Source organism: Cottoperca gobio, chromosome 3, assembly GCF_900634415.1.
Source record: "Cottoperca gobio chromosome 3, fCotGob3.1, whole genome shotgun sequence".
Lineage (NCBI taxonomy): Eukaryota > Metazoa > Chordata > Actinopteri > Perciformes > Bovichtidae > Cottoperca > Cottoperca gobio.
Window position 1 is genome coordinate 19,644,146 of NC_041357.1, and position 144,179 is coordinate 19,788,324.

Here is a 144,179-nt window from a genome sequence, read left to right on the forward strand (position 1 = left end):
TTTGCGTTACTGGGCACACCAGTTGAGGTTGGATTTGATGGATGTACAATTAACTTTATTCCTCCCACTCGCTGTGCAACAGGTACAGTGTTTGTATGGAAATGTAATTAAACATATTCATTTAGGAATATCCAAAATATAAGTACAAACTGAAATAAAGAGGAAAAAGAAGAAAACTAGATTTTAACACAGGACATGAAGAGCAAGTAAACAAGACACACTTTAAGAGCTTTATTGTGTCAGTTGAATGTGGTGCATATCAGAACCCATAAAACCAATTTTATTTCAAACCAATACAAATATGATAATAAATAAATAATACAAATTACCCGCATCGTGCAGGTGGTTATCCAGCCTTGTAAGGACTAACCAGAGGACCTGCCTTAGACAGTTTTCTCCACAGAACCTAAACGATGTTCAGACAGTCTTTAGTCTTTTTAAAGAACAACAACTTACAATGACAACAATACATTATTTAACATCTTCTGCTGTATTGAGCCAATATGTAGCTTACAAATGATAAATATAATGTGGTTGTAGACATCATTTTGGTTGGGGTCATGGTCCAAGTGAAACCTAGGCCATGTACTCTCCGACTACTGCATTAGTCAGACCTACACTCTCCCATATTGCACTTACATTGCACTGTGTGTACACTTTGCCCTCAAATGGTCAACAATTTTTCCAAAACTGAACAAAAACAGGCTAATGGAACTGACCCTGTCATGAAGCAGCCTCGCAGTTGTTTAGGAGTAACACAGTAATAACAAACACCTTCTGTCTACGCAGGCTGCTGTTTTCTGGTGGCCCTGTACCGATTTCATTGCCTAATAGTATCCCTTAGTTTCAATAACTATGAGTATGATGGGCCCTTCATCAGGTCATAACTTAGGATGGTGAATTTCTAGTGACACCCTACATTATACAGAATGTCTGCTTATATTTGTCCGACTTGTAGACCTTGAATCTGCAAAAGCATTTTCATATTTAGTTTTTTCCGTTCATCAAAACTGTACATAAGGTTATATTCTCTAACAAGTAAAGAATGGATTTATGTTCTATTATGTTTACCTCCGCTCAGTTGGAGCTTCTAAGCACTTAGACATCAAAATATATTAACCTTAGCTAACACTATCTGTGCATTACTGTATACAATTTCAAAATGTGTCATGTGGTGCCTCACCTGAACATGTTAGCCATGTGTAGTCTGCATGCACCTACTGATGTCTGACAGTTACATGCAGTATGTTGCATGGGTTAGACCGACCAAGCTTCTCTTTAATGCTTGTATATATTATTCGCTGTATATGTATATATGGTCCATGCTGTTTGGATCTTGCTATCTTAAAACACTGTTTTCCTAAAAACAAAAATAGATAAAAGCAGAACAAATTCAAAACCCTTTTGTAATGTTTATTTTTTTGTGCAGAACTCTCTCACTAATGCCTTCACTCTGCTGTGTCACTCTCAACATTGATGCCATTTTCAGCTGAGGAAAAATATGTCAGGACTCTTTTTCGTCAGCCAATTTGTGTGCTTGGGGACACAGCAGATAATAAAAGCTTACTCATTAAATGCTTGCTTCAGAGAACACCAATCAGCTGTTCTGAACCAGTGAAGCTATAGTTTCTCCACGGCACTCCTCACTCCTGGTTGATAAGGTTGGTCTGTGCTATAGAATTACTTTGATTTGAACCTGCTGCTCTAAGCCTCTAAGGGAGGCCATGGTGCAATAGAATTAGCCTGGTGTAGTTCATTTTGCTCCAGATCTGCCACTGCCTGGCCTGGTCTGGTTCAGCATGGCCTGCAACCTCCTCTAATCAGATAGCCGTGTAAGGCCAGGTGCTTTGCTGGCTCTTTGCTTTGACTGCTCAGCCAGCCGCACTGAATCACTTTATTCAGAGATAAGAGAAGGACTAGTGAGGCCCACTTACTGGTTAAATGAATAGGAGTGGGGGAGCCTGAATCCTAATCAGCAGAGCTTCTGATTATTTCATACAGTGTATAAGTGTTAAAGTGCATGTGTTTTGTTTGTGTTTGTTTGTATCAGCATATGTTCCTGAATTAACCCAAACTAAAGTTTTCAGTTTGTTCCCGTATGATTCAGAACAGCCTTAGGAATTTATTTTCATGTCATGGAAGATATTTAAACCACAAATAAAGTATGCTACAATAGTCTGAATGCCCTGTATGTTCTATATATACACAGATAAACTGTCAATTTGGCACGATCAAATCAAATGTTGCTTTCAAGGCTCACGGATGGACATTTTTAAAGCAAGGTGTCTGGAAATGCCTCTTTCATGTAAAAGAAATAGGCCGTAAGATATTGTGAAATTTCAACTTCCAAGTTGCTGTAAGATGCTCCGGCTTAAGCTGCACAATGTAAAATCCAAATTTACACACTGATACTATAAACATTTCTTATTCGATCTGCAATTTACACAGCATTCCAGTAAGCATATTATCATCCTTTTTGGATCAAAAGACTTAGTATGCTTATCACAGTCATCAGATTGGGTTTTTAAAAGATTTTCTGTTTCCCAAAGTTGCCTCATCATGTTTCTCAACTCTGATTATACCACTTTGAACCAATCGTTGTCCCATGAAAGGAATTCAGTGCAATTATTATGCAGCAGAGATTTGAATTCAGGTCCCCATTCTCTAGTATGTTGTACGTAAGTCTGCTGTTATTGGGAAAAATCGAACCCAAGAACCTGAATGACTATAGAAATTGTCTGTTATAATGGAGGTCTTTGAGCACCTGGTTTGCAGTCGCTTGTCCAGCGTTGCTCTTAAAGCTTACCAGGTTTCATAGAGGGAAACAGGTCTGTCAAATGATGCAGTATCCTCATGTCTGCACTCAGTTATTCAACAACTTGAAGCAACTGCACTTAATCAAGGATTGTGTTTGTTGATTACAGTTCAGAGTTGTTGTTTTTTTGTTTTTGTTCATACAATGTGAGTCTGGTTATTAACTTTCCCTGTTGTGGAGATAAGTCTGGCTATGCAAGACTAGGAACACAGAGGCCCCCACAGCGACGCGTTTTGCCTCCACTGTTATATGTATCCTACAGGCTTTGAAGTTGTCCAAGTTTGCCGATGATACCACCCAAGGTGGGTACTGTATGATATGAGGTTTTGTTTAGTTTAGTTTAGTATGCGTTCACCAAACCACATTGAATTGAATCTTTTTCTGGTGTCTTGATGCTGCTTCACTTTGGTCACCATGGTAACCCATGCTGCACTTGTACCAGGTTACGAGGATCATATGAAAACAGCAGCCCACCTCCTAACCAGTCAACTCTTGAAATACTAAGTGACCATTCCTTTACGGCCCTAATGTTAAAACACAATTGTTGCCTTTAAATCAAAGTGAAGAGTAATGAAGAGGATTGCAGTGAACTAAAATTGACTTAACAGATGCAAAGCCTGTTGACAGGGTGACATGCTTTCAGACTTTCAAGTCACTTTTCTGCCATGATGATTTATTTTATGCAAGATATATTAAATGTCTGTGGTACAACCAGTTGCCCTCCACTCTGGTCATTTAGCAGAGCTCCATTAAAAAGGCAGGTAGGTCTCCAAGGTCCTAATGAATGAAAATGACTGTCGCATTGTGTATTTGTGCAGAAATGTACGACAGTGATTGGTTCAGTGTGGCCTATCATGTTCAATATTTCATCATTGAATATTTCTTAAATATGAGGTGACTTTGTGAAAACAAAAATATATTTTGTGCAATTAATTAGATGAACAATTCCTGTTGTGTTTTCCATAGGAGGAGGAACTCAGAAATCAATAATCAATTTATTTTTTCAAAATACAGTTAAAGAGTCAAAATGTTCTACTGATCAGGGATAATTCTTGTTTGTGAATAAATGTAGAAATGTATTTATATATCTGCTAATTTCGTAGGGAATTGTTTTGAATGAGTTTGTACGGATGTCTTGAGAAGACAGTTTGTTAAGGGCTCCAGCATGTACTGTATCTGTGGAAGGAAAAAGTATATTGTATCTTTTTTTTATGTTTGAGAATTGAATATAAATGTGTAATTACAGCTACTGTACATCAATTGAATATTTAGTACTTAAAATGAAATGACTCATTGCAATGTGAAATTATCCTAGAACATACTGTTCATACTGTTACAAGCATAAACATTCAGTACTATATGTGGAGGTTATAAAGGACAATATGTGAGAAATTACATTTTAACAAAATCCTCACAAATGCAGTTTCAAATGTTTCAATATATTGCTGCAGCCTGTGTGTGTTTTCTTTTGTTATCACAGTTTTAAACAGTTTGCATACCTGCTAGTCGCCTACAAATCTCTTTATCTCTGTGGCAGCTCAGTTGTCTATTCAATAGAAGACTCTGCCAGTAGGACACAGACATTAAAGACAGATTATTGCATAACCAATGTTTAAAATGTGATTATGACCAGATGTGCACGCAGATTGTATCTGAGGCAGAGGATTTTGTGATATCACACAGATGCATGCTTTTAGAACAGAGCTTTATGTCCTGCCATCAAAGAGAATCAGCGCACCATCGTATTTCTGCCATCTGGCAAAAAATTAGTTGGACCTACAGTATGATACAAAAAAATTCAGAAGGAATGATTCCTGTGGAAACGTTGGTTTTAGCTGCTACTTGTGTATATGTTTATGATAAAGGCATATGGGTTATAAAAAGATTGTAAAATCTGTTTTCTGGCACACAATCTCAGCAGCAAAATGGATTTACAGTCATTTTTAAAAAGAAGAACATTTATTATTGCACAAATGTGCATGTTCAAAGAGCACTGATGATAGTGCTATAGATAGACATTAGCAAGATTCTCCTGTTCTGAGGCCTTAGCACAAATCAATAACAAACACATACAAGTTCCTTTACCTCTAATAGACATTAACTACTCCTCCTCAGTGTCAGTTCTGCCAAGCTTACCTTTCTGTGGGTGTTTTTCTTAACTGCTGCTAGAACTGCTGTTGTCCTCCATAAATAACAGACAGGGCTATGGTCTTAGCATGTAAGGAGGGGCCTATTTGATATGAATACAGAGGTATATAAAGGAAGATACAGCAGTGTAATTACACTAATGGCTGGAAATGCTCCTGTTCAAGATATCTTGGTGTATGATGTCTGATTATGGGTGATCATTTTCTGCTTTTTGGTGAAAAAGCACAGCTCCCAGGTCCTGGGTTTTTCTGATGATAGTGGCTCAGAACAATGGGCTATTGAAGTGCATTGTCGCTATCCCAGCTTAAATGTCAGGGGATAAAGCTGGCAAGAAATCCAGGGCTCAATTTGTAGTAGCATCCTCAACTGAAACTAAGAGCAGCTGGTATGATGCTATACTGGAACAACCCTTCCAACATAAAATGTGTAAAAACTCAGCACTACAAACATGTGAAGACTGATGAAGATGATTTCCTCTTGTCACAGTGTCCTAATAATGAGCGGATATTTCTAATTAGAGCTGTCACACATACAAGTTTCCTTTTTTTTTTACACAGAAAGAAAATGTCAGGAACAGAAATATACTTCCATTTCAAAAGGGTGTACCATATACTCTGAGAAGAAAATAATACAGTACATTACCTGACTGAAAGCAGTGGTGGCAGAAGCATTCAGATATCTTACTTAAACCTGCAATGTCATATCATCAACCTTTAAGTTGATACTGTGTGCTTGTTAGCAGACAGTCTATTTACAGCCTATTTACACATACAGCAGTGACAGAGAAACATTATCATTCATTTGAAGATGTGTTTTGGCCTGCTAGCGAACATAAGTCCATTAGTCACTATCATTTTAGTTCTGTTTTTTGTTTCTCTATGATCACCAGCCCGTAGCTAACTACAGTATGTCTGTCTGGTGTTTGGTGCTGAGCAGGTAGTGTACGGTGGGTTTTTAAAGCTTTCTTGCTGAAATCGGCTGCATGCTGTTATGATCTTGGTTTCTGTTTCCTGTTTTATTTTTAAATGTTCCCTTCCCCTTGTGTCATGTCTGGTATTACTTCCTGCCCTTGTGTTTTTTGCCTTTCTCTCCCAGCTGTGTCTCGTTCCCTCATTTAGTGTCTGTCTCAGTGTTCTTTGTCAGATTGTTGTTCATGTTACGTGTCTGTTATCTGCTCGCTCGTGTTCTGCTCAGCCTGTTCGTCCCCTGATTGGTTTGTGTTGTTTTGTTACTTTGTTTTCTTCGGCTTTGTTTTCAATAAAGCTTATGCTTTTGTTAAAGTCATCGTCCATTGTACTGCATTTGGGTCCTCACCTTCACCTCACCGTGACACATGCTGCATCTGAAAATGACACTATGAGAAAGGAAAGAGTGATCAAAAAGTGCAACGTTGTGTCACGGTGTGGTGTAGGAGAGGACCCAAAAGCAGACGATATAACAAAAAATCGAATTTTAATAAAACAAAGCTGAAACCAAAATAATAGTGAACAGACAAACCGGGTAGACACGGGGTAGACGCGGTGTAGACACGAGCAGAACACGAACAGGCTGAGCAGGACACGAACAGGCTGAGCAGGACACGAACAGGCTCAGCAGGACACGAACAGGCTCAGCAGGACACGAACAGGCTCAGCAGAACACGAACAGGCTCAGCAGAACACGAGCGGGCAGATAACACACACGTAGGAGGTGGGGCAGGATGCGGGCGGAGCAACTCAGGAGGCCAGCGGGAAGGCCGGGCAGGATGTGGGAAGGCCGGGAAGGCCAGGATGGATGCGGGAAGGCCGGGATGGCTGGGCAGGATGCAGGCAGAGCCGCTCAGGAGGCCGGCGGGGAGGCCTGGCAGCAGGAACAGGAGGCTGTCGCTGCCCAACAGCGGAAACGGGGCTGTCGCGGTCCAGCAGCAGAACCAGGGGGCTGTCGCGGCCCGGCAGCAGGAACGGAGGGTTGTCGCGGCCCAACAGCAGGAACAGGGACTAGGGCCCCAAGGGGCAGCTGGGGAACAGCCGGGGCCCCAAGGGGCAGCTGGGGAACAGCCGGGCAATATATATATATATATATATATATATATATATATATATATATATCCTGCCAGCTTCAAGTCTGCTCCTGAGTCTCCGCTGCCCAGCAACCCTGAGTCTCCGCTGCCCGGCAACCCTGAGTCACTGCTGCCCGGCAACCCTGAGTCTCCGCTGCCCGGCAACCCTGAGTCTCCACTGCCCGGCAACCCTGAGTCTCCACTGCTCGGCAACCCTGAGTCTCCACTGCCCGGCAACCCTGAGTCTCCACTGCTCGGCAACCCTGAGTCTCCACTGCTCGGCAACCCTGAGTCTCCGCTGCCCAACAACCCTGAGTCTCCAGTTGAGTTCCCAGTTCTCCCTGCCGAGCTGCGGAAGACTCTGCTCCCTCCGCCCAGCTGCAGCGGTTATGAAGTCGTCCTGCTGAGCTGCGACAGTACCAACTTCCCCGTGCACTCTCCCGACTTCATTTGTGGTCCGGCCTCGGCCTTTGTCCTCCAGAGGGGCTCCTCCAGAGGGGCTCCTCCACAGGGGCTCCTCCACAGGGGCTCCTCCACAGGGGCTCCTCCACAGGGGCTCCTCCTTCGTCGTCTGCCTGTCCGGTCGCCAGTTCACCAGTTCATCTGAAACTAACTGAACAGACGATAGTCAGCAAATACCAGACTGAAGACCAGTGAATGCTGACTGGTTGAAGGCTGCAGGAGGAAGCTGATGAGTGTAGACAGCAAACTGGTGGGCTGAGGCAGGATACTGGCACACCCTGCAGGTAAAAGGATTAACAGGCAGGAAATCAGGAGAATATGACAACCAAAGAACTTGCCAGACAAAAAGACTGAGTGAGATACCTTAAATAAACTATGGAGCAAGTAACTGGAAATAATCAGGAAAATGCAGAACAGGTGTTGCTGTGTGGTTTTCTATTCTGGTAATGCTCATCCAGTGACTCACTTGTCATAGCAGGAAAAGCACGGGTGATATTAGTTAAATTAACGATGGCTCAGTTCAGCAGCCAGTGCTGCCCTGGACTACTTTCACCTACATTTACTGTGAAAGGTAGCCATTATTATTGTTATTAATTACCACCGTGGTTTTCCTGCTTTGACATAAAAATGTCTGGAGGGGAAAAAGGCTGACATAGTAATTATTGTTTTTGAAGGAGTTTACCTGTGACTCTGTATACTTTCAGAGCCTATTATTCCCTCTATGCCCTGCAGTAGTCTCCAGTATTTCACCTGATTCTTACGCCCATCTTGCACACCTGTTCTCAATCACTCAATCAGATACTCAGCATATACTTTAATGCAGAAATACAGTAAATTGAACCTACTCTCAGTCTACCTTCATGTCTGTCCTTGACTATGAATATTCTGTATTGTCGTGCTTCCCCATCAACATTTTGTTGAACCCTTTGTCATTATCACCAATGACACATTTCTGACGCATCATCAAACGGTAATTCATTTATAATGCTCTACTATTGAAGCTTCCAAACATCGCTTCTCTTATGTAAATCTAGTAACTACAGTACACGATGTTGGCAAAACTGGTTTTAGGTACTATGCATGATTTAAATACAATGAACTTCAAACTCTCAAACCTGTCATGCATTCCACTGGGAGATTTTAAAGCGTTATTATTTGATGTTTCTCTTGATTCTTTAACTGTAACTATTAATTCCTTGTTGTGTTGTTTCTGTTTTTCTGTTTGTGTTCTTGTGAATGTTTTCTTGTTCTCAGGTCTGGCTTGTAAAAAGGATCTTAATTTCAATGAGTCTGCCTGACAAAATATTATTAAATAAAAAAAGAAATAAAACATGCTCACCCACTTGAATTAGTGTTCTCAAGGAAAGATGCACCACTCTCTCTACCAATGTATTCATTTGTAATAATAAGTGCTCTATCCCATTTTTCTGATGAGGAAACCATCTTTAAACAGGAGATATTAGTTTTGTAGACAATAGAAGTATACTCTAATAAAACTATTACTGCAGTACAAAAGCACAGCCAATAATAGCTTCTAGTATAGTGTATTAGTCAAAACTTGGAGTACAGTTGGTTTATTTCACGTCTACCTACACTTGCATTTTTCTTGAAGCTCATTTTCACGACTGCATAGTAATAAGAGAGATTAAACCAATTACCTATTTGATCACAGAGAGGCTAACCAGAAAGGCCAGACATAAAGAAAAAGAGGTTTGGAGAGGCAGATCTACAATCCTCGGCTGCCTTGCAAAGGAAGAGGCATGCTTGTGCAGCTGCTGCCCCTCAAAGAACTGGCTATGTTTGCCTAAAATAATTGAAAAAAATCAAAAGCCTTATAATGGAGTAAAGATTTAGCTCTGTCCCTACTCCTGACCATTAAAATAGTGGTCAACAGATTACATTATATTTTCATTTATTTAACTAAATCATAAAAACAAAATCTTGAGTGTACATATGAAGTTCATATTCTTTCCAGTGTAGTATTTTACACTTTTTTATATCTCATTATTTATAATAACGGCAAAATTGCCATAGGAGAAGATGTATTAGTTTATGTTACTGAAGGCATTTCCAGAGAGATGTGTGTTGGCTTTTAACGGCAAAAGAGAAAGCAACTAGTTTTATGTAAGAAGAAGAAAAAAGGACTATATTGCTTTTTACCTTTTAAACCTTTAAATTGCCTGTATGTGGAATGCTATTAAAGTAATAATCACAATGAAGAATAGAGATTTGATCTTTGCCCATTTCAGGAGTCCTTTACGTGTGATTGTGTCACATTCTATACCTAGTTACATGTACCTGTTTCTTTACAAACACCATTTGTGTAACAAGAGCAGGTGGTTCTGCTTCACATAGTACTCTCCAAGGTTTTATTTGCCGTTTCCAGACATGCTTCTTTCTTCTCACTCACTGGTTTCCAGCTATTTCAAAAAGTCAAACAATACCAGACCTTCAGCACATACAGTATCCCTTGATATTTGAGAGAGGTCTGGCCAAACTCACTGTCACTCTGAGATATCTGAATGAAATTATCTCGACTGTTTTGAATTGAACCAATGAGAATTGTCAATGGCATGCTTAGTGATACTATTAAAGGGTCAGTTTACCCAAATAACAAAATGTATATATATATATATATATATATATATTCACACTTACCGACATAGAATCTGGTCAAGACAGTTTTGGTTTTTTACTTCACAAATAGTTTGGATATGCCTCTATGATTTCACCCCTATATAATGGAGGTGAATTGAATTACTAAATGTAAAAGTAAAATATTGTAAATAAAACATGAACAGGAAGGAAATGATGAAAGTTCAATTATATAAAAGGCCAAAAGTAACCATGACAAAACTGATTAGAAACCTATAACTGACAATCTGAGGCAATGTCAAAAACATCACATGCAAATTAGCAGCATATTTAACATTAACGGACGAGCTGTAGAGACTCGATTTAAGCAGCTAAATGGAATATTTGGGTTCAGACAAAAGCACAAAAATGTGAAGGATTTTGGTTGTGAAGGCTATCGTGTTTGAACCTACCGATTTGCTTTTTAAAAAATGCAATTACAAATGTTTGTATTATGCTCTGATTACCAGTTAAATTCAGAAGAGGCAGCATACGATTTATTCAAGAATCTCAAGGATGATCAGCATTCTTTCAGTTAAAAAAATTTACACAAATTATTATTGAATACTTCAAATGAATACTGAAAAATAAATACATTTTAAATATAGTGTGCAGCTGTAGAGCAATGAAACTGAAAAATGTCAGGAGAAGATAATCAAATAAGTCAAAACAGTTAGTAAAATGAGTGAAAATATAGCTTTTTAATTAAAGCTCCAATCAATTGTTGTAAAGGTTTCCCTATGTTTTGGTATTAGTACACATTCTGTCTTTCATCTATATTTCATATTTGTTTCTATTGGCTATAAAAAATATATATTTTAACTATTGTTTTATTTGATAATGTATTCAGTTGATCTTTTAGCACATTTCAGTTATTAGGCTCCTTCACTTATTAAGATCCTTTAGTTGGAAATATTCCATTACAAGTAAAGGTCCTGCATTGATATTATGACACTTAAAGTATGTAAGTATTATTAGCAAAATTGTATTCAAGTATCAAAAGTAAAGGTACTCATAATGCAGAACAAATGGCTCCTGTGAGTGTTATACTATTATATAGTATTAGATTATTATTATTATTATTACTGCTGCATTAATGTGTAGGTAGCTATTTATTGTTGGAGATCATTTATATGCCGAGTTTAATCTATACTTTAAATATAGATTTAAAATTCATTCATTTGTGTATGTACAATCTTAATCTGCAAAGTAACTAAAGCTGTAAAGAAAATCTGTAGTGTAGTAAAAAGTAAAATAGAGGTATAAACTTCTACTTTCCACAAGTCATTTTATGTTCTTTTAGTGATTTTATGAAACATTTGTACTTTACAGTCTTACGGTGAGAAATATCTCATACATTTCAGACACATTAAGGAAAAAGAGGACGTTTCCCATGTTGTTGCTGTGTGGGCAAACAGACTGAATCAGGAGCTCGATGCAGACAGAGAGGAGCCTCGCTGACCGGCAGCATCTCCACACTGAAGACAACTTCATTGTTCGCTCACTGTTTCTTTCCTCTGTCCAGCAGGGCCTTAAATGTATTTCTCTGTGTTCTGTTATTTAGTATGAGATGGTCAGATACGCTCTGAGTGGTTTGTTATATTAGGCTTATGAGATATAGAATGACATTGACTGCCATTAGTACTTTTCTTACATTTGTCAATAGGAAACAGGGAGCTTGTTTATCAGCTCCTCTGCAATACTCTGTTATGTGTTTTTTATTTTATTTTTTACCATGTTTGCTTTCTTAAAGCCTTACTGCAAAGTATTGTAAGAATATTTGTTTATTCTACTTTTCTACTTTGTTCTTCAGAGGAAATGTACATTTTCAAATAGAATATAGATGATTTACTCCATCAGCACGGTGTGTGTCTCTTCCCATTTGGAGAATTGTGTTTGACTCTTTAAAAGGACGATTAGCGTGAAAGTGCTAAAATAATGACATTATATTTTTAGATTCATCTCGTCCCAGCTTTTCTATTTTTTTCATCAACTTTTTCAGCTTCTGTAATTTCAATTCAATTTCAGGCTCTGATTGCTCTGTTGCTTGAATGCTAATCTTTGTTACCCTATAACTTGTTTTCTATTATGCTCTTTTTGCATTTAAGGAAAGGTCATTTAATAACAAAAAGAAATGAAAAAGTTACAAGAGGTCAGTAAGCAGATGGCACACCACAAGAGATGTGCACACACACACAATAACTTCTGCTTCTGCAGGACTGTGTTGTATAAAATCACACTTCACATCGCTGCATCACAGTTCTGTTGGGTAAAACTAAAATAGAAATTATTCTGACTTATTATTATTTTGTCTGAAATGTGACCAAGCACCAGCTTTGGCTTCAAATAATTTCTCAAAATTAGTTAAAATATTTAGCGAATGTCCGTCTATCATGTTGTAAATACACTTTGTATCCACATAGTTGTTTTTTTTAGGTTGGATGGGATGCAAAACATGATTCATTGAAGTCTCTAATGTGAGCTCCTTCAAATATCTACCTCGGCAAGTAATCCCATAAATATATACTCATTAAGGCTTACTTTTTTCTTTGACCACCTGTCTTATTCTCATGTCTTTTTTTGCATGTTTTTCTAACTAATATTTCTATGATTAAACGCTCTAAATCCTTCTTCTTCCTTTTTGGTGTTTTGTGGATTGACAATACATAAACCTGCAATATCTACTAGATCTTTCACCACTTGGGAGCAACAAAAACAAGTTGTAAACATCGTATTTGCAGCATTATGTACCTATTATATCTTAAAATAACAGCTTCAAAATCAGTTGATTCTTCACTGACTTGTAATAAGGAAAATGGTGTCTCTGTCTGTCGCACTCTTAAGTATATTTTGATGAAACTGGATCATATTTGATTGAGAAAATGTTTTCTGGTTTTCCCTCTGATGTCCTCCAGCTTTATTGTCTTTACTCTCTGTGATTTACAGAGTTTTCTGATGGACAGAAGCGTTAGCAGCAGTTAGCATTAAACATTACTTTAGCAACAACGCTAAAGTAACGCTTAATGCTAACTGTTGCTAACAGAAGCTGCTGTCAGCTAGTTAGCTGTTAGCTCAGTTAGCCGAGCGAGTGATTGGACCACTGGGAGGAGGAGGTTTTCCGGCCCGGGGCATGAGGATACTGGCGGGGAGCATCACCAGTGTCGTGCCAGAACCTGAGCCAAAAATACCAAATCCTACATTATGTTGCTTTAAGCCAATTTGGCAAACTGCAACACCAACCATTTTAAAATTTAGTGTGATTTTTTAGGGGGATTTTTTGCTTTTAACAAATGATGTACTTTAACAAACTCCTCCTACAGATTTGTTCCGATTAACTACACATTTGGTCAGCATCATCTAAAGACCATTGGGATTAAAAGTTATCAAAGGCTTTCCTTTTCCTGGAATGCACTTTGCACATGGCATGCCGGCCATTTTGCACAATTCACCATGATACAGGAAGTTGGTGTAACTTAAACATGCATTCTCCAAACTGCTCCAAATTTTTTTGATAAGAGTCGTGGCTTGAAGATTTTTAAGTGCCAATATTGACTCAGTCATAGCGCCACCTGCTGGCAAGAGGAAACATGGTGGTTATGGCGTAGTGGTCTAGTGGTACAGCATCTAAATACAACATCAGATGGTTGTAAGTCAATACCAGGGCTGCCACCATTGTGCCCCTGAGCAAGATACTTAACCCTGAGTTACTCCAGGGAGACTGTGCCTGTACTTAGTTCACTATAAGTCACTCTGGATAAGAGCGTCTGCTAAGTGACCTGAAATGTAATGTAATATATTTCTAGTCCTCTGTGGTGCTGCTATTTCTAATTAACCAAGTCTGGCGATAAAGACATTTAGTCATTCCTAACATGAACTGGCTTTGAAGAGTCAAGACTTTCTTTTAGTGCATACTTCGAAGTCAAACTGTGCAACACTCATTCCTAAAGTAATCTTTTGTACTGAGCAATTTTCTCAAGTCAATGGAGGACTAGCTTGTCAGGCACCTTGCCATGTGCTGTACAGTAGCCTTGATATTTGATTATTTTGTTTCTGATAAACAAAGTCAGACATCAGTATCAACACATACATTTATTGAGAAATACTGTGGCACAAAGAACAATCCAGGAATCGCTCAATAAACACAAGAAAAACATTTCTAACAGACTTTCAAGAAGTCAGCATTAACTATAAACAACTATATACATCTACATCATGAAGAATTATAATTATTCTTTAATTCTCAGTCCTCTGTGGGTGGAGGGACTACTCACTTGCGGGCAGCTTCTGAATGAAAAACAACAGGAAACAAGCGTTGAAAATCTGTATATGACTGTAGACATGCACACATGCTCTCGATTGCTCCCTACTGGCTCTTTAGTTATAAAGTCGAATTGAAACTGATATTAAAGATATGAAGATATTTATTTGGAAAGCTTATTTAGATAATTTTTATGTTTATCTTGAAATTAATCTGGGAATTCATGAAAAAGTTTGGAACAAATTGGAAAAAACACTTAACTTGTTCAGGCAGCTGATGCCAAAATGAAAAAAGGGATCGGTCCTTAGATTTGAACTGAACAGCTGAATAAAATGAATCTTAAACTCATCTCATTTACTGCATAAGACCCTGATGATGTGTTGACCTCAACGTTTGCTTGCAGATTTAAAAATGTAACTGATTCACTGATACATTGATATACACATATTTAGTTATATTAAATGTTTGGAAAATTAGCCTGTCACATTTTGAGCGCACAAAACAAGCTTTTAGAGGTTGAAAATCTATTAAGTACTGTCTAAAGAGCTAGATTATATTTCGTTGTGAATGGGACAATAGGATCATTAGAAGAACACACAGATGCACCATTATTTGTAAGCTTAGAGCTAAAAGAGGAACGATTCAGCAGTGATGAGATAATTCATTTGCAAAAGTATGTCAGTTTGTTGGCTGTCATGGAGCGTGAAGGAATAGAGCTCAAAGAGTTTTGTTGTGCATAAACAGCAACTTCTGGTTCAAATGCAGTTTTCTGCTAAAGATTACGGCCCAAAATGTGCACCCATGTGTCCTCGTGCACTTAGACAACGCTGATGAGATGAGTAAATTAACTTCTGCGTATTAAATACAGTTTATGTACTGCACACACTCATCCCCTGTGATGGATTGGTAAGTCATAACTTCCATTTAGAGTTTACATGTCTCTACACTTATGGAATATTATTATTTACTTGTTGAAGTCACAGTGGAAAAGTTAAATGGTGAACATCTTTTCAAAGATTATTAACCTTCATTATATACCCTCAAAGCAAAGGAGGAACAGAACACACTATAAACTGATGTAGTCAAGGACTTTTTAAAAAGGAGAATCATGTATCTCAGCAATTTTCAAGTCAATGGAGGTTCAGTCCTCTGAGCTCAAAGTGTATTCATGATATGTTTTGTAACCTGACAGATGTACTTTTTTTATTTTAAGTTATTTAAGAGGAGGCATAGAAATTCCACTAATGTGTTTTGCAATGAAAAGATAAAAGTTACTGAGGTCAGTGCAGAGTTCTAGTAAGCTCACGTACTTCTAACTAATAGTGACATCACGAGAGGCTTCACACCGCTCCCTCTGGCGTCATTAAAGGCTTTATACAACTATTTTCACATAGTTCTCCTCAAGACTTGTAAACAGACTTTGATGTGTAAAATCTGTGGAATGTTCCTTTAAAATGCATAAATCGGCTCATTTAACATTTAATTAAACTAAATATTGGTAACCTGTTGAATTTAACAGCTGAATCATATTGACCTTGGAAACAGTAGCTGACAAAACAATCTCACCACACATTAAATTGAAGATGTTCAAATTTATATTGATCTTGAAAACAGTAGTTTCTCAAAGTGCATATTGGAAGTTCTCGGGGCATCTGCCGAGGAAGCTTTTATGATACAATCACAAGCTACTGAAAAGACCTTTGTGGAGATTGTTTTGTTAACTATTGTTAGAGAATACTTACTGAATGTGCCAGTCAACAGATACATCTGGCTGATTTGGATTCAAAAGTAATTTAAGAAATACACTTGTGTGAAAGTGCAAAAATAAAACCTGATTTGATGTTTCCTTGTTTTTTTCACTTTTCAAGTTAGTACAGGCACAATAATCAGACTGAATTGTAATTCCAATATTTATATTATTTGAACCACTCAAAAAATAGATGTAGGCAGAAATTCAGAGGTCTTGAAAAGGGCTTGTTAGTACCAGTTAATTCCCAAAGCACCATGAGGACAATCAATGACAAACACTGACGCTGTTCATTAGAGTTTAGTTTAGTAAAAACTCAGTCACTTCAAACAAACATATTTAAATCACTTCAGTAATGCTGTTAAGTCATATCAGACACTTTGAGTGAGTTATTTATCGTCAGTATCTGTAATAATAATCACAAATATGGCCCATGACCACATGACCATGCAGGTGATCACCTTGAAAATGTAATTTCTCCTAAACATCCAGCTGTCTCACTCATAAAAGGCTTCAGCTGAACGAGGAAAAGAGAAAAAATATCTAAAAGAACTGAACATACAGACACAAATAACAGCTGAAAGCACAAAAGTTCAAAAACATTTATGAAAACAAAAGCAAAATACTGACATTAAACATTTTACAGTTTGCATTATTGGCGTCTTGTCATTCAGATATATAAAATAAATGTTACATAAGTCCAGTCAGTGTGTTTGAGAACAATTCTTTGGTATATTAAAACAATGTAAACCAGTAAAGCAACTCCTATAACATGCAGCAGGTTCAGTAATTCAACATAAAATATTAGGTAGCTGACAACAAAACACAAATGTTGCATATCCAGCACATCATGCTGTAAACACTTACAATAATGCTTGAAGTCTTTGCAAATATCATATAAACAAAACACAACTCTGAAACTCTTAAGTGCTTCATAAGCATCATTAGATAGTGTATCTGAAGTAAAAGAGGCTTGCAGTTGATCCAACAACATGCTTTAAAATGTTGGCAAGAGTGGCAAGCACATTCAAACACATCACAGCATGCTCACCTGCTTCTATTGTCAACAATAAATCTTTAAAATGTAATTTTCTGTAATGTTATACAGGGAGAGGTTTTAAAAAAAAAAAGATAAAAAAAAAAAAAAGGAAAGGGCGGGGTATCTCATTTTGCCTTCACGGCTTTTCTGAGAGTCAACAGTAGATGGCAGCAAAGTAGAACTAAATACTGGAAAGCAAACTCACCAGACTGGAGAGATTCTTTGGTGTTATCCATTCAAGAATCAATAAAAACGGTTCATGAAGGTACACTGAATGGTCAGTATAAAGGAAAATAAGCAAATTGTTGACATGTGTTTAAAACACACATACCTGCATATAGATCTAAAAGGAAAGAAAAACATATGGCAGAAGCACATATGCATAGTCAAAAGAAAACCTGTCTGGCTTTCATAATGTGACAGTTTACTGCTGCATCGACGAGGCAGTTCCCAAAGATAAAGTGCATTAAGTTAGTCATTCATAACCTGAGTTAAGCTAATTTTAACTGCAGGATCCTTTTTCCAAGACAGTTTGTAAAAGGTTGAGTTCTACAGCAATGATGATTTCAGCAGACTCAAGCCTTTAATGCACTGACTGTGGCCTGTTTAATTTGCATTTTAACTATCTTCAATCTGTTTGTTAAACTTATTCTAACCCTACAAATAATGTTTCCACCTTAAACCTACTGCAAAAAGTATTTGGTGCAGCTTTCATTAACCCCTGTAGTAAATTGCACAACGTTGCATGAGCAAACTTACAGTGTCTCTTCTTTGGCTGATGCACAAGTACATCGAAGACACTGAGAGCAGTATCATCATAAAAAGCAAGTAAACATTACAAAAGGTGCTTGTGCACGGCTACAAATTATATTATGACAAGAACACTCCTGCTAATGTGCACCTCAGCCACAGATTTAATGGCATTTGAAGTCAAATATTAACAGCTGGAGTCTGCGGAGCGTCTAGATGAGCCTGTGCCCTATATGCTCCTGCAGCCACAGCAGTAGAGGCTGCAGAGTGCTGGGCCCATCAGGCACATCCTCTGTGTGCATCTGCAGCAGTACCTCTTGTAAAACAAGCAGTAGGGGCAAGCTCATGCTCAGTAGTTCATACAGGATTGCATAGTCCTGAGCATTGTCCCATAGGTGGCTGGCAAGGGCCTGTGCTGTACTACGCACACGATTGGACAAATACCAGGGGGCGTTACACACAGCACGAGTCACACTCAGGGGCCAGCTCAGGTGTTTCCTCATGAACGAGCTGAAGGTACCTGCTGAGGATTGACTCTGCAGATCTGCTTGTGTTGCTGGACTCGGAGCTCGGTACATCATCAGCACATTGCTCCTGAACTCCAGCTCCAGAACGGATCTAAGACAGAGGACAGAGGAGTTAGATATCTTACAGTAAACATTGTTGGAATACGATGGATACGGTTAGAAGAGCAAAGTACTCACTGAGCGAAGAGACAAATTCCTCCGAAGGTTTGTCCCATTGTTGCGTTGATCAAAATGAAGTTTGCAGTACAATTTCCCTGCAAGATCACAACAACTGTCAGCACAAAGTAGCCATGTGAATGAACTTCGGTTTTGTTTTTGTATAATGTGGAGTCAATACTGACAACATTTGATGACACGTACCCTCTTCAGAGTCAAAGGCATGTGCTCCCTGTCGCAGGGCAGAGCTGCAGGTGAAACAGCGGAAACACTCCCTGTGGAAGTAGAGCCCTTCAGCACAAACCCTCTCCACCATATAAACACGCCTCTCGCACGAGTGACACTTGTCACCCGACGGGGGGAACACCCTTCGCACTGAGCCGCCCTGGGAAACAAAAGAAACAGTGAAGATGAGCGCTAATATCACACACCTTGTAATAACGAAAGCTTAAACACTGACTTTAATCTTTCTATTTCCCACCACTTAAACTCAAGATCACTGAGAAAGGTGTCACACACACATTCATGAATTTGACACCTATTGCCGGCTTTAAAAATCATACAATATGCAAACTCTTTTTACCATTTGTTTGACAAAAAGAATATTACTCAAAGCATTTCTTTATAAGAAAGCCTTTTTGAATATTACATTTAATTTCATCTCCACACTTTTCTACATTTTAACTGAAGGTCATTCTTAACTCGTGGTCTAATTACTATAAGCTTTTTAAGTAGGCCATGAATTGAATTGCCTTGAATTGAGATTTTTGTTCCCAAAAAATGTTCAAGAATAGACTTTCATGTTCAATACTTTGTACAGGTCATATCGCTTTCTGCTACATGTTTAAACTCTGTATTGAGTTAGTTACTTTTGGAGGTGTCGACACACAGGTGGTGTTACATGCAGTAAAAGTGACAATGTGAGAGGTTGAGTGCAAATAAGGAACACATTAGTTATTGTTCAGATATTATATTGGAGATATTTTTGAGTGACAGTTGAGGGCGAGCTGTGTGAGGCTCTGTGTCAGGGGTCATCTTCAGAAAGGGCACCTTAAAGCCTACAGCATTAGCCTCATTTGAAAATGCTTGCAAACATTCAGCCAAGAGAAAAACATAGTTAAAGGAAAGCAAGTAAGATAATTATAGAAAGGATATAATCATAAGGTTATTTGAATTACACAAGTGGCATCATGTCTAAATATTTTCCCAATTACTCTACAGAATTCAAATTCTATGCAAACATTGTGTACCAGGAGTCCTGCTGTACCATCTGGCTGTTGAGTTGGAGCAGGCTGTTTGGGATGGGTGGAACAGAGAAACCCACAAAGTGGCACCACAAGAACACACACTTCTCTTACGTGAGGAGTGCTGGTAATTAAAAGCACGAGGGGCAGAAACAGCAGTTAAAAGCAAAGCGCTCATGCAAAGCAGCAGTCATTTTGCATAAATCTGTCTATTATAATTAAGAAGATACATGACAACAATGTTGGGCTATGATGCTTGTTTTTTAGGCTGTTTAAGAACAGGCCCTTTGTGTGTGTTGCCTTTAGGAGGAATAAAATATGTTAAGCTTTCACTACTGAAACAAACTTAACAGCATGAACATTAGGTACATCTAAAACAAAGGCAGTCTAATACAACATCCCTGCAATAAACCGTAACTTCATTAAGTTTTTAGAGTCCAAGCTTTTTAGAGATGTTTCAACTTTATGGTTGTTTTTAAAGGCTGTAGTTTGTGATGCTGTTAATTAATTTGACACGTGCTTGGCGTTCATATGGCAAGCTTTGGCAACAGTTGCTTATTTACACATCCAGAAGTTATGGAGAAATAGTCATGTTTCTGGTCACCTGATGAATTTAAGTACAATATTCACTCTCTTCAGTTTTTGGTCCCTGCCAACTCCTGAGGGAAATATCTGGCTGTTTAGTGGTTAAATGCTCCTCTGTGATCACCAGCTCGTCGTTAACTGTGTCTGTCTGCTGTTTGGTGCTGAGCAGGTAGAGTACAGAGGGCTTTTATAGTTTTCTTGCTGAAAATAACTGCTTGCTGCGACTGAAAAAGACGCTATTAGAACCGTGAGAGTGAATGAAAACCGTAAAGTTCTGGACGGATAAACAATGAGCTGAAACTCACTATAAACCTCCGTTCTCTGTGGGTTCATCACTACGAGTAGTACCTTTGACACTGTCCCACTGTTTTCACATTGTCACTTGATAAATAATGATTCTAAAAATATATTAAATGCATTAAGTCCTTGATGAAATGTCAAGATAAAATAAAATAATCTATGGTGTACAAAATGATGCACGAGGTACACAATAGGCTTGCATGCACCACTTGTGAAATATGTCTATACATGCAATTCAACACACTGGGAAGGGCAGGTAGTGCAAATCACAAGGCCATCCCACACCAAGCTTGAGATGGTCACCTTGAGTACAGCAGAGCTCTCTGTTGAGAACAACCCCCTAAGATGAACAGCTTTTTCCTTTATACTCTTTGTGTGAAACTCTCTAGCCTGTTGTGTCTGAGCTTTTTTCTGCAGGATGACACGGAGCACAGGAAGAAAGGAAAAGCATTCAGTCTCGCCTCCTCGGTACAGTGAAACACATTCTCCCACCAACACATGTGGAGCTTTCCGTTTGTAGAAAGGTAGACTAATAACCATTTAATAAGCACTACACGGTTAAATGATGAAAGGCCTTTCTGTTCTACTTTGCCAATAAGAAGCAGGTTTTGACAGCTAATTGGGTATTGTTGAGAGGAGAATAATAACGTCGCTGTGTGGAATGAAGGCTGCCTTATTACATTAATTTCACACACCACTTGATGTAATTACTTGTACTGTACTGCAGCAGAAGACTGAGACAGCCACACACACCTGGCGCAGAAATCAGAAAGAAGTAAAGTTCAGCCAAAAAATATCTACGTTGATAAATCAGATAGTGAGTATTTAAGGCTTAAATGAGTCGAAGCCAAATTTCAAAGCACTTTAATTAAAAGGATAATCATTCAATTTAAAATGAGTTTAAAACAATGCTGTGTGTAATGTTGGATTATCTACACAGCTGTGGACAAAATAATGAAGATAGCAATTTAAAAGGAATAGCTCACTTATTCACTTAGTTATTCGAGAGTTAGAGGAGTTAAAGGATCAATACCACTCTCATGTGTGTACGTTAAGTATGGATCAAGAGCCAGAAGGCGGTTAGACTAGTTTAGCACAAAGGCTGGAAGCAGGGCAAGCTAAAGACCTCCTGGCTCCATCTCGGTACTTAACACAGATATGAGAGCGGCAAGAAAGTGAAAAAGAGAATTTCCCAAAATGTCCAACTATTCCTATAATGATAATTACAAAAACTGTTAGTCTACAATTATACAGTGTATGCCATTGAGACACAATGAGTCAGCTGTAAAAGAAGTCTGAAAATCCACACTTGGGGATGAGTTGAAAGAAACATGAAACATTTAACAGAGCTCCAAATAAACCAGTTCATTCGTGTTCAAATTGCAGATGCCTGTCGAGAAAATGGAAAATTGATTTAATATTGAAGAAATGAAGAGAAGAAGAAGAAAGAAGGAAGAAGAGAAAGAAGTAAAGAAGAAGAAAGAAGGAAAGAAGAAGGAAAAGAAAGAAGGAAAGAAGAAGAAGAAGAAGAAGAAGGAAAAAGAAGAAGAAAAAGAAGAAGAAGAAGCGAGAAAGAAGGAAGAAAGTAAGACAGAAGAAGGAAAGGAAAAGCAAAAGGAAAAAGAAGAAAGGACAGGAAAAAGAATGAAAAAAGAGAAGGAAGAAAGAAGAAAGAAAGAGAAATTAAGGAAAGAAAAGAAGAAGGAAGAAAAGGAAAAGAAGAAGAATGAAGAAGAAGAAAGAAAGAGAGAAAAGAAGCAAGAAGCAGAAGAAGAAGCAGAAGAAGAAGCGGAAGAAGGAAGAAGAAGCGGAAGACACGAAGAAGAAGAAGCGGAAGAAGGAAGAAGAAGAAGCAGAAGGAAGAAGAAGAAGCAGAAGCAGAAGAAGCAGAAGCAGAAGCAGATAGAAGAGGAAGAAGTTTTGGTTGGACTTTTACATTATTTTACAATATCTCACACAGTCACCACTATTCGCAACAAAAAAGGAAACTAAATGACTTAATAAGGTGAATAAATTTGCAGTGCTGACCTGAGTCAACGCAGGCTTTTGGCAAATCTGAATAATCAAAATATCTTATTTGCAGAGGTAAACCAGAGCCTCCACACGGACTCAATAATCTGCCTGTGTGCCTGTCTCAGCTCGTGGTAAGGTCACTGGGCCTGCTCTTGCCATTTACGTCAGGCTGGATAATAGGGGCAGACTTCACCATCTGACTACACGTTACACAAGCCTAAATGTATAATGAACATGCAACAATCACAAGGGTTTGAAAATTAGACGGAGAAGAAAACAGAAGTTAAAGATATAAAAGGAGGAGATAGTGATCACCTCAGAGACGTGTTCATCCACCTCCCTGAGGCGCTGGAGGACTCTTGACATGAAATGGATTGCAGAGTGGCAGGAGGGAGAAGAAGCAGGGGGGTCTGCACTCTCGGGCTGAGGCTTCGTCTCAGTGTGCGTCTGATCAACATGTCTGAGCTTCACTACAGAAAATGGATGCTGGGCCTCAGGCTGGAGCTGAGGTTTGGGGAGGGTCTTTGGAGGCAGGCGCACTAAGTGTTCTGCTGCTTTTCTGATACTGACTTCAAACTGAAAGGAATAATATACAGTCGTGCACATGTGAGCACATGCGTGTCCTTGTCAAGCAACCAAACTGTGAAGCTTGAATTTATTTATTGTTTTTTCACTTATTAGAAGCTGTAGATCATTTAAAGAACCCCGCAGGTGGTTTTGCATGTTTCAGCTCATTAACTACAAATCAGAAGTACTTTACAATTCTGCCAAACCTTTCAAAGCATAGCGCAAGTTTTTTGAGGCGCTAGTCATGCCGGCACAGCATGAAAATCAACTTGCATAGGTAATCCATTACAGTGAATATTCTCTCTGCTTTATGTTTTGCCAGAGTTTTGTAATCATCACATGGTAACAGTTATGAGCAGGCTGTTTTTAAAACAAGGCAAGAACTGAAGGGTCAGTCTGACATTCGAGACCTGCGAGTCAACAGCTACATTTAAATGAGAGAAACTGTGAAATTGACATGATCATTTTTGTGGCACTTATACTTGCTTTTTGTTTGTATTGTAGGTTTGATTTTCCAAAAGCTTTAGACACTGCAAATACTGAAGTATATACCGTATTAGTTTATAATTACCAGACACGTCACTTTATACAAAAACATGGAAAAGATCCTGTGGGATGTAAGATGTGAGCCTGGTAATTAAGTTAACTTAACGTAAGATATGAGTTATGATTTAGTCATAATTTAGTGCCAGTTTTTTTTGTTTTACCAATTATATTTCATAAACAAATCACCACCAATTTATTGTCAATTCTTTGAGTGTAAAATGTTTAATTCAAATATCAGCCTCGACTTTACCTCCAAAAGGGGGGGGTAGTTATTTCTTTGTTATTTATTATATGACATGAACTGCAAACTGGAGGAAGTTGAAATTAAAATGTAAAAAGTTAAATACTTTAGTTAGTTTGCATGGTTTACAGGATTAAGTGTTATGTAACTGCGTATGTCTTTTTTTTTTTCATACTAGTTTGACCTAGTTTTTTGTGCCATATATAATTACAATAACACATGAAGGAATCGCATTCAGTCGGTTTCTGGTGTGAAATGAGGTCAGTCAGGACTAAAGAATGTAAAACCACCAGTATGGCCATTTAAATATACAAAAAGGACGGAAAACTCCTATTTTAGGTAAATTACATAATTTGAGCTTCACAGGTGGGTAATATGTGTACAGTATGTGCTTGTAACTGTGTCTGTGTGCAGGCATGCGTGTGTATGTGATTGACCTTTTCTCCTGTACCATACATATGTACCGGACAATAGGGAAGAATTAGCATAGAAATAATCCACTTTATGAGAAGCTTTACAGACGTTCACTAGCTCAAAGACTGTGCTGATGCCTTTGGCGACTGTTTGTACAGTTTGAGTGTCTTAACTGCCGTCTGGCGGCTCCAGACTACCTGCATCTCAGGAGGAGGTTTCCGTGGGACCGGAGGCCTGAGTTCAATGTGCACACTCTCATCTAGGTCAAAGGTTTGCAGCGAGGAAGACGTCTCACAGTGTGACTGAGATTTTGTAGAAAGGTTAGGAAGGCCGTTAATAAAAAGGCAGAGGAATAGAAAAGGCTGAAAAGAGCAAATGCTGGAAACAACAGACAAGAGAAGACTTTGTATCATTAGCAAAAGGAAAGTTTTGTCAGAATAAAACCGCAGACCACTGTCAAGGCGCCAGCTCACAACAAGGGAAATTTAAAACATATTTATGACCCATGAAAAAGAAGGCAGGAAAGATGTACAAAGTATTTGTCCGTAGATAAATACGTACATACAGTATATTCATACTTACAGCCTTAAAGGAGGACAATTAGAACCGCAGTCCTACGCCTACATTGAACACATCGGTGTGTATGTTTACCTGTGTTTTCCGGACGGAGAAGTTGGGTGTGCTTTCAAACTTGGCCAGCAACTGAGTAGAAATTGAGCGCACTTTGTTTTCCTTGGGCTCTCGGTCGTCTCGAACTGCGGAGCCATTACTCGACAGATTGGTGGCCTAACAAGAGACAGATAATAGATAAAAAGATCCTTCTATATCAACAGGCTAGTTCTTAATAGTGGTTAAAGTTTGAAATTACAAGCAGGTAGTCTAACAACAAACCTCCTCCAGATAACTGCAGAATTTCCGTCTTCTTTTGTAAATGGGATCTGTACCGTCTGTCTTCTTTTCATCCTGAAGTACAGCACAAGGAGTTAAGACTAAATACGCAACGGTCAAAAGAAGTGAAGTTTCAAGCCAAAGAATTAGGAATTCTCATATGGATATTGAATATATTACTCTTTAAACTCATTTAACAATGACTTGCTGTATGTTTATAAAACAAATTCCACATGAACTGGAAATGAAGATATTGGAAGTCAGCGAGAGAGAGTTGTATTTAGTACATCAGATTTAAACAGTTCAGTGTGAACTTACCTTAGGTACCCGTTTCCTGTGCAGTGCAAGGTTTAGCACATTATTATTACTTCTCACTTCCTTAGATGGATAATCTTCATTGTTTTCATCAACTCTTCTGGAACCTGCAGTATAACACATCGCTGCATTAGAGTTTTCATAGTTTCCATAGTGCACAGACATCAATGTCAGATATTATCAATGACTAATGACCATATAGATAAAAGAAAGTTATAAGAGTGGTCTGTAAATGTTCCACTAAAAAGCAAAGCCTTATCGAGTCAGAGGAAGGTGGTTGGCTGATGTTAAAAAACAACATAGTATAGGTAACCCTTAAATATCACAGGCAGCTGTCGTCATGTGGTCAAGACTCTCAGACTACAGCCGTCCACAGCTCTGGTAAAGATACACATTCCTCTCATGCCACTATATACTTGACCAGTAGGACTGCACAACACACACATTTTTTAGAAACCAAATGAAATCCAATATATTCTCTCTCACTGGAATTTCAGTTTCAGAGCAGGGTAGAATAGACTAACTTAAAGTAGAGTAGAGTATAAGTATAGTTACAGTAGAGTAGTGTACCTGAGGCAGGTAAAGGTGTGCCACGGAGCAGCTCGTAGAACTTGGACAGGTAGGTGATCATCTTGTTCTTATCCAGCTGCTGATCGGCACTCAGCTCCTTCACCGATGTGAATGATGCGATCCCAAATTCACGCTCACTGACGTCAAAAGCCAGCTGGAGGTTTGCGGAGTGGTCTTCCTCGTTTAATGAGTCAAAATCTCTGATGGAAAATAAGACCGTAATGGTCGGTTGAGTAAGAGGAAGGTAATAAAAAAAATGCTCAGAGTACTTATGTCATGGCAAAGCAGCTGGGAAAAATATATAGTTACCGTTTCAGCCTATAGTATGGTTTCAATTTTCATTGTGAGAACGTTTACTTCAGTCTGTTTCTGGTTTATATTTCTCCTGATAACTCTACAGTGCATGATGACACTTTTTTAAATTAGATTTCCTTTCAACATATTTTCACTTCTTATTGTTTCTCAGACGTTCCCGTATCAAAACCATTTAAGAGCCCCTGAATAATTGAGACGGGAATGTAACAGTGAGGTTTTGTAACTGAGATTCTTAAAAGGATTATATCTTGACTTTCGTTTCATGCCGGTGTCAGGTGACTGATGTTGAACAGAGTGTAAGATAATACACACAGTGATATGAAAACAGCTAACGGAAGCACAATGGAAACTCATCAATTTTCAGCCGTGAAGAAGAACTTGTTTCTCGAATTGCAGGAGAAAATCGCAGCACATTACTTCTAATGGGAGAAAAACCCCAGCTCTGACGTCTCTACCTCCACTGACGGTCTGCAGACAGAATCAGAAATAATGTAAAGAAGAGAGCCGTAACCTAGCAGCAGCACACACACACTTTGGTGTTATTCTGCAAGTACAGGGGCTTGCTCTTTCTTTTCTACGAACCTGCTCAACTCTCTGCAGTCTGCTCTGCTGACAGGCATGCATATGGAGGAGGGAAGGGGGGAAAATGCCAGTGGTTCCTGGAAACTTACAGGACCACATGAAATTGCAGTGGCATGTGGCGAGGTATGAAGGCAATAATTAAAGTGTGAGAGGCTATAATTAGATTTGTAAATGTACTAATCTACAGTTGCATTGACTAATTCCATACTGCGCAAGGCAGTCTAAACGTAAAAAGTGGAAACAAAAAGGTACAGTTTCAGTCTTTTTTAAGGAGGCTTTTGTCCTATAAGTGGGTACTAAACACACTTAGTCCCATGTGAGTTGTTTTTCTCCCGGGCTCCAGACCAAAAGACATTATTTAGACTTAAATACTACTCAATAATAATATTGTTTTGGACGATCCACATTAATACAGGTACCGGAACAACCTGCTTATTTCAGTTGAGTTGATAATCTCACTGAAAAAAGTGGCCTTGGAAAAACGTGTGAAGTGTACACAACTGCGCTCTAAAAGCTCCTCTGTTTGCACCCTATACTACCAGCTAGCTTTACTTATAGAACAGATATGCACTTTTTCACATCCATCAGCACTCTGAGTCGTGAGAAGGTAGAGAGCGCTGCAGAAAACACACATAGATCAGAGGGTTGCTCTCGTGCCGAGCATATTTAACACACCTATAAGAAATGAATTTCCTCACAACTAGTTGTTACAGAAAAGGGTGCACAGTAAAAAAAACAAAAAAAAAAAACAGGTTTGTTCATGTGAACTTATGTATGCATTAAATACACTGGGTTTATATGGAGAGCTGCAGCGCTGCAGGCTGGTACTGGTTGTTTGTTACGTACATCAGCTGGGGTTTGAACCTGTGGATGAGGGCGCAGAAGGCGATGCCACTTTTCCAAGAAGACGTCAAGTCTGTAATCATCACATTCCTGTAGCCCTCGGTCTGTTTTTGGCACCAGGTAAGTAGCCTCGCCGGTCTGATCTCCGACTCTACAACAGAAACTTGGTAAGTCAGATCTTTCAATAAAACAGTGCAAATCCTCAAATACCTTTTCACATTAACGCGGGCTGCTTTAGAAAATCTCCCACTTAGACCCTCAGGACGTTGAAGAGGATATGATGTCACAAGCATGACGTGCCAGTAAATAAGGTCAAATTATGCTGAGTACACGTCTTTTACATTTTTGTCTGGACATGTACTTCCTCGCTGCGTTTGATGAGCGACTCGAGTTACCTCAGCTCAGCATGTGGAGCTTCTGCCTTTACCGTTAGTTCCAGGAACATAATCCGATAACATCATTTCTTATAATTGAGGAAGTGTTTACTTTTTGCCTCACACACATTTTATCAGGAGACATGAATAATGTCAGCGTTTGAAAATTAGTGTTTGAGTATAAACACAGTGTCATTTTAAACCGGGACATTAAATAATGTTGAACTTGGAGAGTGAGATGACTGTGTTTGACTGTTTTTAACACTTTCTATGTTGCTCATAATGAGGTTCCTTTCATAAGAGAAGAGTGGACACCTTTATCAATCAGTCAGATTACTACTCTAAATATTATACAGAAGCATCAGCAGGAAATCTGTGCTTTGAACTACAGATCCACTCGTTAAAAAAATAACACTTAGACTTACCGCGTCTGCAGAGATTGACAGGCCGGCGTATGGTAGCAGAACGCTCTAGAGAGCAGGAATTCAGTTCTGCGCTGACATGCAAGTGACGCACCTGAAACAGGGAGGAAATGGGAAAATTATTACAAACAAGACACTCGAGACGAGTGGGTGTAAATTTGTCAGACGTAAGAATATATATTTGACAGGTGGTAAGAATCTGTCAAAGTGAGTTCTTCCTCTCACCTGGTGTGGCCTGACACAAGAGGAGTTGAGGTTGGGGTATCGAGTCCCAGGGTCTATGGTGTAATGCTCAAAGTTTTTGGCAATGTTTTCAGTTGTTGTCTGTGGCAGTAGCCTGTAAATACTCTCCCTATAGAAACACAAAGAAACATAGAAATAATGCCATGCTTCTTTCTCTATCAGTTTAACATGTATAAACGTATATAACCACACAATACTTAGTGGTATTGAAAGATGTAGATTTACAAACACACACTTATATATTTATCTGTGTGTACCTCTCTGCCAGAACTTCCAGAGCCGTCCGCCCCTGAGCCCAGCTCTTTACCATCCACGCTGTGTCGAAGGCAGCCAGGAAGCCTCTGGCACAACCCGTCCCCATGGGCCAGAAGGGCTGCACAGGAACACATAACACATGTATGAATACAAGTGCCTGTCAGTGTACGTGAGGTGACAAACACCATCATTTCATTACTTTAAAGGTAACATAACATGTTTTAATGTTCAAAAAGCACATTACTCTTCTCATGCCGTCTGTCTGAATATAGCTGTATTCACCCTCTGTCTTAAACACTCCCGAAACCCTAACCCGAAAAATGCCGCACCTTTACGAAGGTAGTTCTCAGGAGATACTCCGATGGGGGGGGGGGGGGGGAGGGCGGTATATTCTAATGATCCTGCATGTGACATGGGAAGTGAAGCCAAATAGCTTGTTGAATCCCATGTTTTCTGACCGAGGCAGCCGGCAAAAAACTGACTGGGTTGTTTTATTTCAGTTTGTGGGTTGGCAGGCACTGCAGATACCCGAATGTTTGTGCACAAGCACTGAACAAGTGAGTTTTTCATAATATGTCCTCTTTAAAGTAACAAAATCACCACTGCAAATATTGTGATTAGATTGACAGCCCTAAATCTTGTTAGACATACTGTATGCTAATATGATTTTCAAACCAGAATATAGGGTCGTAAGACGAGACAAGACGAGGGGTTGATAAAGTGGAGAAATTCATGTTCGGAGTGTGATGTGTTAGTGATTTGTCAGGAGAGGATAAGGTAATTTTATACATACAATAAAAAATAAAGTTGTTTCCTTTTTTCCCTTTTTCAATGTTTGTTGATGCTCTGTTATTTGCTTTGTAAGGTCACATATCAAAGTGCTGACTATCAGACTCTCATTTTACGAAAAGCTATAACAATGACTGTCTGTGCAACTGTGCAGATCAGCTGATGTCCTTGCAGCCATCTTTCTAAATGTCGTGATTGTCACTGTGTGCTTCAGGACAACCACAATTATCCCAGTGTTCAACTGTGTGACTGCAGGCAACATAATCATCAAAGATGACTTTGTATACAAAGAGGAGGTGGAGCAGCTCACAGACTGGTGAAAGAACATCAACAACAGCGTTGCAAAGGTCCCCTGTCTCCCCTCTCACAGACTCTCACCCTACAGCAGCTCCAGGAAAACATGACTGCCAGATTGTTGCCAGCTTCTTTTCTCAGCCAGTCAGGCTCCTCAACAAACACCTGATACAGAGCTCACTTGAATAGACTTGATACGTCTGTCCCTTCCTTACCTCTAGCAGACTGTCGCCAACCAGTGCTACCAGCAGCTGGTGTCCATTTCTCTCCCTGACCAGAGCAGCGTTCTCAGAGGCGTACATGTTTGTGAAGTCAAACATTGCTACATCTGGCTGCCCGCAGTGGTTCATGGCAAAATCCAGCGTGGGAAGTTGGTAGTTGGTGCCAAAGTCAGCAGCCTCTCGGGCGTAGCACAGAAGAGCTTCCTGGTTGACATTTTCACTGCACAGCAGCATCTGGGTGTCTATGTAATCCTGTTGAACAGAAGTATGAAAGTCATGAGAAGTTCACACACACACACACACACACACACACACACACACACACACAGGAAGACTGAGCTCAACATTTCTAAATGTTTCTTTATAATCTGTTCCCAGAGAGAGAGAGAGTGTTTAGTGATTCTGCACACAGAAGTGAAAAGGAAGCCATACTGTATATAAAGTAGGGTTGTGTTTGTTGAAGCGCTGCTGCATCTGATTGCGTTAATGATCAAATAAACTACGCTGAAAGTTAGCTGTTGAAAACAATTTTTAAAAGAAATACGACAAATATGACACAACGGACCCCTGAACACATGTTCTGCTTACGTTGATGACGACTCCCTTGTCCATCAGGCTCTGTTTCTTGGCAGTCATGACAAAGTAATGCGTGTTATCCCTGTAGTACACAATGTTCTCCAGATCAATTCCTGCAACAAATGATATGGTTTTAGAATATAATTTTATTTTTTAGAAAGCGCCAAAAGTGACTCAAACCTATCACTGACTTATGTATCTTCACGCCAGCTAAAACCACAGTGAGGCAGTTTGACTGAGCTTCTCTCTCACCCGTCTCCTCTTTGAGGTCAAGAAAGAATTTCTGGTTGAAGATGAAGGCCACACCGCTGATCTCTTCCACTTTGGCCTCTGCAGTGGTGTTCCTGTTGGTGAAGTTGGCGGTGATGGCGATCGCCAGCTTCCCCCTGAACTCCTTCCTTTTGAAACCTGAGAGAGAAAAAGACAGAAAGTCAAACCAGTCGTATCGGCTTGTCTGTTAATACCAAAGGAAATCTAGCCTTAAACCATAATTACAAGGCAGTTATTTTAGGATAAGAGGAAGATTAACAAGTTGAGCCCTTATATAGCAAAGGAAACAAAAGCCATGGATTGTAAGTAGCACCAAGAATTAAATCCCTAGAATTAAAAAGTTAAATGCCTTTTTTTTTTTAATTACCCTTCAGAAATGCATCCAGCAGTAAATGGGCCACTTTACACAGTCTTTAATTTTATAAAGAATTTACTAAATAAGTTTAAGAGTAAGTAGACATTTTATTATTATATATATATGGATGCTATGCTAAACTAAAAGTGTTACTTTGACAGTTGTCAATCTATGATATTTTGAAAGACAAAACGCAGTAAAAACATAATTGAAGGGTTTTCTCAACGTCTCAACTTTCTATATCAAACAGACTAAAAAGAAGGTTGATGGTAGATTTCCAAATGACATTTCCAAACCATAAAAATGTCACAAATTCTAAAGCTGTAAGTGCAGTAAGGAAAAGCAAATGGGTTGTTTGCTTACTGCAAAGTGATGTATGAGACAGTGAAAGTACTTTTTGGGGGCAGAAGTAAAACGTTTGAATAACTTCTCCAGACTGTCACTGTTAAAACTCCTGGAGGACTTTTCCCCTCTCCGTCTCTTCACTGCAGTGCAGATGTGATTGTATTTAACTCTGTGTTACTGCAGCTCGGCCACAAAAGCAGCTCAAGAGCAGGCTGACTGCAGGGGAAAATCATTCCCCCCAGGCTTCATCATAATTGAAGAATGAGCTAAACATCTTGTCTTGCCCTAAAATGCCCTTTTTAGGAATAAGCATCTGATCCAAATTGGTTGTTAGATGACAGCATTTTTAAGAGAGGGAGTGAAACGGAGAGATTGAGAGAGTCCAGCGTGAATGCATCAGCTGCTGCACCGAGCCCAAGCTCTGCTCTATTTATGTACGCTGTTTGAGGGTTTCATGGAGAACCTTTTCCACTGGGAGAGATCAATGGCTTCATACAAGTCAAAGTTTACAAAAAGGTGAGTTTCACTTATAGCTTCACAAGGGTTATAATGCAGAAAAAGTTATTCAAAGTGAGAGTCCAGAAACACTTTTGAGTAAACATAAGGTGTGCTGGGTTTTATCGGAAGTGAACTCTGAAATGTGACTTCTTGTTCCATGTGATGGTTCAAATATTTCCACAATAATGTGAACACAGGAACAGCCTTATTTATTATAAATTAAGCTCTAGCGACAGTTCAGTCAGGAAGAATATATTTTGCACGCTAAGTTTATTGCTCATACATCCTGGCATTCACTCCTGTCACGCATGCTCACTCATGATTACCTTGCAGTCATTGTCTGGGGCTGTCAATCCTGATATTATCAGCTGGTTACTATGCAATAGCACAGCGACACACCTACATTGTTAGCATATCATCTTGCAGAATCTCCCTATGCCTTTAGTACGTTCATGCTGCTGTTACGCGCACCCCTCAGCAGAATCATCAGCCACCTCCACCACAGGTGACTCCACGCAGGGTTTATAGTGCGGCTGCTCAGGGCAGACACACCTTGTATACAAACCTCCCTGAAAGGTCTAAGCGTCAAAGACTTTCTTTCAAGACTTTATTATCACATATCATCTGTTATCTTTCCTTCATTCACTTGTCTCTCCCGATTGAAATGTTTTCACATATACTATATAACTGAAGAGTTGAAATTAAACATTTGCATTGTGTGAGTTTCATTTATCAGAAAGGTATTAAATAAACTCCATCCCTGTGTTTTGAATGTTATTAGTGGGAACATATGCATTCAGTTCACAGAATGTTCCTTCCTTGATCAGAAACAGGTAACCTTATATCGTACTTCGTAGGCAAAGTGATCTTCATCCTTGAGGCATCTATACTTGTTTACTCTCCTTTTGTTTGCCGTCTTCTCACCTTCTAGTGTATTCCTCCGTCCGTCAGCCCCCACCACGACATCAAACTCAAAGTTAGCCACGGGGTGATCAGCAGGTCGGATTGCAGCCCTCCACCCAAGCCCTGAGAGTTGGAAAAATAACAGAGAAAGAGTTAGATAAATAATATAAACCCCAGGAATATTCCCTTTGTGCTGTACACTTCTCTCCTTCATTCTGCCACCTGCTATGCTTGAACATTTCTGAATCAGTCAGTACACAGACAGATATAATGGCACACTTTGCTGGCCTACAAACGTGACTTACAAACAAAACATTGTTCCAGATTTAATATTAGCCATTAGAAGTATGCAGAGTGTGTGTTGCAGGAGTGTGAGAGCAGCACAGTAACGGCTTGCTTGGCTGTTTGTTGTATCTCCATGTGGAAAATGCATTCCATGATGTCAAGGGCACAGCTAAGTCGGTCGCAGCAGAGCAGGAGGGATAAGTTTGTGTCTAAATTTAGGCAAAGCTCTCGTTGTTATCAGTGTATAGATATTGCAGCTCAGCTGAAGAGACAACACCTGACGTGTTAGTTATTTTCTGTAGTCTAATAGAAGTGCTGAATATCATGACATGAGAGTGAAAGTACATTTTGTTTTAAACAAAGGATAATAATAAGATAGGTGGATGCTGTATACAAAGCAGGAATACATCTGAACACCAACAGGAAAGTTAGGCAATATACTTGATGAACAACTAGATCAGGGCCAATGTTTGTCCCCTGTTTATTGGTAGATGTCAAGGAAATTAAATCCTGCAGGATGAGAAGTCCCTTGCTGCCTGAGCAGTCCTGAAGCAGAGCACCAAACTACAGAGTGGGAGAGCAAACCCTCCAGTAAGCTCTGCAGTATCTGTCGAACAAACTGACAGATGCAGCCCGGTGTCTATATCTAGCTTTACACATTATTAAACTTCTCAACCTCAACCTACTTCACATCCCAGCTGCATTGTTTACAGCTGCTCCTCATCTTTCAGTGGATGCATATACAAACACTGTTAATCTCTTTGTGGATGGATACCTTCATTTTCCTGATCCTCTGGAGGTTCCAACAGTTTGACAAACTCCACATTGACGTGAAACTCCACTGCAACAATCAGGGCGACTTTCAGTAGGACCAGCTGCAGCTTCTGAATGCCTGGTAGACAGAGACACACGCTTTAGTGTTTGGATACAGATGTAAAAAACTGTTTTGTGTTATGTTGTCTTGACACTGTTGAGAGCAAGGCCTCCATTACTCCCCTGTATCTTGGCTAAGGCTTTGCTTCTTGTTGTTATGTTGGAAAGACAGAAAATAATCAAGACTCCAGTGATATTCAAATAAATTAGAGGGTAAATAAATTGTATTTAATAATATATCATCATTTTATCATTATGTCCAGTATAGTTTTTAAACTTAATTTTCTATAAATATTTATAATTGTCTTTCTTCCTACATTTCCTTCTCTTGGAAATGATTTTGGAAGTACAAGACAAAAGGAGTACACAAAGATGCACAAAATACAATCATGCATCAAAAAGTTTGAATATGTTGTAAAAGTGTAACAAAATGGAAACCCAATAAAAATACTGTACTTTAATACTTTAAGGGGAAGATCAGGGTTCAAAAAGGCAAATCATTTGTGATCACAGGTCAATGAAAAGCAAAAACCGGCGGCATGTTTTGCTTCTGTAAAGTCAGATACTCACTGATGTGGTCAATGGCCCCGGCGCAGAATTTGCCATAAAACTTTTTTGCCCCGAGGCCCCGCAGGTCATGAATGGTGTAGGGCCAAAGGTGCAGCACGTTGTTCCTGGAGAAGGAGTCCCGCTTCTCGATCACCACCACTTTGACACCCATCAAAGCGAGCTCGATGGCCGTGCGCAGGCCACAGGGGCCTCCTCCGATGATGAGGCACTAAATCAGAGAGAATGACAAATTGACCTCATTACTTACACAAGGCACAGAGAAATGAGCTAATCACCAACGGCTGAGACTTATTAACATAGCAGGGAGCATTATAACATCTCTATAGATCATGACGGGAAGCAGCACTTTACTTCACCACTGGAGCATTTAGAGGCCGAGTGTCTCACTCAAGGACACTTCAGCAGAACACACACACACTGACTCGGAGGTTCATCCAGTCTTAAGATGACTTCTCCAGGCCACCGTGTGTGTGTGTGTGTGTGTGTGTGTGTGTGTGTGTGTGTGTGTGTAAGGATTGTTAGTAAAACATAAAGAGAGTTTACTGGTGCCTGAAGCAGCGCATTTATACATCTCTAATAGGAATGGTTGAAACATCAAACCATTATTACAACCTTTCCTCTACATATCTAAGGTGTTATTCATGCCTCACCCAAAAAAACAAAAACATGAAATCAGTTCGTTGAGGTTACAGCATCCGTCTGAGAATGTGAGGCTCAAACATGACATCATTCTCTTGAATGAAAGATGAAAGAAGTGACGCATGTGTGCTGCCAAATGGTGTTTTCTTTCCTTCTAAACACGATAAGAGGCATTACAGAGTATTGTGTAGAATGGAGACGTGGGTCTTTACTCTTGTGACATTTAATCCAGATCCAAACCACTTCTGAAGGTTGTCTCTGCTCAACAAGGTGAGCATCACCAAATGAGTGCTGAAGATCAGGGTTAGGCTTTCTAAGATTCTGAATCGATTCATAATTTCCAAAGATCTATTTAAATTGTGTTTGTGTGATGCGTTGACGCATGGCGGACTGGAGTACATCCTGAAATTAGGACCCTCATGTACCGACTCAAGAATTGGTTTTGAAATCGGAAATCGATTTTTTTTAATCGAATCTTGACCCAAAATAATTTAAATCAAATTGTGATGAACTGAGAGATTCACACCCGTACTGAAAATATATTCCACCTTCCCAGGAAAGACTTGTCCAACAGCACAAAGAGCTTTGACACTCCCCGACATCTCAAGCCCACAAAAATGCAGACCGGGTTTGCAACATATTTGAACAGGAGGACTCACTTCCTGCAGGTTACCACAAAGTGAAGATTATGCGATGAGGTGCCACCCGTCCATATCAGTTAAGGGAGACAATCAGACTGGGTGCTGTTTACAGAGCACCCAGTGCCAGCTGACCAAAGTCCCAAATCATACCCTAAATGGCTCTCTGCTCCGAAAACAAGATGATCGGGGCTTTAGTCATTCCTTTCTCTCCCCCTCTGTGAGTGTATGGTTAAACGTTGGCTTCACAGGGGATGTGGGTGATGAGGGAACACAGTGTGTCATCATGTTTTGCCTGAGGTTATCAGGATGAGGTATTCTCAGGTGTGAAGCACACACACAGGTGGTGGAAGCGTTGCCTGTACAAGCCTTCCTGCTGGCCACGGTTTTTTTACTTCTCTCTTTCAACAAAGGGTAATTAAGTATAACAGCCAGACAGATGAAAGATGCTGAAAATGTCATTTATGTGCACAGTACTAACTCAGTTTATTCAGATGCACGTTGTTCCCAAAGTTGCAATTTGTTTTATCTCGACTCATGTAGCGGTTTACATCTATCAGTTAGCAGTAACAGGCTGTTTGTTTTAGTCTGTTTCCCTTCTCTGACATATTATTCCAGATATGAGGCTTTTCCTGACGGCTTGCTGCACATCTGTTGAGTCAGCTTCCTTTCAGCTTCCCACTTGTGACCTCGCTCTCATCCCAGCTCCACCCCGGCCTGGTAACATTTGTCCCCCGCCTCATTAGCCCGTCAGTATCACCGTTTACTTTTTCATCCCAGCAGGCAGTGTGGCTAATACAAAGAGCTCTTTTACCATCTAGCATCTTTATTTAAATGTTAGGACACGAGAGCTGCAACTAACCATTACTTTTGTTATCAACTCATCGTTACCATCAAATTTAACCAAAAAAAAAAGCAGCAAATATTCCCATTGGAGTTATTTTTGTGTGACTGCAAAGGCTGTTTGACAGAGCATGACCATATCTTACATAAAGCTGTCATCTGTGTACAGCATCCTGAATCTGGGGCTTAACATGGATCCGATGGAGGTTAAAGTGGTCTTCCCTTGGAATGAAGTCTAATTCTGAAATGAGACCATACATCTTGAACGCACCTTTTCTTTTTTTAATCAAGATGTGTTGCAGTCGTGTCAAAGAGCTCTGATGATTCACAACATCACATCACAGACTATAAAGAAAAGATAAATTTGCAATTTCTCCGTGCAGTGAAACTTTACGAGGCTTAAACCCGCTGTGGGTTACACTTCAGTGTCACAGCTGCCAACTGTGTCAGGCCATAAAACACGATGACATCACATCCTTTAAAGATTGCTGCTACAGCGGGAATATGAAGACAGGGCGTCGAGTGATGTGTGGAAATTAATAAGCAACTTTTATAATAAGCAATAACATTTTCCATTTATAAATATGAATATAAATGCAAGTCCATTAAACATTACATTTAAGAAAAGAGGCAATCTCATAAATTCACAATAAGTTAGTGTTTCAATAATGCACACAATCCACTGTTTGTACATCTGGTTCACTACTTTGGGGCCACTTAAGTAGTAGTAGTACAGTAACACTTTTTATTTAACAATACAAACCCTGTGGATTGTCGGAATTACAAAATCTGACCTCAAACCTTTGGCTCGGAAGTTTATGAAAGTCACACTTTCTTTCTTCTTACCTATTTTCGTGTTGGCTAAAATCAGAAAGAACCTGTAAAACTGAGCTCATGCTGAAGCCTTTAATAACAATCTAGGCCGGCCTCCAACCTTCTAGGAAGAGCCTATAAAGAGCAGAGCACAGCCTCGGAACAACTGGGGCCAAATAATCACAGTTGCTGAGTGATGCTGTCTGTTTCTCTGCGCAATAAAAACAGTTTCAAGCAGGAGGCAGCTGATGCCTGAAAGGTAATCACACTCCTCCAGGTTTTCCTACTTTCCCTCATCACCTTTACTGTGTGTAAAGTGCCCCTCCACCACACACCCTGACATGGTTTCTTTGTCCCAATTGCATCCATTGCTTCATAATTCAACTTAAGAATAGCTCTCCTCTTACATGTGTTTAAGGAATGTGTCTGTAATTTTCTCTCTGAATGTGATTGGCTGTTTGTGTTATTTGGCTGCAGGGTAAAGCAGTGCACAGCCGTCAACGTTTTTTAAAATGTTTTTTTGTATCTCTATGAAATTCTGTGTGATGTTTTATTTGGACCTATGTTACTTGTGGTGTTTGATGCACAATGTGTATGTTTCTTGGCTGTGATTTATAGCATTTTTACTGTTTGTATGACTAAATACATATGGTGAGTACACTGAAGCATTGGTCTATGATATAATGTTACATGATGTTTGTATTTCATTCTGTGCAGCCTTGTCATGTAGCACCTGTCTTAGGGGGACAGAGCGAGTGCAAAGCAATGTATATCTCTTTCATTTCCTGTCCTGTATGTTGGGAGCTGTTGCAGTGAAAGAGTGAGTGTTACTGTACTCGATGGTCTGAGGTTGAAAGTGCTGCAGCACTCTGCGGCGTACTTCAACACAGTGCTGATTGTTTAAAACAAAAATGAGCCACCTGAGGGGAGTTCACTAAGACTCTTCCCAAGTCATGAAACATTAACTTTAATGATGTATGAACAGAATATTATGATATTTTTTAGACCTTTTTAGAATACACATACCTTTCATTTTAGGCTTTAAAAAAAGGACCATACACGTTTCAGCTGTGTTGAATGTTTTCTAAAGCATACAACACATTTTTTGTTTTCAGCACTTAATGAAAAATACCTTGGACAAACATACTTGAGATAGATAACCCCTGTCGGTTCGAGTCCGCTTCATCATTATGATGTTACTGCAGTTAACAGCAAACTCTCATGCAGTAGCTGATCAACTTGAAGATGTATCCAACAGGCAAGCAAATAAGGTCTTTAAAAAGGTCTTTAAGGGCAAATAAGGGCTGCTGTTAGCCAGTCGACTCCAAGGTCTGGGATTGTGGAGGACTTTTTAAAATAGCTGCGTGACCACACAAAAAAATAACAAAACTTTGACGGTGAACATTTAGTCCATGCAAATTGAGATGAATCACTTATCTGACATCATGCTGAAAATACTTTCATACGAAAAGAAAACAATTCCTAGCTGGAAAGTAGGGAATAAATCTAAAAATGCATGGTATGCTTTGCAAAACATGTAAAAGCATCACCGATAAGATGTCTACATTCACTTTTATATTGCCCTCTATCCTTTGTAAATCCATCATTTTTATTTCTAGCCTATGATTGGTAACTGTCTTTTTAGTACAGCTGTACAAAGATACCATTAAACATACCTTGGTGCCCACACAGGCTTGGCCTTTCTGGTACTCCTTATGGGACATCCTTTTGTCCAGCTTACTCCATAGTGCATTGGCCTTCCAGGAGGTGACCTTTGCCTTCAGACTGCTGTAGAAAATGTCATTGTCCGCAGGGTCGAGGTTCAGCCTCCTACAGAGGACGTTGAAGGCCTGAAGGGCTCCTTTACAGGTGGAGGACTGGACAAAGTCCTCAAACAGCTTCCCCACATTATCCCTCTCCTCCTCCGTCTCTCCCATCGTCCCCGCTGCAGTGGATGGTTTGGTGTGCTGAGGCTCCTGCTTACTTCAGCAGTCTCTGCCAGATGTGGCTACACCCTCAGCTTGGCCCGCACAGTCATGCCCGGTCTACGGAGGCAAGACACACAGTCAAAGTCTGATGTCATCTCATGGCAAAACATCCCTCATAGATGACTTACAGCAACTGATATTTTTCCATATCCTATTATTAGCCTGATAAAACTGACACGTTTCATTACATTATTTCATTTGAACAGTTTATAGATTAGAAAGTTAAAGTAATTTAAGTTCGATGACAACACAGCTGTATTTCATCTTCTCCATGACTCAAGCTTACATTACCACATTATCAAGAGAGCGCTCAGTACCAGTCCTCATTAGGAGTGCAGTCAGCTTACACCCACTGACGAGATAACATTTCAAGTAGAGACAAGGCTGCGTGAGATAAAGACTGGGGACTCCAGCAAGAAAGTAAAATGAACAGTCTGTAGTCGTCAGACAGCTGTCGAGCACATTCACTACTACTGTTTATAGAGGAATAACCCTGTGAGCCTATAAAATGAGTTGTTTGTGGTTCTTGATACAACTTATTGGTTCAACAGTGAAGCAAACTTTTCAACGGCTTCAGGGTTGAGTGAAAGCTTTACACAGAAGCTTCAACATGAGGGATCCATTGAAAAATAATCAAAACTATACCGTATTGTTACAAGATATACAAATTACAATTATTTTTTTGAATCACTAGGTCCTCCATGTTTCATTATAAACTTTCTGAAATTGCACTTAAGGCTAATGTAATGGCTCCAGGGAACGAACACACACACGAACACACACACACACACACACACACTTCTTACTGTACGTCTTCAACATTGGTATGAAGTAGTTTCCTTATTGCAACCTGCAAGGAATGCAAACCTTTCATTCCTGGTGTGCAGCACTCACCATGGATGAGTAGACCGGAAAAGTATTTGTCCTGTGGTATTTTTCATTCCAGCTGAAAACCAGACAATGTTTTCAGCAGTGAAAAGAAAGGAATTTGAAACAAATTGTAATGCAAGCTCACACCAACACCGACGATTGGCTTTGATTGGGTATGCATGCTTCATAGTCCACATTCTACTGGATGTATGTGCGTTCAGTGTGTGTGTTAAGCACACTGTGACTAAAACACACGCTTGTGTCCGAATAGAGCTGAACTGACAGAATTAAACACAATGTAGTTTAGTCTTCTCTTAACTCCAATCAACCATCAAGCATTTTGAAAACCATGGCAGAAAATATTTCCCTGAACTCCACATCAAAAGCAAAATGTGGAAATGTTCTGCATTAAGCATGCGTGCACTCACTTGGGTGGAGACCACAGCTTCTGTGAGTTTTGGGAGAAGTCTGCCTTTGATATTTTTAATGTCCCATGGAGCGGGATGGGCAGGGTTAGAGGAGAGGTCAGGCTAGCTGTGCAGGACTCTAAACAGCCCCCCTGCAGTAATCAACTATTACTGTCACACCCCGCCCCACGGTCTCAGGTGGTAGTGTGACTGTGCCATGAAACTGCTCATAGAGAGCTTTACCCAGGGACAATATACCAACGCATTGCAAAAGTTAGCTGCTACATTCGATGACCAGTCCGTCCTGGGTCACAACATATTTGATTAGGATTTGAATGTGGTGAGATTTTGAATGTTCCTCCTACAGCAACAGGGTTTGTCCCCATGCTAAAATGAGCATATTCATTTGCACAATATCCTGTTTGGCTGTGTGTTTGCATCCTGTTTTCAGTGAAAGGAACAACAACCAGCCCGTAGAAATACTGTACACCCAGGTGACGCTCAGTCTGCTTTATGCACCTTTCTAACTTCCAAAAGCCCCCGTCCTGTGGGGAGATACTGTGGAGCCCTGAGGCATTTCACAGCAGACATTCAGCCTCAAACTCAAAGAGCTGACATTCCTTTGCCACGTGCATAGAAGAGCCCTGGACTGCTCCATCAGCATGAGCCCAACACTCTGCTAGCCCTCTCACAGGCTCCACCAGATAGTCACAAGACCACCTCCATAGTTTTTTGGGAGAATTTACTTTGATTGTCAATGAGTGACGAGCGATGACTGAGACAGCTGCGATATATGATGCAGGTGCTTTAATCTTTCATGCATAGCAGCAGACTGTGATGGGAAAATTGCTGTGTATTCTAGCATGTGGTATGTGGAGTGTTTAAGGCCTACATAATATCTTCTAGAAAGTCTCTGTGGAGTCATTTATTTTAACAGTTGAGGTTAAAATAAGTTTCTGCTTAAAAAAAGGTATAAACTGTATTGTGCAAATAAGAAAACTATTAAAACTTACAATTTAATGTTTGTGGCTGTCTTTTCACAAGAACAGCTAGTAATAATTGTGTATGGATATTATTTTACATTAAACTTTGGCCAGTGTTCAATAATCTCTCGAGCTTTGGTGGAAAGTTCCAATAAAGACATGTTGACTGCACTTCTGCTTTCACGTTTCAGTTCAAGTAAAGTGGTAAAAAAAAAAAGGCACAACTATTGGAACCATCTGTTGCACGAGTCTGCGAGGACTAATGAAAAGGTACCACTTACTGTCTTCATAGCCAAGTCAATGCTCAACACTCAAACTGCATTGTCTCAGACTGAGTCCAATGACTTCACCATCTCAGTCTGACAGAATGGAAAGTCACTTGTGGGCAGACAGAACAAACCCACAGAAAGGCTGTAAAAATACAACTAATGATAGACAAAGCGGAAAGAATACACACGCACACACACACGCACACACACCATACATCACAACTGGACCATATAATGCTTAAAGGGATCAGAGAGTTTAATAGCGAGCAGGTTTCCTCTCCAAGTCTCCTGTCTGTTTAGAAAACCATTTGATTGAGTGAAACCGACTGCGGCTAATTGAGAAAGTGAAGGGCAGCGTTTCATGTCTTTGTGAGGAATTCATACAGTGATCTACGGGTGTTATTCTTATTTAATAACCTACACATTTCTATCTTCTGATACTTCATGCATCATTTCAAGATCATCCATGTAATTGCTTTACTGTGCTGGGGCCCATTGTCCAAAGAGAAATGCGTCTGTACTTTGTACAGATCCACGGGATGGATCTGAAACCGAGGCTATAGAAATAAAAGCGCTGTTGTGTCTGAGAGACATCGCAAGCTATCAGTTTCCAGTATGATACAGGGGGAATGTTAGGAATGTGAAACATTTACCTGTTACACCTGGATGACAAAGAGAATTTTTTTTAAAGAAAAACATGTACACTATTTACACTCACACATCCTCCCACATTCCTGTAAACACACGCACCACTTTCTATTGATTCTTTTTGTATATACCGATACTAGTGTAACTCATCATTAGTAGTCTACAACATGGATGGAACGACAAGAAACAACTGAGTGAATTTCAAGTCTCATAGGACAAAGCCAGCAATATTCTAAATGTTTCATATCGACAACAAATCTCATGAAAACAATCAATGTGTTACTTTCCAACTTTCAGTCCCAAGTCACGTCATTTATACTGAAGACTGAACTCTTTATATTGTTTCATTTTCAACAACAGGGCAATGTAGTTTTTTAGCCAAAGTTACTCAAACAGAAGTAAATAGCACATTTGTCAAGGACTACATTTAGCAGCAGATTAATACACATGTGGTGACCTTGTGAGTAATTACAACACAGGACAGATGGTGTATGAGAGATAGACTCAAAATAAATGTGTTTTTGTTTTTTTAACACAGTGGAGGTCGATGACAGGGAGGAAGATATATCAGGCTTTGGCTACACGGGCACGACTTGTTAGTAAGATCAATTCATGGTTGGTTTTGGTCTTTTCATTGGATGTGCTGACAATAAATTAAACTATAGATTATTCCCATTCTTATCCCAGAAAATAATTAATTTAATACATTTGTATGTTCAGTATATGACCACTCCATGTTTTGCCTGAGCTACTTGCATTAGAAAACATACAGTGTGACTTCTCACAATGAGAAAACTGTAAAGACACTGAACTCAGTGTCAAACCAGTGATGTCTTCATTTGTTTTTGCAGAGCACATAGCTTCAGGCTATCAGAGTACAATAGGAAGCTGACAACACAAGGAAAACATTGGGAGTGCTGGGAAATGCGCATACTGTAGTGTAGCCTGCCAGCAACAGTAATTACAGACTAGACTGAAGAAAACCAGGAAGGAACCCTCTGTAGGCTCGATAAGCAGGCAGTGTGCCTCAGAAAACAGAGTACTCGTGTGGACTTCAGCCCGCCGGCTCTGCCCTTCACCAGGCCCCAGAGCTCCACAGTATTATCTCAGCCCTCTGAAATCTGGCTGCATGTTCGGGCAGCAGTGGCAAAACAAAAGGATCCGTCACAAGTAAGGTAGAAACACTGGCAGAATGCAGTAAATGTCAACTTCAGAGGAGAAAGCTGTTAATTTACACAAACAGGAGCAGGCTTGTGAAGCTTCAGGGCTGCTGTCTGCAGGCCCGTCTGACCCACGAGGTGTGTTCACCACATGGCTCCTTTGGAGAATGATTTATCTGGACACACTGAGCACAGACTAACGCCTGCGCAGCTACTGACACAACAACATTTCACTAGAACAATTATTCTGAGCCGAAATACACTAAGGGCTGAAAAGATATTACATTTTTATTATTTTGACTGATATTGCCATTGCTATACGATTAGCGATATTGGGAGGGAATGTTAATATTTGCATCATTATTCCTATTTTAATTGAAAATTAAATGAACATCATCATGGCTTGATTTTATGTGAGGATCTGTAACAAAAAAAGATTTTTTTCTTGAGTCTGTAGAATACGATTTGTAGCCCGGGACATACCTGAAGCACCACAATACCTAAATTCATAAAGTTATTTTGACTATTGCGATTTGGATATTGGCCTTGTGCATTGCCATTTCGATATAATTGCGATTATTGTTTAGCCCCAACTACACATTCTCTTGTGTTACAAATAATTAGTCTACCGAGTTTGTTATCATTAAGTCAGTAAATGTCCTAAAACAAATGAAAACAGATTCACGTACCCTTTAGAACTTTACAATCTAGTGAAGTTGGATCCTCTTAAGCGCCAAAAATGTAGTAAATATAAACCACAAGGTGAAGACAAGCTGCAAACCGACTGGGTCAAAGATCAGTGGGCTTCTTTCTTTCATCCATATCACAGCGGGGCACAGTGAAGGTGCAGTCAGCTGTATTACTGCCTGGCAGGAATAGCAGATACTGTAAGCCAACAATCAGCAAAGCCAGGCTCAGAATAGACAAGCTTCATGTTGCAGAAGAAAACAGCGCATGACATGAAAAGATATCAACAGGGCTTGACCCTGTAAACAAGACTACCTCAGATGATAACACAAAAATCTTCAAAGTCCAAATCAATAACAGACTAATGGTCTGGGTTCACCGGTGTTTACCTGCAGCCACACGGGCTTCTCACAAAACTAAATATTAAAATATAGTCTTGCTGAAACACCAGCAGTGTTTTGATAGATGAATCATGAGAGAGAGATACGATGTCTTATAAAAGCTCTGAGTTCAAGCTCCCTCAGACGACCCCCATGCAAACTTTTCCTGTAGATTGTGTCTCGTTTTCCTGTCCAGATCAAAGCTCGGAGGAGAGCTGCCTAAAGTTCCACCTCTGTGAGTTTAAAGACTAAGAGACGTTTAAGACCCTTTTCAGTGTGCTCCTGTCCCTGACCAGATGGAACAGGTTAATGATATCCTGTGGCGAGTTGACCACAGCAAAGTCTCATTGTACCACCTTCAGTGGCTCCATCTTTAAGTGTGCTACCGGTTTAGTTGTAGTATGTCACAACATATCTTGCAATGTAGCAACAACTTTTAAGATTAGAAATTATGTTTTTTTTTACAGCCTAGCAGGCAACAACATGCCCCACCTATCGCTGAGAGTTCCCATCACTTTTGTGTGGCTGATGCCCGGACAGGCGTATCCGTTTTTATGCTGTGGAACAAGGAAGGAAACATATCGCATAGAGGAAGGAGAAAGTTTACAACACCTCCCTGGCAATAATGAGCACAAACTTCCACTCACAGTTTATCAGGCTGCGTGAAACACAGTTACATTGTTTTCATCCCCAGCATGAAGTCCTCACATATCTTTATTACTCTGAAGTATTTACGGATTCATTCATTCACCAGGACTTTCAACCATTGAATTGTTTGATCTACGTATCTCGTTGTTGTTTCTAATACTTAAATGTTTAGCATATACAGTACATTATATCTTTACCTGTATGCGAGATAGATAGATATCTATATATTAATAAATAAATATATATATATATATATATATATATATATTAATAAATAAATAAATAAATAAATAAATAATAAATAAATATATATATATATATATATATATATATATATATATATATATATATATATATATATATATATATAGAGAGAGAAAGAAGAAGAAGAAAGAGAGAGAGAGAGAGAGAGAGAGGAGGAGGAGCAGGGAGAGAGAGAGGAGCAGGGGGAGAGAGAGGAGCAGGGAGAGAGAGAGGAGCAGGGGGAGAGAGAGGAGCAGGGAGAGAGAGAGGAGAGAGAGAGAGAAGAGAGAGAGAGAGGAGAGAGAGAAGCAGAGAGAGAGGAGAGAAAGAAGAAGAGAGAGAGAGGAGAGAAAGAAGAAGAGAGAGAGAGGAGAGAAAGAAGAAGAGAGAGATGAGGAGAGAAAGAAGAAGAGAGAGAGAGGAGAGAAAGAAGAAGAGAGAGAGAGAGGAGAGAAAGAAGAGAGAGAGAGAGAGAGAGAGAGAGAGAGAAGAGAGAGAGAGAAAGAAGAAGAAGAAGAAGAAGAGATAGAGAGAGAGAGAGAGAGAGAACTCTCTCTCTTCTCTCTCTCCTCCTCTCTCTCTCCCTCCTCCTCCTCCCTCTCTCTCTCTCTCTCTCTCTTCTTCTTCTTCTTTCTCTCTCTCTTCTTCTTTCTCTCTTCTTCTTTCTCTCTCTCTTCTTCTTTCTCTCTCTCTTCTTCTTTCTCTCTCTCTCTCTCCCTCCCTCCTCTCTCTCTCTTCTCTCCCTCTCCTCTCTTCTCTCCATCCTCCTCTCTCTCTCTCCTCTCCCTCCTCCTCTCTCTCTCTCTCTCTCCCTCCTCCTCCTCCTCTCCCTCCTTCTATACTATATATATATCTATATCTATACATCTACACATATATACATACATACATACATACATACACATATACACACACATACAAATATTAACAAAAACATTAATTTTTTATTATTATATGACGCTTTCTAGTCTACCGAGCACTCAAGCACCTCTTGTGTTATCTACAGTCAAGATAAAGTAAAAGACTAAAAAAGGCAGTAAACGGCATTTTAGGTTTTCCGTAAGCGTCATCATAATGTAGGCTTTCGCTTGGCAGCATGATTGGAGGGAAATGTCCTCCTTTCTGCAATGCTGCTTTTTATCTCCACATGCTGTCGTTAAGTTAAACTCCAGTAAAGCTGGTAATTACAAACTAAAAAAGAAAGGCTGACACAGGAATTCAGTTGTAAGCTACTGAAGCCATGGAGCGCTTTTCAGACATTTTGCCAACAAACAAAAGACCATTTGAAAAATGTGGAAGTTTGCATGTTAATGTCAACTGAAGTTGTTTGTTACACCAGTTTCTATGGTGTTACAGCAAAGTCCAGGACATTAGTTACATTTGTTCATACAGCTTTAATATACGGCCTTGTGATCTGGAGATGTTTGTATGTTCTCTCAGATCTAGGGGAACTGTGTTTGTTGAAAAGAGGAGAACATGATTCAGAGTTAAACCTGTAATCATTGAGCATGTTCAGAACATAGGCCTCGCGGCTATTTTGCTACAACAAAGTGTTTGATAAAGCATTCGCCAAAAGAGTACTTATCTTATTGAGCGATACACTGTTTACAGAGTCTTTCCATATATTTCTATCTTATGAATGACAAAAAAAAAGGGCTTACTGGGAGGGAAATTCCAGCAAGAGAAGAATAATGTGGTTGCTGTTGAATGTTTATGCAAGAAGAGGTTGTTTCCCACCAGGAGCATAAATCACATGGATTATCAGTGTCGAGGCCAGAAACTATATGTCTGCAAATGTATAGATGTTCGCATGTTCAGTGGCAGAGTCGCTCTGTAATAAAGTTTGGATCTTACCGTTTGATAGAGAAGTGACGCTGTATCCTCAACAAGTACACAGGAAATGATTGCTCACACAGCAGTGGGAAAGAGACCTACCACTGTTTGTATGACTCTTTTGACCCTCCTTAAAAAATGTTGCTGTTAAAATCATGCATCATCTTGTAAGACACGTGAATCATACCAGACTGAGTGCTCATGGAGTATGTTGAAATGTAGGAAAGAGATAAGCTTTTTTTCTGATTGAGTCCAAAAAAAAAAATATGTTTTCCAGCTTCATCAGGAGTTTATCAAAAGCAGTAGTTGCATATTAACCTGTAGACACAGTAGAAAACATTGACAGTAGAAGTTTCTGTCACTTACTGAGTTTCATTCAGTAAGCGGACAGTACAGCCTGTCAGCACCACACCTTTCTTTATTATGCAGTTTGTGTCATTTCAACCCCAAAGACAGCTTTGAGACCCCTGAGAGCTTTACAGCGTTGAATCTGCTGGTGGAGTAAGAATGTAAAACACTGGGCAGAGTTCATTAACCTGGGTTAACATAACAATGTATAATGGTGGGATTGCAAAACACATTGGGTGAGGGATTGTTGTAACCTAGATGTACCTGTTCTTTTGAGTTTAAAAGCAAGCTGTACATCCAGTTTTGAATGGCCTATAGGCATGTTTGAAAGGCAGTGACACAGTCATTCAAAAGTGATTTATGCACATGTGATTTATGTCATAACCATCAGCATGACAAACATGCAGGTTTCACAAGTGGAGATAACCTTTGTTATCAGGGAACTAACAGACCCAGTGATCTGACTCCTCACACAGCGTTCAATCAACGCGATTACAAGACAACACGAGATTTAGCACGTGTTGATAAAACTCCAAACTAACCAGAAACAATAAAAACCTCGCTTACAGCCAAGTGGCAGCACAACAAATCATCATCAAGCATGTGTTCACCATCAACTTCCTAATTGATACGAGTGTAATGGCTCGTGTTAGTTCATAAAGTCAACCGTGGGCTACTTTGATTGAGCCAATTTGTAATTCCCTGTGCCATAACAAGCTTGCCTGCTTTTCATACTAGAGTCCGTGTCAAACTTTACTACTGGAATAAAGCAGGTTATATTTTCAAATAAGGGCAACAGCACTTCTGTCAGGTGTCCCACTCTCACACCACCCACTTGATTAGGAAAGACACAAACACTACAACGTGTAAAACAAAACTTACCTCATATCTTAACAGTGTTTTTGGTGAAACGCGGTCCCGGACTGCTGTGTGAAGTGTGTCGGTCCTCGGGCAGCCTGACAGACAGGCAGCAGTTCCCCTGTGCAGCTGAGTCCAGTGTTTGAGGCGGGGCTGCAAAATCAGACACATCCCTGAGCAGGCAGCTACTGTGGCTGTTTAAGCCAGAGGATCCAGACTTCCTCATGCCAAAGACATAGTTCACTACTTATTTGACCACCCGCAGTCAGCGCGCGCCACAGGAATAAATGACTACTTTACACAACAGGTTGGATTTATAGGGTTGACTTCAATCTGAGTGGACTTTTAAATCTAAAGCTTATTTAAAGGCATGTTCATGAGTTTACAGTGACATTTCAAGATTATGAAGATATATAATAGGCTTATTAAAAGCAAATATCAAGAAGGAAACTTCTTTCTGATAGGCTACCATACACAGACTTTTTCAGGTTTAGTTCCTTATTTTTGCACGAGGCCACCTGGGTGCCATACATCCGGACCGCAGTCAGTCAACACATTTTACATTTTACAACGTGTCAGCAGACACTGTAGTCTCTACGCAGCACATGGACAAAAGCATTGAACAAAAACTGCAAACGTGTGCGCACAAAGTAGAGTCCCCGAGACGGATATATTTACCATGAAAGCAAATGTCGCCATCTTACGGTCGGACTGTTAAACTACAGGTACAGGGAGTCTGGTTCAGAATCAGAAATACTTTATTGATCCCCGGGGGAAACGGTGTTACTTTACAGTTTCTCCCATTCTAGAATAGAAATATATATATATATATATATATATATATATTAACATAGAGAAATTATTAGAAAATAAATAGAAATATAATAACTATGTAAGAAATGTGGGCATTGTAGTACAATATATCATAACAATACAATGGGAAACAAATAGAAATATGTGTAAAGAAATGTATACTATGACATATGACAACAGTGTAAGAAATAATAATAATAATAATAAAAATGGTATTTACAAGTTATGAGTGTTTTAAAATGCAGTATAAATAAGAATATTAGTTCAAATGTAGCCTACAGTAAAATACAGTATTAATGTTATAGTAAAATTGTGTATTACAAAGTTAAATTATTGTTAGTATGTTTGTGAGTATTACAAGGATAACGTCACCCAAAATATGAAACATATCTTTCTTACATACCCATGCAAACTGTTGTGACTTTCTTTCATTTCAACCCTCTTCCTCTCCCACAATACAATGGGGATTAATTGAATTGTGTTTGTGGTGTTCACATTTCAGAACACGCTTTTCACGCGGACTTTTTGTTTTGCCTGAAAGTTGCTCCAATAAAAACGTCTCAGTTTTTATTACATTATCGAAACGATTTTTTTTTTTCTTCTTCATATATGTATGTTGAAACAAGCTAATGTGAGTTGGTACCTGTTTAGGAGATGTTATGGATGAGGAGATGACCCCTCAGTGACGGAGACGTATCAGCTGTGCCCTCGCTGTCTGTGTTGTTCAGCATCACCGCCACACCCTCCTCAGAGTGCAGCAGCAGCAGCAGCAGCAGCAGCAGGAGCAGCATCATGATGCGAGTCGCCCTGCTAGTTTTGGCTCTCACGACAGTCTGCAATGGCATCCTCCCTGAGATAGTGGACTCGGGCATCAGTCACAACCTGCAGGATTATTCCGCCCAGGGACAAACGGAGCTGGACAGCATGTTTGTGGAAGTGGAGCAACTGCCGGAGGATCTGCAGCAAAAGCCTGAGGATGCGTTTCACCAAGTAGGCAGACAGTTGGTCTAGCTTTTTACATGACATGGCATTATTTCACTGCTCACTTCAGAACACATCCGTTAATTGGTATAAATTGTTGGCTGGAATTATGATAATCTTTTAAAAGGACTAAAACACTTGTATCTCTAGTGAGAAATAGCCAACAGTATAACAAGCAGCAGTGGATGGAGCTAGAATATGGGAGTGACCTCTTAATGCATCTCTTCACCTGAAATCTGTCTCTGATAATCTTTCCCATTCTTCTAGAGGGACAACGAGAGTGTCAGTGTCAGCCCTCTTCCCAATAACCTTCCTCCAAGTCATCACAATGAAACTGCTTCTAATAACGTATCTGTCCACACCTCAATAGAACAGGTGAGCTTATGAACAGTAAACAAAAGTGAGATATTGTTTGTTTCCCTTTTTGAATGAAACTTAACAGATGTCCCGCCTTCACACAGGAGACAAACAACATTACCACAGATGTCCAGTACAGTGACCTGGGGAACAATATTGATCATGTAAGTGTATTCTGTTTACCTACAGTCTGTAATGATATACCATATTTAATGTGTTTTTAATTTGACTGTTCAGTTTGAATTCCTCAACATGAAAAGGCCTTAACGTTGCATAATGTCTGGCAGCTGCATCATAGCCACTGACTTGGCATAATGTCTACAAATGACTCAAACAGTGTGTGCAGTGTGCTTTCATGTCTTCATGCAGCTCTAATCATTATTTGCCTGCGCTATGTATAAAATGAAAGTTCAAAGAAATGCTGATGTCACTGATCTGTCAAGTGCATTTATCAAAATGATGCTTGTACAGAATTGTTGATAAATAGGTGATGACGTGCACTTTTTAAAATTCACTTTCAGGACTAAAACTTCTAACAGAAGGGCTTCCGATGCAACAACACAGATTTGGAAACATTGTTATTCACAATGTAGTCATATAAAACATAACCATATTAAAGAGTAACTTTCTGATAACTTATTTTATATTGTGTAAAACATTTACCTGTAATGACCTTGTCAGAACAATAATGATGTGAATCATCACTATTGGTATATTGCAAGTCTATACCTTTACACGGTGGACTCCTTTTTGTCACTTTATATATTATATGTTGTGCTGTTAGAGGTAAATGTCTGTTTACATGATAACTCTGGGACAAGAGTCTGTCCCAGTTACAAGAGGTAAAAATAAAACTCTTCAGAAATATGTGGCAGGTGTTCTGCCTGCCTAATTAGCTGCAAAGAAGACTATGCAACCTAAAACTTTAATTTATTTAGTTCTTCATTTTGCACAAAATACTGTGGCATGTTTTAACCTTGGAGTTAGATGAAATCCTTCCTCTCTGTTGTCTTTAGGGATGCATCACTGATGCGGCCTGTGGGAAAGAAAGGTATTGCCTTTATGACTCGCACAACTCCAAGTGTCTGCCTTGTAAAGCAATTGATATGGTAAGTTCCTTTTATATAGGCGCCTGCACTATTTAGTTACATTTTCTCTATAGTCGCTTTCAAACACACACACACACACACACACACACACACACACACACACACACACACACACACACACACACACACAGTCACTTCCGGCCTGCTGGGGTTTCACTTCGACTGCATTGCAGTGTGTCCACAAGTGTAATCAGAGTGTATTGTTTGTGAACACCCTGTCCTATGAGCTTCACATGAAAGAACAGCATGTGTCAAGGTTAAATAAGAGCTCTTCTTTTCCTGCTGCTCTCTCTTCTCTCTCTCTCTCTCTCTCTCTCTCTCTCTCTCTCTCTCTCTCTCTCTCTCTCTCTCTCTCTCTCTCTCTAGAACAAAAATAACATCAGTAATATGAGAGCCTTCTCTCTATAGAGTCACCCTTTGGTTTTATCTAAAACTCTGTTATTGCTGCTGATTCTGTAGCGTCTTCGTTTGATGAACTGGTCTCCGTGTAGCAGAGTAAAAAGCAATGCAAAGGGAGGGAGATACGGGCAGTCTGCCAAACAAGGATACAGTGTTCATGGATAATAAATACACAGAGGACAGGATCTGTGTCTCGTCAAACGTGCTGCACTGGAAAACTCTGCATGGAAATAACCAGAACACTTTTTGCTGTATCCCCAAATTAACAATTCATAGAGAGTGTGCAGAAACAGGAACTTGTGTCACCGCTATCAGAGACCAGTTGACCCGCTGATCTCATTTATATTTAACCAGAAAAACATGAGAATAATTCATGTCTTTAAAGCTCCGGTGAGTTTCAGTCTTGTGCATGCCATGTTCTCATTTGTGTGACTTTAAAGACACCCGTGTTACAAAATAGTTTGTATTCGATGAAAGATATCCACTCAAATGTGTGGCTGTTTGATGACATATGTTTTTTAATGAAAGGGAAATTAAAACAATTGATTGACTGAAATTACTATTGCATAGAGAAACTTTGTATACTGTACACACCAGACGCAGCTTACCCAGGACTAAATCAGGAACATTATTTTGGTTCTTTTTTCTAGTTGCTCTGATGCATGTGGTCTGGTGCCGCTGCTGAAAATGGTTATATAGTGTTATGTGTCTTGATGTCTGTACATCCATGTTTTCTTATTGTGTTGCCATGGTTTTCTTATTATCCTTCTCTTCCTTCTAAACATAATTTAGAGCCATCTAGTGGTCATACTTTGTGTCACCTGTGAGTTAATTGGCTTCTTGTTTCATCATCTTGTAACTACTAAAGGGTACCCCAGCTGTATCTTAACATGTACAAGCATTGTTTATGTTTTTAGAATTTCATCATGAAATAGCCATCTGATTAAAGTTTTTACATTTGAACTTTTTGTCAGAATAGGGCCTTGGACCTTTCTTCTTTTTTAAACCATTTCCTCCCTTTTCTTTCAGTCCTGCACTAAGGATAAGGAGTGCTGTGGTGAGCAGTTGTGTGTTTGGGGTCAGTGCAGTGTAAATGCAACAAAAGGAGAGGCTGGCAGCACTTGTCAATACCAGACTGACTGCAGCACAGACCTCTGCTGTCTTTTCCATAAAGGTACAGTACAACACACAGTTCAGTGTATGCTGCTTAGTGATTCTCTTCATTGTCTCGCAAAATGTATCCGTTTGTTGTCTTTGTGTGTTCAGCACTGCTCTTCCCTGTCTGCTCGACCAAACCCATTGAGCGTGAGCGCTGCTTTGGTGCCTCCAACCACCTGTTGGAGCTGTTGTCCTGGGACACTCAGGACGAGGGACCCAAGAAACATTGCCCCTGTGCAGGAGATCTCCACTGCCAGCACCTGGGGTGAGTGTATTACATTTAACAGCACAGCATGTCTTAAATCTTGTATTTGTTGTTAAATAAATGATTCTGTTAAAACAAAATGATTTCAAAAGTATAATTTGTATATTAATTACTCACCCCGTGTTACCTTGAATTCTTGAAGAGAACTTTTTTGTCACGTGCCTCCACGGTTAACGAAGAAAAGTCTTGATGAGTTGAAGTAAATGGGAGCTGCGTTTTACATCAGCAAAACTATATAAAAGGAGTTTACAAACTCACACAACTTGTGCAATTTAATCCAACTTTCATTTATCCAGTCGCTCACTACTTCCCAAACGCACAGTAGCCTGCCTGCACAAGCGTGAGAACGTTTATGCCGAAGTGTACAAATCAGTAAGGTTTCAGTGAAAATGCATATGGACTAGATACGTGAGACTTGGGTTAAACTGCACGAGTTGTGTGAGAGTTTGTAAACTGATGTTTTAAAATAGTTCTGCTTTTGTGAAACGCAGTCCCCATTTACTCCAATTCATCAAGAATGTTCTCCCTTTTTGGATTCTTCGTTCACTGTGGAGGCATTCGAGGTGAGTAATCGATATGCAAATGGTAATTTTGGGGTGAAGTATTCCTTTAAAACTGTATATGCTTGTACCTTTTATCCCCAACACTACATTGTGGTGCTCTGTTTTTTTGACAGGCGAGGGTCCATGTGTCTTAAAGGTGAGGACTCGAGTGAAGAGGACCTGACAGACACGCTATACTCAGAGATAGACTATATAATCTGACAAGCTTGATTTGATTCACATTGACGGGGGTCTTCACTGACTCAAAAGCTTTGTTGCAAAGAGCCATAGCACTTTCTGTTTTGCCAGCTTAATCCAAAGTGGTAAAGATACACAGCATGGAAAATGAATGAGAATATTTTAATTTTTATTTGCTGTAATTGAGACCTGAGGAAAAGCTTTTTATCACTTTATGTAGATATAAAAGTCACTAAACAAAAAACAGGAAACACTATAATTGCAAAGTCCTGTGTTGATACTAAATGACTATTTGCTGCATCTTTATAACTCTAACCCTTATCTAATCCTTATCCCAGCCATACAAAGGACTGTAACACACTGATTACTCTACACACTGAATATCTGTTGACTACTCACCTCACTGTTTTAACTCGCATACATCAGCTGATACCACGTTGAGTAGCAGCACTGCATCATCCTGATAAAGTGAGACCGAAATAGAACAAAGTTCCCACCCAGTGAGCAGTCCCACTGCATTTACTATGCACCAGGAAGAAATGCGTCTCGTACTGCATAATCAATAAAACAGTAACACAGATGCAGGCAATAATACATTATATTTGGGCTTCCAAGACTCCCCTTAACATTACACCTAAAGTATATTCATCTTCAGGAAACAGGACCATGAGATGACAGTAGACTCTGGGAAAGATTTACATTTAAACAGCTGCTACCTGTGACTACAGTTGGTCATATTGCCATCTGTGAAGCTGATCATACATGTCTGATAAAACCTCAACGTTTGTTGGAGTATATTGTATTCTAGCTGCTTCTATATGTCAGTTGTTTGTTCTTCTTCCCGTTCCCTTGTTATTCCTGATCAAATATTTTTAGCAAACCATGTTGCTTCATCCGAGCAATATCTGCTCTGCTGCTTTGTTCCACAGAAGTACTTTATATTTTTGCCAATAGCTCGGCCTCAACATGTTTATGTCACTTTCCAACATGCCATGTTGTGATTTCTTCTATCTACATTGTTTGTATGTATGTATATATTTATTATGTAATGTTCTTTTATGCGTGTACTTGATTCTGTATCACCTTATTTCAATTGTCTACTTTTGCCTTTCAAGCAGTATCTTATATCCAGCAGCGTGTCATATCAGATGTATGACCAAAACAGTAGCCAATTTCACTAAACTACTTAAACTTTAAAGTCTTCTGTTGTTAATACTCTATTATAAGATTTGGATTTTGTTTGAAATTGAACAAATTCTGTATCAGCATCTATAAATGGTATGGTTAGTATAACCGTATAACAGTAATAGTTCTAGTATAATCATAAATGTTATCAAACATGTTTATATGTAACATTTCCCCATTACTAAATAGACTTACTGCAACCCTGTCACTAGACTTTAGTTTGGAGCAATAATCGATGTTTCAATTCGTTTTTAGACTTTTTGATTTAATTTTAGTTTCAGTTTTTCCAAAATAAGTTTGAGTTTGTTTTTGTAAAGGCCAGTATAATGTCAAAGAAGTATGTAGCTACATATAGATACAAAATACACGGCTGGAGAACTGTGTAGAAATGGAAATATTTCAATCTTCACTTCATCTTCACTTCCCCATTTTCCTGGAATGTCAAATCCGTTCAATTTCAGGAGTTGATGGATCTCCTTTTTTGGTAATGATATATTGTTGCTATAAAACTAAATATTAAATTACATTCATTTTTATAATGTTTTTAACCAGGCAATATCATTTCAGTTCAGTTTTCAGTTTAAAAACAATGTTTAACTCATTACTTTAGTTTGGTCGTCTACACCTGCATCTCCATCTTATGTTTCACTCACACACACCTGTGTCCCAAACACGCCATTAGTACCAAACACCTCGTGCTTGTTCCATTTTCTCCATGTACAATGTGACTTATTATTTCAACATCCCGGCAGGAGGGTGCGATACGAATGCAAGCAACACCTGATGTATGTGTGAATGCAGCTTTTGTACTAGCAACTGGTGCTGGATGTAAACTTACATACAGGCTACAGCTGTCTAATATAACCTCTGCACTATTCTTAAGCACTTGAACCCTGACATATGTCTTGTACAACTCTCGCTAATAGAAAAATAAAAGTATTTTCAACACCAAAACCCCTGTTTCTTAAAAAGGTGAGTAGGATTTGTGAGTTAAATTAAGCCATTTTTAATTTACAGTTACAGAAAACTGCAGTTATGAAAGAAAAAATCTTTTTAATTCATTTCTAAAATCATCTTAAACTATTTTCACACAGGATTTATATCTCAAAGAAATAAACAACAACAAAAAAAATAGATGTTCAGATATTGGCATTTCTACAGTGAATAGCTGGTGGCAGCCTCAGGAGCCCAGAGATGTCGGATGCTGAGCTTCAGTCCTCAGACCAGTTGCCCGGGCAGACGCTGGAGAAATCCAGTGGGCTTTTCACACCCTCTGGTGTCAGTCTACCGAGCAGCAGCAAGTACAAGCGCAAAAAACAACCTTGCACTCTCTGTCAAAACCCCAGAGAGCCCCCTCCCCTCAGTGTGTACACGTGTACACACACACACACACACACACACGCACACGCACACGCAAACACACACACACACACACACGGTTAATACAGAAAACAGATGTGTGCCTGGTGCCTCACGAGACCTAAATGAATGATTACGCATGGAGGAAAATAACAATTTACAACAAAAACAAAACAAGGAGATTCTTAACAGTCTACTTGGTTTTGTTTCATTGCACTTTGTATTAAAAGGACCAATAGCCTATGCATCTTTAAATCTAGTGGAAGTGATGTAACAGAGGTGAAGCTCCTATAAAGCACAAAGAGCATCAGTAAGGACAGCCCATATCAACATTTACTCTGACTGTTCTAGGAGCAGAAACAACCTCCGGTTAACAAATTCTGAATTGTTGCTTTTTTTGATTTATCAAATCTTGTGAGTAAGGTTGTCAAAGTCACAGAGAGGGTGAGGTTTGCATCACCAGAAGAGGTGAGACTGAGGAAAGCTGGAAAAGTAGTGCTTGGTTGCGTGTGCTGTTGTTGGTTTTTAAGTATTTGAAGGAAGAGGAAGGTGATCGATGTTAAGAATGATGTCTGTAATAGAGCAGTGCTCGGGAGGTGTGAGCGTATGGACTTACAAGATGGTCAAAGATGAATCAGAATCCACACTATTTCTGAAAGAGGAAGAGAAACAGGAAGAAGAGTGAAAGACTAAAAAAGGTGAAAGGAGACTTAAATAGACAGGATGGATGTTTTCCAGCTCAGTTCACAGTCCAAACATCTCTCCCTCCTTCTCTGGAGCTTTTTCATTCAATTGATTTGTCTATAGAGTATTTGATTCTTTTTCTGTATTCAATAGCTTTTGTACTTCCCTTTAAACTTTACAGTACAATACACTATAGTGCACAATATGGTTTCTGAACCAGTCCTGGGGCTCAGAGTGGAGGGTGAGCGCACATCAGCCTCACAACGCTTCTTGATGTTCAAGTAACTATCAGGCCCGACACTCAGTCCTGTAGCCTGGGTGCTCTGCTGCTGCAGCCAGACGATCCAGATAAGGAGGAGCGCTGCTCTGTACCTCAGTCCTGCCCCGGGTCCTTGGCTGGGCCTCCGTCCAGGTAGATCTTCAGGGCCTTTTCCTTGCGCGGCGAGTAGCTGACGCGATGTCCAGTCTTGAGCAGACGGCTGCTCTCCTTCTTCATCAAATCACTGCGCTCCTCGTCCGACAGCACCAGAGGTTCTTCTGTGCTGTCCCTGCACAAAGATTACAGTGAAGTTAAAATGTGATATATTAAGAGCTTGTGTTTTTTATAGTTTTTTCTTCTTCTTTTTTTTAAGCTGAGTAGCAGTGCTCTTCAAAAATACAATAAAAATAATAGTATAACACGACACAATGTCACCATTAGGGATTAAATAATAACCAATTTAAAGCCGGAGTGCGGAAGTTTTATCGCCCCCCTCTGGCAATGAGTAATTGCAATATGGGAGAAATCATAGCGACCGAGCAGCAGCCATCTAGATAAAAAAAAAAGAAACTCGCCGTTCAAAGAAAAGATTAAAAAAAAATAATAATAATTGCACGGGAAGACTTGGAGCGCCCCCGGGCAAGCTCTCCTGCAGGGATAGGTGCGCCAGCAAAGGAAAGTCGCAACCAACGCCAGACACCACAACTCAGAGAGCTTTCCCTGCCGGCAATAGGCTTAATCAGCATTGTGTGAACTGGTTTGGCAAGGGCTTGAATGTAAGTTCATTTATATGTAAAAGTCCCACACTCCAGCTTTAATCATTTAGTATTATATTATGAGAAACATCAGAACTTGATTGTGGACTGTAATCGTTTTACCTGTAGAAGACCACGGCTCCGTCGTCACAGATGTACAGAGGCCACACGTTCAGAGTCGACACCTTAGGGTTCCAGTCCAAATCCTGATGGATCTCCAACACGGATATATCACAAGGAAATGTTCCTCTACCCTGCACAGAGCAGACGGATATGTTCTCAGTCAAAGGTGGAATAGTTTAGAAGATGGGAGACTTAAGGCACACGTGTGAGGTACTGCATCTCACTTACCTTCGCAAACTCCAGGTTCTCGAGAGGAATAATGCTCATTTCACTGAGCTGCAAACAGAAGAACACAATTAGTCACAAAATGCCAATGAAAGGTTCAATTAAATGTACTCTCCATTAATGAATAAAATGTAAAAACAGCAAAGAAAATGAACTGAGACACTGCACCAACAGTCTTTAATATGGAGCATGGTTGTGTTGTGCATTGCTGGTGTTCACTGAACTGTAATTATGTGACACAGTGTGTAACGCATCCAGCAGCACACAGACATACCTTTTCCTTGAGTTCTTCTACACTGCTGCTCTCCAGAATAACTTCCTTAAAGGGCCCCAGCTTCATTGTAGCGGGGCTCCATCTCCGGCTCAGGACGGCCAGCTGCGACATGGACTTCATCTTCTCCGGTTCTGAGAAACAAATCATAACAGACCATCGATTGAGTAAATTATTACTCTTGTTTTATCTTCCGTTTCCAGAACAACTGTGATATCTCCTCCAGTCTCTGCAAGCATCAGATAATGTAATCTTTTATGCGTTTTATTCACTTTTTATTATGCCAAAGTGAGTATGCTTTATGCGATTTTATTACCTGGGGCTAAAAAATAAACAAGTAATTTAGAAGTTGCAAGGTAACAAATAAAAATAAATCATATTATACAATAACGCATTGTGTTTGAAAGAAATGAGTGTTACCGTTGAGTACTTCCAGGAAAACCTCCCAATTGGAAGAGATGCTGATGTCTTCTTCATAGACATGGTAGTCCAGAAACACCGTGCCTGGGTTCTTCCACGTCTTTTTCCTGAGACGAACACTAAACACACACACACACACACACACACAGTTTAGTAAACGCCTACACTTGATCATCTTTTTTTTAGTGTTTAGTAATAAAGTCGTACCTGTCAAGGCTGAGGTCAAGCTTGCACTGCTCTTTCAACAGAGGCAGCAGCTCCTCTTTAGACCGTCTGACAGTCATGCCCTTGGCAAACACCGTGTCCACGAGGAACTTGCAGGGCTGGGAGACAAACACATGGATGAATTGTCAATGTTTGTGACAATGTTGAGCAACTTAAAATCAGGTTATATTAGCCACAATATTATTGAGCGTAGTGACAGAAAGGTCATCTTACCTCTGGTTCATTCACTAGTAGCTGATACACTTTCACTCGGTATTCACCTTTTTTCAGTGCTCTTCCTAGTCGAATAGTTATCTATGGGAAGTAATGAAATGTAAACGTTAAGTCAAGTGCTGGCTCACTAACAGAAACTACTCAAATCTGACAAATCGTTTCTGAATCGGATTTCTGACCTTGTTATCGTCAGAGAACGATGAGAGCGTTTCATTGAGGCGTACACTCTCAAACTCCTGGTTGTTGGCGTACACCCGAAACACCTTGAACTGGGTGGAGGCGACTCCCACGTAGGGCTCCAGGTTCTGTTTAAATGCTGCTAATGTTATTCTCTTGTCCACGTGAACCACTAAACCTGAAGCAGATCATAAGAAAAAACTATTTAACATTTGGTCAGAGTTTCTGCCCCCTTGAGGAAGGCGAACACTGATAAACATGTTTCACTTGCACAATAATGTAGAGATGTCAGCTAGAGATGCGCCGACTGCAATTTTCTTGGCCGATTCTCTGACCGGCCGATTCCCATTTCTGATGATTCTGATTTTTTTCTTTCTAAGAACTATAATTGACAGCATACACAAAACATTTTTGTAACTTTGCTTTCCTGGAAAACTGAAATTCAATTGTATGTTCATAATAAAACATTGCCTATTAAATAACCCTTTCTCCAAAACGGCACCACGTTGCAGGACCTTCTTGTTGTCAAATTGTTTTTTTTTAAAGGTTGTTCCTCCAAGGCTTATGTTGGACTTATGGGTATTACAAATTGAGAGCTTTATGTCTTCTTCACTCACGCAACTTCCACACAGACGACATGCGTGTGTGGCTGTGTGTGACGTTACTGCCTGGGCCACTGTGTGTGCGACGTAAAACCGCCATGTGGCACATGAGTGTAGGATTTGACCAGGAAAAAATAGGATATATGGGACAGAGCAAACGGTCACTGGTCACAGCTGATCAGCTGACAACTGGTCAGTTTCAAACAGTGATCGATCGGTGCATCTTTACAATATTGTTAATGCAAGTTCAATCAAGTTCTGCAAGAGAGTAGTGATTATGCTTGCCTCTGACATGTAATGTATTAACTCATTTTCCTTACTTAAGGATGATTAATCTTTTAAATTGCATCATAAATAGAAGGTGCGTACATTTCTGTGCATCCGACGAGGAGTCATCTTGAGAACAAGGCTCTGCTCTGAAGTATAGGTACTGAGCCTCTGCCTTGCTCTTCCCATTGTCGTCATACTCGCTGTCTGTTCCAGAGTCTTCTTCAGCAGTGTCCCAGGTGTCTTTTTTGCCCTCGTGGGCTTTGGAGCGACGACTACTTGTGATGCTGTGCGAGTCCAAGCCGTTGGCCAGCTGTATGGGCCCGCTGTCTGCATTGCACAGTGTGTCACTGCTGTGGCTGGAGCTCAGGATGTCGCTGTCCACTGAGCTGGTGCTGCGGTCATTGTTCACCTCAGAGTCAGAGCGCTCCTCAGAGGCAAAGTGGTTGTCGGGGTCAGAGGAGGCGCCGCTGCTGCCCCCAGCTGTGGCCCTGATCCGGTTTTCTAACTCTCTGTTGTCTGCAGCCACACAGAGTGAAGAGTTTGAGTCAGCCCCTTGACTTGGGGATTCGATATGTTCAAAGTCGCTGCCGTCAGAGCTTTTCTGGCTGTCACTGGTGCTGGAGCCGTGCTGCTGCTGCTGCTGCAGCAGAGACAGATTCTTTAACTTTTCAGTGCTCTCCTCTAGGATTGCCTCCACCAATTTCGTGTTACCCTCTGAACCTTCAAGGGGCACATCAGAGTCACCTCCTACTTTTTGGCAAAGAGTCCTGTTGGCCAAGGTACCAGGAGACTGCTCAGGCAGTAAAACCGAGAGCCGGATCGTATTCCCGTGACGATCCAACAGTTTCCACAAGTGTGAGTCAGTGAAAGCAACCTGATGATCTGTCAACTCGGAGCTCTCTACGAACACCTGATGATAAACAAATTGAAAAAACAGGTCAAATTCAAACTTAAGTTTTTTTTACTGATTAAAGATTTACTGATTTAAAAAAAAGAAACTGGCATGAACATTTTGTATAATTAGAAAGCTGAATTATTATAAGTATACTGTGGTATCATTTTGTTGTATTATTTGTTTGTTGCAGTTTGAGAATCTGTTATGGAGAATATATATCATGTACAACAAAGATTCCAATAACACAATGGAAACGCATTGAGAATTTAAATAAAATGTAGGAACCTTGTTACTCCTGAAGAACCCTTCAGCTTTCAGTGTCTTGTTTGGGACATACAGGAGCCGGAGGTCATTGTAGCAGCGCTCCAGGACCACGCGCATGCTTTCCGCAGATAGCCCTGTAGTCTGGGAAGGAACACAAACATTAAGGCTGAAGGACTGATCTCACTTTCTCACACCTAATAAGCACAATTTATTTTTGCACAATTTGTCTGTGCTGATGCTTAAAATAAAAAAGTTGAGGAATGAAGAGAAGATGCAGTGAAAAAACTGAAGAGAGCAAACCTGTGCAATGAGTTGTTTGAATTCAGTGATGGTCTGGTTTAAGTACGCCCGAACACTGACTGGAGTGGCGATGGCATCACTCTTCAGATCCACAATGTGAACCTTCACCATCACCTCTGCAAAAAGACATGGACATAAAGCAATTATCTAGCTTGGTATTCTGACACATCTACATCCAACACTGGTGCACAGTCCATTTGCTCCAAACCATCATAGTTGGTTTGCACAAAGTAGAGAGTCTACATTGTCATGACTCATAGGTTTCATACTCACAATTACCTGTACAGCACTAGGTACAACACTATGTAAAGCAAGATGACCCAACAGCAGCAGGCTACTGACCTCCAGGTTTGTAAGGCTGGAACACTTGCTCTGGTTTGCGGATCTCCAGCAGCAGGTCGAACATATATGAGGACTTGACTCCTCCCAGCAGTAGGCCCATCGGTGTGTCCTCCTCCCCTTCGTAGGAGCGCTCCAGGTACTCATGGAACTCATCGTACTTTACCAAGCGGCAGCAGTCCAGAGACACCACTCCCTCCAGCTCCATCAGCTGAGGCACAGAACACAGACAGTGTTACTACACAATAATAGCCTATTTTCTTTTTGTATTCCAACATTCAACAAAGGGCAGCTGCTGAAACGCATTGCACTGATTAGCTATGTTGTTGGAAAGTCAGATGGTAAACAAACCTTGAAGGCCATTTCTGTTGCTTCTCTGAGAGTTTTGTCCTTGTGTACTTCCAGCTTGCTCTCCGTCATCATCTTTACGGGACGCGTGCAGAAAAGCTTTATCTGGAGATAAAAAGGAAGAGAGCAATAACAGTTTAAAAAATAAGGCAGAGAATCAACTGATCCTCATTTCACAAGCAAAACAATAGATCGTGAGCCAATCCAAAAGGAGCACGTACCTTGCAAGTGTTGCGCTCAATCTCCCTCTGACGCTTTTCCTGCTCTTCAGTCTCTTTCTCCTTCTGAACCAAACTCGTTATGTGCTCCGGGAAGTCTTCCGCTGCTAAATACTCTGCAGACAAACAGGACATACATTAGAACTGCATACCAGTTCTAAGAGCAGCACAGTTAAGGTAGTCCTAGTAACAGTAAGATTATGATCACAATATTAAAACCATCTGTATATGCCTGTGTGGTTTCTACTGGTGTGGGGCTCATTACAGGACAGGATTAAGATAATGGCACTGAATGATCAAAGGCTTCTACTATAAAAGGTAATTTTGGCATTACTCATCGCAGATTTAATTGAGAAATGTCTTACTTGCATTCCTTGAGGGATCTTTCAATCTATAAATCAGCATATATGCATTTGTAGAGCTGTTGAAGAAGAAAGAAAATATGTTTTATTCATGATTCTAGTGGTGTGTGACATGAAAGTGATGAACAAATAATTAAGAACAACCATCTTGATTCTCCTTTTAAACACAGATACATAAACAGGTCTGGTTTGTGATTATTTGAATTATCAAGCAATGCACTGCAAGCATGTGTTGTGTTGTGATGTGCGTGTGATGGATATGGGAGACAACTCACCTTGCAAAGGCACTGGAGTAATAGCCTCTGCTCCCTGAGGAGCCCCCATATGTCTTCCTGATATCATCTGGGGTGATCTGCCCAACAGAAACGTACCAAATGATTGAATGGATACTACCATGTTATGATAAGTAGAATGTTAAAATGGCGGCCATTGTTTGCTTAGTTTTAGTACAAACTGATGACTTCACACTGATACAGTCTAGTGAGTCATCCTGTCCGACATTTAAGTGCTGTATGAGGACAAAACGGGTTATTCAAGTGCTGAGGCTGACCTTGCTAACGTGCTGATCATTGAAACTGTACCACTGGCCATCACTAAAGGATTTGATGCAGGCGTAGTAGTGGCCGCCTGCAGCGCTGCCAGAATGGACCATGACGGAGAACAGCTCAAAGGTCAGCGTGTTCTGAAAACGAAGACGGAGAAAATATTATTGTTCAAACAAAAGAAAAACAACCAAGTTGTATACTGTTGACATGCAGGATAACTGATGTTGACAACAGGGACACCTACATCTGATAATGTATTTGCAATGTCAAGATATAGGCTCAAGATATGCTATATTTGCAGAGCTACAGTCAACAAAATGAGGAAAGCATGCACAGCGGGGAGGACACAGCTTGTAATTCAAATTGCATGTAATAAAACGACTATGACCCGCCACATGTCGGCTGGGTCATCATATAGAAAGTGCAGCGCACACTATGAATGAAGGACAGACATTTCATGCAACAAGGACAGAGAGGTAATGCATTCAGTCTGCTTCGTTGGGAGACGATGTAAAGTCATTGCATATCACATTGTTTTCATTCTCAAACATGCAATGACCCCTCATGTTAAGTATGAAAGCATCTGAATACATTTATTCAGTGTGTTCCCTTTCCATACTAGACTGTACTTCGTTTGCTCATCAGCCTGCTCTGCTTAATGACAGTGGAGTTCTACACTGTGAGCATTTTGCTCCTTATGAGAGTGAAAATTGTCTAAATGTGAAAGATTATTTTGTGAATGCCGGGGATTTATTTGGTTCCGACACATGATTGTCAAAATACACAGATTTGCTAACAGTAACAAAGCGGTCATCTCTCCTCTTATTAGCAGTGTTTTTGTAGTCCCAAAAATCCATCAAAGTGATACGTCTTCTCTCTAGGCTGATTGCATATGGAGTCACATTCTCACATTTAAACTTTCTTCTATATCAATATATCAACTTGATATTTTGTAATCAGGACATTCAGCACTTGGATCAAATAGCTGATAGGTGGGCTTAATTTAGAAGGCTGTGTCTGTTATGCCAGATACATATTTCATCTACATTTAGGTAAATATTAGTAATGGATCGGACTCGGTCTCTGCTGATACCCAATATTAAAAAGGACTCGGATCGGGACATCCCTGGTTATTTGCACTTTCACACACAGTTAACAGCTAACAGCTAACCAAGGATATTAACAACAATCCACAATATCTGTGTAGTGAGTGGTCAAGGTGTTTACCTTTGGCTTCAACACCTTCTCTGCGCTGCCGGTGCTGTCCAAGCAGATGCCCTCATCTACACAATCATCGGTGGAAAAATCGTTGCTCATCTGGTCGCTGTGGCAACTGCCTTCATTCTCTGCTCCGCTGTCAGTGCAGCTCTCTGTCTGAGGCGACTTCTAGAGAGGAGGCCATTAAAAATATATATATAATAATTGAGAGGGGTGTCACTTAACTCCACATGTATTACTTTTACTTCATAACATTAAAAAACAGTAAAAAAAGACACCGGGTCTAAACAGGTGCATTTATCTTGACCTTGTGTCGTGTCATATTACTGAACACGGAAGCACTATAAGATGCAAAAGAACATAATTACTCAGGGGGACTGTTCATATGGTAACCTGAATGTTACACATTCCTAAAATGAACACATTTGAAGACGTACACCCGATGGATTAGGGCTAAAAATGTTTTGCTTTATAAGATCAGCAACCTGAAAGTGGAGTGTGTGACTCATTTTTCTATTTCCAATTATAGCTTATAGTCACATCAACTTATTTATGGTTAATAGGAGATATAAGGAGAATCATATTTGGGTATTAATCTAAAAGTAACTCAAAGATAGTGACGGAAGCAGATACTGCCATTTCTGCTCTCACCTCATCTTCCACATCGATGAATGGACTCATGTCGAGCTCCTCAGGGAAAGCCATGCGGTCGTTAAGCTTGATGCGATGCATAGTGGTGTAGTCGAAGTCAAAGCGCTTCAGCTGTAGCGTCAGCAGGTAGGGGAAGTGCAGAAATCTTAGACCCTGAGTAGAGAAGCGTGTATCAAACAATAAGGCAGGTCAATAGCAGAACACTCGTCTACACTGAGCATGATTCTCATGTCACATTTTCAGTGTGCTCACCTTCCGGGCGTCACATTTCTTTTTGCAGCGTTCACAGAAGTACTGGTTGGGTCCATCCAGAGTTTCTGGTTGGATAAATGCGTGCAAAGCTTCTTCCTGTAGCAGAAAACAATGTTTCAGATGGAGACTAAACTACTAAATGGTCATAAACTGTATTAAAATGAGCTGCAAGTACTGAATTAAAAAGGCAGGCTCGATGTAAATGTGAATTCAAAAAGAATGACAGAGTGTTAAGTGTTGTTTGACTCTTCTCTTACAATGTGTTAAATGTTTAAAGGATTGAAATGTGGAGAGAAAACGCACCACACTGCCATAGGCCTGGCTGGCTCCGAAGGGTCTGATCACAAGAGGGATGTCCAGGTAAGTATCAATCCTCCAGCTCTCATAGCCACACTCCAGACAACGCACATAATCCTTCAGCTTCCCCTGGTACAGCTGGTTGATCAGGTCAGCCTGAGGATATGAAGGCATGACAGTCAGGCCTTCTCGGCTATGTTTCACTTGTAACAATACAGCATTTGTTTGGGCCCCAATGCTTTCTCACCCTGCTACATTCTCTCACTAAAAGGAGTGTGCAAATTACTGCTGTGTGACACCACCTGCCATCCCAAACGGTTGGATGGATTAAAAATAGATACATTGAAAAACAACTTTGAATGAGTTGCACCACTAGTGTAATAATAAATAATAATAAAGATATATTTAGATTATCTAATGCCGTGTTACAGACCAAGTTCCTAAAAGAAAAAGTACAGCGGAACGCCACCCAAAGTCAGAGTTCCTATTGGTAAACTCGGCGATGAAGATCAATTTGAATAAGAAAATCGTTTTTGTTTTTTTAAACCCAGCCTTAGTCATCTAGGATTGGATAAGAAAGAGTGATGTCATTTATTCAACAGTTCTCATATTAACAGGTTCACATTTTTACCTTTAAATTCTCACTTTGATGGTAAACTTCCAAAAGGTAGGCTAGAAAAATAACCAAATCCATTAGAGTAGTTGGTTATTTGTGTTTGTGGTTTGTCATTTATCACATGCATCTATTCTGTGCTAAGCAGGAGCTCATGTGTCGAATCATGCACACTGGATCAAGTGTTTGCGGTTTATAATTCACTCCTGAGATAAGAAACAGCTAAGCCTGGGGCTTACTGGCCCATTTCACACAGTAGACCTTTTGTTTCGAATTGTGGGGGGGGGAGCCGTTAGATTGGCTGCTGAACTTGTTGTTGTCAGCGGTCTTCTTGTTTTCGCCTACCTGCTCTGTCTGCTTCCACTTTTGCTCCAGGGCATCAAACATGACTCTGCACAGCTCTTGAACATCATGCTGCTGCCAAGCTAAAAGACAAGCACAAAAAAATGGCTATTGAGTTTACAGATGCAGAGGCACACAGTCTCTCCTTTTACACAAAACACACAGACAAGCCATGCGAGTCCAGTCACAGGAGAGTACAATTGCTTACCCTCGCTGCTGTCCCAGCCAAAGCTCCGAGTCACGTCGGTGGTCTCGATCGCCCGTTTCTTACTAGTCTGCAGCAGGACAAACAGCCTTTGCAGCTGGTAGGGTATACTGGTGACTGGATCCTCTTCAACCTCCTCAAACTCCCAGCTGAAGTTGGACAGAAGTTATAAAAATCTGTTTAAAAGTTGTACTTAGCAGGTAAAACTTCACAAAGACTTCTATGAGCGTAGTTTCTTACTTGTAGAGAGCCTTTCTGAACTCCGGGGTCATGAACAGCGTTTGTAGAAGACTGTTCAAATAGCAGGTCATAGCTTGGTTGACCAAGCCCACGTAACCTACAGTCGGAGGGGGGGGGGGGGGGACAAGAGACATGTACTAAGAGGACAGTTGGGGATGCATAAAAAGAGTTAGGTCGCATTCAGCAGGTGACAGAGCCTCACCCGTTTCAGATTTGTTGAGGATGGACGAGTAGGTGTAAGATGGACTGCTGTAGTCACCACTGCAGCCTGCAGTGCCGTCCCTCGGTAGGGGCCCGATGAATCGCTCCTGGGAGCTGTCATCCAGCCCGCTGCTATCTGCTGTTCCTGACTCATCCTGCACATGTAAACATACAGAGATGGGACCCTTCTAATAAAATATCGCACTAGACCTAACATCAAAAGATATATTATTTTAAATAATGGGAACTCATTAGTGTTAATCTTCTACTACTCACCGATGCTATCTGGGGCTGCTCGCCATCTTTGTCAGTGAGCTGGAGGAAATTCCTCTTACCACCAGGCTCAAACCCAGAATCTGAGAGGGACATCTCACTGCTGTGGTCCAGTGGTGCCTGGAGGGAGGCAGAGTAAAAACAAAAATCACATGAAAACATCAGTCCCTAGAAAATGCAAAAACAGCCACAAAGTAAGTCTCCAAACTGGATGAACTCACAAGAAGACTTAGGTTCTCCCTGAACTCATTTTCAGGCGATTCTCTGTATTGGCGCATACAAAGAAAGCATCTTGAAGCCAACATGTGAGCAATGCTTATATGCAACACTTTCTGTCTTCCTCCCGGGAGAGCTAAGGGTAAGGTAAGCAAGCAAAGCGCTGCAGTGGAAACATACAGTAGCTTAATCCACTGACCTACTCAGTGAGATAACAACAGACACAGCACCTGGGCTTTGGCCTGGGTCAGCAGCAGGATTAGCCTGTGCTCATTTAAGAAAAGGAGTAGTATGTGCACATACATAGACAACATAGAACACACTCATATTCAACAGCGAGGGAGCACATTAAGAATAAGTCAGTTCACAAGAGAGCGCTCTCTCTTAGCCACACCATTCTTATACACTTTGTTTTCTTTGTAGTAGAGAACAATGCTATGTTCAAATCCATTTTTGAACACGAATAATAAAAACATGAACACATTTTTTATAAAAACTGTTGCCGCTGTCTGGCTTTCAAACATATCTCTACCACCATCAGCTTCACTGAGGTCATGATATGGTTACACGGCCCTCACAGTGTAGAGGTGGTGGGGGCTATGAGTCCTAACATGAACTTCTTATAAGTGGAGAATAAGTGAACAACAACTGCAAACACAGACTGGGAGCGATTATCATGAATCCCACTAGAGTTTGCCGGAAATACTTTACCTAAACTCAACTGCACCAAACCAAAGACATTAACTGAATTAAATTGTTTTGGCCAATCGGGGGCTTCAGAAAGAGCCATGAACACAGCATTGAACCTACTATTAACTTTTAAAATTGCTCTAGCATCACATTAGCAAACAAAAGCCTATTTGCACGTCCAGCTGACGCATTAAAGCTTGTGTTTCTGGCCTCCTGACAAATGAAAAAAAAAAGTTCTTTAGGTGCTTGATGTCCACAATGTTTACGAGTTTAATCACAACCTTAGACGGTCTCCCCTTTGGCGCGTACAGTGTGTTTATTAATGCAGCTTTAACTATCTCTGGCGGTGATAACTATACATTGTTAAACCTACACAAACCTTAGCTATCTAAGCTATTGTTATACAAGTACAGAGCTTTCCCTGCCACGCTAAGTTAAACAACTGGGTTTTTGTTTGAACGCTGAAGTGAAGTCAAATATGCTTTAACTGATAACGAACCTCCAATTTTCAGCTCACTCAAGTTAATAAACATCCTTTTTGCATGCCTCCTCCGCCACCTTAGCATCATGTTGAAACTTGGAAATGCAACTTTGATCTAGACCCAACCTTTTGATCCAACAGGGTAATCACAAAACTTCGCCCTGCAACCCAGTTGAAATCCATAGTTACACAGAGCTATGGGGAAAAACATTATCGCATGTTGGCAGAAGTGACCGTCTATATTAATACATTTCCTAACCATGTCCGGCGTATTTCCCCAGGCAAGGTCAAAAGTGGCTTTCACATATCCCGCTTTGTGGGCAACATCTCCATAGAGTTTGGAGAGGGTGGTGGAAGCGGGCAGGTTGATGGTCAGCCTCTCATTGACCGTCTTTGCACTGGTGATGTCCTGAATGATACACAGCACTCTGGGCTCCTCAGCTGCATTTTGGATCTGCAAATCAAGTACGGGTGGAAAAATTAACATGATGTATGACTGGATGACTGGACAAGCCCGGTCACCAATCTTAATTTACAATTTTTAAAAACAGAACAACATGGGGGGATTTTCAAATTTCTCCTGAACTATCCACCATTGCAAAAAGCACTCCATGCATTTACTGACACATGCTTCATTTGCACTGTATAACACACAGTATAAATTGTTTTTTAAGAGGAGCAGGAAGCGACTTAGTCATCTAAACACACCCAAAAGTAGAATGAACTGGCGGAAAAACTCACTCAACAAGCGCTAATGTATTGAGCGTGCAAAGATGACGCCAAGGCAGCTTCCTTAGCATCGGGTATTGGTGATGGACTACAAAATGTTTGGTATTTAAAATAACTGAACTACTGCACAAACAATTGATAAAATAAGAGGGGCGCAAAGAGAGGCAATTTGCATCCGTAATCATCCTTTGCAACTTTGATCGATAGGGTTAAATGAAATTACATTGTGAACACTAACTTCTTCTTCTTCTTTAGATGATGTTCGATTTAAATTATAATACTTTACCGTTGTATAATAACATAATATTTAGCTTAATAAAGACAACATTTAACACTGTTGTATTTGAGAAGTTTGGCTTATTTATTTCAGACAAACAAAGCATAAGAAGAAAAGATTATCACTTTATCAGTACAAAAATCAAAGTATTGTATTGCTATTTTGATAGAGTTTTTTTTTTAATAAAAAAATAATATGATCCGATAGTTTTCAGAAATGTGTGTTTTATAGGACACAACTTCCGGTATCTCATTAAGGTGGTCGTTATTTCAATGCTCGTCTCTTATTTTGATAAAGCTGTTTTTGTGAGGCTGACTCCTGATGAAGAATGTCATCACGGTGCTGCTTCATGCATCCATTTAACATCATGCTGTATCTCTCTACCACACCACACTCAAGGCATGGCTACCTGAGAAATCCTCTTCATCTCATTAAAAATACTCTGTCTGCAACTCCAAAACACACCCTAATGATATATGGAGATAGTTGGAGGGAAGAACAACTTAGAACAAACAAAATAAGAAAACAACTTGTAAAACTCATCCAATTGCTTTCAGAAACCGGCTGCCTCGTAGGCCTAGTCCTACAAATCAACCTCTTGGCTCGTGAAAGGGCGAGAATTACAGGAATATATTCAAGTTATTCTTGTCTTTGAGAGGTTTGTGATCTTGACAAAATGTGATAGACAGGTCCTATAAAGTAGGTGCAGCTGACAACACCAGTGCATTATGAGATTAAAAGGTTATTTTTACCGTGGATATAATCACAAGGTGCTGACATGAAGCCACAGGTACTGCGAAGCACAGACAGTATTTATTTACAGCTGTAACTGATCCGAAATGGCAAAAAAATAATGACAGGTTGTATAATGTCAGTATCCATAAAATCTTAATAAAATGCAATGCAACTACAAATGCACATGGCACTCGCACAAAAACAAAACAAAACAGGAACAGAGATACCGATAGTAAAATTAAAAAATAGCCAATTTTCTACTATGACGACCAGCCATCAATTTGGATGATGTATCCAAAAATATATTTTTGGTGTGTAGTGACAGTGCCTGCCGGTTATTGTCTTTAGAAATAGGTACTGACAAATCTGTTTTGTATGGTGTTGTTTTTTTGTTCAGAGACCATTGGTAGCCTGGCAATGACATTTTCTAGAACTATGAAAACTAATAAAGTGTTTTTATGCATGTTTGCTTCAACTTTCATTTGAAGAAAGATGTCTTGACAAAGTCCAAACATAAAGTAGGTGGAACAATGTCCGTAAATATTGAAACTAAATCATTGGGGAAATCCAGTTTACTAATGCAAACATCACATGTTCACCGTCGGTTTGTTTAGGCCTGTTGTGACAAAACAGAATATGAATCACCTTTTAAAGAATGTATCCTCTTAAACCTTTCATACATAATGCTATCACAACATTATGAACTGTGGCAAGTAGAAGATGGCAATATAGCATAGTCGGAAGTCAATTTAATCATGGGCGAATCTTTCTGAATGGCAAAAATTATTGTTTAACCACAAATGCCTTTTAAGCATAACAAAGGCAATTTAGCAAGTCAAGATGCATCTCAAAATTCCTGATCATTTATAATGTTATTCTTGCTACGACAGAGCATGAATATGCCAATATTACTTCAACACTATTCAAATTCCATCACAAACAAAAAGCCATTCAGTAGCCACCCATCTTTAATGTTACATGTTTGCATTTGTGATTATATGACTGGGATTATTAACTGGGCGTCTCTCCTCACAAGTATTTAATATAATTTGGCCCATGGCAGCAACAGAGAGCTCTGAGTATCTTCTGATATCCCAGAACACCACGCGACCACTGCCATCCACTTTCAAAACCAAACTGCAGCTTAAATTACACTTGAGCTGATGTCTTGTTCCACAACATTAGCCAATAATTTGTAACTTCTCTATCGCTGTTGATTTCAGCATCAGAACTAAAGCTCTGGAAGTGATATTTCACCAGGTGTTAAGTTCCTTTCCTAACAACATGTCAACAGAGCTAAATAGTCTCACATATAGTCTCAAAAAATAATTGAGATGCATGTGCATACCTCAATATGAAATATGTTGATACTAATGCAGACATAATTACATCAACCATTCTCCATCTTAACTTTTTTCCACCAGTCAAATGTTAGTTTTGAAGTACTGAAATATGAAGCTCTAAGAAATTCCTGTATTGCTGCCAAAGTGATCAGTAAATAAACTAATTTCCTATTCACAAGATCAATGCATCCTTGTTTAATTAAAATAAATGGTTGTATTAGATTGATAATCCAGTAATACGTTGTAAAGCTAACAGCTACACTATTACTATGAAACATATTGAAAATGAAGAGGTGTGCCGTGCTGCATTATCAGATTTAATTTTCCCACTGGTCCTAATGTCAACGAGAGACGTCCTATGTTTGACGTATGACTCTGCAGATGACGTAAATGCAGTCATTAAAAAACACAGATAATTTATTAACTGGTAGTAACCATGTAGTTATACGCGAGTACAAAATAACACATTATTATGACTGCCATGCCAATAGTACCATCTAGGACGTGTATGACACAATCACAGTTAACCTTAGCAGACATGTCAGCAACCAAATTACCATTTGGTAACGTTAACCATTAATGGTGTTTACAGAAGCTATAGTATAGACGATTATTGTTCTGCTGGTGTGAAAAACATGAATACATAGTAGCATCGTAGAATAATAGATTATCGTTTCACGTTACGCTAGGATATTGTACCTAACAGTTAGCTAACCACCAAACCAAACATGGCAGCATAAACAAGAAAAGGCTAAATAACTTAACATTGTGATAAATTGCTTCGTTAAGAATACTAAAATAGGAAGGGTGACATTTTTATTCTAACATTAGGGATACTCTGATAACTAATATTAACGCTACAATACCTGCATCTTCATACGTAACGTTAGCAAGTCAAATCAGCTATCAGTATCGCTAGCTTGCACATTTGACTAGCTAACGTTAAGGTTCAAAGTAAAGCTACAAGTTATATTCAAAACAATCTCCAAACACGACAAGAAGGAGTCAAAGTATGCATTATTATAAAGCTAACATTAGGGGTAAACGTTGCTTTAACACTGCCAGTCAGGTCCATCAATGTAGATATTTGCATTTGGTTAAACAACTTCAAAAACATCTAGATGTGTTGCCACTAACCAGACTTTAAAAGCTAACGACATTCGCCAACCGAATTCTACAAACTGATGTTACTTGCAAGTTGGCAATCTAATGTTGACAAATGTCGTCTTTGTTTTGGGGATAACGTTTAAAAAACAGGAGGTTTCTATGACTAGAGAGTCAAATCTGAAGTCGAGGTAACCTAATGATAATTATGCTAAAGCTTTAGCTGCCGTCATAAACTCACTTTGTCTGAGATGCAATGAAACTAGCCGCTAACCGACGTTAGCTTTAACGTTAGTTAGCCATGTCATGATAGGCCGTCCAAGTCGTGTTTAGCTAACTGTTAGCAGCTGAGACTTAGCCTCTAACGATACACCAAGATCGCACACTACCAAAGTGGTGCAAAAGTTTTGCCATTATTAATGAGCATGGTCTACAAGAGGTTGATTCTCCAACATGGGCAGGGTCCGTGATAACCTCACCTCTTTGGGTACGAACTGGTTCTCCTCGCTAGGCACCATTTCCATTTGTACGACAGTTTAGACAAGCATCTATCCGGACAAGGATGTCAGCGAAAAAACTTTGCAGCCGTAAACACAAACATGGTTTGTGTCAGGTTTGTTGTAAGTTTGGATGCTTGAATAACAAAATCAGACTTGCCAAAACTTGTAGGCTTATCAAAGTGATCGCAACACTCTCGGTTACACTACCCAAGCACGAAGTGTCCTGCTATACATGGAGAAAAATGGCCGGTGTTTTACTCCGCGAGACTTCACTCAGAGAGCTTTGTCGTCACATTCCTGCCAGACAAACGTGCGGGCAGGATGACGTGTGTGTGTGTGTGTGTGTGTGTGTGTGTGTGTGTGTGTGTGTGTGTGTGTGTGTGTGTGTGTGTGTGTGTGTGTGTGTGTGTGTGTGTGTGTGTGTGTGTGTGTGTGTGCGTTTTTAATTGTTTTTAAAAGGACAGAGATGGTAGAAACACAGCATTAATGGTTTCGCTTGTATGAGAGAGCGATGCGCACAGCTGTGGGTCAGTTCAGCAATGCTTTCAATTTAACAATGCACTCTTTTCAATCCGACCACAGCAATTATGATAGATTAAATTGAGTGAAGTGCACAACATGGTTTCATGATGAATATAAACAGTGTCCCCTGGATGAGCACGTGTTCTGATTAACAGATTTAGAACTGTTTCATTCAAAACGTAGTTCATATATACAGTATATAAATAAATATATACATATATATATATATATATATATATATATATATATATATATATATATATATATATATATATATATATATATATATATATATATTTGTTTTTATATCTAAATGTGAATGGGGACATGGTCTCATTTGTCATCTGCACCATAATAAGTGGTGCATGCACTGAACCTGCAGAAGGCATGAAAGAAAAACGGACATGCACTGCAAAAAATGCTACCAAATGCATAATGCACAACCATACCCAAGGTTGATTACCAACCAGGCAAAGCAGGCAACTGCCCAAGGGCCCTACACCCTCAGAGTAAGAATGGTCATGGTTTTATAACAGGCTCTTTCTGTATGCTTGCATGTTTTTTGTATGTTTGTTGAAGTTTATTTTTGGTGTTTCCTTCCACATTCCAAAGACAAGGCAAGTGGATTGATTCTAGATATAGTTCATAAATAGTTTTCATTTGAGAGTCTGTTTTTTGAGTGCTGCAGTTCAGTCTAGAGACACAGAAATGGTTTTGGGTGAGAAGGGGTTCACTACACCAAAATAGAGCCCTACATTTTTATAAGTGATCAAAGATTCAGAGAGTAACATGGTATGATACAATAAGGAAGCAAGCATAATAGTTATTTTCTAATTGTTTGTTGTCACCATATAAATGGACATTGATAACAGTAGGAATATACAACTGGGCATCTAGACAGTTATTGGGTTAGGTTTATAAGATAGGGATATAGGTGTCATGCAAAGTACTGAAATGCATATTTATCCTCCATCTTGAAACACATTTATAGTGATACATTCATCAGTAGTAGTGCTGAAGGAATTAGACTTAATGAAGAAAAGTAACCATGAATAAAACAAATGTATGCACAAAACAACAAAGTTTACATTCTTGTTTATTTCTGTGTAACTTCATCCAGAATTTCTTATTTCTCATGCTGTTCAGTCATCACCTGAGTATTTTATCTTTCACCTGATTATGTAATGATTACAGTTACTGTGTATATTAAAGCTAAATAGCAAACTAGTTAAACACCATTGTCACAAAGTCATGACACAAGTCATTTTTCCATTATGAATTAGCACAGATTTGACAAAACATTTTTAATACATGACCCACATAAATGATCATCAAGTTGTCAGCAACTACTTTGTCTCCTTTAGGGGATGATATATTCACAGATGTAATTTTTGAGGCTGCGACAAACCTCATCGTACCACTTTCCTTGTGCAACCACTGAAAGGGCGACACAGCTCTCCCTCTTCGTTCCTGTGGGCTGCTTCTTGGAGCGGTCCCAGTTTAAGTAGCTGACTGGCTGGCTGTTGACATCAACATACTGGCCTTCTTTCACTATGTCTGCTACACCGATCCAGAGGTCCTTGGATCCAGGAGCGCTCCTCTTTGCATAGTCTCTCAGTTCATTGTTTTCCATCATGTCCCGTGGCGTTGCAAGAGTGCCTCCTTGTGCAATGCAGTCTTCATTTGCTTCATGGTAATGTTTGGGTTCCTCAATTGTCAGATAACACTTCCTGTAAACTTTAATCCCACGGAGACAGACTGAAAACACAAAATACTTACTTCATGAGTCAATTGAATTAAGGTAAAGTATGATATTGTTTTGTTGAGCCAGTGTCTCTGCTTCTTCATTTGTTTCTTACTTCACTTGCAGCAAACTGAAACCTAAAGCAAAGTGTAATTCTCCCTGCCGTGCTCAGATTATTAAAAATAATACATTATTAGGGATCCTACATATTAAGCTTTTTTACTTCACAAAAAAACAGCATAAACAGTGATTTCTGATTTTTGATATACATATATATATATATATATATACATGATATATATACATGTATATATATATATATATATATATATATATATATATATATATATATATATATATATATATATATATACATGTATATATATATATATATATATATATATATATATATATATATATATATATATATATATATATATATATATATAAATATATATATACATGTATATATATATTATTTCCTCTAGAATCTGGCTGGCCAAATTGAACCTTATGGCGTGCCAACTTTGGTCAGCAGGCCCCACCTTTCGCAGCCCTGATCTAATGGCTGATATGCTGCTGTCCTCTGCTGGAGACTCAGCACATTAAGAATTTCAAAAATATATTTATCAAGATACCAACTATCTCTCAGCAAAGTCCACACTCTCGCATGTCGGCTCAGTGGTCTGAATGAACAAGTAACCGTGAGGGAAAGCACCATATCATATTTATATAACAACATTAAAAAAAATCTAAATTATATCATTAACCAACCATTGCATAATTAATTTAAACAAACATACTATAGAGTGCAGTGATGCTTTTGCATTTGATTTATTACTGTCATCTCCTCCGTCTTTATCTTCCTTTATGTAGTGGCAGTACCTGTCTGCAACGCCTGCATCTCCTTCAGTGAATTCACCTCCTGCCACAACTTCTCAAGCTGGGACTTCACATCATCTTCTTCTGCAGCTGCATCTCAACGAGGATGCAAGAAAAACAGATCAGATGAACATCGGTGGCAAGTACGTTATTTATGAAGTGTGTATAGTTATACCTCCGGACTGACGAGTTGACACAGCCTTCCTGGTGCGAGATGGGCGGCTGGAGCTGAAGTGGAGCAAGGAAAAGCAAAGAACGAGGAGGACAGGGCGGACCAGGCGTGCCATGTCTGAGGCCAGTGGATCCTACAGTGACAGAACACAGTGTCACACCTTGTTCTGCTGTGAAAGGAACCAAAATCACAGCAGGCAGCTCAATATATACTGGCCCTTCTGTATGCCTTTCTGGGTACACTCCCTGCATTGGCTCAAACTCTGTTTTTGTCCAAACATCAGGAGGAGGTGAGAGAGGTATAAGGGTGGAGTGGCAAATAATGATTTCCTTGTGTCTAGCTTTTTATAAATATTTACTTGGGACAAGGTGCACCAAGCAGCATTCCCTTTCAGTTGAAAAACAAACTGGAAATTCATTTACTGCTTCAGTATTACTGAGTCTAAGTCACTTTTTAACTCATGGAAAATAATCTTACACCTGGTTGTCAACTAGAAAATGGTCAAATGATACCCCCTGTGAAATATACTATATACAGTATATATGTGCATGTACACTAAGTGGTATTAATCTACACCTTTACAACTTTCAGTACATGAAAAAAAAGAACCGAGTAAATGTTGCTGCAACTTATACACTGTGGATATCTTTTCAATATTTCAATCACACAGACTTGCAGTTGTGTAATCTTTCAAAATAAAGCTTCTTTTAAACCAGAGGAAGTACAGCTCCCAGCCCTGGTGCAGGCAAAGCTATTTTTAGAGTGAGATGTTGTATACAGATGGGAGGGGGGAGCTAAATAAGAAAAACCCTTGGGCATACAGGCTCAGTATAGCAATACAACTCTTATAACTAGCTCAAGTATGTCTTCCCATTTTACAGTCTTCAAATTGTACATTTATAGGCATTATCTTTAATTCTGGTTTAATTAATCATTCATGATTAAGATGCCAAATACATATATTTTCAAATACAGTTTGCAGCATCTTTGCCAACAGTACATGCATTGACTCTGGCTATACCGACTCCCTGGGAACATCATGGCAAAGGTAAACAGTGGAGTACTGTATGAACACAATCATTAATTCGACTGCATCATTTGTCTTCTGAGACAGTTCAGTTCAGTTCTGTGCCACAAAAACATTAAAACCTCTTTCTGTAGAATTTGAAAAACACTGACTTTGTTGCCACCTGGTGCCAAACTAAGGGATTGTGCAGAATATGCAGTATAATGTGGTACATATGATATTTTGAAGGGTAGGCTAATGTAGACGAAAACGTTTTTTTACATCTCAAGTTCTTATGAAGTTCAATTATTATTTGAATCCATGCAAACACCATCATTCCTCATTCATTTCCATAAGCTCAAAATAAAGAACTATTTACATAATATATTAGAAGACAACTTCCCTCAGGGACGGTGTAAAATCTCATGTGAAATAAATTCAAACATTTAATTAAGACAAAACACAACCCCGGAATACTTTGCAGATACATTTATTCAAGTAAACAAAGCTGTACACAAAGAAAGTACACAACAGAAAATGTGACAAAAAATATACGACCACAGGTAAACCAGAATTTATAAGGAATTTTTGTGAACACACTACAATGTCTAATACTTCTTTAGACACTTTTTTACAGTGCAATATGAATACACTCAAAAACATGCTCTCTCACACACACACACACACACACACACACACACACACACACACACACACACACGCCTGACATTAAAGGCATCAAAATTGAGACGCATTTCCAAAGTGTCAACACATCATTGTCCTTATTTCCAAGTCTATAAATCAATTCTAATATGACTGTACACACACTAACACTGTCTCTTCACTGTTTATCTTTCAACTTCAAAGCATGCAGCGGTACTCCTGTTAGTTTTGCTATTACTTAATTTATATTTTTTTTATTTCTTAAAATGGCGTGATTAGGAAAGACTTGTTTTATTGTTTTTGTTGAGAAAATATTTTTTGATGTATACTCTGGTTTCATTTTAATAATTCAAGTGAAGTAATAAATTATTCAGATGACTAGCTGATATAAAATACATTGAATAAGCAAGGTCCAAGAAATAGCGAAACCAATAGTTTGTTTTTACTTTGATAAATGAAAAATAAAAACAGATCAGCCATTAGAACATTTGTTCCTTGTCAGCTGTTCTTCTCCTACATTTCATTAACAACTTGCAGAGTAAAGCAAATAGCATCATACTTAAATAAAGTAATACACAGTGTTGCTCAGGCCTACATCAACCTGCCTTTATTCACCAGCTCATTGTAAAAATAATTTATGTTGGAGTTTTATGGCACTTTTGTTGTGAGGCACCAGCAAGTAAACAACTTTGGTCAGACAAGCAAAGCAGAGACTCCACAAACCTCACACTGCAGTCTGACCGGCCGCTCCCTGATCCTCCCAAAGAAAATTCTGAATTCACTGATTTATCTCATGTTCTCTTGTATTTACATATATTATTATCAAATGTTTGTTACCTTTTGATAAATGTAACACTGTATGGCGTCGTATGGATTTTAGTTCTGAATATACGGTGTAGTGGGAAAATATGTCCTCAATCCAATAACTACATAAACAGAGCTCTGGTGTCACCGTAGATTGACCTCACTACAAATTCTATGATCAGATGAGGACACATTTTTAGATGCTTGGTTTTTGTATTCCAGTTAAAAACACCTTTTTTGTTCGATGTGAACTTCACACGAGGAAAGCATTTCAAGTATCAAACGCTTGTTTGTAGCTCAAAGGCACTGGTGATCCTGTGATATATTACAAGGTTGGCAGGAACCTAAGAATAAAATATCTACACACAGACCTTTCTACCTCTTGTGGCTTACACATTACTATTGTAACATGAGAAAGTGATTCACTCTCTCTGGGTCATTATCTCAAATGTATGTCAATGGTTTGCTTTCATTTTACAGCTGTCATCACTGTACGGTGAGAATCAAATGACACTATCTTGTGAAATGTTTAGACATGTTAAGGTTGTTATACTATACTGTATGACACGTACATGCTTTAGTAAATCTGTTTCCAGGGAACTAATCTTAGAGGCATAATAGAAGATCAGCAGGTTTAAGTTTGCAAGTGCAATTAACTGTGAAATGGACAAAAAGCCATTTACATTATTGGCTAGCATAACATGACTTCATAATACTGTAAAGAATATAATAATACTATATTGAGAATGGCACTTGCATATGTTGCCTGGGTGACAAACACGTCGTTTGTTTTGTTCACCCAATAATTCTGCTTGACCAATTAATTGACAAACCATAAGTAAAAGACAAAAGGCACAAACATATACTGTACATACATCCTTTCATGCATACATGCGTACGGCACATGCACACATACATACGCACAAACTGCTCAACATTTGTGTGTGGTTGTGTTCCTCTGTGGTGAATCTGTGCAGCCTCTGCAGTCTCTCTGCGTGTTGCGGTAGGGGTTTAATGGATGAAAGGCATTCGCTCCTTGCTGTCGTTGTCTCCCTCTGGCTCCTCTTCTTCCTCTCCTGCCTCGCTGGTCTCTGTGCTGTCACTGGCCATCTAATGGTGAAATATTATTCAGCTGTCATGAACTATATACGGAGATACCCATACAGAAAAACAGAGGTGAACACAAATGTGAGCCGACATCTAGTGGTACGGTAAATATGTAAATGCACCCTTTACTAATGAGCAGCTGTATACATGGTCTATACTTTCAATATGAGCAAGTCTACACATCTAATAGTGTTTCTAGGTTTGATGTTGAGATGACCATGGAAACGGCGGGAGGAAATCCCACACACTGTCTCCGTATGACTCTGACTGAACCTGAAAATGTGCTGTAGGCTTTAGAAATGTCAGACATAACTATGTATAAACAACAGATTCCACACTGCGAGTCAGCCTGGCAAATTAGCTGTGTGTTCAATTAAGCAGAGATGGGAAAGTCCATCTCACGCATCATCTTCGTATGTTTGCAGTGTTTACGAAAAGTATTTTCACTATAGATGTCCTTAAAAATGAGCTCTACATTGCCTAAATGAATAAGATCAGGAAAACTACAAGGAACTTAAGGATTCTTTAATCTTAAATAACTTGTTTGAAATCCCCCACACTGGTTCTTCATTGTGCGTCCTTTTACGTCTTTCCAATTTATTGCCACCTTCCTCCTCTTTCCTCTTCCTCGTATTGGTAATTTACCCTTGACTATCAATGTCATATAATATTTTAATTCTATGTGTTTTCTGTCATTAATATTTACATAATCTAACCTTCTTATCTTAGTCTTACCTTTATCTAGTATAATAATAGAAATACAGCAAGCTGAAAGCTGTAAATCACACTGTTCAATTTATATATGGTATTTTATGTTTTAATGTATAGTTTTTTTTAAAGATGGCAGAATTCCTGTTAGTTTTGCTGTTACTTAATTGATAAAAAAATGTAATTCTCAAAGTAGCGCGATTAGGAAATACTTGTTTTATTGTTGAGAAAAATATTTTTTGATGTATACTCATTTTCATTTGAATAATTCAGGTGACATAATAAATAATTCAGATGACTAGCTGATATAAAATACATTGAATAAGCAAGGCCCAAGAAATAGTGAAACCAATAGTTTGTTTTTACTTTGATAAATGAAAAATAAAAACAGATCAGCCATTAGAACATTTGTTCCTTGTCAGCTGTTCTTCTCCTACATTTCATTAACAACTTGCAGAGAAAAGCAAATAGCATCATACTTAAATAAAGTAATACACAGTGTTGCTCAGGCCTAAATCAACCTGCCTTTATTCACCAGCTCATTGTAAAAATAATTTATGTTGGAGTTTTATGGCACTTTTGTTGTGAGGCACCAGCAAGTAAACAACTTTGGTCAGACAAGCAAAGCAGAGACTCCACAAACCTCACACTGCAGTCTGACCGGCCGCTCCCTGATCCTCCCTGAATTTACATCAGAATTTACACATCTAATAGTGTTTCTAGATGACCGTGGAAACAATTGGAGGACCTTTGCCTTACTTTGAAATCAATTCAGCCACTCTTGCTGTAAAATATGTAAAGTGCGGATGTGTGTGATTCACTTGTGCTCTTTCTGCAGGGGATCGTTACAGAAACTGGTTGCTGCTGGCAGCCTTCTCTCTGGCTGATATTGTCCACTAATGCACACAACATACTACTAACTTCACATCTACACCCCTTAATGTAATTACTTAAAATAAAACTAATTTGGCTTAATTTGTTTTAATCTGTTTAAATAAATATATTTTGATCATGGTGTGTCTCCCTTTTGTTGTAGCCACTTGAGGCAGGTCATACAAATTGTAAATCTTTGCAGAATTGCACTTCTAAGATACGATCAATCCTTATTGAGAAATGATTGATGTTTGCTTTCTCATAACTTCATTCCCACAGTTAATTAAAAAAAAAACACATTAAAAAAATATTACCAGAGGAGTGGGAGACTTCTCGACATCCAGAATGAGTTTTCCTATGTTGCCTCTGTCGTGAATTCTCTGCATGGCCTCTTTGACCTGAGAATAAAAACAATTAACTTACTTTCAGCAGAACTGTTGACAAACAACATACATATATCAACTCACAAATAAAATCTCATAAAATAATTACACTTATTTTTAACATCTAAAAAAAGTTCTTGTTATAAAACAGCGTTAGGCAGGTGCTACATAAGTGTACTTTGATTATTGTATAGAGAAACACAATGCGCCCAGTGCACCAAAGTTACATTTTCAATAGTAGGCTTAATGTGTTAAGAAATAAGGTTCCTAAAGACTTTTCACTTCTGCTTATAAAATTGTTGAATGACTTCTCACAATAAAAGTTCTCAGGCAGGAAGCCTACTGTAACATTAAAATTACATTTCAAATCACCTGCAAAACTTATTTGGTCAACTGAATCCACACAAAGACACTTACGCGTCCTGCACATAAGAAACACGGGACAGAGCAGCTAAAATCTTAATTTACTCTGTGAGTAAAGTGAATAGCCAAATGATGCTGACTCATCCTGCTTGCCTACGTCTGAAACCCCACTGAACACTTAATTTTATTGATCCAAGAAGGTTTATATAAACCACACAAGAGGCGTTATTTCACCTATGATTGCAGAGACAATGAAGGCTTTATTTTCCATTAGAGATATGATTAACCAGCTTCAGACCACCATCATGAAGTGGGTTCTAATGACAAATAAATGACACCTCATACAAATGTAGTTAGTCACATCCTGCAAAAACAAATGATTTTAATATTCCACCAACATAATAAAGTCCTCAGCTCTGAAAAGACATAATTTCCTCATGGAGCTGTTTAATTTAATTTAATTAGTTTCATGCTTAACAAATAATTGAGCATAACTGAACATAAGACTGTGTGATCTGACCAGTTAACAGTCAGCTTAAGAAAATCAGAGCTTTGGTCCATAAATCATTCAACCGTCAATCAACTGCAGTCTGATTGCTCAAGCAGGGTGGTGAAGGAATAGGAGAAGCCGCGCAAGTGCAATCTTTTTCATGATTTTCTCCAACTCAACAAGACACCACAGCTTTAAAGATTCAAACTCACATCATGGTAGAGTTCAAGTGAAGTCTACATGGTTTGCATTTGCATGGAGATCATGAATATCTTGCTTCATCATTACAATCCACACAAAGAGACAATTGAATGTGCCTCTTTGTCCGAAGGCCATTGTTTCACAAACATTCATTTGCTAAAAGAAATAGTGGATATCAAGCCAAGAGTAAAAATAGGTCAGAAACTTGTCCAGCACTTTGCTGTTAGATAGCAAGAGGGGGAACGATCCACTTGCATTGTTGGTGTAATGGGGCTTTCCTGGTACTTTCAAACCATCTCTGCAAGATACTGTATGTGTGCTCATTTGAATTTCTTTAGTATCCTGAAGAGCATTTATCTTGCGACTCCAAGGTGAAAGAGACGATTAATATGTTCCTAACTAAAACTGCTGGTGATCCAGTTTTCCTGTTTTGTTCACGCACATTCTCCAACTTTTAATTCAAAGGAAAAAAAGTTGTAAACTAACAACCTCTAAATTCTACGTCACGGCAATGAACAAATGAGGCAGGCTGTGCCCCTGATACTACATCCCACGCCATCCTCCCCTCTAATGAGATTCTTCATGGGCAATGGTTCCAGTGAATGGCCTGACAAACCTGCCAAAGTTTAATGATAATCAGTACCAAAGGAGTTTCCCATGAGAAATAAAGAACTGAAGATCATTTCATCAACAGGTTCTCTCTCCGTCTGTCGATACAAAGTTCAGAATGACTTGTTATCGGCTTCTCGTGATAGGATTACCTGCACTGCCTTACTTTATCTGAATTCTTGGAACATTTTTGGGTGTGGCACAAATTCCAAACATTTTTATTTGTAAAGACCGAGGATGTGTTAGATGCATTCTGACACATGGGAACAATTAGGCAAAATCACTTTCAGGTAAAACTTAATGCTGAATACTAAATGTATGTAGCTGACGTTTTAATGGCACTACATACGTACAGTAATATGAAGCTACTAGAAATGGAGATACAACCTCATCACCACAGTGGCTTTTATCCTTTAGTCTCTACAGTCGTGGGGCATAAAAGTTATGGACAAGTATTGCGTTCTGCCCTGGATAAACCTTTTTCACAGTGTAGCATTTTTTACATGTCATAGCAGGAGAGGCACTGAGCAATCGTTAAATTTTCATTTTATATTTTGTGTTTTCCAGTTATGACGATGATGATGTGTAGTTCGTCTATTATGTATTTCATGTACGGTGACTTTTGACAGACTACTTGTGTTCGGTGCAAAAGTGCCAAATTGATAGGCCCTGCAACCATACTGGTGTTTACACTTATTGCAGCTGATTAAACTTCTGCTTGTGTGTAATTATGTATTAATTACAATATGTCAGCAAACTTCATAAACCACTAAGAATAATAAAGGTGTAGCCCCTACGTCAGTACGTTGTCCATCGAGGCCAAGGAAAAGGGATTAGGAAAAGACATGTGATGGAAGTATTTTGACTATTAGGCAGCCTTAGAGTTTTTCATTAGGACAAAGGTATCACCTGGGATATGAAGAGCTAATGGCCAGCAAAAGGATCTTGTAAAAAAATACAAACATTAAAAGCAGAGAAGAAAATCAAGAGGCAAATTGAAATTTCAAAGGGGACATCTTCGTCTGAGAGAGTCTAGCCCTGACTGTCTCATTAGTTATAATCTCAGAGATACCACAACTAATGAGACACGCTCTCTCAGACAGACCACAACTAGCGTGTGTTCAAACGTGACTCGTCATCTCCTGAAGGTAAGCTTTGTTTACTAGTAAGTGATGTCCACCTGAACACAAACACATGGTAAATGTGATGCTTACTTAAGAGTTAAGGAGGGTTTCTTAAACCCTGCATCAAACAACCGATCGGCACAAAATGGATTATAAGATACTGATGACTGCCACAGATCCATCTTTTATGTCCTGAGCCAAGCTCAATACCTAAACATTGCACTACTACTTGTTAAGGTCTACTGTAATTAGAATAGGTGTATAGGTGTACTGTACAAAGTATAAGCGGAATAGAATAACATATGCACAGATAAAGGGAGACTTAAAGAGTTTGTAGAAATCAAAAGTGATGTGATTGATGTATGGCCTGTTGGATAATTGTTGAACAGCAGGAAAATGCAACCTACCCACCATCTGTGGAAGAATGTCCAAGAACAGCTGACAATGTCCCACAGAAAGCAGCAGTGATAAGCAACAGATTATAAGATGTCCAAGATGTTTGCATAAAATATTCTCTTGAATCTTAAACCTGGCATCTCCGTTGATGTAACCACTGTGATCATTTTTAATTAGCTCATCATTGACTTAATTCACTGTCGTATTACCCTCTGATCACCCCAGATTCTTACCTCCTCCAGCGCCCATAGGGAGTCCACCACCGGCTTGATCTTCTTTTGATCATAGAGACACAAGAGTTTGTCCATCACTAATTTCACAAGACTACATTTCCCGTGTTTGAAGAGGAGGTTGAGGAGCGAGAATCCTGCTATGACTTTGTTCTCCTCGTATAGTTTAATAGGGTTCACCTTCTCCACCTGCCACCACTGGAGAAAAACAACAACAGAGAGACGCGTTCATCCAGAGTAACTCATTTGTGTGTGTTTGATTTGCCATGAAATGATGAAATGTGCATTGGATTGTACTGTTTCCTTCAAATGTTGATGACGGACCGCATCTCTGACTCACAGATTTTGCAAAGCTGAAGAAACTCTTTGTATCCCCAGTTACCATGTTTGATGCGCCTGAAAAAGCAAAAATAAAAGGATTGCTGTATGCTGTGTAAAAGTCTGGGCAGAAGTGACCGGTCAATAACAGGCAGCCACAAAGCATGAAGGGTGAAGGTGGGGAGGAACAGTTGGCACCTTTAGACCCTTAGATCTGTGCAAGCATGCCTTTGCACATATTCAGTATCACTAAAACTAATGAATTAATCTCCCTCTAATGCTGTTACTTGATTCATGAGGCTGAACACAAACTAAAGTAATTAACAGAGATCAGATAAGTATGGTATCTGTTAAGGACAATAGATTTAATTTGAAGGCTACGGATGTAGTATTTCTATCTCTCTCTCTCTCTCAGTTGCAACACCTTTAATGAAAGCAAGATTCAAGAATAGTTTGACATTATGAGAAATAGTCTTAATTGCTTTTTTGCTGAGAGTTAGATGAGAAGATTAAAACTACTCTCATGTCCGTCTGTTAAAAATGAAGCTACAGCCAGGAGATGGTTAGCTTAGCTTAGCATAAAGACTGCAAACAGGGGGAAAACGCTAGCATAGCTCTGTCCGTAAGGAACTAAATCTGTCTCTTGGCTCAAGCTTCATATTTAATGGACAGATGTGAAAGTGGTATAGATCTCCCCATTAAACAAGAAAGCATATAAGCCAAAATGTCTGTACACATTTTTAAACTGCTAATATTACCCCATACCGTGAAGCAAATCGACTAACATTTAATTCAATTTGAGTTATTTCCACTGTGAAAGTACTAAATGGAAAGTATAAGTATTGTTCCCACCATAGAGTATGTAGGTTCCCAAAGGCCTCAGCAGGGTCAGGCCTTTCCCTGTGTTCTCCCCACACAGGCAGTCCAACACGATGTCTACTCCATCTGGAGAAATCCTAAAAACAAAGTAAAGGGGAAGTCAACTTGAAAAAACATTTATATAAACTAATTTACTTTTTTTTTTGTCTGAACATCAGAGCTGCAACTAATGCTTATTTTATTTATTAATTAAATGTAATAAAAACAAAAACAGAAAACAGCTTTTCTTATTATTATATAATAATAAACTGAAAATCTTTGGGTTTTGGACAGTTGGTTGGACAAAAAAAGCATTTTGAAGACATCATCTTCGGCTTTAGGAAATCGTGAATGGCATTTTTCCCTATCCTCTATGTCCAAATAATCAGCAGATTAATAAGTAATGAAAATTAGTTGAAGCCCTAAAATAGTTGCAGATTCATTTTCTGTCTATCGTCTAAAAAGTAACTCGAATAACCATTTCAGCTTTGGATTGGGATAAAGTACAATCACAGGTCAGCTTCATACATTTACAGCGATGTGGCTGTATTACCTTGTTTACGACTGTTAGCACTAAATGTCCATATATTCAGCCTGTGAGTCATCCTCTGGAGCAGCTTCACATTCATTCAATCATGGATTCATAAGTTATGAGTATTGATTCTCTGTAGTATAACTGAGAAAAAGTAGCAGTTTCCAACCCACGTTTCTTTTTGTTTTTAACTCTGCCTACACCTTTCTTATAAAGACCTTGATGCTTTGCAATGCCCACATCACTCCTCATCAGTAACATGCTTTCCATCATGTTAAAAAAATGTTTAATATATCCCACACATAATCAATGAGACAAGAAAGTTGTCCATAATGAGACTCATTAAAGGCATGGCTATAAATGAATGAAAGGCATGTTATTATCAAACTAAACTATTTTCTGTCTTGTGGCCCTGGACACCTGCTTGGCTAAACTGCTTGGTGGTCTTGTGATTGCCATGGCTTTTGCCTTTTGTAAAAAGACTTATTTAATCATACTCTGCTCTTGATCCTGAGAAGAATGTGTGGGCCAGAGAGATGAAAGGCATATTAATCCACTACCACTGTTGATATGTAGGCAGAAAACATGAAACAATCAGTGCTAGTAAGTATTATAATCATGCAGTATGTTTCATGTATGGTGCGTGTCTCCTGATTAAATGACTCAACAGTATAGCCAAGAGTTACTGCTAGTTCTCTCTGAAGGAGAGGACGCAGCATGGTGTTGGGAGTTTTCTAAATAATCAAAAGCTTTAAAAAAATGTTTAAAAAAAATTCAAACATGACAGAATAATCATACTACAAAATCCAAACTCAGACAGTGTTTGCTAAAAGGTGTTTTCTTTGTAGTGCAAACAGGCCAACAACGTGCTGTGTTGTGAATGGAATGTGTAGGGAATCAATGCTCCGCCCTAATTGGCTCAGTTGTTCCACATTGCCAGTGCAGACCTCCGCCCTACACAATGCTGCTGCTCTCTCAGATGAGCCGTGAGTTGCCATGGGGACCACCGCCACACAAGACCAAATAAGGCAACAGGTAACATCTGCCTCCTCGCACAGCCCTCTGCGCTTAGTGAGGTCCAGTTTATCACGCTACATCGACCATGAACAGATTAATGTTCAAAAAATACATCATGAGGAACTAAATACAGACTCTTCAGCATGAAATCAATCATAATACGGACAAACTTGCGATGCTTACTTTTTCACTTCTTGTATATAATCAACGTTTCTGTCAAAGAGGTGAGTCACCGAGTCTCTGATAGCTGCGTGTTTGAAACATGAGGCGATCCCAAACACAGTGACATTAGGTACAGTGGAGCACAGCTGAGCCACAGCTTGACCCTGAAAATAACAAGCAGATGCAACAATTTATCAATGCCTGAGAACACCAGGGTTTAACTCTCAATATACCAGGATCACACAAATGAAACAGTATGTAAACCATGAAACAATAATCAAACAATCATAGAAAATTAGATATAGTGGTGCAGGATATCTATATTGTATAGCCGTCAGTTATAACCAGAGTTTGGTGAACTTGTTGTATTGCTGCTGTGCAATAGTCATAAAAGAAATGGACTTACGACACCCCCTCCTGCTGATTGGACCAGCACTGACATCCCCTCTCGCAGATTGGCAACCTCAAAGAGCATCATGTAGGCAGCCACAAAGTTTAGGGAGAATGCAGCGGCCTCAGCAAAACTCATTTCCTCTGGCATCTTGTAGACAAAATCCACTGGCGTGCAAACAACTTCTGCCCAGGCATTGTAATTGACAAAAGCCATAACCCTGTCGCCTATCTGAAAGAAACATGTTAGAGTAGCCGGATAACAAGCTGACACTAATGTGAAACAAGCATGTGGCACTAAGGAGGACATTGTTAGTAGATTAAATATGAATTAAAATGAGTATCTCATTATTATCTCATTACGGTACATGTTTATAATGTTGCTGATGCAGAGTTGGTTGTTCAGAAACATTAATTCACACAACACTGCATTACAGAGTTACAATCCTTAATGTCACTAACCTCAAATCCGGTTGTGTTTTCACCTACGGACTCTACTATTCCAGAGCATTCAAACCCAGGGACAACAGGAGGTTTGGGAGGATTATCAATCGTCCCCTGACGTACCATCAGATCCAGGAAATTCAGGCCACTGCAAAAAAGAATAAACAGGACCTTACAGTTTGTTGACATTAAATCCCTCTGATGAAATATGGAAACAATAAGGGATTGCACAGTGCTATTTATGTCATTATTAACAACAATGAGTCACTGGCTATTTCCCTTTGAATACAAGGCATTCTCTATTAAACAATATTTTCCTAACTTTGAATTTGTCAACACTAAGACAGCGTAATATTATGCAGTGATGAGATAACCAATACTTTGTAAATGTAGCTAATAGGTTCTCAAACAGAAATGCTGATTTAAAATAACATAGTCTAAAAAGGCTTGCTTCTTGCTTGGTATGAATGGTGCTCCAGCCAGCCAACCTGCTGCACTAGAAAAGACCTGTGGCTTCATGACTGCGAAATTTTCCAATAAGATTCAGCGTTCATACTTGTCAGAAAATACTGTGAAGCGTGGGCATAAAACAGAGGCCAGAGCACATCACAATCTAAACAGTAATAACATGTCAAATGGATCACTGATATGTTCATATTTACCATGCTTTGACGCGTATCTTCAATTCACCACCCTGAGGCTCGGGCATTGCCTTCTTGGCTACCCTGAGTTTGTTAAGACCTCCGAAACCTGACAGTATCACCGCTCGCATTTCTTTAGCATCGCCGGATGATTCCACGTTTTCTGGTTCTTTACCCACATTTGTGTCTATCATGAACTCGGTCTCCTCCATCATATCTGGTCCTTCTTTAGCCATGTCGGAGACCCGCTGCTGTTCCTCTCCGCTCCTCCTCGGGGTTCAGAGGGACGTGTTGTGCAGCCTGTGCACAGACAGTATGGATGGTTATCCACGGCGGAGGCTGAAATCTCACAGTCTACACTTTTATTCAATTATGCGGATTTTTAAAGTACTGAATAATCTTTTTTTTCCCACATTCAAGTCACGGAGATACTGGTTAATTAATTAAAATTTGACATTTCAAGAATCTGGAATATAATTTATCCCTTTGTACAGTATTTGCTTGCAGTGGGCTAAAGTATGAAGTGCACCATCTGCTGGTGAAGTGTGTACAAAACTTTATCTGATAATTAATGCAACTCATACATCCATGACACAACTAAAATCCTGCAACAAGTGTGGTGCTTTCAGGTGCGCTTGGGAAATGTAGGATGAACATCCCATTCCCTCACCTCGAAGTTATGTTTGGTCAAAGGTGCTGGACTTGTAAACCAGCTAGTTATTGATGCTTGAGTGAACGGGATCACTGTGAGCAAATCACATTACAATTTGATTTAATATAAATAATATTGATTAGTGAGGCTTTCATGGATTTTTGTCATACTGCAGGCTTCCCAAGTCCCATCAACTGGCTAGCTAATACCCATCCATGCTCAGTAGAGCCTGAGCCATGCAACATATTTTAAACCGACACTGATATTTATACATTTTATATAAGAATCCTTATATTTTCAGTTAGTAAAGAATTGTGACCAACATATACTGAGCAGTTGTAAAATAAACTGTTTAATGTTGGAAAAAGTATGATGAATTTCTATATTAGTTAAAACCTACAGTATCTCTGGCATGTTTGTACAGCAGTTTTTTAGTATCTTATTTATCAGCCAAAATGTGCAGCAATACCAAGATTTAATTTAACAGCATGGCCGATATATTGGTTAAGCAGAAAGTTACTTAAAGATTCTTTAAACTTAAATATCACAACTTTTTGTTTATTGCTTTAAGAGGTGTGCAAAATACCTCGTTGAGGCTGTTAGTTTGCAAGTGTTAGGTGAATAACCAATACAAGTGAGACCAATCATCTCCTGGCTCTTACATAACTCGATTCATTCAACTAGATGTGGTTACTGATTATATTATTACGGTGTCCGTTTCCTTTGCAAACTCAACAAACTAATAAGTAAATAGAGGAAAGCTGCTGCTTGTAATTGTAACTTGCATTATCAATGCATAGGTTTTGTGAATACAAGGTCCGTGAACAATCCAATGATTAGTAATCAATTTAAACTTAGTCAACTTTTATTGGACAGTAACACATAAATTGTGATCACAGTGTATGTTACATTGCAATAATAAATGTAAAATATGCTCCGCAAACAAGGGTCTGTAGTAATCTCCAATGTTCGGGACGGTTGTCTTTATTACTTCCTCAAATGCTTATCATTACTATCAACCCTGAGAAGACCTGTCAATGGGCAAAAACCTACATGACTTGGCATCCTACCAAGTCATTTTGTGCGTATTGTAGCATTCACCAGTTTTATATACTATCTCAAAGTAGAAGATATCTCACTAGCTTAAAAGAAAAAGATAATTTAGTGTAATCTTACATTTATACACATTTCACATTGTTAATGTGCCTCTTCTTTTCTGCCACTGACACATTAACAATTATCATGGAATTGAGTAAATACAAAATATCCTCTTTAAAACTGTACATTCGTAATAGATAAGGTAATCGAAGGAAAAAGGTGTGGGTCAACAGTGAAGGGCTTTCTCTAATCTTTTGGAATATCAGTGAATATTCGCAGTCCATGCATTCCTTGAATCTCTTCCTTGAGTGCCTGTAGAGGACAAAACAACAGTTAATGAATAACATTCAACTAGTACAAGTATAAACAATCTACAAGTGTACAATTTCCACCAAAGTTAAGGGGATAATCTTAAAAACCTCCCAAGCAAGGTTGGCAGGTAAGGACCATAGACAAAAGACACAAAAAGAAAATCTGACTATACAATATGTCACACATAGCTTTGGACTAGTTTTTAGTTTATACTGCTACAGGTAATAAACAGGGCTGATTGTTATGGTTGTTATTTACCTGATTGACTAATTGGTGTTGTTGGATGGTCCTTTTTCCTTTGAACTCACTCGACTCTATATGGATCTCATACATGGCCCCGCAACCACCTAAAAAAACAGCACAGGATCAAACAACACTGTCATTTCGCAAGTGTGCAGTATGTTGTTACTCGTATGAAATATACAATACCAATACACTTGACTTGAACATCTGGAATATGGTGCAGCCAGAAACATGCAGCCAGTCACCTGACAGATTTGTCCTTACCCGATATATCCACAACTTTGAGCGATGCAGCTAACGGAAACTTCTCCTTCAGTACGTTTCTGATGCGGGCCTCTCCGTCTGTGTGTGTGGACAGACATCTCTGCTGCACACGGCCAGACACAACAACCTAAGGAGGCAAAGACACGAGGATGAGCGATGAGTTACGTCAAGTTTAGCTAACTGCTGTTAGCATAACAGATCGTCTCTCTGAACAGCTTAGAAGAGTGTTTACTTGATTACTGCGAAGACCCCGGAGAGCAGAGAGCATAGTTCCGGTCAAGCTCCGTTTACAAGCTAACATTGTGAAAATATGGCGTCAGTTTAATCACAAGACGTTTATAAAATCGACACTTCAAAAAGTCATGTCCTCAGAGAGAGCATCGTCTCAGTTATATGACGTCACACATCCGGGTGAGTCGCTTCGCATAATACTCACAATGAAAAGCTTTATGAAAACCCACACATCTTATTTTTACTTTTTTTGTAATGAATTTCGTCTATATTGTAAATCCCTGAAATGTATAAATGTATAATCTGCAAAAGAAATGTAAAAAGATGTAAAATTGTACACATTTAAAGAGTTCAAATGTACTAACCTTTAATTTAAATTGAAGAACATTTATATATTATATTATTTATTGTAATTATTTACAATTTATGCACTTTACATGTTTTTTTTATGTGTTATTGTTTTATTTGAGATATTATAGCCTATCATATTGTTTTAACTACTCTCTGTCACATAATGATTTTAATACTATGTTCAACCTGCCTCGTTGTTTTTAAATGTGTTGTTCAATAAAGGGAAAAAGAAAATCAAATGAAAATAGCATATACACAATAAATAACAAATAAATGATATATGGATATAATAACCACTAAGAATTAAAAATAATTAGGGATTGATTAAGGGATTATTTTTGTCAGATAAAATGTCAATTATTTCTGATAACATAATGTTGTTTCATATACAGTATATCATTTTGACCCATAAAAATAATGTTTGCTTAAAAATTGAAATGTGATACTTTACATGTCATATATGAAACATTAAGGTAAACTGTACATATTCATTCATAATTTAAATAAAATAATTTATGGAATCTGAAGTGACACAATCTGTGACATAAACATATGGGAGACAAAGGTGCTAAGTCTAATAACTGTTTCTGTGAATTATATTTCCCAAAGAACTTGCAAATTTAAATGTCCTCTTTGTTATATGAAGAATGTACAACGTTTGAGCAAAGACTGGCTGTTCGTCAGGGACAGAAGAGTAGACAAAATACAGAAAACATTGCCTGTTCGCTGCAAAGTATACACAGCTAATAGATCTTCTTCATTGCAGAAATTGTAACTTGTTATAGCAGATAAAACCCAGGTGAAATTTCTTTTTTAAAGATGTACAGCATTTACAATACCAGGATCCTGAAACTGAAGCAACTAAATGAAAGTCAGCAATCATAATTTCATTATCTTTACCTGTGCTTTTCCTGCTATTTCATGATAGAAAATGTCTTCTGTGAAAAGGCCTGTACCAGAGCCCTGCACAACTGGCCTTTTTCTGTCTGCCATGTAAACGATATATTGATCTTTCTATACAGGGGAATGTGTCATAGTAATGGCATTTTAACACATTATTTTATATGTTTTTAGGAGTTAACCCCATTTAGAAAAATCTAATACCTTTTAATGTTTAATGTTAGTTCAACCTTACATATCAGTCTGAACAACAACAAATGGAAGCTTCTGGCTCCTTTTAAACTTCAGATGACATTTTCATGGTAGGAACAGGTCTGAATGAGAAGCTTATCTCCCTCTGCAGGTTGTGGAGCCTGACATTAATGGAGGCAAAGGAGTAATCAGTGACTGTTGACAGTGGGCTTCGGTCCCTTTTCACTTCAGGCCTGAGCTTTGTTTGTGCACATGAATTATGGGTGCAACACAAAGCTAGACAGCCACTAAGGAAGCAATCCTAATGTCAGAAATCATCCACAAGTGCTGACTGGTGTCAGAATTGCTGACGTCAGTACCCTTTAAAGACATGATGTTACCAGAGAGTCTGAACAGAGTACAGGTGCAGCGATGGAAAGCACCACTTTCCCCACACTGACTTTGATGGTTCTCTTCCTCACTTGTTATGCTCAGGAGGATACAGAAGATCTATCCTGCCCAGAATCCCAGGAGAGTTTTGATGGCTCTTGCTACGAGTTTGTGGGTCTGCAGCAATCCTTCCTCAGTGCCCAGGGGTGGTGTGAGCAAAGCGGAGGACACCTATCCTTCATCCTGAATGATGAAACACAGCAGTTCCTCCAGAAGCACCTGGACCCGGAGAAGGACTGGTGGGTCGGGCTGGCACCTGCAGCTCCAAACCTCACGCTCGACACAGAGGGTGAGAGGCGGGCGGGGGGACAGCAGTAGACACTGCATGACTTTTAAAGGCTATATATAGGTTTTTATTGAGTTTATTTGAGTGCTAAAGATTATTCATAAAAGCCTGTTAATTTCTCTGAAACCTACTATTTCTCTAATTATCATTGTTGAGTACTTTGCTGCATATGAACAACACATTTGATATGTCTGTGATCAATGATTGTATTGAATGATGTCAGAAATGAATGATTATCACCTCAGCTGCTATCTCATTGGGCAGCTTGCATGTCCATTGTATAGATTTGTAACATGTTTGTTTACTGACCTTTGTTAGGAGACTGGGACATTCTGATATCTCCCACCAGCAGCAGGTGTACTGAGAGATATTCCTTAATCATTGTAACTTTTCAATAGACTTGCTGTCAAGTGGTCTGATTTACAAATGTCTATTGTCTTCATCATTCATTCACCCTGTCACCAGCTCAATCTATTGCTTAGTTGTTTTATGATTCCTAAATTGCATCGTAACAATTAACCTAACAGAATGAAAACATAAGGGAAACTACAGTGTCTTAACAACTGCGGCAATAACATATTCTGCATAATTTTTGCTTGAATAGCAGAATTCAAAATAGAAGTTTAATCAAATGAAAGTGGTATTTTTCTTTTTTGTCTTTTCCCAGGTTCCCTTGCGTGGCTGGATGGCTCAGATGTCAGCTACAGTAACTGGGTCCCCAGTGCACCAGATGCACAAGCAGCCTGTGGACACATCCTGAGACGTTCAGGCTTTCAGTGGGAAGCGGCAGGCAACTGCAGCCAGGAACTCAACTTCATTTGCCAGTTTGGTATGCGCTTCTAAATAAATGATCAAATAATTCAACTTTAAACTTGTGCTAAGTTTGCAAATACATTTTTTTCCCCCTCAGATTTTGGGAGATCTATTGCATGTGATGGCCAAAATGCAACATTGCAATGTGGTTCTGGTCAAGTTATAGACATAGATGACAGTTTCTATGGTCGAAAAACAATTCACTACTGCCGATCCAAACTAACAGCCTCACCCACATCCACCCAGGAGGAGTGCAGCTGGATAGATGTGATGGATTCTCTAACAGGTATTATGAATTACATGAAATCATTTCTTTCTTAACATAATATATCAAACGTAGCGAGCTGGCCTTTTTTAATGTTCTGCACACTTAATAGCAGCTATGATAGACACACATATATCAGGTTACTCCATATTTACATGACAAATATTTACATAACTTTGGCATTAATAATGGAACTTTGTATTTACAGTAGAAGCGATGGGAACATATTTGGCTTAGTTAAAGCCACCTTAACAAAACAGCCAGAAACTAAAATCACCACAAAATCCGTTTGTGTTTCATGCTTTGTGTCAAACACACAAACCATCATTGCTGTTTGAATTCAGACACAAAGACTACTGAATACAGCTGCATATATGGGCTTTGGGGTAAATAATATACATATCACTCTGGGGTTAGTTATGCTGGACAATTACTAAGCAAATAGTTATTTTTTCCTCCTTATTGTTAAAACACCTCTTTAAAAAAAAGCTTTTAGACCCTCTCATTAGAAGGTTATAGAAGCATCAACAAGATTATTTAAATTTAATAGGATGAAAACTGAACTGTGTTATGCTTTTTAAACCTACTAAAGCAATACTTTTGAAAATAATCAAGATTATCTGCAACATATTGTCATTAACTCAATGCTTGTGTTATTACAGCCCATTGCCATGGACTGCAGGCTTGCCAGGCTCCAGTGGACTTGAGCTCTTTTGGTGAACCATGTCCTGTGCTGGGAAGTTACCTTTCTGTAGAGTACAGCTGCAAACATGGTCAGATTTTATACTTTATCACTCCAAAATAATACTCAAGATCATTATTAGATGGAGCAGATTGGATAATATAACTTTAGCCATATTAACTACCAATACATGTAATGTATTGTTATATTGTCTTACATCTATACAGGGTATGTGTAGTTCACAGCTAGTTTGGGGTTAGCCAAAATTGTGGCTGATGTTGTCAACATCAGACGCTGTACTGTATGTCTTGTGTTCCTCTTTTTGTGGCTGAACCACATTTCTTATCCTTGACTGATGATTGAATGATTGCCTTACTGCAGAGGGAACTTAGATGAACTGCACTGTTATATGGTAACACCAGGTGTTCACTCCAGGATGCATTATGTTAGAGATGAGATGGTCATTATATGAGTACAAACCTCTCTGAAGCAATGTTTTCTTGATATCATTTAACAGTGTGATTTTGTCTCAGGGCTTCAGTTGTTGATGAGCAAGCTGGCGGCCGTCTTTGATAACGTCACCATCACTGTGAAGTGGCTCCTTCATCCTTTTCAGGGAAACCTCACATGCACGCTGAATGCTGGAGATGGACATATTATTGATCCATACAGCCCAGAAGAGTGAGCAAAACTTTGCATTCTTCCAGATAGATAAATAAATATATATACGTATTCATTTATTCAACTTTATAACTGTATTAAGCTGTATTCAAACTTTAAGTTTACCTGTCTAACAGGATGGAGAGCACTGTGATGCACAAATTCAGGCGTCCCGGTGTTTTCATGGTTGGAGTGGAGTGTACTACCAAAGATTGGCGTGTTACAGCTCAGAAAACCATAACCATTCAGGAGCCTGTTGGAGAGTTTGGTGTCATTAAGTGCTATAGCAGGAATATGCCAACAAATGGCACTAAATGCGATGCTCTTCACGGTAGGCCTGTTCAGATCCAGGTTATGGTTGAGGCAGGTGAGTCTGACATTGTAGGGGATAAATACTTCCACAAACCACCAAAATACAGAATCATTTGATTCCCTTGTTTCTCTCCTGTAAATAGGTACAAATGTTTCCTACACAATTCTACATGAAGGCCATTCGGTCGCAAACTCGTCAGAGGAGAGAGGGATCACACCTCACAACATTACACTGAGTGCAGGTGTGGTGGAGAAGCTTGGACTTGGCTGTCACAACCTGACTGTAACTGCCTTTAACATGGTCACAGCCCACGCAGTGTCCACTGATCTGGAGCTGTGTCTGCTGGAGCCCGTCGAAGGCCTGCGGGCCTCGGTGATAGCAGAGGACGACGTGTGTCCAGACTCTACTGATCTCATCGTTGGTGTTTCATTGAAGCGAGGAGCCCCCGTGGAGCTGCTCTTCACTCTGACAGGAGCCAGGGACGCAATCTCCGAGACCAGAGACATGCTCAATGGCAGCCTACAAGCGTATACATTCTCCAACCCACTTGAAGGTAGGCACAATTTACAGCTGAAGCCGTACTGTAATTAACCCTCATCCTAACCACTGGGGCTCCCCGCAGACCCTGAGACCCAGAGCTATACGTTTTGTATCTTGGATCCCAGTTGGTAGTCCTTGTATGTTAAACATGGTAGGATGAGGGTTAAATGAAAACAATCAGTAGTGTATAATACATGTGCTCAGTGCTCTTAAATACAAACTCTTTTGGTAAAGGACTGTTGAAGGTGAATGTAGAAGCCGTGAATGCCTTCTCTACGTCTGATGTGGACGTGGACTTAGAGAACATACTTCAGGCTTGCCAGAATTACACGGACCTTTCACCAGATAAACATGAAAACACAGTATGTTGAAGATTAGCGTCAAACCATAATGATCTGTGCATATGTTCATATGTTTGCTTGTTTCTGTTATAGAACAATGACTTTTTTTCATCTACAGACAGGTAGTGTGAGTATAGACGACTTTAAAATAACGGCTATTCCGGACACTTTGGTTGACTACACTCAGATGGTCACACTGAACGTGACTGGAACTGAATCACTGCCCAGCCAAGGACTCACATTTGAATGGACATGTAGTAAGTATGACAATTAATTGGCCACTGCTCTTTTTAAAAGACAGTTGAAACCATAATTAAAGTGATTACAGGGGGTGAACACAATTAGAAAAACAACACAAGCCAAAACAAGAACATTTTAAGAAGCTTTAAATAATCTGTGTTTGTGATAGTGAGAACATTTTCTTGCACACTGTTTTAGTCTAATTATCAGGATGTGAATTTCACATTTAACATGACAAACATGGTTAGTGAGCTCTCTGTATACATGACCCTAACAGTATCCAGGTATCATCTTTGACAATACTTTGGTTTCCCCATCTGATCACCAGTAATGGGTAATGAGAGCGCCAATACAACTTGCCAATCCTTACCCGTGTCCAACCTTTACTTTCATTCAGCATTACTGGTGTCAGACTTTTCATTTCATTATAAATCATTAAATCCTTAATTATCAGGTTTCTGAAGCCAGAATATGATATATCCAAAAACTGCTTATGAGAACTCACTCACTGTATCAAACATGTGTTGTATGGTCAAGTGTATGGCAGTTTCTGAGGTTGTAGTTAGTGGGGATGTTCTACTGGGTTGCATGTTCTTGTTATTTTGTCCATCCCTTTAAATATGCTGTTATGATACTGTGTGCTTCATGATATATGTCACTGTGATCTCTTGCTATTTTAAAGCTCTGCTTTTGCTTCTTTCCTTACAGAAGGAAACTGCAAATGCAGAAACGAAACAAAGGATGAAACTCATGTTATTGAAAAAGATTGCCTTCCAGATCCCTTTGATTTTTTCAACTACAATGTAACTGTGAGGAGGACAACCTGGTTTAGGAAATGGGTTGATTTTGCTTCAGCTTCAAAGTGCATCACTGTGGCTCCAAAAGAATTTACAGACGTCACCATCAGGTAAAAGGGGAACATTTACAATAAATGCTCAAATATCCTCAAAATAAATATCCTGCAGGTTGTTGGCGGGTTTCAAAAATACTGAAAATGACAGCTATGTGTTTACTTGTATTTCTTGCAGCTGTGATGATTGTGCTTCGTTAAATGTCAATGACGATGTAAACCTCAGACTGAGCTGTGTGACAACCTGCCCAGATGTAGTTTGGTATATTGAGGATCCCAAACCTTTGACAGTAAGTCTGGAACAGCACTTTAAACTGTGGTGTAAGAGATTAATGTGTCAATTATTAACTGATGATCTTTTCCCAGGATGACCTCGAAACATGTTACTCCAAAGCAGGAAGAAGGCCCCCTATTGAGAGACAGGAAGGCACCACTGAATATGTTGTTCATAGCCAACATCTCAAAGTTTCAAGGGAGACTTTGCACAACATCAGTGTGATTGCTTATGGTACGTTTTCATCCCATAGTCAGTCATAATGTTCTTTTCAGCAAAGCAGATTTTTTAAATATAAATGAATGACTCATTTTGAAACCCAGTGCTTTTTTCAAAACTACATTTTTACTTCTTTTTTTGCTTAAACTGAAATAAAGTTTTTTGAACATCTGGCTTTGAAAGATGCTGATAAATTGATTTACCAATGTATGTTTTGCTTTTTTTTTCAGGCACGAATAAGACAGGTTTTGCCAAGTACACATTCACAATTCCAGATCCAGAGTCAGCTGAACCAGCTGCAACTGATGCTCCCTCGTGTAGCATCTCTCCACAGTCAGGAACAGTTCTTGATGCTTTTGACATCACCTGCAAAGCAAGCTCATTCTGCTCGTCAGGCTGTTTATATTGCTTCAAAACAGACACAGGTGAGAATGTGTACTGTTACTTCTTGATTTAATTGACTTTTAAACTAATAGAAAAAGCTCTGATATGAGGTCAACTTTCCAGAAGAAAGTGTAGGAAGCAGGATTAACATGAATCTATGAGGAAGTGCAGAAGTGAGGAAAAGGCAGATCAAGGTTTGTTTCAATTAGTGTCAATTAGTTATTTTATGCATGTTACAAAAGTATCCCAGCGAAAGAAAAGTTTAGAATTTGGTTGATTATCAACAAGATTTGTATATTCATGTATTCTGGATTTTAGGGAGAGGGAGTAGATGTAATTCTAGGATTTCTTTAATAAGGTAATTGAGCTTGTTTGGTGTCAAACCATATCAATCACATAAACAATATTCAAAGCAGAGTACTTTGTATGTCATAAAAGGAGGAGATCTTCAAGCTTTTCTTTTAAATTGTTGAACATGAAAAACAAAGTGATTTTGAAATAATGCACTTTGCTCTAAAACTTTGTCCCTGTGATTAATGTCAATGCTTTGGCCATTTAGCAACCTGTATGCAGATAAATCATTGAGAATTCATTACCATAGTTTTACTGAATTGTCTCTTTTGTCTTTAAGGTAAACATCTGCGGTGCAGTAATGCAAATGAGGTGAAATCTGTCTTCCTGCCTCTCGGAGATAGGAACAACAATTACAGTTTGTCTGTTGTTGTGACTGTGAAAAATGAATATGAGAAAGTCTCCGCAACTGTGTCTACTCAGGTTTGTCATCTACCAGTAATCATGCATCTTAGAAAAAGAAGATTTTGATTTTTGTCCTAGAGGGAGATTTGTTTTCACAGTACACATCATTAAGGCTGTTTATGTTCCTCAAGGTACGCAAAAGCAGCTCCAGTACGTCTGTGGAGGCTCTCCAATCTGCAGTGGAGGATACTGTGAGTCAGTTAGAGCAGCAGGGTCTTCTCTCTGGTGAGGCACTCGGACAAATATTTACTTCAGTTTCTCATATGCTGAATACAGAGGACAACGAAGATCAGAGGGATGCAAGGACGAAGGTGACAGATGTTGAAACTGTAGTGCTATATTAATGTGATATTTGTGATGTTTACAACTAGTATTGTGGGCGAGTGGACGGCACGTGATGTTAATCAGCACTTCTTCCTCTTTCAGCTCAGAAAGCAAATGCTGACCAAAATGACCACAGTTCTGCTGGACTCACCCAGCAACACCACTCAGGAAGTGCAAGTGACGGCCAGAGCTGTGGCCGGACTCACCCAGCGGCCAGACGAGCTCAGTCCCGCTGCTCAAGTACAGTACAGTAGATCAGTATTTTCAGGAAACTTCCAAAGATGCAATACGGACAGCTCTTTGCTTTAAGCCATTGCAAGTAGAGGCTTAAGTCTGAGTTAATGTCACACAACAACAAACGAAGAAGGAAAGAAAGTGTTTGTGGTGCACCTCAACTATTCAGCTATTTTAAAGCATTTTAACTTTTAACTTCCTTTTCCCAGCTGAACTTAGAAGTATTGAAATGTTTAGAAAATCAGGTCATTCATAAAATGTGTTGCTCTTAGTATGATACATGTTCATAAGCTCTTTTGAAAGTTGAACACAGATCATTTGTAATCTTTTCTGTTGCTGTACGTCCTCTCCAGGAAGAAGCGAGTTCATTGTTGGTAGGCCTCAGCTCCTCCCTCAACACCATCAGTGTCAATCAGGACAGCGAAGATGACGGAGAAGTTGTACAAGCGGCTACACCAATAGTTGAAGCAGCCAGTAATATTTTGAATGTTTCGTCAAATGTAAGAAAAAAGCTATCCCTGATATTGCTAAATATCTGTTTTTCCAGATACCAAACAACACGAAATATGTTTTTCTCTTCAGAAAAAAGTCTCAGATTTTCTTCTTACTGGGATAAGCAATGTTCAAAGTGCTTTGCTGAATAATAGAAAGCTGAATGAAGACCCTACCATCATTGATTCTGGTCAGATCAGTGTGTATGTCAACAGGTAAGAGATGGCTGACGCTGGCAAGAGCATGTACTTAAGAATAAACTAGGGTTTTCTGAAATGACTACAATATTTCTGATTGTGCTTCCTGCAGAGTGTCTCCAAAAAATATGCACATGCAGAATATAAATGTCCAGAAGAACAGCTCCTCCAGATTTTCCTTCCCCACACTGCCTGCTCATATTATCTCTCCAGAGGAGCCAGTGGATGTCAGAGTAAGTGTGTGTAGTGTCCAGTGAAGATGTTGATACATACAGATGTCTATGGCCCTTCTCAAGTGTGTTACAGTTGTAGAAGTCTACGTTGATGCGTATACGGGGATTTTTCCCTTATTAAAAAACTAGTTAAGATTTCGTCAAATTCTTTATTGGATAAGTTACACATCTGTTTTAATGTTTGCACTGTTTTGGTTCAATACATGTCATTTTGGAAAAGCTGAATAGAATTTGGTGAAGAGAAGAATTGTATCTCAAAAAGTTATTAATATCTAATATCACCGACACATACAACTATGAACCCAACAGAAAAAGACTGAGCAATATTGTCTGTAAAGAAAAGTGCAGATAAAGGACATATCAGATCTGGTCGGATTTCTTTAAAGTAATCTGAGTCACAGTTTGCTTGTATTTATATATATACACACACCTGTATATGTACTGTATGTATGTATGTATATATATATATATATATATCACCATATCTCCACCTCCTTCTAGATGATGAGTTTTGAGAAGGACCCATATTCTTGGAAGGAGCAAAACATCTCAGGAACTGTTGGATCAGTCTCTCTCACCAGAGTGAACGGCACTGTCATTCCTGTAGAGAATTTACCCGACGAGATAGAAGTAATATTGGTTTTAGAGACACTTTTAGTTACTTTACTTTGGATAACATTATTAGCTTGTTAAGACTAATGTGTTTTCTGAGTTTTCAGATTCTCCTACCCAGGCTTGACGTTGGGCAGGAGAACAGCACAGTCCTGGACCTGGCCAATTACAGCACATTAATAATTGATGTTCCCTCGCCGGATGTAACGCTCGTGCTGAAAATGGACCCGTCTGAAATCATCTCCTTTGTGCTATTCCTGGGATATAAAGATTATCCAAATGATGAGAATTATGTAGCCAAGACTCAGATCCCTCTGGAGAATGCCAAAGAAGGTCAAATTGAAACTACCCGTTTTATAAACTACTTTTTATAGAGAACATAATATGGTTGAAATTCACATTTAAACTATATTCATTGATCACGATGACAGAATTTGCTAGATACGTACATGTAAACCTCCATGTGTGTGTTTTTGTATATGAACATAGAGGAAAGATACACTTGGGTGCTGACTCCCAAGGACAGAAGAGGAGAAGTTGGAGAGCACTACCTTGTCATGAAGCCCATTGTTGAGCCGGGCGTCAAATCCATCAATGCTACTGTCACTGTCATTTCCATCGCTGCCCAGTGCAAATACTGGAATGAAACTGAGTCTTCTTGGAGTGAAGATGGCTGCAGGGTGAGTACAAAAAGAAACATCCACAGTGTTTGCATCAATACTTCCTTGAAAAATGAGCTGCGAAGTTTGACCGGCTGGTTTTCTTTTTTCTCTTCAGGTCGGTCCGCTCACCACGCCTCTGGTCACCCAGTGCCTCTGTAACCACCTAACTTTATTTGGCAGCTCTTTCTTTGTCATGCCCAACTTGGTGGATGTGTCACGCACCGCTGAGCTTTTTGCTACATTCACCGACAATCCTGTGGTGGTGTGTTTTGTGGGGGCCATCTTTGCTGCTTATCTCCTGGTGGTTGTGTGGGCACGCAGGAAAGACATCCAGGACTCAGCCAAGGTACTTTTCAATAAAGACTTTCACCACTTTATATTGTTGATGTGAAATGCTAGAACAATTTGGAAGTCTAATTCAGACTTTGATGCCCACACTTATAATATAAAATAAAACAGAATACAGAGACGTCACCATACTATGTAAACTGCAGCTTCCCTGTTTATGCTCTAACAATGGATTTATTGTATGAGCTCATTTGTGCAATAAAACGTGTTCTCCAAAGTGATAATCATCAGTTACATTAAAAAAATATATAATGCAATACTTTCTCAGTAAATACTCATGCAAAGTACTAGTACTGCTCTGACCTACTACAAAATGCACTCATATTAAAATACTAGAATATTCAAGCAGTCTATGATTTTAATGTCTTTCATTGCTTCATTTATCTTATATTTGATATTTTGTTATTTAACATTCACTTTATGTCATTGAATTTACTAATTAAAAATGTCCCTTCACATGCACTGATAGGTCAAGATAACAGTGCTCGAGGATAATGACCCCTTGGCTGAGTATCATTATATGCTGAACATCAGCACAGGGCATCGGCATGGTGCATCCACCTCCTCTCAGGTCAGTAATACTTGTTGAAGTGTAGAGAAACAAAACCTGTCTGCTGCTTCAGTTGCACAACATTTATGATGCTGACAACTCTATCCATCTAGATTGACCTTTTTTGTTTTGTTTTAGGTGACGATAACCCTGCTGGGCACAGAGGGAGAAAGTGAGCCTCACCACCTGACGGACCATGAGAAGCCAGTGTTTGAGAGGGGTGGGGCGGACATGTTCCTGCTGACAACACACTTTTCCCTTGGAGATCTGCAGAGCATCAGGCTGTGGCATGACAACTCAGGAGCCCATCCTGCATGGTACGGGTAGAGGGCAAAACATGGTGGTGATTAAATCATGAGGTTACGCTTGAGTTTAAGCACACAAGATAATTATCTATGTTACATGCAGGTATGTCAACAAAGTAATGGTGCAGGATCTGGAGAGTGCTCAGAGATGGCACTTCCTGTGTAACTCCTGGCTGGCTGTAGATGTGGGAGAATGCTCTCTTGACAAGGTCTTCCCAGTAGCCACAGAGATGGATTTGAAGAGGTTTAGGTAAGATCGGCCATGGATCTGGTAAAAACACATTACCAGGGATTCTGACATAATTCTGTGATTTATTATTTCTCCTGAAACCGAATTTCTTTTTACAACATTTCTTTCTAGTAACCTGTTTTTCATGAAGACAGCCAAGGATTTCCGGGATGGCCACATATGGTTCTCTGTCATTAGTCGGCCTCTCTGCAGCACTTTCACACGTGTGCAGCGAGTGTCCTGCTGTTTTTCCCTGCTGCTGTGCACCATGCTAACCAGTATCATGTTTTGGGGTATCCCCACAGACCCCTCTGAGCAGACCATGGACCTAGGTAGGTAACAAGACATAAAGCTTTCAAAGCTTTCAAGACTCTTCAAACTACTTAATGACTTTCAATTACCTTTAGACACATTCATTTAAACTTGACTTAAAGCAACACTTTACTTTGCAGGTCACATCGAGTTCACCTGGCAACAGGTTATGATTGGCGTTCAGAGTTCAATCATCATGTTTCCCATCAATCTCCTTATCGTGAGTATCTTCAGATACACTCGTCCTCGAGAAAAGGGCGCCAAAACGGACACATCTAAACAAGGAAAGACTGGTCGAGTGTCTCCCACACAGACTTCTTCCCCTCAGAAAGAGCTGAAGGACATCACACCAGACACTGTGATCAAGGTGAGTTAATAAATATCCATAAGTGATTTGGAAGTGATAATAACTCATTTGTTCTACAGTGCTTAATGTGGTTTCTCCATTAGGATATAAAGAGAATTGCTCAGTCACTCTCAAAGGCCATGAAGAGTCCTCTGCCGCACCTGGAGCTCCGGCCTGGTCAGCAGGTGGACATCAACACCCTGCTGTCTCTGGTGGAGGACATCATCAGACAGCAGAACCGTGCGGCTGGAGACTTCTACACTGACGCCTCCAAGAGTGATCGCTCTATGATTCTCAGTTTACGTGCAGTAAATCTACAAGGTATACCACCATAACCTTTACAAAGCTCCTGATATCTTGTGTTTCATATTTTTAGTGCATGTTCCATTTGGAGGACCAGTCAACGTATTAATATATTGGCCATTTAATACATATGGATATGTAAATGATATACAAATTGAGAATCTTTTAATATCTAAAGATATACAGCATTTTATCTTCTTTCTGTCTCTCCAGGATTTCTTTTTCTTTTGCTGTATTTTCCTCATAGGACTGGATTGAGGCATTGTATCTGTGATACACATATAAAACAATAATAATTTTGTTAAATATCAATTAAACAATTTGATAAAACTTTAGGACACTACTGATAAACTCTCCTGATAGTCCCATACCCATGATAGATCAGTGGTCCACATTCGGCCATACCTTAGTTTTTAGATAGACCATGGCATTCCTGTGCTCTCATTTGCATACTGAAAGATAATTAAATTATGTAACAACCACAAAGAAAGTCCTGCAGAAGGAAAAATATTGTGTTGATGGAAAATCCAATTGCTCTGAATTTGTAAAATGTAAAAATGTGTTTATTTTCTATTACATAAAATACATTACTTACAATGAGAAATGTTGGCGTAATGCATTTGACGCTAAAACAGATATTTGCGTGAACAGAAAACAGTGTGTGTGGCAGTCCTGAGAAAACGTCAGAAGAAGTTCAGAAGAAGAGCAACAACAGCCGGTACCTGTACAAGCAGCTGCGTCATGTTGAGAAGGAGCTGGGTTTGTTGGGACCTTCTCGTTTTCCAAACCCAGACAGCTACAACCGAGCCATGCAGCAAGTTCAGGGAATGAAGGGTCTTCTGAAGTACCACCTCCCATCGTCCGGCCTGGAGGGAGACCAGCTGGACCGCAGCCCCAGTCCAGAAGAGAGCGTCAACGAAGACTCCACCAAGAAGTGTTGTCAAGGAGGGCTGCCGTGGTGGTTTGTGTTTGTTGGCTGGATACTGGTGATCGCAACCAGCGGTGTGTCAGGATACTTCACCATGATGTATGGGCTGACGTACGGGAAAGCCCGCTCGATAAGTTGGCTTATCTCCATGATGGTCTCTTTCTTTGAGAGTGTCTTTATTACTCAGCCTCTGAAGGTGAGCGATAAAACAGCTTATTGTAAGAACATATAGAGATAGTGTTGATAGCATTGCAAATGTTTAGATAGGAATTCATTAAGTGAGGTTGGGATGTTTCCAACCAATGTCCAGTGCTTTTTAGTTTTTATTAAATCTGACTATACTGATACATATATTTATGATGTACTGACTAAAAACATGCCAGCTGTTTAAATAGTTAATTCATTGTTTGAAATGTGATATTGCTAAAGACGTGATTTATCTATGGGAACATTTTAAGTCCTTGCATACAATCAGTGAGTTCAGCTGGTAGCCAATGACAATTTCAGTGTTTATTTAAATAATAATATTTATTTACTCACACAAATCAAATCAACAAATTCTAATACCATTAGATTTTACATTGAAACTAATAAAATGCATGTTAGTAATCTAAGATAAAATAAATAATTTATTAATTTAAAATAATAAAAACATTTTTGAAAGTAAAATCTAAAAATTCAACCAAATCAGGATAAGCTTTCTGATAAAGGATAAATAAATAAATAATTACATTTAATTTTTAATCACTTATAAACTAGTATTACTTTTTATATATAAAACTTTTTTTTTTTAATGTTTGATCTATTTATTGATGATTTATTTGTCAAGTCTTTTTATGAATTCTAGTTTTTATTATTAAATATAATGTAAATTATCCTCCACATATGTACCTCCCAGGACTTCAGTACTGTATTTATAATACATTGATCATTATGAGGTCCACTGGTATTGAAGTCTGAACATTTTCCGTCACAGGTTCTTGGTTTTGCTGCTTTCTTTGCTCTTGTTCTAAAGAAAATTGACCAGGAGGAATACGGAGATCCTCAGATCGATGAAAGTCTGAGAAACACAGGTATGGTTTTTTTTTCAGTTTTCCGTTTTTGTTGCATTGATTTGAAAAAACAAAACATATTGCTACAAAATCCCTCTTTCAGATGACCCCAATACGGTGCGTGCAGCAAGAAGAGACAGCACATGCAGTTTCTATCAGCCACCACCCCCCACTGACATCGAGAGGATAAGGAACAACATGATTAAAGAACAGAAAGTATTTTCCCTCATAAAGGAGATTGTTGGTAGGAGAACCACTTTGATACAACATAGGAAGCAATGTAATACGTTTTTAGATGCTGATCTGAGATGTTTGCAATGCAGCCTACATGGGATTTATGTGGATGTTGCTCCTGGTGGCGTACGGCCAGAGGGACCCCAACGCATACTTTCTGACCCAACACATTCGACAGAGCTTCAGCAAAGGGATCTCAGACAGTATGAGTATTCAGGATGTGTTCAACTGGGCAAACACAACTCTGCTGAGCAACCTGTTTGGAGAGCACCCAGGTCAGTATGACGTGACGTTATCAACTGTATTAACACACAACTGCTTTGCATGAATGCATCAATCACCTTTAACGCTTACATATGTGGGTTTGCTTACTTATAACAAAATGGAAAACACAAGCATATTAATAATCTGTCATATATGGTAAATAAATACGTAGTTAATATCAGCTTTTCGCTCATTTTTGGCTTTGGTTGCCTGGTAACTCTTGTCCTTGTATTTTAAAGCTTATTGTATTTGTATATTTTTGTGTAGCCTAATTTTCTCAGAGTAATTTATAACCTACAATTTGGATCTGAAAATAAAGTATTAAGAGTTGTGATGATGAGAATAGGCCTATGTTAAAGGATTTCTGCGTAGTTCACAATTAAAACTACAAATGACAATTGACTGATATCACCCCTATGGTTCTTGTTGTCTATTATGAAATAATAATAATAATACATATTATACCAATGTGCAATGCCTGAAATTGAACTCTCATTTCTGCTTTTGCTCCTTACTACTCTACTACATATACTACATGATGTCAACAGTATGTTTATATCATGAAGTATCAAACATAACCTGTAACAGTGTAGAAAGGCCTTGTGTGCTTCAAAAATATGGATTAGTATGACCAAAAACTTTATTTATTAAATTTGGCCTGTAGTGTGACACATAAAATAATGTTTTATCTGCAAAAGGACACGTTTGGACTGATCTTCGCTTTGAATGTGTTTATTCTTGCTATCTGATAATCTCTCACAGGATTCATCACAGATGGAAACTCCAAGCTGGTGGGTAACGCTCGTCTTCGCCAGGTTAGGGTACATCAAAACTCCTGCCACGTGGCTCCCTCCATGCAACAGTCTGAACGGGACTGTCACGCTCCGTACTCGTGGGAGTTGGAGGACATGGACACCTACGGTCCAGGCTGGAGCCGCTCTGTGGGTGATAACACCTCGCTGAACCTTCACAGCCTGTGGACGTACCAGTCCCAGGGTAAACTGAGAGCCTTTCCCATCTGGGGCAGCGTGAGGCTCTACAGAGGAGGAGGGTTTGTGGTGGATCTGGGGCCAGATTTACACAATTCCAGCAGGTAGGCATTGTAATATTTTAAGAGCCAGATGATAAGTGAAATGTTAAGTGTACTAATCAATTAGTTGATTGACAGAACATGAATGTCAAACATTTGTAGGTTACAGCACCTTAAGTGTGGGGAGCAGCTTTTCTTCATACAATAATTGGATAACAAACATAATTGTTATTTGCAGCCTTACAGATGATGACGGGTGACAGCATGACTTATTGTTAGTTCATCCTGAAACTAAATATAAAGTTGTATGGTAAATTATATAAATTAATACTACGTCTTTAGATTTTTGACTCTAAATGTGTCTTGAGTAGCATTGACAGTTATACAGCACAACATTGTGCCACACAGTTGGCCTCTGCATCAGAACCTGCTGTTCCATGACATCAGGAGAGAATAACATAAAACAAAATCATACCATTTAACTATATAATTTAATGTTGTTCTCTTTGTAGATCCCTTCAGTATCTTTATGACAACACCTGGTTTGATGTGTACACCCAAGCGGTCTTTGTTGAGTTCACCGTGTACAATGCCAACGTCAACCTCTTCTGTATTGTCACACTCATGCTGGAGACCACAGCCATAGGTAAGTAGTCCATGTCCAGCTACTGTGTGGGAACTGCACATAAACTTGAACTGTTTTAAGTCTCACGTCGTCTGTCACTTTGGGTTTCCTCCAGGAGCTTTCCAGTTCCGCAGTGAGCTTCAGAGTGTGCGTCTTTACCAGTCGACAGGCGGCCTTCACATCTTTGTCATGGCCTCTGAAGCCATTTACTTCCTCTTTATCTTCTATTATATGTTTATCCAGGTATGAATTCAGTCATTATACCTTAAATGTACTACCATCACTAGTAATAATAAGTACTTACTCTCACAAACTCCTCTCCTCCTGACAGGGAAAGCTGATGAAGCAGCAGAGATGGATTTATGTCAAGAGTAAGTGGAACCTGCTTGAGCTGGCGATTATCATCCTCAGCTGGAGCGCCCTGTCTGTTTTCATCAAGAGGACTTTACTGGGAAACCGGGACATGGAGTACTACCAGAACAACAAAGACCAGTACGCAATAAGAATAGCACAACGCATATAAGTATATACACAAGGGTGTTATCTCAACATCGGTATGAACAACAAGTTTTGCTCATGTACTGTGTATATTATACATTTATATTTTCTGACTGTACACCCATCTTGTAGTTACCATCACATCCTCTCTGTAATACAGTAGAGGCTTATTTCACCAGTACACAATAACTGTGCTTTTGTTGTTTTTATTCTGCTCTGATAATTAATAACACTCATTGACATAAAACCTGAACTTTTTGATTGACAGAATATATATTTGAGAGAAATATCTGAGTTGTTTGCAAACAGCTTTTACAGTTTGTACTGTGTAAGTGGTAGATAGTGAAAGCTTAATGTTTCACTCAAATCAAATTAGAAGCTGTTTACGTTTTATAATATTGACAATCTGACAAATACCTAATTTTACCTTTGGAAATGAAAATGTACACAGTGAATTTGTTATTTGAATTACATTTCAACCTGAAAAAGTAGTAAAGCATTACTAGTTCAACCATTATTTCCTCAAACCATTCAAAACCTTTTTTAATAGATTGTCAAAACAAGGCTCTGTCCTCTCACACTCTGTCTCCAGATACGCCAGTTTCCATGAGACAGCCAAGGCTGATGCGGTGCTGGGGTATCTGATTGCCTTCCTGGTGCTGCTGGCTACAGTCAAACTGTGGCACCTGCTGAGACTGAACCCAAAGCTGCACATGATCACAGCCACACTGCAGCGAGCCTGGACCGATATCTCAGGCTTCCTGGTGGTCATGACCATCATGTTCCTGGCCTACTCCATCGCTGTGAGTCTGTTTCCCACATTGCATGTCTTCCTATTGTATCAGTACTTTGTGAAATAGAACATATTATTAACACAGCTTTATATTTTTCAGTCTAACCTGATGTATGGGTGGAAGCTATACTCCTATCGGACTCTGCTGGATGCTGCACAGACCATGGTCAGCCTGCAGCTTGGCATTTTTAACTATGAAGAGGTCAGTATGAGCCGAATCGTACCACAGCATATTATGAAAGCTGATCCTTCTTCAGTGTATGTCTTCTTCTTGATCCCCCAGGTTCTGGATTACAATCCAGTGCTTGGAGCTTTCCTCATCGGCTCCTGCATTGTGTTCATGACCTTCGTGGTGCTGAACCTCTTCATCTCTGTCATTCTGGTGGCATTCAGTCAAGAGCAGATCCATCACAAGGTAACTCACCCATGCCGAGTCGAGAGCTGTCATATTGTACACATGTTGTAGAAGAAGTTAGATCTTTCTGTTTCAGATAACTTGATACTCCATGAGTTATGCATGTTCCTTATTGTTCTTACAGCCATCAGAAGAGGATGAGATTGTGGACCTGATGCTGATGAAACTCTTCAGTTTGTTTGGACTCAAATGTAAGAAACAAGGTGGTGACTGCCTCTCTGAGAGGCCGGTTCTTTCATCTGCTTCAAATGATGGACTCTCAACGATTTCTTCTGGGAATATTTGTCAGGGTTGACATTTTCCCACAGAATGCTTTGCTTTTGTTGCTTTATATTAACCCTTGCAAGTCTATAAATGATTAGCCTTTCTCTTTCTCTGCTGCAGATCTGTCACTCTTGTAGGAGAAACTGAAACACTGAGAGAAAGTTAGAACTGAGGATGATCCTTATGTTACGCACTGAGGAACTGTATTTAGGCTGCAGTATATTTTGTTAAGCAAATAAACGTGTGTTTCTGCAACTAAATCTTGTACAATATACATTTATTCCATAAATGAATCATTCATGGATATGTAGTGAAACATTGTATTTGAATAAATCTGACTAATATATAACAGTGCTTATTATGAAACAAGACCAAGCGTTTGTTATCACTTCCCATGAGTAGTAAGACATATATTATACACCCTTAGACAACAAAGACAAGCTGGCTGCATAAAAGAAGTGATAAAAAACTACAGTTCAGGCATGTGATGCCACTGCTTCTGTATGTTATCAGATTCAACAAGATATCATTTTACTGTATGTATGTAGTCAAAATAGATAGTAATGTGTAATATGATCTGGAGATCTGTGAACCATAAACATTAGTAAGCACTTGATATTTATTGGCAGCTGCTGTTTAATGACCTTTTACCATTTCAGTGTGTTGCTCCTGTAATTCACCTGTGGCTTTAATGTGCAATGAAATTGACATGAGTAGTTAATTATGTTTTCATTTTATCAGTAAAGTAAATCTGATTTACTATTATAAAGTATGTCAAATTATCAATAACATTTTATGAGCTGGGGGTTTTGGTCTATCTACCAACCATGGTTGTTGATCTTGTTGGTTTTTCTGTGATTTTGATGAACGTACCCTCTAAATTGCAGGTTACAGGTGTTGTGTGCACATTTATAATATGAAAGTACAATCTGTAACAGAAAGAGATAGTGATAACTAAATGTAAAGTTCAGATGACAACAAATTCCAGCTGCAGAAATGTACGGCAAAGTGCTGGAAAGTCTGCATATAACAGAATTGGACGTATGATATTGCACAGGTGGAGTAATAATACAGACGTATGAGACCATAGTACTTTAGAAATACATAGGTATAGATATAATAATATTATATATTGAAATTTACAAACTCTACACACATCCCATAATCATAAAAAAAAAAGTATTGCACAGAACTTGCATACATTTAAATAATTAAAATAAGATCATATATATATAATTAAGTAAGATGTAGCATTAGACATTAGCTCATGCAGGTGAAATTTAAGTAAAGGAAATAACCACATATATATTTAAACAAGATGCAAATATAAGAAGTGATATAAGGGAGATAGAAGCAAATTGCCAATAAAACTTAAACTCTTGAATTTAAAGCAGGTAAAAGGGGAACATATATGGAAGAGCATGTAAAAATACTGAAATGATGATAATATAAATATATATTTAAAGAAAAAATATATACTGATGCAATAAGTAATGAGTTAAAAAGAAAAGAAACAGTTCATGAGTCTTTAGGGAATCACGTTAACTGATTTCCCATAAATGATTCCGACGTGGTAGTTACGTATTGCGTCATCGGTGTGGGCGTGGCTCCTGGTGTGAGCCTCTCGGGTCTGCTGACAACAACACGCGTCGTAGGCGGACCGAAGGGGGACTCACGAGCAAAGTGACAGCGGAGAAGGTTCACCAGCTATAACGTCAGGATCAACTTAATCACTACAGTTGTCTGAACACAAGATTTAAGGTTTTCTGGCAGTCAGAGAGAAAATAATATTGCTGAGTGACGGTGTCTGACTTGCGGGTGTCCGGTTTCCTCAGTCTGAGGGATTGCGATGCCCTCTGACTTTATCTCCCTTTTCAGCGGGGACCTCGACCTGAATTCTCCCAGATCCTTGTACTCAAAAGGTAAAAAAACTACTTTTTAATATTCTCTCCTATTTTGACGCTCTTGTTTAAGTGTCTACTCTAGTTGTAGTTTGTTAAATAAGTGTGTAACTTATCCACCTACCTGGTGGTAACTGTTCATGTGGTGGTGTTCAGCCCCCTCAGTGTCATTCATCTAAACTGACTCCTGCCACATGCTTGGGGATAATAGTTAAGTTTTTAATCTTTGTAGGCCTACAAAGATGCCCATGGTGTCCTTCAGCTTGTACTGTTGGTTTTGTTTCTTGGGGCAAGGTGAAGGTGTATTTTTATTTATTTATTCAGACTAGAGCCCTCAGCAGCTGCCTGCACACCGGTCAGACCAGTTTACTTTCCCCCTGCAAGCTGAAAAGCAGATCAGTCTATTTTCTGTGGGTAGTGTGAATACGCCACCAGTAATCCCTTTCCCTCCCCCGCCCCCCTGAGGCAAGACATGTGCACTACACTGCCCCTAGTGGGCCCATACATATACAATATATTGTGTCATCATCACTATGGGAGCCTGGACCAGGTGTATAATTATGTGTAATGTAGCGTGCTTATTCACAGAAAGGGTTAAAGGGAAAATGTGCCACCTTTTATGTGGATGTCCAATCAGTGTTCATGGTAAATGTATTCCATTGAAGCAATAAATTCCTCAGTGCGGGCTATATTGGCCGAGAAAGCTGAGTTCTCCTGCTCGTGGAGTCGTGCTTACCGTGCCTACATGTACCAGGATGCATTGCGTGCAAGCTTCTGACACCCAGGGGGTCCCTGTTGGCTGTATCCTCTTGCACAGCTAATGTATTTGCAGCCTCGGCTTCTCTCCGCTGCACTTCTTCGTGTACTCTGCCTCAAATAAATACGACTGAATATCTGTATCTGTATCAGCCAAAACTCAGTAAAATGCATCCTCTCCACTCTTATTTTGGGATGCCTTTTTCACTGTTGGAAACTTGGCTAGTTTGCAATACAAGTGAAGAGAAAAAGGATGTTCTGTTTTTGAGCAGCATCTAGAGCCTGCCCGCTGGCTACCCAGAGGAATTAGAACTGAAGTAGCCTGTAGTTCTTCCTTGCATCCGACTACATCACTGGCACGTCAAATGACGGCGCTGGATGCAGGAAGTACAACTGATTTAGCAGCAGGAGAAAACAGCTTTCTCGGTCAATGTAGCCCGCACTGAGGAATTTATTGTTTCAATCAATTGCATTTACCATTTACACTGATTTAGACATCCACATGAAAGGTGGCACTTTTTTTTTGCTTCAATGATGTAAAAGAGTTTACCCATTGAATAATTTCCAGTCAGACACTCTGGAGATATGCTCATTTGCATCATACCAATGTGAAAAGCAGAAACAATTATGTCTTCAAAACTTTTTTACGTGTCTTTTTAGTTAGATCCAGATATCTTTTTAGCTAACAGGGACTATCTTGGTAGGCAGTAGGCTACATCCATAATGACAGTGTGCACAGCTAGCAGCTGGAGTTTTGAAGGTATCAGCTGTTATCCTTTTTGTTTACTACAAATACAAACTGATCTATTATATATATTTACTTTATTACATTTACTGTTTGTGACCAAGCTACTCTATGTACTGAGCAAGATATATTACAGTTGAGAAATTAACGTAACTACACAGTTGTTGCACATTACTGCAGACATATCTTTAGTATTTACATACTGCAATGTTTTGTTATTTATCAGCTGATCGATGTGCACATACCGGCGTATGTATCGATGTAACGTCGGCCAGGCTCTTCTTTACAATGATGTCAGGACTTCTGAGGTGTGTTGTGTAACCACTGTACCCAGCTGTTTTGTAATTTAGGAAATAACTAAATGCTTTGCCACATCACAACATAACATTGTCTAAACAATGCACTGCATTAAAGAAAACATAGCCCCTGGTGCTTTTTGCTGTTTTCCTTCTACACATTCAGTAACTGTTTCTTCGTGCTAAGCAAGGCTAAATAGTTCTCATGCTAATCTCTGGTTCTACTAAGATGGCATTTTTTAATTGATTCTCTCATTTAACTCTTTGTAAGTAACTAAGTAAGTGTTCCTGGTTTGTGGTTCTTACACTAGTCAAGAAAAATAGTGGCCCTATTAAAGCTATTTAAGTATAATAAAACATTTTTTATTTAACTTACTTTATTATGTATTGATGCATTCAGTTTCAGCCTGTTATACTATAGGCTTTAATCATTTCTTGTGCACCACATAAATGAGCTGAAATGCATTTTGATCTATACCATTAGTTATTCGTTCTTTACCTTGTTTGCTTACTAATCACATTATTGTGTATTTGTGTCCGCACAGTCAACTCTGCTGTGTGTAAGAGGTGAAGTTAGTTTTGCATAATGCCGACACGGCCAATTCTGCCAGTTTGTCTGTAGGATTTTTAATTGGGAAAAAAAAAGCAAACACCCACTCAATCATCTGGTTCTTCAAATTATCAGTACTGACATCATACCCCACACCTGGATACATTTCTTTTGTGTTTTCTCTTTTATCAACATAATATAGAGTCAATTGTAGCAGCTTTTTATCGTACTTTATTGGGTTGTCTTGTCAGTTTTCAAAAAGTTACACTGGAAAACTAAAACATGACGAGGAATAAATATTTTTAGCATTCGTATAGTTTAGGGAATACCAAGGAAAAACTGTAACAATGGCACTGAGGGTAGGAATGCTGGTCATTCTACCTTTTGTAGTGGTGAAAGGACAGCAGGTCCTAAAATGTCTTCCCACCAGTTTCACATCAAAGGTAAAAATGTTATTGCTTTCCCGTAAATTCTATCAATCCCTGTTAACAATTGTAAGACCACAGATCTCGACATAAGTTTAGTTTTTTTCAAAGCCCGGTCAATCATTAACCCTCTGGCTGCCCTGTGTGTAAACCTGGGCTTAAATAGCACTCTATTAATATTGACTCTGCTGCTTAAAGCAAACTTAGCGCCATGCGCTTAAAAATACTTGATTGCCTTGAAAGCTTGTTGATATCTGATGGTGAAAGAAAAAATACCGTAGAGAGAAAACATAAAAAATAAATAAGGAAAAGTGTATGTGGAGTTCATAAATGTGCTGTTGCATTAGGTTATTGTCTGTTCTGCCTTAAACACACCAACATATGGACTCTGGACTCAAATCTGTAATTAGAACAGAAAATATAAAGATATTTTTCTCTTTCTGCTTTGAATATTGGCATATTTAACTCATGAGTAGCCTTGAGCTCATTGAAAGCAACATGAGGTTCAGTCTTTTGTAGTCAGAACATTCTTTAAGGTGTCTTCACCTTTTTAACATCAACCGCGACCTGTTCTGCATACTTCAGGCAGTCAGTGTATAGCTTTGCTTGGCTATTTGCCAAGTGACACAAGAACGAGCAACCACATGATCATGCTTGACATTGACGTTAATTTGCATAATGCACGCGCAGCCACTATACAACACTATCTGTTTGAGAATCTACAGTGAATGTAGATACTGGTAATAGCATCCTGCCTCAATTCTTGGAGGGTCCCTAATATTTATTGGTTTGGATTATTTGTAGCTAATAGTTGAATTTGTATTCTATTGTTTCTGTATGTTGCACTTTTGTTTGGCTTATTTGAAGCTTAAAGGATTGTACCTATTTGAAGCTAATGTACTTGCAAGATTCTTTCTGTTCGGAGTTGTATCCTCATGATTGTTTGCACTTATTGTAAGTCGCTTTGGACAAAAGCGTCAGCTAAATGAACTGTAATGTAATGTCATTTACCTTGGGTGTTTGGTACTGGCCCTCTGGCTCCTCGGTCATCTCCGTATGCTGCACTTGGATTTTGTCAAGTTCGTCATCAGGACTCTCTGTCTACAATGCCTACAGTGTAGTGTTGGCACTTGGTACTTTGTATTGTTCAAATTGGTGCTCAAGTGTTAAGCCCAGGCCGAGAAACAGTGTATTATGGCCCAAGAACCTTTTCTGTTAACCTTTTCAAGCACTCAGGAGCTTTACCTTCAGTGTTGGTTCCTAGTGGTAGTATTTTTCATCATCAAGTATTGAGATGGAGTTTCCAGTACATGATATCGCCATTTTAACAAAGCTACATACAGCTGGATTCTTGACTAATCTGAATAAGAGCTAGATTTAATTGTGGATATGTAGCCCACACACTAAAGCAGTAATATAACTAGAAAAACTCAGCCGGTCCTTTCTACTTGACAAACAGGCGTCTAGCCTTTTTGGCATATCTGGTCTTCCTTATTACCACATCTCCTTTCAATATATATTTAAATGTCACACATTCATGCAACAGTAAATCAATGCATAAGAAAATTATCAAAATATAGCATAGCTCTTATTTAAGTCTTCTTAGTTGAATCCTGCAGCAGTAAGTAATGTTAAAATAAAAGAGGAATATTTTTTTTTATTTGCTCTTATTATTGAGTCACAACCTCCTTTGCTTCTTTTAAATCTCTTTGATTAATCATTAGCACTAACCACACTTCAGTAAAAAGACTACTCAGGCTCAGGTCAAAATATCACCTCCTCTGGTATTTACTGCACACTTGTGACTTTGTTTTGACCGCGGCAAATCAATACATAAGTGGTTTAACCTGTTGAAGCTGTAGCACCTGAATCGGATACTGAAGTGTCTCTCAAGGTTAAACAATTAGTTGCATTTTAAGTTGTTTTCTTTGCTACGATTGTTAATTTAATTTCAAACATATTAGTTCCTCAGCTTCACATTTGTTGTTGTACTATATAACACTTTCTTTCCACACAAAAGCTTATGTCAGCAATTGAGTAATATGTGTGAATAATAGTAAAATATCTGAATACAACAGAAAATGTCTTAAAATATTACCCAAAATGTTGTCTAATATCCCAAAAGTATTAGCAGATAATCAGTATAGGACTCGACAATTTATTTATAAAATATCCTTAAAAAACACTTTGAATCTTAGTATTTTATTTTAATGCCAATATTGCTGTCACTTGATATCCTTGATTTACTATTTTGATTCCATTAGTACTGCAATGTGAATAAACATTTATGGATGTTTTATGCTTTACCAGAAGTGGCTTAACTTCTTTGGACCATATATTTTGAACATGAAATGTGACACAATATGTACTTTGATAGATTTTATGATCCTCAACAAAGTTATCAGCAAACCCATAAAACCTATAAAAAGTATGTTGCCCAGTTGTTCTGCTCCACCACATTCCTTTCATGAGAAGTGCTGCTAGAGCTTGTCTCCTTATATATATATATATATATATATATATATATATGTTAAAGCGGTGCGCGATCTACCCGCACTACACTCGCGATCGATCGACCTTTTGGGCACCCCTGATCTAGATAAACTACAAAGTGGAACAAGATGCCGTATATCTGCCAAACGGTACGGTTTCTGCTTTTATGTCGCCCTTTTAGGATCAATATATAATTCAGCATAGGATTTCTGTTTATAAATCTGTAGATGAAGTTGTCTTCACAGGCCAAAATAGAGCTGAAAATATGAATTTTTCTTATTTAGCTGGTTTGGTGTTGACACCGTGTCTTCCTAGTTGAAAGGAGGAGTGCAGGAGGCCATGACTGTCTGATGATTTTGCTTCCACTCACAGTGTGGAGGATCTTTTACAGTCTTATGTGAAAAGCCTAAAACACCTGTGAAATCTAACATCCACCCCTTGTGTTTCACTCCAGAACAAGATGATTCTGAACTAAGACATTAATTATTTCTAGTCTTTCCATTGGCAGAAGTTATGGTGTCAGGAGCTCATAAATGGACGGTACACACCGTGTTCCTGCCAGGGTTTTTCTTGGCTCAGAATGAGGGAAAGGTGGCACCTAGTGTGACCTATTGAACTGTCATTATAATTCTTCATAGGAAAGCAAACAAGTTTATGTACTAAACCCTAAGAACATGTATGAGGCCACATCTGTCTGCCTGCCTTTAGGAAGCAGTGACGTAAATAATCTGTAAACCAAAGAAAATGATAGTGATTTGGTGTCAGAACATGTTTTAATGATAAGATGGGTTCTATTTACAACATAGTTCATAAATAACAATATATGTTTCTAACAGTATGGTGCTTTAAATTAATACTGACAAACAATAAACCAGAACACCAGTTTCATGTAATCCAATATACCAGCCTGACAATAAGCCCTCTCTATGTGAAGCTTATCATATTCAGTTTTAGTTGAGACTGTGCCAGATAGCTGTTGCTTCAAATCTTTTTGAAGGCTGGATGTTATGGTTGTGTATTGTTTGATTGTAATTTACTGAAATAAGCTCGAAACCTCGAAACTAGTTGACCTTTAAGACCACTTATCCTCTCACTATCCCTTTTCTCATCACCCTCTTCCTTCTGCAGCAGCTGTCCTGTTGTCTTGTTAGTAATCTAAATTATGCCGTCAACGGTGTTTAGCTTCTACTTTGTTGTCATTTTTTAAAGGCATCCTGAAGTTATTCCACTGTTGCAAATACAGTTGGCACTGACACATTTAATACAACACTCTTGAACTTGAATTAGGTTTCATAATTGCCGATATGGTTAAGGCGGCACATATAATCACATTGGGTAGGGCTTTGATCTATTGCTACAGGTCTTAGGTCTCCGTTCAGAATCATCTTGTTCTGGAGTGAAACACAAGGGGTGGATGTTAGATTTCACGGGTGTTTTAGGCTTTTCACATAAGACTGTTCTGTGTGTCTTTGAAGCAAAAAGTATGAACTGCAACATGAATGCAACAACAGATTGTTTTCATTATCGAGTAATCTGCCAATGACACTTTTCTAGAATACTAGGTGACATTATCAAATGTAGAGACCGCACTCCCAAGAAGAACAAGAGCATCAGTCGTTTTAGAAAGTGGCCCAAAGGGACATACCATATGTTCCCATTCAAGTGACAAAGTGTTTGGTTTGAAAAACTGTCCAAAACCTATACAATTTACAATAATGCAAGACAAAGAAAAGCAGAACATTTTCATATTTGAGAATCTGGATCCATCAAATGTTTGGCATTTTTGCATGAAAAATTACTTGAACCATTAATCAATTAACAAAACTGGTAACCGATTAATGTTCTGTCAATCAACTAATGGATTATCCGACTGATAGTTGCAGGTTTAATTGAATTAATTTCCACTCTTTTCAACCACAGCTGCTGATTGGCTCAAAACAATTTTTTATACTTTTATACACGTTGTTCTTTGGCAAAGTTTTCAGTTTGGCCAACATTTTGGATCCGTAAAGATCCATACATTGAAGGTCCCATGTCGTGTTTGCGTTTGTATTTGACCTCTGCCATCACAAGGTCTCCTTATAGAGGCTCTTACAAGGAGGTACTTCATGACCTTCAATAATGCTGAATAGTTTTGACATGGAGTAGTCAAACAATCCATCGGGCATCCTAACATTTGTAATATCTCAATATCCTGTGTTTTCATTATATTTTCTGAGTCATCTGCTGCTTCCTGGCAGACTGGCAGGGCTGGAACAAACAGACCAATTTCCCCCTGCATCCTGTCATTGTTGGTATTCTTTCCCGCTGTCTTTATTGAAGCTACTCTTTTGATTAATACTTAACCTGAAAAGTACAAAGTGTGAGGAAGGTTTGAGGATGCCTCTTGCTTCTAAGTAGCCACTTGTGCTCCTGTTGGTAATCGGTTGATTGACACTCATTGTTGTGGAAAGGTTAGAAGAACTCCTCCATAAAACTAGAGGACAACTGCACCCTGGAAACTGAATAAAAAGAACAATCTAATTGATTTGGGTGTCTAAACCATTTCTTAACATGTTTATTAATACTGACCTATTGTTCCAATCACAGTATTAAATACATATTTCACTCTCATTTAGTTTTGAAACTAGATAACTGAGTATGTTACATAAAAAAAATGTTACAGGTATAATAACAGTATAATAAGGATATAATGCTTGAAACCATTAAGAGGCAAATCTTTACCTAAAAATAGCTGCCTACATTAAGGTCCTTTTAACCTTTGTGTGAAGTTGTCCTAGCATAGTGTAAGGTCATGTTTGCTTCCAGCCCCCACACACAGTGGAATATCTTTCTTCAGGACAAGTCAAGACATGTCAAGGTGAACTGGGTCTCTCTTTGATAGCTGTACATACATTTCTATAGATAATTGATGTCCCATGGGGCCATTTCTTTCATTTTGGCTGCCAATGTTAATTTTAATTCCTTGCCCTTTTTGAGGTCAGGCACAGTAACTTGTTACTGCTTCAGAAAATAATAATTATTGTTCATTTTAATTATTATTATTAATCCAATTCTCATTGTGTAAATCATTCTTTTAGTGCTAATGGCATTATATTGTGTCAGTAATATTTAGTCTCCATCTTGCCACTCCTTCATGCATCAGAGTTTGGCTAAATGTTTTTTTTTTAAGGGTTAAATAAGACGTCATAAGCCGAGATGATGTTAATTTCTCAGCAAGTCACAACCTGCTTAAATAGACAAAATAAAACTGCTCATATATAGCTAGCTTATAGGCTAGCTGCATTTAAAATTCCTTCCAACAGGAGCTTTGTGGTTACATTTGAACTTGATCAGACAATAGACTGTAACAGCAATCTCGCCCAAATCGACCCGTGGTGGTGACACCAACATGAGTTCTTCCTTCTTGTTCACTAAACAGTCTAACAGAGGCCAGAACAACTTCATTCAGTCTTGTGGTAGTGGCATTTGCTGATTCTTGACCAGTCCACTGTTGAGTTTCCTGACTAATCAGTAGACATTCCAGATCCTTATTTAGACTTAATGCCAAATCGTCTTAAGTAATTAATGTCTGAACAGTGTACAGTAGGCTCAGTCTAGCTCTGGAAGGTGAGCTTCAGGGACACATTGTCAGAAATCTGGAAATGAAACTTTGGAAATGAGGACATAAATACTGTCAGAGCAAGTTAAGGTTTTGCCAGGACTAAGTAAACCTGCAGATCCTGCTGCTGTGATTGCTTCTCAGTTTACAAAATGCTGGCGTTTCTAGTCCTACATTCGTACACTTTACTGTTCTAATGTGAATTTCTGAGTGCCTCAGACCTTTCCAGTCTACACTAATGTTGACCCAATGCCAGCTATGGACTGGAGCTTTTGAGTTTTTATCCAGATCATCTGCTCAAATATGAGTTATTGCGTTAACAGTCACTTTGCCAGTTCCCTGTTTATGTATGCTTTAAGCCAGGGGTGTCAAACATGCGGCCCGGGGGCCAAAACCGGCCCACCAGAGGGTCCGCGGGATGACTTTGCAAAGTGTAAAAATTAGTTGTTTTGATCATAAAGTAAAATACTGTTCCAGATACCTGTGACAAAATGTTTTGTGCCTTTGACCCAGCCATCAACCTGTTTTCCTTCAGCTTCACCATGTTATGTTCCATGTTACCTGGCTATGTTTTTAAAGGAATAGTTATACATTTCAGTGAAAGCTAAATTCTCATTTGCTTTCTAGCGGGGGATGGGGGGGGGGGGGGTGGATGACACTCTCATGTCTGTACAGTAAAAAATAAATCTACCACTTTGCTCAACACAAAGACTGGAAAATGGGGAAAAACTAGCCTTGCTCTGTCCAAAGGTAACACAATCAGTATACCAGCACCTCTCGAGCTCATTAATTAACCTGTCATGTATCGCTTGTTCAATCCACACAAAGACGACATTTTGCCATTTCACATGGGGCCATAACATTTCTTGGCTGGGAGCAGTAACTTCCTGGAGTCTCAGCTGGTTGCCTGCAACAAACAAGATGCAACACTTTAATTAGTGAGTTTTAGAGGTGCTGGTAGATGTTTTTATTCCTTTCAGACAGAGCCAAACTGGCTGTTTGGATAATGGTGTCTTGTAATCCCTTGTGGGTTCGGCTAAATGTTTAGCATGAAATGGAAATGAAAACTAAATAACAAAAAAAATGAAACTATTTTGCGGACTGTGAGTAATTTATAAATTAAGTTTTGCTTTTGATTTCTTTCCAGGTTCAGACTAAATGTGGTTAGCATGGCAGCTTGTTGATGTCTCACTGTCGATGAGTGTGTGTGTGTATGCGCTGTTGCTAAATGCTCTTCCTGTTGCCTCAGCCGGACAGAAACGCCTGTGTTGGCACACAAAACGTTTTGTAGAACTATAGTGTAAGTTCTTAGTGTGTGTGGTGTGCGTGTGTGTGTGTGTGTGTGTGTGTGTGTGCGTGTGTGTGTGTGTAAATAGGCAGTCATTTGAGGAACCTCCGGTCACCAGTTTGACCTGGTTTCATTGGAAGTGTTTTGTAGACATTTAGTACGTTCCAGCCTCTCTGTATAAGCATGGCATTTCTTTCGGGAGTGTGCATGTGTGTGTGAGCGTGCGTGTGTGTGTTGTCTTCTGTAAATAGTTTGAATTCCTCTGCTTTTTTGAAGTCACGCTTTCATGTTAAGCCCAGTGTTGGTTTCATTTTTCCACCGGTAAACACAGAGCCAAAGGCAGATGTTTTGCATCCAGAATCTGATTATATTTCTCCCAGTTGTATTCACTTCCAAATTTCCCCGTTGTGGGACTAATAAAGGATTTCTGAGTCTGAAACAACACAGTAATTTGACTGCACTGCTGTGAGGATGATAAATACGACTAAACACCTACTTTGTTTTCAAACCTGACCTGTAGTGGTGTTTGGCCCTCACAGGAGCCTTGGACTGTTTTGTAAAGACAGGATAGTGGTGGGTGTTTGTTGTAAACTGATGCCTGGAGGTCGTTCCTGGTCACTTCAGGATTAACTGGACTGAAAGAGCGACATGTCACAAACTAGTGTGACACAAATAACTTGGCCTGATTGAAGCCTGGCCGACCTTCACTTTTTCAAATGACTGTGTACAAAGAATATAATGAGGGACTTTTTCAAAAAGCTGTGAGAACTCAAAGATTATAGTGATTGCCGAAATGAATAGCCAGAATAAAATAATATTTACATTTGTCTTTTCATTTGAGGATTGACCTTGGCTAATTAAAAGCTGCAGCCACACATTCTTCACTATAGCTGCTGCAGTATGAGCACATCACTTTAAAGGCAGCTGAACTCCTCATTTGTCACAGCCATTCTTCGCTTTGGTGTTTCTTTACCCTGAATTGTAGTCTGACGTGTAGCTTGGACCAGGTCCAATGTAAATTTGCAGCTCGACCTTTTCACAGGGAATATGAATTCATATTGTGAGCCTTGTTTGATCTGTATACTTTTCCTTTCTTTTGTTCACAGTGATCCAGTGGATTCACCTTTTTTTTTAGTTCTCTTGTAAGATTATCACCGGCCTAAGCAGCCTTAAATGATTGGACAGTAAGATCAGCACGAGGTTGTTAATATTGGCCTATGGTCAGTCATTCAAGTCTGAAAAACAAAATAGTTTTTAAGATAATATCATAATATACAATCAAAAATGTGTGGCTGTGATGTTACTGTAGCTACTAGTATTAAACAAGTACAGGAGCATCACACAATGCACAGTAACTGTGATTTCACACATCCTCTCTGCTGAAATGATGGTTTCAGGCTCCATACTAAGTGCAATGACGACACCTCCAGTTATAATGGCTGCTATTGTGCAGTAGGCTGTAGAGGAACCACTGTAGGACTATGATTACAACATATCTGAGTCAACTTGTCTGATGTAAGCATTTATGATTGACGGGCTCTGGAGTCAAAATGAAAAGTATGTGACCTGTTTCACGTGTAGCTGTCAGCTGATATTATATGAGTCAAATACAGTTGGTATAAGTTATTAGTTTATGGGGAATAAAGAATGTAGATCAAACACTTAGGCGGTAGGAAAAATACTGTATGTAGAGCTTTATTTATTACTAAAATACGACCCCACCAGCCCTTGTTATCTGTATTTACCAACAATAAAATTGTATTAAGCCTTCCATGCTCACCTCGAATAATATAATATATATATATATAATATATAATATAATATAATATAATATAATTAAAATACACATATTGATCACTTTTACTGCTGTAACACTTTATGATAAGAGTTTGTCCAAATAACGCAACATCAGAGGAATGACATGATAACATTCATTAATTGTATGAACTTTCAAGAATTCATGTGGCACAATATTTACAAATGTTTAAGGTATGTGTAAGTTAATATAGTATTAATTTATGAGAGTTGGGAGGAAATGTGAGGGTTTTGACTAAATCAAAAAGCATTGTAGGCATGTCATTCATTCATTCACTTCTCATCACAATATCTGCAATTGGCCTAGATGTCAATCTGTTTATCTCTGCTGTCAAATTCTGGTTTCTATTTCACGTTGCCTTACAATCTGCCGCCTGTCATTAAAGAAGTCGTTTCTGATAACAGAAGTAACACTTACCGGATGTTTTCACTGCATAGCACGTTCCTTCACCTACGCATCCTTTCATGTTCATCATGTTGTCACTCCACTTTTACGTTGGCATATTTCCGTGACAAGTTTGTACAGCTTGTAAATTTATGAATGCTACCTTTTAGTGAAGGTTATAATGTTCTGTTTTTATTGAGGTGTTGATTGAACTTTGTTTTCCTTTTTGTGGCTGCACTTTGTGTTGCTGTTGTATTGTGTTACACAGAAAGATACTTCTGATATTTAGTCTACCCTTAATTGATGCAGCAGTGTCGCCAATTTAACCGCAAAATTGAATTACAGTTGGCTGACATTTTGGGAATATACTAGGTCAGGAAATATGCACACACAAAAACATTTTGACAAAGAAAGCCAATAGTAATGTTTAAATGTATCAGCTCATGATAAGCTCAAGTTACTTAGTGCTGCATTTAAAACAATCACTATATTGCAGTATTTATCGTTTGAGGCGATATCTGCCACATATTATCATTTTATAATAATAATAATAATAATAAAAACGATTTTTGTTTTTTTATGCAAATGATTTATTCTCATTTAAGAATCAGTGACCATCGCAGGGCATTTTGCAATTGAATTATAAACTTGTCAGTGATCTAACAAGGCTCTGATAATGATACTAATACATCTGTATGTGAATATATTGCCCTGTTCAGTGACTTGATTAATATTAAATCAGAGTTGTGATATATCGTACATTTATTCTTGCATTAGATCAAGAAGAGTCAATTATTAGCTATGCATTAATTAAGCATAAAGGCTTTATTCATATAGTATTATATAGGATGTTAGTGTTATGTTTTAGTAATGGGTGGTGTCAAATAAGATAACAATGGGCACATTTTACAGACTTACAAGTTGTTTTAATGTTGTTCATGTAATATCCTGCATGTCCAGTTCTTCACTTAATATTGCTTTTTTAATTTTCAAATTTTCTCCACATTATCTCACGAGAGACACAAACGCTCAAAAGACCTGTCCCCCGATCTGTGTTGCTATGGAGTCCCTGGCAGCCTTCATGTAGGCTTGGCTGTAAACATTTCAGGGTTGTTGTACATGGTTTGCTGCAGGTGTGCCAGCCCCTTCACTGTTTCTTTTTTCTTTCGCTGCTTGGAATAATCTCCAAATGTAATGAGCTTAATCTTATTTTTCCCCATCACTTTTTCTTCAATCGTATTCCACCAAGTTCAATAAATCCACTTGGGGAATCTTTCTACATATAGTAGGTTATTCTATTACTTCATTTCTGCTTGACAAGATTCCACATGACAATACCATTAACCTGTTGAGCAAGTTGAATTACAGAAAAGGGTCCGGGAGCACAGTAAACAAGACAGGGAGAGGTAGGTGGAGTGGAGGAGGGGGACAGAAGGAGAGTTAAATCAGTCACTCAGCCAAAAAACCAGTGCCACGCCCCAGGTGCCAGGGCTAGTAAGAGCAAGCAGCAGGAATGTGAGGGAAATGAATGGGAGTGTAAGTCCTGCCATTCACATGGTGAGTGCTTTCTTTTTTCACCTTTAGCCTGCACTACTTACCATATAAACATATTAGAAGGTATGGTGACGGTATAAAGAGAAAAGATGTTTGACTGTTTGGCTCCCAACATATCTAACTTTATGCAGGACTTTTAACCTGAAACTTGGGTTTTAACTTGGTGTATTATTTATCCTTCTCTTTACAATGAACGTGAGGAAAACTGAATGTGTGAAACAGTTAAAGATGGTCGCCACTTTTCAATTCAGTTGAAAGTCATTAAAATGTATTAATAGCATAAATGGACCTGATCAAAACTAACCACATGTTCATGGTCAGGCTTTAATCTGTTATTATGACGATCACAGACGTGAAAGGTTTTCCTCAGTGGTTTGCACAACATGACTGCAGTCTTAAGTTAAAATCAAAACATCATATGGTGTGTGAGTTTGTGCCGTTTATTTCCCAGTTAACGAGGCTGACCTTTTTTTAATTTTTTAAAATCTTCTCCTGTGTGAAAGGGACAGTGTTTTGTCACATGTAAATTAAGAATTGCACTCAGGAAACAAATATGCCGCAAAATAAAATAAAAAAATTCTGTCTTAAAACGTCAAGGCACTGTGGAAACACTTTAAACAGGCCAGCCAGTGATTCGAGACCACTGCTCTGAGAGAAGAGTACATATTTTCAGTCTGTGCGGTTGGCAATCTGTTTACTGGAAGTGCTGCTCACTCAGAGCACATGTTGCTGCATGTGCAGTCAGTCAGTGAGCCCCAAGAAGACTGTAGAGTTAAAGTGTAAATGCAGGGGCAGAGAAAGTGTTTTCGTGGAGGTGGTGGGGGGGGCGTTTGTGTGTATGTGCACGCATGTGTGTATGTGATGTTGTTTGGAGAACTTAGCAAATAACCAGCAAAACCACACTAGAATCCTGTGTGTATGTGTGGTTCAGTGTGAGTTATACGAGTTTGCCGAGTCCAGATTTAAGCTCCCTTTCTGGGAACCAGCATTCCCTGCTCTTCTAAAGCGAGCTGTAAGAGACTGGAGGGCTTTGGGAATGAAGAGGCATGGGCTGGTTTCAGTATGTCCCAGGTTTGTCTATTGTACACAGCGAGTGGTAACAATGGGAGGGTTAAGTATCTGATATACACACCGAACCCTGGGACTCAGCTGCAAGTAATTAAAGCTGGCAGTTGGCAGAGAAGAGAGTCAGGCGACTGTAATGGCCGCTCTAAGTTCATACCATAATATTTGGATGATGAATCAGGCTGCTAGTAAAAGTGTTGTCATGCTGTTGACCCAAGCCTTTCTCCCCTAACCCAAGTCCTGTCGGGCCTGTGGGAGGCACAGAGAGGAGAGAAAAAGGCTTTGTACGACCCGGCAGCCTGTTTGTAATGAGATGTGCTGTTTATTCGGTACATTACAGCTTTTGCTTTTACCTCAGTGGTCTCGTCATTTTGTGATTTCTTTTTTTCCCATTTGGTTTGGTCCTCCTTAATGTGTACTCAGAGCCCAGAGTTACTATTTTACCTTCAATGAAATGGACATTCTTGTGAGAGGAAGATGTTCCACCTCCTTCTTTAAGAAAGGTTTGTTAAGGTAAACAAAAATGTCACAAATAGGGCAACTAATGATTATTTTCATCATCGAATAATCTGCAGATTATTCTTTGATTCTTCTTCTTTGATTGGTTTTAAAAAGTGACACATTTATTTTAAAAAATAACACAATATCTCAGATTCTGCTGCATCGATTATGCGCCCTTTTTTTTAATGTCCATCATGTTAGAAGTGCAAAATCTCTGCTGTACTCTCTTAAGTCTATCATCTACATAAGGTTAGTGTTGTTTAACTAGTAAAGATTAAGTTTCAAATGAAGTAAAACATCTGATCAAAATCACATCATAAACAAAGTGCATTCGCATTTATTCCCACATACTTTATTTTTTGATTTCTCTTGTTTTTTTCTACAAACAAACTAATCGTGCACTGGACTTTTGTTTCTTTAAAGAAGAAGAAACATTTATTAATCCCGCAACAGGAAATTAAAAATGTTTTACTCTATTGTTACATATATTCTCACACAGAGGCCTAAATACACACATGCACAAACAGGAGCTATACACATGCATTATGTATAGAGAGCCAAGTCCCCACGGACTGAGCTACCGCCGTCACCTGATGACGCCATCTTGGTGAGAACAGGTTACCGTGTCGCATGATACTGCAATATGTGCAGCCGGCAGGCTGATATAGTAGTAATAAAGAGGTGTAAAACAGTTTTGCATCAGAAATGAGGCTGGAATTACCCTGCATTGTTAAAGACTTGTGTGAATTTCTTTGTCATTTATCTGGTTTGTTGCCAAGCAGGTTGCAGCTAGTTGCAAAGGAGTTGTGAGGTGAAATGACTGCCAATGTGTCACACTGTAATTAAGACATCAACCGGAAATATATTTCTCAGTAAAACATGACTCAATACAACAGGGAGTCGTGTCATTTTCATGTTCATGTTCACGTCTGCAACAAGTTGGTGATTGAGGTGACTCGTGTGAATCATGATTCTCATTTTACCAACGAAAGCTGTCGAGCTCCTAAGTGAATATGTCACCTTATCATCCCTTTTTATATGTTTCTTGCTTTCTCAACAGAATCAGCGTATGACCTTCTTCCCAGAGAGCTACAGTTGCCTTTCTCCACTCAGAAGAGCCCAAAAGTCATGAGTCAAAAGAGCGGCGGAGAGGCAGTGCCTCCCCCTTCATCTGCTGTAGCACCAGGTAGGATCCTACTCCTCTTTATTTCTCCTCTGCAAGCAGGACAGATCATGCCGCACTCCCGAAAAGCACAACTCGTAAACAGTCTGTATATGTAGGCAAACAAATGTCTGCATAGGACAGGAAAGCCTGCTGCTCTATGATCCTCATGTCAGTCAAAAAAGAAAAGCTTAAAAAGGACGTTACATCATGTGATGTAACTTCTTGTGAAAAATGTGGTCAATATGGTCTGTACATTGTGGTCTCGTGAAGCACCAAAGTGTTGACATGTTTCCTTTGTAACAGTACACAGAAACCAATAATGATAAGAGAGCCCAATAAAGCCTATTATTTCAAAGTGCTGCATACTCAGCACAAAATACTTGGTGGTTTTTACAGTTTTCTTCCTTTTTTTTCAATTTCTTAGAGAATTAAGAAGTGTTGCGTGGCTGTAATCACCTTGTTGACCATTTTTCTCTCCCGACGTGGAGTTATTGTTCAGAGAAGAAAATCATATTTTGCAGAGAAACTCAGAATTCCAGATAAATTCAATTTAAGCTGTGGCCAGTTTTGTGGTTGATGAGCTTGTTGACTTCACAGTGAACCAAAGAGCCCTTTTAGAGATGAATAACATCCTAATCATTATGCTTGCAGTGTGGTAAGATGGAAAATGGTCACTCACAACACTTGGTGCAGTTTTGCTGGCTGTGTCATGATCAGACAGTATTTCATTTAAACAGATGTTTTACCAGTCATTGGAAAAAGTATTTCACCTAAATGAGCATTTCTGTGCTGACATTAAACATTGCAAAAGAACAAAACAAGATGAGTGTACAGTGCATACACAACAGAGGACATCTTAAGTTCTAAGAAATCTGAGTTTAAGGAAAGAAAGTGTAAAGAGACACTAATGCTGCGTCACATTTCTTCGCTTTTCCTTCGACCCTTCACATTTTCTCTGTGCCTTCTCTTGATACATAGATACTACATAGTGCTGTCCAAATACAAAACGTTCCTATGAGAAGAGACTGCTTGGCCACCCCGTCCCAAGTGGCAAATATTAAAGAAAACTATGAACTGTGATAGAGGGCAGAAAAGAGCTCCGCACCGTCATTGGTTTTACATACATGGTTTACTTTCTCCTGCTGGTCACGAAACCAATTGGTTTAGTCAAAACTAATTAATAGTGCACAGATATTGTTATTCAAAAACACCATTTGTATGGCTTTTTTCCCCCGAGCACTTTTTTCCATTTTTTCCATTTCTGAAAATTCCCAAATGGTCATCAGAAGAATAGTTAAAAAAAATAGAAACAACTAAAATAATAATAAATTACAGCGTTTGCTTCACTGTAGCTGTTTTGTTCTGCTCCCCATTGAAGCGTCAAGGCATTAGAGTGAGTTTCAGTAAATCCATGGACTTCAGTGCTCCATTACAGCCACTTGCAGCGCTCTGACCTGGTGGAAAAATTTGTCTGTATGAGGAGGAAGGTGAAGTATATTTTACTTTACATGGAAGTTTAAATGAAAACCGCCAATAACATCATCTGGCTTTTATTTCTTTGTTCATCTTTTGTTTCAAAAAATGTTTCTTTAAACAAACTTAGCAGTGACCTCATTTGTAATTGCAGTGTTTAGCAGAACATTGTTATAATGATTTGTTTTTTTATTTGCAGCACTGCTTTTGCTGTTTTAACATCTTTCATGTAGTGCATAGGATAGACTACAGGGTAAACGCTCATAATCCACCTCTCAACATCTGTAAAAGTATTGGACATCAGTATTTGGTCATTAATTTGGGTCGCTAATGTATCTTTTTGGTTTGTCATCTTTTATGTCTTTGTGTTTTGATACTTGCTCAAAAGGACACTACCTTCATACTTTGTATGTGCCTCTTTTTTCTTTCCGACTGTGTGTTTTGCAAACTAATGAGTCACCAAACAATCCAGATTGTCAACAGCAGTCTAACTCCTTTTTACTATCTGCAATTTAACCAGACTTTTCCCCACTCTTCATCTAGTTCATTGTAACTGAAAGTACAGTGTATGTCAGCATGCTGGAGCAACATTTATATTAAAAAAAAAAAGAAAAGATAAAAAAAGAATACCCTGTGTTATTATTCTTTAAAAAAAAATCTGAATACATTTTTACTGTTCAGCTCTTATTGCTCATTCGCTGTCTCATTTTTATATTCCAGGAAGTTCCCTCTGAAGCAGGGAGTGTCTGCATATAAAATGGTCTGCAGTTCTCTGCTTCATAGGTCAGAAGCTTGTTTATTTTGTCTCTGTGGCTACGTTCAGTCCCAACTAAATGAACCTTTGTAGCAAAAAAATTAAAAACAAGTAAAAGCTCCAATAATTGGCATACATCATATTTGTACATATAACTGTTTTGAACTTCCCTCTCCATTTCATCGTTTTGGACAAATTTTCAGTTTAACATGAACAAAACGCTAATAATAATGATAAATTCTTTCAGGTTTTTTTGTTGCAAGTTAGTTTATTCACTAGTATTTTTAGTCTGATCTATTTTTTAAATTTTAAATAAGGGGGACTGCTCACCTTTCATCACTGGCCCCTTTTAGCCACATCTATACTGCTCTTCACATACTGTTACAAATCCTCAGATATCATCAGCACCACAGACATACATACTAAAGAAACCAATGAAAAGGGGGAAATTTTAATTGGATGAATAACAAAATGCTAAACAAAAGCAAAAAATAAACAATCATGAACAAATTTTGCTGCTTAAATGGGACTGCTAGCCAACACTGGTTGAGAGGCCTTTATTCACGGTTGAATTATTTGCACTGTAGATGCCATGTCCTCCTCTATGACCATGGAAGGCCCCCGCAGTGCTTTTTCCACCTCTTCCAGCCCCACCATGCCTTCCAGCGATTCAACCAGTGACCAGAACCCAGTTCAGAGCGGCACTGTTGACCCGGAGGACCCCAGGAGTAGCAGAGTGGTTCCAGAGGTTGTCGGAGCAGAAGGTGGCGGTAACTGCAGGGGCAGCAGTGAGCAAGGAGGAGGAAGAGGAGTAACATTCCAGGATGCCCAGCAACATCACCAGATGACTCCATCTAAGCGCCGCACCGTACTGAACATCTCTCCACCTCCACAAGACCTGTTTGATGACAGCCAGATGTCCTGCCAAGATGAAACATCCCTGGACTCAGAGCAGAGTAACAGCATCTGGATGGAAGACTCTCTTTCCAACTTCAGTATCATGAGCACTGTCTCTTACAATGACAACACAGAGGTGCCACGAAAGTCACGCAAACGTACACCTAAGCAGAGGCCTGGTCCAAAGTCTGTGCCTGCAGGGGAAGCCAGCATGGACGTGTTTGATGCAGACAGTGCCAAAGGTCCACACTTTGTGCTGTCACAGCTAGGCCTTGACAACAAGACTGGATCAAAAGGAAGGTTTGTAAGACACATAGATGTAGTTAGTTTGAAATACAACTGTGTGACCTGTTAGATTCTAACATCCATAGCATGATCCTCTGCATATCTGTCAAAGGAGGCTCTGTTTAGGTACAGATAGGTGAAGAATTAAAGGAAAAACTAACTAGAGGTGTCTTAGGTCAAATGTTAGGCCACCACAAGCTTGCAGGTCAAAGTTTCTGATGCTCTACAGGAGAGATGAACTCTATTCCCCCAGATCATTTAGCGTTGCAACCCTTTGTTGATTAATCAATTAGTCGAGTGACGGAAAATTAATCACCAACTTTAATTTTTTAATTTGATAAAATTGACATTTTCTGGTTCCAGCTTCCTAAATGTGAGGATGTTTTTCTTTGTATTGAATATCATTAGGTCCTGGACTTGGTCGAACAAAACAAGCAAATTGAAGGCATCACTGTTCTTAAGAAATTGAGGATGGCATTTTTCACAAAACGATGAATCCAAAAATAATGAAAATAAACATTAGTTTCAGTGCTAAATATTCCCTCATTTGGTATTCTGATGCGTTGTATTAAATTAGAATACAGAGTACATCTGGTGACTGCAAAAGCCATAGCATATGATTCTCATCGTTTTCATATCATATATTTTTTCACACTCTCCCTGTTGAAAATATCTGCATTTGTTATTTTACTTCAATAATTTACTCAAATTCTTCCACTAATCTGTCACCCATCAAAAGAAAACAAAGACTCCACTTAATGAAGGAAGTTGTTTGAGTAGTTAATTGACTTTTCATGCATCTAATATTCCCCCGGTGGTAGTTGCACAGTTCAACTCCTGAGTAGGTACTTTGTTACCTTGTTACTTTGGTATTCTGTGTTACCATTGTCTGAAGGGCCCTTGTGGATAATCTCCTCCTGACTGTCAGCATAGGTATTATAAGAACATCACACATTGCACAACAGATAGAAATGTTCAACAAACTACCTAAATTTCCCACCACGCTTTGACTGAAGAAGAGCGGTTAGATCAGAGGGGAGGGAGGGGCAGGATACTGAAGTGCAAACAATGGTCAGCCACAGTGAATCACAGAGCCTCTCTCAAAGACCTAGGATAAACAGAGCAGATTAAATAAACAGATAACTCTGAACGCTTTAAGAGCTGGGGATAGAATATGCTTGGTTGATGGAGGGCCTGTTAACTCTGCATTGGTCAGAGCATCATGGGAGGTGGAGGTTCGGGGGGGGGGGGGTCTCTGAAAGAATTAGGACGGGGTTATAATCCGTTAAAGCGAGTTTCAGACATTCTTTACTTTTTCCACCACAATATCAGAACAGAAGATGCCAGCTAAATTGCACCAACTATAATAAACTTGTTTAAAAATGTTAGGATTAGAAGTAATCTGCTGGTGTCTCTGTCAAACCGGTCTTTGTTGCAGCTCCGATGATTCTCAGACAACTAACCAGAAAGTAGGAACGCTTTCCATGCAATACCCACAGAAGAGTGAGGGGAAGGAGGTAAAGATCCTCGTCCAGCCGGAGACGCAGCACCGAGCCCGCTATCTGACTGAAGGCAGCAGAGGGTCAGTGAAGGACCGCACTCAGCAGGGCTTCCCTACTTTAAAGGTAACTGTTAAACCCTGACACAGCCTCCACAATGAACTATGTAGTCAATGTTTTGACTTCTCGCCACAGTGTGCCTTTGTTTAAGGTTAAGTTAATGATGGGATTATTGAGGCTTTGAAATATGTGTGGTTGTGTAAGACTTGCTCCTTTTTAGAGCCATAGGAGCAGTGGGGTAAAATAAAAGTAAAATATGTTCAAGGTAGAAGCGTTAAGGTCACAGTGTGTCAAAAAGTGGAAGGACTTAACATGCTCAGTAGGGAAGCCTCTATCAAGTTTTATTTCCCCCCAAATGGAGTCTGTTAATGCTGCTTGCTTGTCAATTTTGTTTAATATATGTGGATGGATATGCATGATTTCTTAAGACAAGTGAGTAAGAAGCCAGACTGGATACACTGCCACAACAGCGTTTGATCATTATTGTGGTCAGTTTGTTGTAGCCCAAGAGGTGATTTGGAGATGAATCTGGGCACAGAGCCGTGTGAGTTTTATTGAATCAGTTACTGTTTGTACTGTCAGGACTTGTGAAGAGCAAGGGGACCCAGATGCAAATAATGGGCATAGAAGTCAAAAATAGAAAATAACAGCAGAAGATAACAAACACAAGCTGATCATATTGTACAAGAAGATAAACAAACTAAGAATACAGGACACATGAGGATTAATTGCCTGATGAGAAAAATGCCAAAATGCACTCTGAGGGCATCTGCTGGCCAGGTAGGGAAACAAACATGTATTATAATGCATATATTCTTTGTCTTTTGTGTTCACTTGCACAGCTGGAGGGAGTGAATGAGCCAGTGGTTTTGCAGGTGTTCGTGGGCAACGACACTGGGCGCGTTAAACCTCATGGTTTCTACCAAGCTTGCAGGGTGACCGGCCGCAACACCACAGCCTGCAAAGAGGTGGACATTGATGGCACAACTGTCATCGAGGTGTCCCTTGATCCAAGCACCAACATGACACTAGCGTACGTACTTTTCTTTGAGATTGAATTATTTATTTATTTTATAAATGTTATTACTTTTATGTGCCCAGTTGTACTTCACAGATAATTCAAACCAATTCAAGCAATTGCATAATGGATAGATACTTTATCGATGCCTTAGAGCAATCAGTTATTGTAATGACACGCTGAGATATTTAGTCTTGTAAAGCGCTGCTAGTTTAGCAAACGCTGTAAAGTTGTTGTTTAAACTGGCTAACATTTTGTCTCTGTGCAGGGTGGACTGCGTTGGGATCTTGAAGCTCCGTAATGCTGATGTTGAGGCTCGCATCGGTGTTGCTGGATCGAAGAAGAAGAGCACACGTGCTCGGCTGGTGTTCCGGGTCAACATACCCCGTTCAGATGGATCAGTGCTCACACTACAGACTCCCTCATCCCCAATCCTGTGTAGTACGTCAGTCTCCTTGTGTTTGTCTTGCTGTTATAAATGTGGATATTCTGGTGTATTATTTCCCTATATTAAACCAGTTTCACTAGAAGTTAATGAAACAAAAGAGACAGCTGACCTGTAATTCATGTAGTTAATAATTACCATTATAAGCAGAGATATTTTCTTCTCTTTAACAGGAGAGGTCCTGTTTGTGAAGTTGAATCTAGCCTGAGGTCATGAGACTGTTGTGTTTTTATGTTCCCATTTGAGGACAGTGTGTAAAGAACTTTTCAGTTTCAAGTGTTATTTGATGATGCGTACAGTATGAGGGTGTGGTTGGTTTCATAAACATGAAAGACGCTTAGGGCTATAATAAAGTTTCTGTGGATTTGTGAGAGCTGCTTTGAGAGAGAGAGAGAGAGAGACAGGGGAGAACGAGAACGACAGGACGAAACAATAGAAGTGTGTGGACTTTTATTGTTTACACAGAGCTAGCATGCAATCCAGGGAAATATCTTTCCACAAAACCCCCCCAAAAAAAAGTAATCCCCATTGGCATCCAAATTCTGAAAAAGATTTGTGAAATGTGTTCGAGGAAACGGCGGCTGGTTTTGAGCTTCAGGTTGTTCAAAGTTCTTATTGCCATTTTGGAGGCCTGTGAGAAACAGCCAGTATTTGAGTTGTATGAAAAAGCGTCACATCTTTGTTCAGCTTATCTGCAGGTCTTGTAAAAAGCCTTGAAATCGGTTTCCTAAAGAAAGGCCTTAGAAAGTATTAAATAGTCACATTAAACGTTAAATAGTTACATTGCTGTCTTAGTTATAAAAGGTTTTTGTATCAGATTGCAGGTTGTCTGGAGACACAAATATAAACTGCAAGTGGCATTGTTGCAGCAGTGGATTGTGTTTAGTTACTTTGAGGCGTTATTGACATTATAACATTTGGGTGAAAATACGTTTAAAGCAATCAGCTTCTTTTATTTATAAAAAAAACAAAAAAAACTTGGTATTTATGGTGAACATCAGCAAAAGTGACCCTTATCATAAATATGTACCTCTGCTGTTTTCAGCTCAGCCTGCAGGAGTGCCTGAAATCCTGAAGAAGTCTCTACACAGTTGTTCAGTGAGGGGTGGAGAAGAGGTCTTTATCATCGGCAAAAACTTCCTTAAAGACACCAAAGTCATATTTCAGGAGAATGTCTCCGGTAAGAAATTGTTATTTTTTTAGAATATGATTGTCCGTGGATATTTTTGGCTTCATGCATTATAATTATTCTCCATTAATTAAACCTGCTGCATCTTCTGTCTGTTCCAGATGAGAAATCGTGGAAGGCGGAGGCTGAAATTGACATGGAGCTGTTTCACCAGGTAAAATGTTATTGCTCTTGTGTTATTTTTGTACTGAATGATTAATGCCAATTACTAATCAGCAGAGTAGATAGGAGCAGTCGTTTCAGATTTGCTTGGGGCTTTAGATGTAATCATCTTAAATGGCTGCTGGTTCAAAGGTTTGAGTAGTCTCATTGTGTACTGACCTAATTACACTCATTCTAAAACGCTACGCTGAGTGTGTCTCAACAGTCCGGTTTAAACCTTTGCCCTTGTAAACAAAGTGGTCAAAAGTAGACAAAGTTAATGAATCTGCATCTAATAGTAAAAGTTATTGTGTTGAACTCATTGGATGTCATTTAATTCTTTGTTAAAGATACACTGTGGAGTTTTCTTGTTATTTACATTCATTGTTTCTTACTGAATGTTGTGTATCTGCAAGGTGTAACAAACACTGATGAAGTTGCCTCTGCTCTTTTATGGGGCAACGCTACATTTTTCAAAGCTTTACTGCCACCTGTTGATAGGTGGACAGTAAAACTTAATTACAGCTATTGCCCCTGTCATTTGGTAGATATTGCCACACTGGTTTAACCCAATCACTGAGTAAGAATGTATTTGTACATTTACAAGACAAATCTTCATAACTGAATGCAATCATCTGATGCTCATCCACATATTGCTTTAAAAGATGTGTTCACTATGTTCTTCAGATTAGATAAGTGCAGTTATACCTACTGTATTCATTCTCTTTTGCTGACTTTTCTTTTAACGATCACTCCCCTCCCCCCCACCCTAGAATCACTTGATAGTGAAGGTTCCTCCATACCAGAACCAAGCCATCAGCTCTTCAGTGTGTGTGGTAATCTATGTGGTGACTAATGCTGGGAGATCCCATGATGTTCAGCCTTTCACCTACACTCCAGATTCAGGTTTGTTCCAGTCAATGTCAGTTGATTTACTAAATCACACAAAGTTCTTAATCTGTCACCTTTTGCAATCGACTGATGGGGACAACAGCTTGTTAGATTATAGCATTTAAACTTCTGATTACAAGGTCGTTATTTACAAAGTACTTTGTATATTTACTGCCTTGCACCACAGCTGGTTCACTCAGTTTCACAACTTGAGAACACCACCACCTGCAGTTTAGTGGGATCAGAGCAAGTATTAGCAATCATTAGCCATATCTTTTTAAGAGCACAATACACAACCCACTTCTAAACACGGGAATCCAGGGTCATCCATATTCAGGACTTTCCTATATTAGTACTTTTAGTTATTGTAAGGTCCTTAGTGTGTCTACAAAACGCACAACTCATACAACACTTTGAAAGATACGATCAACAAAGTGTTATTATGCTGTATGTTGCCACGGATGTTCTCATTTTGTGGGCTCATAAAGATTAAAATCTGTTGGTGTTTTCCGTTGTAGCAAAAAATGATGTTCCTGTGAAGAAAGAGGCGCCTTCTCCAGTGAAGACTTGTTCATTTGACTGAACAAATTAAAGGTTATTTTCCCTTTTGTTAACTATTCTTTATAGCCATGATTCTAGCCTCCTATTTGAAATCTGTTATGTTTCTAATACACTCACAGTGGACTGCCACTTCTCTGAATAGCTGAACATAAAGCAAAAGAAAACATTTTTAGAAATAAGACTCAATGTCTTATTGCTCCTACAGTTCTAGATGGTGCCTTGATGCCTTCGATGCCTTCGATGCCTTCGATGTTGCCTTTAGTGAAGAGAGAAGATGTCACTCCGATGGAGGTCACCAGCCACCTCCAATCTTCAGGTGTATTTAAGGTGATATGTTGATCTGTAACTTTAACATTGTGGAAATTATTTGGATTGTATTGAAGTCATTTGATATTTCACACTATATACATTTTTCACACTCTTTATTTACTTATTTTTACCTCTGTTTATTGTTTTGTTTATCTTGTGAACATATATTATGTACATTTTAAGTGTAAAGAAGAAAACAAAATAACAAAAATAAAAGACAAGAACACAAAGGGATATCACAGTTATCATCATATGTGGACAGTTTTGACAATAAGCAATCTAACAAAAAGCAATCTAAAGGCAAAATAAGAAGATCTTTTATTTTGTGTTTTCAGCAGACTGGCGACCTGTGTCAAGCCCAGCAGAACCCAGACATGACTGCAGGACATCTAAATAAAAACAGACCCTTCAACAACAACCTGTCTCAGCCTGCAGGAGACCCTGACAAAGGCCAGACTCCTGTTTTTCCCAACACAGAGCCCTTAAGCACGATCCAGAAGCAAGACATTGCTGCCACCAACTCATTCTCTGTGCCCGCCGACTCTCTGCTCCAGCAGGGATCACAGCAGTTCCTCCTGGAGCCCAGAGAGGGCCTCGGGCAGGAGAGGCCCGGCAGCGGCTCTGGATCTGTAGGGAGGCTGTGTGGAGAACCTACTCAGCCTCAACAGCAGCAACTGCCGCTGTTCCCCACAGACGTAGCCCAGCTGGAGGAGGCAGTGAGGCAACTTAAAGCCAAAGGGTTCTGTAACTTACCGCTTCAATCCGACCCATCAATGGCCAAACAGCAGCAACAACACATCCAGCACCAACAACAGATCCAAAAACAGCAAATTCAGCAGCAACAGCAACAGCAACAAATCCAGCAACAACACATTCAGCAGCAGCAGCAACAGCAGCAGGTTTTGGAGAATTTACAACAGCAGCTGTTTCAGTCACAGATTCAAATGCAGTGTGGCATGTTTCAGGATGCACCTCAGGCCAAGAACGCAGAGCAGCAGGGCCCATCACAAGGAGTGGTGCCAAACCAGGGGACTCTTTTCCAACAGGCCCAGCAGCAGCAGCAGCAACAAGCAGCTCTCTTTCAGCAGGCGAGTGACCTGCTCTCTATTCAGACCAACTTCCTCCAGCAGACACCCTCACACCCTTCACCACCCATGTTCCACAATCCTAGTTCTTTGGC

General features: G+C 39.2%; 8 protein-coding genes across 9 annotated transcripts in view; 3 read left to right on the forward strand and 5 right to left on the reverse strand.

The window, feature by feature from the left end:
• Window positions 1–16,689: 16,689 nt before the first annotated feature.
• Window positions 16,690–49,783, reverse strand: mical2a (microtubule associated monooxygenase, calponin and LIM domain containing 2a). The gene is given in 23 exon segments (XM_029460478.1): window positions 16,690–18,439; window positions 18,441–18,509; window positions 18,596–18,672; window positions 18,779–18,959; window positions 21,007–21,114; window positions 23,032–23,292; window positions 24,682–24,786; window positions 25,136–25,270; window positions 25,376–25,447; window positions 25,691–25,794; window positions 26,258–26,457; window positions 28,001–28,148; window positions 28,797–28,887; window positions 29,019–29,145; window positions 29,294–29,409; window positions 30,590–30,847; window positions 31,184–31,284; window positions 31,424–31,579; window positions 33,564–33,665; window positions 34,603–34,719; window positions 35,271–35,478; window positions 39,880–40,248; window positions 49,550–49,783. Coding segments are annotated over 22 exon segments (3,333 nt in total). The 5' UTR covers window positions 40,141–40,248; window positions 49,550–49,783; the 3' UTR covers window positions 16,690–18,103.
• On the forward strand, window positions 49,732–56,199 carry dkk3a (dickkopf WNT signaling pathway inhibitor 3a). Its single transcript, XM_029460486.1, has 8 exons — window positions 49,732–49,832; window positions 50,990–51,328; window positions 51,587–51,694; window positions 51,781–51,840; window positions 52,693–52,785; window positions 54,214–54,358; window positions 54,451–54,607; window positions 55,284–56,199. Exons 2-8 carry the CDS (start codon window positions 51,131–51,133, stop codon window positions 55,369–55,371), a joined length of 849 nt encoding a protein of 282 aa, XP_029316346.1. The 5' UTR covers window positions 49,732–49,832; window positions 50,990–51,130; the 3' UTR covers window positions 55,372–56,199.
• Window positions 56,200–56,305: 106 nt separating this feature from the next.
• On the reverse strand, window positions 56,306–76,029 carry usp47 (ubiquitin specific peptidase 47). 2 transcript variants are annotated; one of them, XM_029460456.1, is made up of 29 exons: window positions 75,733–76,029; window positions 71,325–71,519; window positions 69,682–69,798; window positions 69,407–69,560; window positions 69,205–69,301; window positions 68,968–69,113; window positions 68,763–68,842; window positions 67,811–67,960; window positions 67,508–67,603; window positions 67,256–67,408; window positions 66,614–66,772; window positions 65,392–65,523; window positions 65,117–65,193; window positions 64,845–64,900; window positions 64,483–64,595; window positions 64,265–64,366; window positions 63,917–64,124; window positions 63,575–63,690; window positions 63,296–63,415; window positions 62,215–63,025; window positions 61,246–61,421; window positions 61,067–61,147; window positions 60,836–60,951; window positions 60,629–60,747; window positions 60,212–60,342; window positions 59,941–59,988; window positions 59,713–59,843; window positions 58,948–59,123; window positions 56,306–58,543 (listed from the first exon to the last, which is right to left on the reverse strand). In XM_029460456.1, exons 1-28 carry the CDS (start codon window positions 75,775–75,777, stop codon window positions 58,949–58,951), a joined length of 4,104 nt encoding a protein of 1,367 aa, XP_029316316.1. In that variant the 5' UTR covers window positions 75,778–76,029; the 3' UTR covers window positions 56,306–58,543; window position 58,948. The 2 variants fall into 2 exon arrangements, with proteins under 2 accessions (XP_029316316.1, XP_029316325.1); XM_029460465.1 differs by lacking the exon at window positions 66,614–66,772 and having other exon boundaries at window positions 56,306–59,123.
• A 1,388-nt stretch (window positions 76,030–77,417) lies between these two features.
• Window positions 77,418–79,238, reverse strand: clec3a (C-type lectin domain family 3, member A). Its single transcript, XM_029428775.1, has 3 exons — window positions 79,077–79,238; window positions 78,905–78,991; window positions 77,418–78,033 (listed from the first exon to the last, which is right to left on the reverse strand). Exons 1-3 carry the CDS (start codon window positions 79,186–79,188, stop codon window positions 77,636–77,638), a joined length of 597 nt encoding a protein of 198 aa, XP_029284635.1. The 5' UTR covers window positions 79,189–79,238; the 3' UTR covers window positions 77,418–77,635.
• A 1,315-nt stretch (window positions 79,239–80,553) lies between these two features.
• On the reverse strand, window positions 80,554–92,870 carry vat1l (vesicle amine transport 1-like). Its single transcript, XM_029428773.1, has 9 exons — window positions 92,414–92,870; window positions 91,770–91,899; window positions 91,324–91,539; window positions 90,939–91,081; window positions 89,201–89,304; window positions 88,371–88,426; window positions 88,034–88,228; window positions 84,549–84,632; window positions 80,554–82,656 (listed from the first exon to the last, which is right to left on the reverse strand). Exons 1-9 carry the CDS (start codon window positions 92,626–92,628, stop codon window positions 82,558–82,560), a joined length of 1,242 nt encoding a protein of 413 aa, XP_029284633.1. The 5' UTR covers window positions 92,629–92,870; the 3' UTR covers window positions 80,554–82,557.
• Window positions 92,871–93,891: 1,021 nt separating this feature from the next.
• On the reverse strand, window positions 93,892–95,377 carry bola3 (bolA family member 3). The gene is made up of 4 exons (XM_029428754.1): window positions 95,194–95,377; window positions 94,962–95,088; window positions 94,713–94,801; window positions 93,892–94,454 (listed from the first exon to the last, which is right to left on the reverse strand). Exons 1-4 carry the CDS (start codon window positions 95,260–95,262, stop codon window positions 94,389–94,391), a joined length of 351 nt encoding a protein of 116 aa, XP_029284614.1. The 5' UTR covers window positions 95,263–95,377; the 3' UTR covers window positions 93,892–94,388.
• LOC115003871 (polycystic kidney disease protein 1-like 2) lies at window positions 94,966–115,169 on the forward strand. The gene is made up of 42 exons (XM_029425819.1): window positions 94,966–95,372; window positions 97,110–97,353; window positions 98,018–98,179; window positions 98,261–98,449; window positions 99,091–99,201; window positions 99,644–99,791; window positions 99,908–100,137; window positions 100,226–100,636; window positions 100,858–100,985; window positions 101,083–101,221; window positions 101,913–102,111; window positions 102,233–102,344; window positions 102,421–102,562; window positions 102,778–102,972; window positions 103,563–103,705; window positions 103,819–103,998; window positions 104,114–104,251; window positions 104,599–104,745; window positions 104,828–104,952; window positions 105,047–105,167; window positions 105,669–105,797; window positions 105,887–106,112; window positions 106,269–106,459; window positions 106,557–106,787; window positions 107,259–107,360; window positions 107,478–107,656; window positions 107,748–107,894; window positions 108,006–108,205; window positions 108,326–108,552; window positions 108,636–108,852; window positions 109,486–109,958; window positions 110,739–110,835; window positions 110,918–111,058; window positions 111,138–111,323; window positions 112,075–112,405; window positions 112,855–112,988; window positions 113,083–113,210; window positions 113,299–113,459; window positions 114,058–114,268; window positions 114,359–114,460; window positions 114,542–114,673; window positions 114,798–115,169. Exons 1-42 carry the CDS (start codon window positions 95,355–95,357, stop codon window positions 114,966–114,968), a joined length of 7,398 nt encoding a protein of 2,465 aa, XP_029281679.1. The 5' UTR covers window positions 94,966–95,354; the 3' UTR covers window positions 114,969–115,169.
• A 1,417-nt stretch (window positions 115,170–116,586) lies between these two features.
• Window positions 116,587–144,179, forward strand: part of nfat5b (nuclear factor of activated T cells 5b) — a 34,126-nt gene continuing 6,533 nt past the window's right edge. The window contains 13 exon segments of the mRNA XM_029456604.1: window positions 116,587–116,859; window positions 133,373–133,498; window positions 136,292–136,901; window positions 138,325–138,511; window positions 139,288–139,478; window positions 139,732–139,904; window positions 140,954–141,088; window positions 141,199–141,251; window positions 142,012–142,144; window positions 142,648–142,709; window positions 142,711–142,723; window positions 142,896–143,017; window positions 143,335–144,179. The exon segment at window positions 143,335–144,179 is cut by the window's right edge and continues 944 nt beyond it. Coding sequence (XP_029312464.1) covers window positions 116,787–116,859; window positions 133,373–133,498; window positions 136,292–136,901; window positions 138,325–138,511; window positions 139,288–139,478; window positions 139,732–139,904; window positions 140,954–141,088; window positions 141,199–141,251; window positions 142,012–142,144; window positions 142,648–142,709; window positions 142,711–142,723; window positions 142,896–143,017; window positions 143,335–144,179 — 2,723 coding nt within the window. The 5' untranslated portion in view covers window positions 116,587–116,786.

Excerpts from the sequence above, each read along its gene's own strand:
- dkk3a (XM_029460486.1), top strand. The coding sequence starts at position 51,131 with ATGATGCGAGTCGCCCTGCTAGTTTTGGCTCTCACGACAGTCTGCAAT. Across the intron at positions 51,695-51,780 it reads TCCACACCTCAATAGAACAG|GAGACAAACAACATTACCAC; the intron begins GTGAGCTTATGA and ends GCCTTCACACAG. Across the intron at positions 51,841-52,692 it reads TGGGGAACAATATTGATCAT|GGATGCATCACTGATGCGGC; the intron begins GTAAGTGTATTC and ends TGTTGTCTTTAG.
- usp47 (XM_029460456.1), bottom strand. The coding sequence starts at position 75,777 with ATGGAAATGGTGCCTAGCGAGGAGAACCAGTTCGTACCCAAAGAG. Across the intron at positions 69,302-69,406 it reads CCTCAACAAATCTGAAACGG|GTTACGTGGGCTTGGTCAAC; the intron begins GTGAGGCTCTGT and ends CTCCGACTGTAG. Across the intron at positions 60,343-60,628 it reads TTTCCTGGAAGTACTCAACG|AACCGGAGAAGATGAAGTCC; the intron begins GTAACACTCATT and ends TTTGTTTCTCAG.
- clec3a (XM_029428775.1), bottom strand. The coding sequence starts at position 79,188 with ATGGCACGCCTGGTCCGCCCTGTCCTCCTCGTTCTTTGCTTTTCCTTG. Across the intron at positions 78,992-79,076 it reads GTCAACTCGTCAGTCCGGAG|CTGCAGAAGAAGATGATGTG; the intron begins GTATAACTATAC and ends GTTGAGATGCAG. Across the intron at positions 78,034-78,904 it reads GATGCAGGCGTTGCAGACAG|TCTGTCTCCGTGGGATTAAA; the intron begins GTACTGCCACTA and ends TTGTGTTTTCAG.
- vat1l (XM_029428773.1), bottom strand. The coding sequence starts at position 92,628 with ATGGCTAAAGAAGGACCAGATATGATGGAGGAGACCGAGTTCATGATA. Across the intron at positions 91,900-92,413 it reads AAGATACGCGTCAAAGCATG|TGGCCTGAATTTCCTGGATC; the intron begins GTAAATATGAAC and ends TCTTTTTTGCAG. Across the intron at positions 89,305-90,938 it reads TATATACAAGAAGTGAAAAA|GATTTCTCCAGATGGAGTAG; the intron begins GTAAGCATCGCA and ends CTTTGTTTTTAG.
- bola3 (XM_029428754.1), bottom strand. The coding sequence starts at position 95,262 with ATGTTAGCTTGTAAACGGAGCTTGACCGGAACTATGCTCTCTGCTCTC. Across the intron at positions 95,089-95,193 it reads GGGGTCTTCGCAGTAATCAA|GTTGTTGTGTCTGGCCGTGT; the intron begins GTAAACACTCTT and ends TTGCCTCCTTAG. Across the intron at positions 94,802-94,961 it reads CAAAGTTGTGGATATATCGG|GTGGTTGCGGGGCCATGTAT; the intron begins GTAAGGACAAAT and ends CTGTTTTTTTAG.
- LOC115003871 (XM_029425819.1), top strand. Across the intron at positions 100,986-101,082 it reads CAGATAAACATGAAAACACA|ACAGGTAGTGTGAGTATAGA; the intron begins GTATGTTGAAGA and ends TTTCATCTACAG. Across the intron at positions 106,788-107,258 it reads ACATCCAGGACTCAGCCAAG|GTCAAGATAACAGTGCTCGA; the intron begins GTACTTTTCAAT and ends ATGCACTGATAG.